General features: G+C 52.9%; 5 protein-coding genes and 28 non-coding genes across 33 annotated transcripts; 21 read left to right on the top strand and 12 right to left on the bottom strand.

The window, feature by feature from the left end:
* The first annotated feature begins 836 nt into the window (after positions 1 to 836).
* TRNAQ-CUG (transfer RNA glutamine (anticodon CUG)) lies at positions 837 to 908 on the top strand. Its single transcript has one exon. It is a non-coding gene; the product is annotated as a tRNA-Gln (tRNA).
* A 907-nt stretch (positions 909 to 1,815) lies between these two features.
* On the top strand, positions 1,816 to 1,887 carry TRNAQ-CUG (transfer RNA glutamine (anticodon CUG)). Its single transcript has one exon. It is a non-coding gene; the product is annotated as a tRNA-Gln (tRNA).
* Positions 1,888 to 2,306: 419 nt separating this feature from the next.
* On the bottom strand, positions 2,307 to 2,390 carry TRNAL-CAG (transfer RNA leucine (anticodon CAG)). Its single transcript has one exon. It is a non-coding gene; the product is annotated as a tRNA-Leu (tRNA).
* A 1,443-nt stretch (positions 2,391 to 3,833) lies between these two features.
* TRNAQ-UUG (transfer RNA glutamine (anticodon UUG)) lies at positions 3,834 to 3,905 on the top strand. The gene has a single exon. It is a non-coding gene; the product is annotated as a tRNA-Gln (tRNA).
* Positions 3,906 to 4,391: 486 nt separating this feature from the next.
* Positions 4,392 to 4,475, bottom strand: TRNAL-CAG (transfer RNA leucine (anticodon CAG)). Its single transcript has one exon. It is a non-coding gene; the product is annotated as a tRNA-Leu (tRNA).
* Positions 4,476 to 6,396: 1,921 nt separating this feature from the next.
* TRNAQ-CUG (transfer RNA glutamine (anticodon CUG)) lies at positions 6,397 to 6,468 on the top strand. Its single transcript has one exon. It is a non-coding gene; the product is annotated as a tRNA-Gln (tRNA).
* Positions 6,469 to 7,339: 871 nt separating this feature from the next.
* TRNAQ-CUG (transfer RNA glutamine (anticodon CUG)) lies at positions 7,340 to 7,411 on the top strand. The gene has a single exon. It is a non-coding gene; the product is annotated as a tRNA-Gln (tRNA).
* A 406-nt stretch (positions 7,412 to 7,817) lies between these two features.
* Positions 7,818 to 7,901, bottom strand: TRNAL-CAG (transfer RNA leucine (anticodon CAG)). Its single transcript has one exon. It is a non-coding gene; the product is annotated as a tRNA-Leu (tRNA).
* A 3,602-nt stretch (positions 7,902 to 11,503) lies between these two features.
* On the top strand, positions 11,504 to 11,575 carry TRNAQ-CUG (transfer RNA glutamine (anticodon CUG)). Its single transcript has one exon. It is a non-coding gene; the product is annotated as a tRNA-Gln (tRNA).
* A 417-nt stretch (positions 11,576 to 11,992) lies between these two features.
* Positions 11,993 to 12,076, bottom strand: TRNAL-CAG (transfer RNA leucine (anticodon CAG)). The gene has a single exon. It is a non-coding gene; the product is annotated as a tRNA-Leu (tRNA).
* A 1,446-nt stretch (positions 12,077 to 13,522) lies between these two features.
* Positions 13,523 to 13,594, top strand: TRNAQ-UUG (transfer RNA glutamine (anticodon UUG)). The gene has a single exon. It is a non-coding gene; the product is annotated as a tRNA-Gln (tRNA).
* A 494-nt stretch (positions 13,595 to 14,088) lies between these two features.
* Positions 14,089 to 14,172, bottom strand: TRNAL-CAG (transfer RNA leucine (anticodon CAG)). Its single transcript has one exon. It is a non-coding gene; the product is annotated as a tRNA-Leu (tRNA).
* Positions 14,173 to 16,114: 1,942 nt separating this feature from the next.
* On the top strand, positions 16,115 to 16,186 carry TRNAQ-CUG (transfer RNA glutamine (anticodon CUG)). Its single transcript has one exon. It is a non-coding gene; the product is annotated as a tRNA-Gln (tRNA).
* A 597-nt stretch (positions 16,187 to 16,783) lies between these two features.
* TRNAQ-CUG (transfer RNA glutamine (anticodon CUG)) lies at positions 16,784 to 16,855 on the top strand. Its single transcript has one exon. It is a non-coding gene; the product is annotated as a tRNA-Gln (tRNA).
* Positions 16,856 to 17,725: 870 nt separating this feature from the next.
* TRNAQ-CUG (transfer RNA glutamine (anticodon CUG)) lies at positions 17,726 to 17,797 on the top strand. The gene has a single exon. It is a non-coding gene; the product is annotated as a tRNA-Gln (tRNA).
* Positions 17,798 to 18,204: 407 nt separating this feature from the next.
* TRNAL-CAG (transfer RNA leucine (anticodon CAG)) lies at positions 18,205 to 18,288 on the bottom strand. Its single transcript has one exon. It is a non-coding gene; the product is annotated as a tRNA-Leu (tRNA).
* Positions 18,289 to 20,249: 1,961 nt separating this feature from the next.
* TRNAQ-CUG (transfer RNA glutamine (anticodon CUG)) lies at positions 20,250 to 20,321 on the top strand. Its single transcript has one exon. It is a non-coding gene; the product is annotated as a tRNA-Gln (tRNA).
* A 1,550-nt stretch (positions 20,322 to 21,871) lies between these two features.
* Positions 21,872 to 21,943, top strand: TRNAQ-CUG (transfer RNA glutamine (anticodon CUG)). The gene has a single exon. It is a non-coding gene; the product is annotated as a tRNA-Gln (tRNA).
* Positions 21,944 to 24,885: 2,942 nt separating this feature from the next.
* Positions 24,886 to 24,957, top strand: TRNAQ-CUG (transfer RNA glutamine (anticodon CUG)). Its single transcript has one exon. It is a non-coding gene; the product is annotated as a tRNA-Gln (tRNA).
* Positions 24,958 to 25,921: 964 nt separating this feature from the next.
* Positions 25,922 to 26,005, bottom strand: TRNAL-CAG (transfer RNA leucine (anticodon CAG)). The gene has a single exon. It is a non-coding gene; the product is annotated as a tRNA-Leu (tRNA).
* Positions 26,006 to 28,940: 2,935 nt separating this feature from the next.
* On the bottom strand, positions 28,941 to 29,024 carry TRNAL-CAG (transfer RNA leucine (anticodon CAG)). Its single transcript has one exon. It is a non-coding gene; the product is annotated as a tRNA-Leu (tRNA).
* Positions 29,025 to 29,893: 869 nt separating this feature from the next.
* On the top strand, positions 29,894 to 29,965 carry TRNAQ-CUG (transfer RNA glutamine (anticodon CUG)). Its single transcript has one exon. It is a non-coding gene; the product is annotated as a tRNA-Gln (tRNA).
* A 4,066-nt stretch (positions 29,966 to 34,031) lies between these two features.
* On the top strand, positions 34,032 to 34,103 carry TRNAQ-CUG (transfer RNA glutamine (anticodon CUG)). Its single transcript has one exon. It is a non-coding gene; the product is annotated as a tRNA-Gln (tRNA).
* A 9,401-nt stretch (positions 34,104 to 43,504) lies between these two features.
* LOC119099513 (visual system homeobox 2) lies at positions 43,505 to 95,284 on the top strand. The gene is made up of 8 exons (XM_037222672.1): positions 43,505 to 43,978; positions 49,450 to 49,621; positions 57,698 to 57,718; positions 77,087 to 77,174; positions 77,392 to 77,515; positions 92,111 to 92,288; positions 93,142 to 93,435; positions 95,223 to 95,284. The coding sequence occupies exons 1-8, from the start codon at positions 43,763 to 43,765 to the stop codon at positions 95,282 to 95,284; spliced, it is 1,155 nt and encodes a 384-aa protein (XP_037078567.1). The 5' UTR covers positions 43,505 to 43,762.
* Positions 87,084 to 87,167, bottom strand: TRNAL-CAG (transfer RNA leucine (anticodon CAG)). Its single transcript has one exon. It is a non-coding gene; the product is annotated as a tRNA-Leu (tRNA).
* Positions 88,057 to 88,128, top strand: TRNAQ-UUG (transfer RNA glutamine (anticodon UUG)). The gene has a single exon. It is a non-coding gene; the product is annotated as a tRNA-Gln (tRNA).
* A 4,320-nt stretch (positions 95,285 to 99,604) lies between the features above and the next one.
* TRNAL-CAG (transfer RNA leucine (anticodon CAG)) lies at positions 99,605 to 99,688 on the top strand. Its single transcript has one exon. It is a non-coding gene; the product is annotated as a tRNA-Leu (tRNA).
* A 3,885-nt stretch (positions 99,689 to 103,573) lies between these two features.
* Positions 103,574 to 103,645, top strand: TRNAQ-CUG (transfer RNA glutamine (anticodon CUG)). The gene has a single exon. It is a non-coding gene; the product is annotated as a tRNA-Gln (tRNA).
* Positions 103,646 to 104,617: 972 nt separating this feature from the next.
* On the top strand, positions 104,618 to 104,689 carry TRNAQ-CUG (transfer RNA glutamine (anticodon CUG)). Its single transcript has one exon. It is a non-coding gene; the product is annotated as a tRNA-Gln (tRNA).
* A 241-nt stretch (positions 104,690 to 104,930) lies between these two features.
* On the bottom strand, positions 104,931 to 114,094 carry Slh (sec1 family domain containing Slh). Its single transcript, XM_037228020.1, has 14 exons — positions 113,910 to 114,094; positions 112,295 to 112,454; positions 111,823 to 112,036; positions 111,399 to 111,486; positions 110,955 to 111,044; positions 110,333 to 110,553; positions 109,702 to 109,844; positions 109,278 to 109,344; positions 108,489 to 108,648; positions 107,357 to 107,621; positions 106,993 to 107,131; positions 106,370 to 106,573; positions 105,689 to 105,766; positions 104,931 to 105,263 (listed from the first exon to the last, which is right to left on the bottom strand). Exons 1-14 carry the CDS (start codon positions 113,938 to 113,940, stop codon positions 105,234 to 105,236), a joined length of 1,890 nt encoding a protein of 629 aa, XP_037083915.1. The 5' UTR covers positions 113,941 to 114,094; the 3' UTR covers positions 104,931 to 105,233.
* Positions 114,095 to 114,415: 321 nt separating this feature from the next.
* Ufc1 (Ubiquitin-fold modifier conjugating enzyme 1) lies at positions 114,416 to 118,238 on the top strand. Its single transcript, XM_037228031.1, has 4 exons — positions 114,416 to 114,614; positions 115,363 to 115,494; positions 117,538 to 117,705; positions 118,060 to 118,238. Exons 1-4 carry the CDS (start codon positions 114,492 to 114,494, stop codon positions 118,150 to 118,152), a joined length of 516 nt encoding a protein of 171 aa, XP_037083926.1. The 5' UTR covers positions 114,416 to 114,491; the 3' UTR covers positions 118,153 to 118,238.
* An 88-nt stretch (positions 118,239 to 118,326) lies between these two features.
* On the bottom strand, positions 118,327 to 123,123 carry LOC119099504 (WD repeat-containing protein 20). The gene is made up of 6 exons (XM_037222661.1): positions 122,663 to 123,123; positions 122,140 to 122,319; positions 121,027 to 121,763; positions 120,600 to 120,798; positions 118,706 to 118,729; positions 118,327 to 118,392 (listed from the first exon to the last, which is right to left on the bottom strand). Exons 1-6 carry the CDS (start codon positions 122,915 to 122,917, stop codon positions 118,327 to 118,329), a joined length of 1,461 nt encoding a protein of 486 aa, XP_037078556.1. The 5' UTR covers positions 122,918 to 123,123.
* A 1,223-nt stretch (positions 123,124 to 124,346) lies between these two features.
* LOC119105387 (transmembrane protein 147) lies at positions 124,347 to 130,148 on the bottom strand. Its single transcript, XM_037228857.1, has 5 exons — positions 130,016 to 130,148; positions 128,275 to 128,413; positions 126,362 to 126,448; positions 125,479 to 125,613; positions 124,347 to 124,975 (listed from the first exon to the last, which is right to left on the bottom strand). The coding sequence occupies exons 1-5, from the start codon at positions 130,090 to 130,092 to the stop codon at positions 124,736 to 124,738; spliced, it is 678 nt and encodes a 225-aa protein (XP_037084752.1). The 5' UTR covers positions 130,093 to 130,148; the 3' UTR covers positions 124,347 to 124,735.
* Between the last annotated feature and the right edge of the window lie 9,151 nt (positions 130,149 to 139,299).

The raw sequence follows: 139,299 nt of genomic DNA, 5'->3' as shown, positions 1-139,299 counted from the left end.
CACAGAGCCGATCCAAATGCGCCTGCAGTCTAAGACATCTCATTTCTATACAGCATACATCATCACAGGCTTGAATGCGCTCACATGACATTACTTTTCAGTCTGACTACACCCGTTGGGCCTTCATGGCATACCACCCTTTTCCACGAGGCACTTGCAAGGGTCGACTTTGTTAACAATGGGTTTGTCGCACGACTACCCGCTGTCTGCAATCACTTTTTCCCAGATTTACCCTCAACTGACTTTTTCAGCCGACAAAATCATTCCGATCTGATGTGCTTAGGTTCGTCGGCACACATGGAACATTTTCTTGATGACCGCTGTGTCTGAGCGTGTTAGGTGCATGTGCGACTGTGTAATGTGTATATGTGTGCGTTTGGTTAAGTTTTTTTGTTTGTGTGCATCGTATATTTATTGTTTTTAAAACTGGACTGTTTCCGTAATTGGGCTTTTTGACTGTGGAAGGCTTCTGTCCTAAATAAACAAGTCAATGAATAAATCTCCAGGGGCGCAGTAACCTGCGATATGTGAAAAGTGGGCATGCGCATTTTTTCAGATTGATGAACACATTTCTTGTCACGCAGCGTAGCAGGTACACTGTTATTTGAGTTATAGAACTGAGTGAGTGGCCGCCTCTGCCTATGCCCTTCTCATGTATTTGAACGCGGCTGACGCATTTGGACTTTTCATCACACGATAAAGCCGATTATTTGTGTTATACCTAGCGGCGATCGCGAGGAGAATACGTATTGACGGCCGGAGGGCGTTGTGTGCTGGATTATCAGCGCGGAAGATAATGGGGTAATTTTCTGCATGCCATCATATATCTGGAGACCGGCCCCGTGGTGTAACGGTCAGCACTCAGGACTCTGAATCCTGCGATCCGAGTTCAAATCTCGGCGGGACCTGTAACGCCCGTAGTTTTGTGCATTCAACCGGATCGATTGAAGCGGACAGTGATTAAATGCCCGTGTGATTTTCAAATTACCAGAGATGAGCACCCATCCGTATGAGTCATAACCACATGGGGGTTACATGCTGAATGAGGTTATCATCGTCATCAGTGTATAGCGATGACGCCAGAATACCTGGAGACATTCTGCACCTCAGCTTGCCAGGCTCAACCACTGAAGTCACGCCCGGGGAAAACCGATGAGTGGTGCACAATCGTCTATATGTTGTGCTAGATAGGCTGGAGTACGTGATATGCAGGGCTTTACCGGAGAAAAAAACGAGAGCACTCGACAGCAAAACTCTTATCAGAAATGAGACTCGAACCCACGCCCGGAGAACCGGACTGCGACCTGAGCGCAGCGCATTGGACCGCTCGGCCATCATTACGCGTGGGGCGAAATCGAGCTAAAATTTGGGCTGTGCGTCGTTGGTGCCTTCTTTCAATGGGTTGTTGCTTTTCGGTGTTTCACACACTTTCAGATTGGTAGACGCATTTCTTGCTATGCAGCGTGGCAGGTGTATTGCTGTTTGGGTTTCAAACCTGGAGACCTAACTGCCCATGCTCATCCCCCTTCTGGTGCATTTGGGTGCAGCACAGGTTATCAGGTAGTCACAGCTTGGATCCAGGTTGTAAGATTAATCTGCATCCAGTCACTTGTCTGGTGATGTTGCATAGATACAACACGATCAAGCCGACTTTTCGTATAGAGGTTTTCGGCAGGAGAACACATCTTGGTGCCCGAAGGGCGATATACACTGGATTATCAGCATGGTGGATTGTTAATTCCTGCATGCATTATCAGCATGGTCGATTATCAGCATGTTGTTAATTCGCGGCATGCAGTCACATCGCCACACGCCGGCCCCGTGGTGTAACGGTTAGCACTCAGGACTCTGAATCCTGCGATCCGAGTTCAAATCTCGGCGGGACCTGCCACACCCGTAGTTTTGTACATTCAACCGGGTCGATCCACCTAAGACTACAGGGAGTCGACACTTCCGCGGCACGTAATGTGGGGGGACATAATTGTGCTAAGGCGGACAATAATTGAAGTTCAGGCGCAAGACTTGTGTGATTTTCGGATTACGAGAGCTGCGCACTCAGCAACATGGGGATCACATGTTGGTTGAGGTTATCATCATCATCACGCATAGCGATGACCCCAGGAGGCCTGGAGCATTGCTGGGTCTCAGCCTGCTAGGCTCAACTACTTCAGTCACGCGCAGGAAAACTGATGAATGTCGCACAATCATCTATATGCTTTGCTAGGCAGGCTGAAGTACGTGATGTGCGGCGGAATGTGATAGATATGTGGATATGATATGCGGTGGCACCCGATACCGAAAAGCCATGTCAGAAGTGGGATTCGAACCCACGCCCGGAGAACCGGACTGCGACCTGAACGCAGCGCCTTGGACCGCTCGGCCATCCTGACGCACAGGATGAACGCGAGCGAAAAATTGGGCTGTGCGTCGTTGGACACTTTAGGGACATTTATGGACATTTCTGGTGAAAAAAACGAATGACAAACATTATTTTAAGACGGTGAAAAGCGACCCAAAGCGCACGTTGTGCCCGGTGTGTGTGCAACCGGTCTCAGTTTGAAATTTGCCCCACAACCGGACCCTGGCTGCTGCCAAAACCCGGTACTAGATGTAGCCGTGACATCCTTCGATTTCAACTCGGGTGGGCATCGGTTGCTCCTTGTCCTGGTTTTACGTGATGTTCTTCGTGGTGATGATACTACGACAGTACGAATGTGGCCACAGGTCTCAGCATCGTTGTTAAGTGCCCATTGATCATATACTTAGACGTCTGCGTGTTTTAGTCACCCTAGCTTTACTCTTGGAACGAGCAAACGAAAAGAAGGTACCATTAGGAAGCAATCATCCATTAATGTACCTATATTTTACTTGACCCAGGTATCGATTCGTCTATTGATATAACAGCCGTGGAAAATTGCGAGCAGTAGGGACGGGATGAACACACCTTTCAACGCTTTGCAAACATTTCCTACAATGCAACTCCCCTGGTATAATGTTACTTGTGTTAAGAAGCTGGAGACAAGGGCCACCGATCCCCAAACCCCCTCTCCCATGTTTCCGTACATTTGGACACCGAATAGGTTGCCAGGCGGCATGTGCTGTGAATCTGGATCCCGATTATTACAGGATCCCGATGCTTCGCGTCCATCCCTCGGTGATATAACATGATCCTGCCGGCTATTCATATCATGCCGAACAGGCTGCTGCTGAACAGGCCCTGGCGACCGAAGGGCGTTGCATGCTTGATTATTAGAACGGTAAGCCTGTGAGGGAACTCGCTGTCTGTTGTCTCGCTATCATCCACCGGCCCCGTGGTGTAACGGCTAGCACTGAGGACCTGGGCAACAATAGGTGCGTCTTGTCCTTTTTACCCTATTTTCCATGCAGCTCAGGCTTCGCACGGCATCAGTCCCTTGTCGCTGCTGCTACCGCGAAGAGATTTCATATTCCGTAACCAATATGACACCCACAGAAGCGCAGGAACCTGCCAGAATGGGAATGGACATGCACCTTTTCCGTATTGGTTTACATATTTCTCGTCATGCAGCATAGCAGTTTTCTGTCATTTCAGCTGTAAAAATGAGGGAGTGGTCGCCTCTGCCCATCCTCTTGTCATGCATTTGGACGCGGTTGACGCATTTCGACTTTTCATAACATGATCAAGCCGCCAGTTCGTGTTTCCATTTCAGTTTAATTTCGATCGAAATCCAAATCGAAATCAATTTCGGAGAATATCTAAACAGAGCTTGCCACGGAAAATCTGTCGTGGATGATTTTTACGTAAAAGTAAGGAAAACTTTCATTTACTGTCTGCTGTTACAGCAAAAAATGGCGGTCCCGTGGTGTAATGGCTAGCACTCAGGACTTTGAATCCTGCGATCCGAGTTCAAATCTCGGCGGGACCTGTCATACGCATGCTTTTGCGCATTCGACCGCGTCGATGAGCCCGAGACTACACAATTCCACTCCGTGACACGTGCCATGAAGAGAAATAATGGCATGTGCAAGCAAGCAAGCAAGCAGGTGCGTGAGCATTGTGCGTTTCTCAGATTACAAGAGCTGCGCGCTTGCTTGCTACACGTCTCGCCAGGCACTGGAGTAGCTAGAGGGTCGCTAAATGCTAGAGTTTTGTGACTGTAAATTGTGGGAAGCGCGAGTCCGTAGAATTCCCTATGGTCCGTTATTAGCATGCTACAAGCGCTCACCTAATCCGTAAGCTCGTAACAGTGCACCTCCTATTGCAGGCGAAGGTCTCTTGTCAAACCATGAAGTGTTATTATTCCCGGAGCAACCAGTTCAAATGGCACATAAACATGTGTGTTGCGCTACTGCTGAAAGAGCGAACAGCAGTGTCATATGGAAACAACGAAAAGTGAAACGACCATTATCGATGTCAGAAGTGGGATTCGAACCCACGCCCGGAGAACCGGACTGCGACCTGAACGCAGCGCATTGGACCGCTCGGCCATCCTGACACATAGTGACTACGCGGGCGAAAAATTGGGCTGCGCGTCGGTGGCGGCTTCTTTCAATGATTTGTTGCAATTTGGTTAATCGACAATATTTGTGATGTCATTTAGGAAATTCCTAGTGAGGGCAATAAATGACAAACAGCATTCCAAGGCGGTGAAAAGCGCCTAATAGCGTAATTTGTGCCCGGTGTGTGTGCAACCGGCCCAGGTTTGAAGTTTGCCCCACAACTGGACCCTGGCTTCTGCCGAGATCTGGTGCTAGATATCGTCGTCACATCCTTCAATTTCAAACTCGGGTACGCATTGGTTGGTACTTGCTCTGGTTTTACGCGATGTTCTACATGATGATGATGATCAGACAGTACGAAGGTGGGCACAAGTCTCAGCATCGTTGTCAAGCATTCCCTGGCCACTTATTAATGCCTGCCAATTTCTATGTTTAAGTCGTCCGAGCTATACTTTTGGACCGGAAATACGAAAGGAGAGTAAAAAGAGCAAGTAACCATTTATTAATGTACGTATCTTTCACCTGACGGCGTATCCATTCGTCCAATGATACAACACCGGTGGGGGAATTGCGAGCGGTAGGGATGGGATAAGTACATCTTTATGCGAGTTGAAAACATTTATTACCATGCAACTCTCTCTGGTGCAATGCAACTCAACTCCCCCAACGTTTCCGTGTATTTGAACACCGAGTAGGTTGCCAGGTAGTATGTGCTATGAATCTGAATCCTGGTTATAGGTTCCCTTTCTTTCCAGCCACATGTCTGCTGACATGACATGATCCAGCTGGCTGTTCACATTATGCCCTGCGACTGAACGGGTCGAAGGGCGGTTGTTTACCTGATTATCAGCACGGTAGGCTTGTGAGAGAACTCGCTGTCTGTTGTCGAGTCAATGAATAAATCCCCAGGAGCGCAGTAACCTGCGATATGTGAAAAGTGGGCATGCGCATTTTTTCAGATTGATGAACACATTTCTTGTCACGCAGCGTAACAGGTACACTGTTACTTGAGTTATAGAACTGAGTGAGTGGCCGCCTCTGCCTATGCCCTTCTCATGTATTTGAACGCGGCTGACGCATTTGAACTTTTCATCACATGATAAAGCCAATTATTTGTGTTATGCCTAGCGGCGATCGCCAGGAGAATACGTATTGGCGGCCGGAGGGCGTTGTGTGCTGGATTATCAGCGCGGAAGATAATGGGATAATTTGCTGCATGCCATCACGCATCCGGATACCGGCCCCGTGGTGTAACGGTCAGCACTCAGAACTCTGAATCCTGCGATCCGAGTTTAAATCTTGGCGGGACCTGTCACATCCACGATTTCGTGTATTTGACCACCTTGATGAACCCAACACTGGAGGAATCGGCACTTCCGTGGCACGTGTCCCGGAGGGATACAATCTCGGTAAGACATTCAGTGTTGTGGTCAGTGCGCGAGTCCTGTGTGTTTCTCAGGTTACAAGAGATGCGTCTTCGTCCGTTACAAGTCTTACCAGGCGTTGGCGTGGCTAAAGGGTTTAGAGGCTAGAGTTCTGTTAGTGTGTGGATTGTGAGCAGTGGGAGCTTGTAGAGCTCCTTATGGCTCGTAAATAGCGTGTTACGAGTGCCCCCGCCTCACCATCTCCCCCCCCCCCCCCCTCCCTCCTTCTGTAGTCTCGGAACAACCGGTCTCCTTTTGCTTCCGAAAGTCTCTTGTCAAATCACGAGCTGTAATCATGTCCAGATCAACTTTCATCTAGCCAACTGTTCGGTGATGTTGCACAGACACAACATGATCAACTCCACTACTGGTACTGTACCTACTGGCGTTGGCAGGGGAATGTGTATAGGCGACCGAACGGCGTTGTATACCGGATTATCAGCACGGTGGATGATGGGATGACTCACTGTATGCTGTCGCGAGTCCCCACGCCGGCCCCGTGGTGTAACGGTTAGCACTCAGGACTCTGAATCCTGCGATCCGAGTTCAAATCTCGGCGGGACCTGTAACACCCGCAGTTTTGTACGTTTAACCGGATCGATTAAAGCGGAGTGATTAAACTTCAGGAGCAAGTCTTGTGTGATTTTCAAATTTCGAGAGATGCGCGCTCATCCGCATGAGAGTCGTAACCACGTGGAGGTCATATGCCGAATGAGATTATCATCGTCATCAGTGTATAGCGATGACGCCTGGAGACATGCTGCATCTCAGCATGTCAGGCTCAACCATTGAAGTCACACTCCCGGGGAAAACCGATGAGTGGTGCACAATCGTCTATATGTTTTGCTAGATAGGCTGAAGTACGTGATATGCAGGGCTTTATCGGAGAAAAAAAGCCAGAGCACTCGACAGCAAAATACCCGTCAGAAGTGGGATTCGAACTCGCGCCCGGATAGCCGCATTGCGACCTGAGTGCAACGCCTTGGACCGCTCGGCCATCATTACATATGCTGTGAACGCGAGCGAAAATTTGTGCTGTGCGTCGTTGGTGCCTTCTTTCAATGAGTTGTTACTTTTCGGTGTTTCACACACTTTCAGATTGGTACAGGCATTTCTTGCTATGCAGTGTAGCAGGTGTATCGCTGTTTGGGTTTCAAAAGTGGAGACCTAACTGCCCATGCTCATCCCCCTTCTGGTGCGTTTGGGTGCAGCACAAGTTACCAGGTAGTCACAGCTTGGATCCAGGTTGTAGGATTCATTTGCATCCAGTCACTTGTCTGGTGATGTCGCACAGATACAACATGAACAACCCGACTTTTCGTGTAGAGGTTACCGGCAGGAGAACACGTCGTGGTGCCCGAAGGGCGATATATACTGGATTATCAGCACGGTCGATGATGGATAATTCGCCGCATGCAGTCACATCCCCACACGCCGGCCCCGTGGTGTAACGGTTAGCACTCAGGACTCTGAATCCTGCGATCCGAGTTCAAATCTCGGCGGGACCTGCCACACCCGTAGTTTTGTACATTCAACCGAGTCGATCCACCTAAGACTACTGGCATCCGACACTTCTGTGGCACGTAATGTGGGGGACATAACTGCGCTAAGGCGGACAATGATTGAAGTTCGGGCGCAAGTTTTGTGTGATTTTCGGATTACGAGAGCTGCGCACTCAGCAACATGGGGGTCACACGTTGGTTGAGATTATCATCGTCATCACGCATAGCGATGTTCTCAGGAGGCCTGGAGCATTGCTGGGTCTCAGCCTGCCAGGCTCAACTACTTCAGTCACGCGCAGGAAAACCGATGGATGGCGCTCAATCACCTATATATTCTGCTAGGCAGGCTAAACTATGTGATGTGCGGCGCTATGTGGCAGACATGTGGTGGTGCCCAATACCGAAAAAGCCCTGTCAGAAGTGGGATTCGAACCCACGCCCGGAGAACCGGACTGCGACCTGAACGCAGCGCCTTGGACCGCTCGGCCATCCTGACAGATAGCGGCAACAAGGGTGAAAAAGTGGGCTGCGCGTCGGTGGCGGCTTCTTTAAATGATTTGTTACAAATTGGTTAATCTACAATATTTGTGATGTTATTTGTGAAATTCCCAGTGAAAGCACTAAATGACAAACAGCATTCCAAGATGGTGAAAAGCGCTTAATAGCGCAATTTGTACCTGGTGTGTGTGGGCAACCGATTTGATTCAGGTTTCAAGCTTGCCCCACAACGGGACCCTAGCTGCTGCCGAGATCTGGTGCTGGAGGTAGTCGCCACGTCCTTCAATTTCAAATTCGGGTGGGCATTGGTGGTACTTTTCCTGGTTTTACGCGATGTTCTACGCGATGATGTTCATAAGACAGGACGAATGTGCCCGCGGATCTCAGCATCGTTGTCAAGCATTCACTGGCCACGTGCATATCAATTTCCATGTTTTAGCTGCCCTAGCTGTACTTTTGAAACCGGACTGCGAAAGGAGAGTAAAAAGAGTAAGTAACCACTCACTCATGAACGTATGTTTCACCTGATCCCGGCATCCATTCGTCCAGTGGTATGACAACCGTGAGGAATTGTGAGCGGTAAGGATGGGATAAGGACATCTTTACGCAATTTTTCTTACCATGCAACTACCCTGGTCTAATCTTGCTTGTGTTAAGAAGTTGCAGGCAAGGGCCACCGATCCCCAGACCCCATCCCCCTTCCGTTTCCGTGCATTTGGACGCCGAGTAGGTTGCCAGGTGGCATGTACTATGAATATGGATCGCGATTATAGGGTCCCGTTGATTCCAGTCACTCACTTGGTGATATAACATGAACCAGAGGACTTTTCATATAATGCCGAACAGACTGCGACTGAACCGGTCCTGGCGACTGCATGGCGTTATATGCTTGATCATCAGCACGGTAGGCTTGTGAGAGAACTCGCTGTCGGTTGTCCCGTTATCACCCACCAGCCCCGTGGTGTAACGATTAGTGCTCATGATTTGGGCAACAATATATGCGTTTTATCCTTGTTTACTCTATTTGTCATGCAGGTAAGGCTTCGAACGACATCAACTACTGAACTACTAATGCTACCGCGAAGATATTTTAGACTCCCTAACTAAATGGCACCCCAGTTTTAGTCTCCAGGTTTTGGACCACTCACAGAGCCGATCCAAATGCGCCTGCAGTCTAAGACATCTCATTTCTATACAACATATATCATCACAGGCTTGAATGCGCTCACATGACATTACTTTTCAGTTTGACTACACCCGTTGGGCGTTCATGGCATACCGCCCTTTTCCACGAGGCATTTGCAGGAGTCGACATTGTTAACAATGGGTTTGTCGCACGACAACCCGCTGTCTGCAATCACTTTTTGCAAGATTCGCCCTCAACTGACTTTTTCAGCCAACAAAATCATTCCGATCTGATGTGCTTAGGTTCGCCGGCACACATGGAACATTCTCTTGATGACCGCTGTGTCTGAGCGTGTAAGGTGTATGTGGGACTGTGTAATGTGTATATGTGTGTGTTGGTTAAGTTTTTTTTGTTTGTGTGTATCGTATACTTATTGTTTTTCAAACTGGACTGTTTCCATAATTGGGCTTTTGACTGTAGAATTATTCTGTCCTAAATAAACAAGTAAATGAATAAATCTCCAGGAGCGCAGTAACCTGCGATGTGTGAGAAGTGGGCATGCGCATTTTTTCAGATTGATGAACACATTTCTTGTCACGCAGCGTAGCAGATACACTGTTATTTGAGTTATAGAACCGAATGAGTGGCCGCCTCTGCCTATGCCCTTCTCATGCATTTGAACGCGGCTGACGCATTTGAACTTTTCATCACATGATAAAGTCGATTAGTTGTGTTATACCTAGCGGCGATCGCCAGGAGAATACGTATTGGCGGCTGGAGGGCGTTGTGTGCTGGATTATCAGCGCGGAAGATAATGGGATAATTTGTTGCATGCCATCACGCATCCGGATACCGGCCCCGTGGTGTAACGGTCAGCACTCAGTACTCTGAATCCTGCGATCCGAGTTCAAATCTCGGCGGGACCTGTCACATCCACGATTTCGTGTATTTGACCACCTTGATGAACCCAACACTGGAGGAATCGGCACTTCCGTGGCACGTGTCCCGGAGGGATACAATCTCGGTAAGGCATTCAGTGTTGATGTCAGTGCGTGAGTCCTGTGTGTTTCTCAGGTTACAAGAGATGCGTCTTCGTCCGTTACAAGTCTTACCAGGCGTTGGCGTGGCTAAAGGGTTTAGAGGCTAGAGTTCTGTTAGTATGTGGATTGTGAGCAGTGGGAGCTTGTAGAGCTCCTTATGGCTCGTAAATAGCGTGTTACGAGTGCCCCCGCCTCACCATCTCCCCCCCCCCCCCTCCCTCCTTCTGTAGTCTCGGAACAACCGGTCTCCTTTTGCTTCCGAAAGTCTCTTGTCAAATCACGAGCTGTAATCATGTCCAGATCAACTTTCATCCAGCCAACTGTCCGGTGATGTTGCACAGACACAACATGATCAACTCCACTACTGGTACTGTACCTACTGGCGTGGGCAGGGGAATGTGTATAGGCGACCCGAACGGCGTTGTATACCGGATTATCAGCACGGTGGATGATGGGATGACTCACTGTATGCTGTCGCGAGTCCCCACGCCGGCCCCGTGGTGTAACGGTTAGCGCTCAGGACTCTGAATCCTGCGATCCGAGTTCAAATCTCGGCGGGACCTGTAACACCCGCAGTTTTGTACGTTTAACCGGATCGATTAAAGCGGAGTGATTAAACTTCAGGAGCAAGTCTTGTGTGATTTTCAAATTTCGAGAGATGCGCGCTCATCCGCATGAGAGTCGTAACCACGTGGAGGTCATATGCCGAATGGGATTATCATCGTCATCAGTGTATAGCGATGACGCCTGGAGACATGCTGCATCTCAGCATGTCAGGCTCAACCACTGAAGTCACACTCCCGGGGAAAACCGATGAGTGGTGCACAATCGTCTATATGTTTTGCTAGATAGGCTGAAGTACGTGATATGCAGGGCTTTATCGGAGAAAAAAAGCCAGAGCACTCGACAGCAAAATGCCCGTCAGAATTGGGATTCGAACTCGCGCCCGGATGGCCACATTGCGACCTGAGTGCAACGCCTTGGACCGCTCGGCCATCATTACATATGCTGTGAACGCGAGCGAAAATTTGTGCTGTGCGTCGTTGGTGCCTTCTTTCAATGAGTTGTTACTTTTCGGTGTTTCACACACTTTCAGATTGGTACAGGCATTTCTTGCTATGCAGTGTAGCAGGTGTATCGCTGTTTGGGTTTCAAAAGTGGAGACCTAGCTGCCCATGCTCATTCCCCTTCTGGTGCGTTTGGGTGCAACACAAGTTACCAGGTAGTCACAGCTTGGATCCAGGTTGTAGGATTCATTTGCATCCAGTCACTTGTCTGGTGATTTCGCACAGATACAACATGAACAGCCCGACTTTTCGTGTAGAGGTTACCGGCAGGAGAACACGTCGTGGTGCCCGAAGGGCGATATACACTGGATTATTAGCACGGTCGATGATGGATAATTCGCCGCATGCAGTCACATCGCCACACGCCGGCCCCGTGGTGTAACGGTTAGCACTCAGGACTCTGAATCCTGCGATCCGAGTTCAAATCTCGGCGGGACCTGTAACGCCCGTAGTTTTGTACATTCAACCGGGTCGATCCACCAAGACTACAGGGAGTCGACACTTCCGCGGCACGTAATGTGGGGGACATAATTGTGCTAAGGCGGACAATGATTGAAGTTCGGGCGCAAGTTTTGTGTGATTTTCGGATTACGAGAGCTGCGCACTCAGCAACATGGGGATCACATGTTGGTTGAGGTTATCATCATCATCACGCATAGCGATGACCCCAGGAGGCCTGGAGCATTCCTGGGTCTCAGCCTGCTAGGCTCAACTACTTCAGTCACGCGCAGGAAAACTGATGAATGGCGCACAATCATCTATATGCTTTGCTAGGCAGGCTGAAGTACGTGATATGCGGCGGAATGTGATAGATATGTGGATATGATATGCGTTGGCACCCGATACCGAAAAACCATGTCAGAAGTGGGATTCGAACCCACGCCCGGAGAACCGGACTGCGACCTGAACGCAGCGCCTTGGACCGCTCGGCCATCCTGACGCACAGGATGAACGCGAGCGAAAAATTGGACTGTGCGTCGTTGGACACTTTAGGGACATTTATGGACATTTCTGGTGAAGAAAACGAATGACAAACAATATTTAAGACGGTGAAAAGCGACCCAAAGCGCACGTTGTGCCCGGTGTGTGTGCAACCGGTCTCAGTTTGAAATTTGCCCCACAACCGGACCCTGGCTGCTGCCAAAACCCGGTACTAGATGTAGCCGTGACATCCTTCGATTTCAAACTCGGGTGGGCATCGGTTGCTCCTTGTCCTGGTTTTACGTGATGTTCTTCGTGGTGATGATATTACGACAGTACGAATGTGGCCACAGGTCTCAGCATCGTTGTTAAGTGCCCATTGATCATATACTTGGAAGCCTGCGTGTTTTAGTCACCCTAGCTTTACTCTTGGAACGAGCAAACGAAAAGAAGGATACCATTAGGAAGCAATCATCCATTAATGTACCTATATTTTACTTGACCCAGGTATCGATTTGTCTATTGATATAACAGCCGTGGAAAATTGCGAGCAGTAGGGACGGGATGAACACACCTTTCAACGCTTTGCAAACATTTCCTACAATGCAACTCCCCTGGTATAATGTTACTTGTGTTAAGAAGCTGGAGACAAGGGCCACCGATCCCCAAACCCCCTCCCCCATGTTTTCGTACATTTGGACACCGAATAGGTTGCCAGGCGGCATGTGCTGTGAATCTGGATCCCGATTATTACAGGATCCCGATGCTTTGCGTCCATCCCTCGGTGATATAACATGATCCTGCCGGCTATTCATATCATGCCGAACAGGCTGCTGCTGAACAGGCCCTGGCGACCGAAGGGCGTTGCATGCTTGATTATTAGAACGGTAAGGTCCTGTGAGGGAACTCGCTGTCTGTTGTCTCGCTATCATCCACCGGCCTCCGTGGTGTAACGGCTAGCACTGAGGACTTGGGCAACAATAGGTGCGTCTTGTCCTTTTTACCCTATTTTTCCATGCAGTTCAGGCTTCGCACGGCATCAGTCCCTTGTCGCTGCTGCTACCGCGAAGAGATTTCATATTCCGTAACCAATATGACACCCACAGAAGCGCAGGAACCTGCCAGAATGGGAATGGACATGCACCTTTTCCGTATTGGTTTACATATTTCTCGTCATGCAGCATAGCAGTTTTCTGTCATTTCAGCTGTAAAAATGAGGGAGTGGTCGCCTCTGCCCATCCTCTTGTCATGCATTTGGACGCGGTTGACGCATTTCGACTTTTCATAGATGATCAAGCCGCCAGTTCGTGTTTCCATTTCAGTTTAATTTCGATCGAAATCCAAATCGAAATCAATTTCGGAGAATATCTAAACAGAGCTTGCCACGGAAATCTGTCGTGGATGATTTTTACGTAAAAGTAAGGAAAACTTTCATTTACTGTCTGCTGTTACAGCAAAAAATGGCGGTCCCGTGGTGTAATGGTTAGCACTCAGGACTTTGAATCCTGCGATCCGAGTTCAAATCTCGGCGGGACCTGTCATACGCATGCTTTTTGCGTATTCGACCGCGTCGATGAGCCCGAGACTACACAATTCCACTCCGTGACACGTGCCATGAAGAGAAATAATGGCATGTGCAAGCAAGCAAGCAAGCAGGTGCGTGAGCATTGTGCGTTTCTCAGATTACAAGAGCTGCGCGCTTGTTTGCTACACGTCTCGCCAGGCACTGGAGTAGCTAGAGGGTCGCTAAATGCTAGAGTTTTGTGACTGTAAATTGTGGGAAGCGCGAGTCCGTAGAATTCCCTATGGTCCGTTATTAGCATGCTACAAGCGCTCACCTAATCCGTAAGCTCGTAACAGTGCACCTCCTATTGCAGGCGAAGGTCTCTTGTCAAACCATGAAGTGTTATTATTCCCGGAGCAACCAGTTCAAATGGCACATAAACATGTGTGTTGCGCTACTGCTGAAAGAGCGAACAGCAGTGTCATATGGAAACAACGAAAAGTGAAACGACCATTATCGAAAATCACTGTCAGAAGTGGGATTCGAACCCACGCCCGGAGAACCGGACTGCGACCTGAACGCAGCGCCTTGGACCGCTCGGCCATCCTGACACATAGTGACCACGCGGGCGAAAAATTGGGCTGCGCGTCGGTGGCGGCTTCTTTCAATGATTTGTTGCAATTTGGTTAATCGACAATGTTTGTGATGTCATTTAGGAAATTCCTAGTGAGGGCAATAAGTGACAAACAGCATTCCAAGGCGGTGAAAAGCGCCTAATAGCGTAATTTGTGCCCGGTGTGTGTGCAACCGGCCCAGGTTTGAAGTTTGCCCCACAACCGGACCCTGGCTTCTGCCGAGATCTGGTGCTAGATATCGTCGTTACATCCTTCAATTTCAAACTCGGGTAGGCATTGGTTGGTACTTGCTCTGGTTTTACGCGATGTTCTACATGATGATGATGATCAGACAGTACGAAGGTGGCCACAAGTCTCAGCATCGTTGTCAAGCATTCCTGGCCACTTATTAATGCCTGCCAATTTCCATGTTTAAGTCGTCCGAGCTACACTTTTGGAGCGGAAATACGAAAGGAGAGTAAAAAGAGCAAGTAACCACTTATTAATGTACGTATCTTTCACCTGACGGCGTATCCATTCGTCCAATGATACAACACCGGTGGGGGAATTGCGAGCGGTAGGGATGGGATAAGTACATCTTTATACGAGTTGAAAACATTTATTACCATGCAACTCTCTCTGGTGCAATGCAACTCAACTCCCCCAACGTTTCCGTGTATTTGAACACCGAGTAGGTTGCCAGGTAGCATGTACTATGAATCTGAATCCTGGTTATAGGTTCCCTTTCTTTCCAGCCACATGTCTGCTGATATGACATGATCCAGCTGACTGTTCACATTATGCCCTGCGACTGAACGGGCCCTGACGACCGAAGGGCGGTTGTTTACCTGATTTCCAGCACGGTAGGCTTGTGAGAGAACTTGCTGCCTGTTGTCCCGTTATCACCCACCGGCTCCGTGGTGTAACGATTAGCGCTGATAATTTGGACAATAACTGATGCGTTTTGTCCTTATTTTCTCTAGTTTTCATGCAGGTAAGGCTTCGAGCGACATCAACTACTGAGCTACTAATGCTACCGCGAAGAGATTTTAGACTCCCTAACTAAATGGCACCCCAGTTTTAGTCTCCAGGTTGTGAACCACTCAAAGAGGCGGTCCAAATGCGCCTGCAGTCTAAGACATCTCATTTCTATGCAACATATATCATCACAGGCTTGAAAGCATTTACATGACGTCACTTTTCAGCCTGACTACACCCGTTGGACGTTCATGGCATACCGCCCTTTTCCACGAGGCACTTGCAAGGGTCGACATTGCAAACAATGGGTTTGTCGCACGACTACCCGCTGTCTGCAATCACTTTTTGCAAGATTCGCCCTCAACTGACTTTTTCAGCCGACAAAATCATTCCGATCTGATGTGCTTGGGTTTGCCGGCACACATGGAACATTTTCCTGATGACCGCTGTGTCTGAGCGTGTAAGGTGTATGTGCGACTGTGTGATGTGTATATGTGTGTGTTTGGTTAAGTTTTTTTGTTTGTGTGTATCGTATACTTATTGTTTTTAAAACTGGACTGTTTCCGTGATTGGGCTTTTGACTGTAGAATTCTTCTGTCCTAAATAAACAAGTAAATGAATAAATCTCCAGGAGCGCAGTAACCTGCGGTATGTGAAAAGTTGACATGCGCATTTTTTCAGATTGATGAACACATTTCTTGTCACGCAGCGTAGCAGATACACTGTTATTTGAGTTATAGAACCGAATGAGTGGCCGCCTCTGCCTATGCCCTTCTCATGCATTTGAACGCGGCTGACGCATTTGGACTTTTCATCACATGGTGAAGTCGATTAGTTGTGTTATACCTAGCGGCGATCGCCAGGAGAATACGTATTGGCGGCCGGAGGGCGTTGTGTGCTGGATTATCAGCGCGGAGGATAATGGGATAATTTGCTGCATGCCATCACGCATCCGGATACCGGCCCCGTGGTGTAACGGTTAGCACTCAGGACTCTGAATCCTGCGATCCGAGTTCAAATCTCGGCGGGACCTGTCACATCCACGATTTCGTGTATTTGACCACCTTGATGAACCCAACACTAGAGGAATCGGCACTTCCGTGGCACGTGTCCCGGAGGGATACAATCTCGGTAAGGCATTCAGTGCTGATGTCAGTGCGCGAGTCCTGTGTGTTTCTCAGGTTACAAGAGATGCGTCTTCGTCCGTTACTAGTCTCACCAGGCGTTGGCGTGGCTAAAGGGTTAGCTAGAGTTCTGTTAGTATGTGGATTGTGAGCAGTGGGAGCTTGTAGAGCTCCTTATGGCTCGTAAATAGCGTGTTACGAGTGCCCCCGCCTCACCATCTCTCCCCTCCCCCCCTCCTTCTGTAGTCTCGGAACAACCGGTCTCCTTTTGCTTCCGAAAGTCTCTTGTCAAATCACGAGCTGTAATCATGTCCAGATCAACTTTCATCCAGCCAACTGTCCGGTGATGTTGCACAGACACAACGTGATCAACTCCACTACTGGTACTGTATCTACTGGCGTGGGCAGGGGAATGTGTATAGGCGACGGAACGGCGTTGTATACCGGATTATCAGCACGGTGGATGATGGGATGACTCACTGTATGCTGTCGCGAGTCCCCACGCCGGCCCCGTGGTGTAACGGTTAGCACTCAGGACTCTGAATCCTGCGATCCGAGTTCAAATCTCGGCGGGACCTGTAACACCCGCAGTTTTGTACGTTTAACCGGATCGATTAAAGCGGAGTGATTAAACTTCAGGAGCAAGTCTTGTGTGATTTCAAATTTCGAGAGATGCGCGCTCATCCGCATGAGAGTCGTAACCACATGGAGGTCATATGCCGAATGAGATTAGCATCGTCATCAGTGTATAGCGATGACGCCTGGAGACATGCTGCATCTCAGCATGTCAGGCTCAACCACTGAAGTCACACTCCCGGGGAAAACCGATGAGTGGTGCACAATCGTCTATATGTTTTGCTAGATAGGCTGAAGTACGTGATATGCAGGGCTTTATCGGAGAAAAAAAGCCAGAGCACTGGACAGCAAAATACCCGTCAGGAGTGGGATTCGAACTCACGCCCGGATAGCCGCATTGCGACCTGAGTGCAACGCCTTGGACCGCTCGGCCATCATTACATATGCTGTGAACGCGAGCAAAAATTTGTGCTGTGCGTCGTTGGTGCATTCTTTCAATGAGTTGTTACTTTTCGGTGTTTCACACACTTCCAGATTGGTACAGGCATTTCTTGCTATGCAGTGTAGCAGGTGTATCGCTGTTTGGGTTTCAAAACTGGAGACCTAACTGCCCATGCTCATCCCCCTTCTGGTACATTTGGGTGCAGCACAAGTTACCAGGTAGTCACAGCTTGGATCCAGATTGTAGGATTCATTTGCATCCAGTCACTTGTCTGGTGATGTCGCACAGATACAACATGAACAACCCGACTTTTCGTGTAGAGGTTACCGGCAGGAGAACACGTCGTGGTGCCCGAAGGGCGATATATACTGGATTATCAGCACGGTCGATGATGGATAATTCGCCGCATGCAGTCACATCGCCACACGCCGGCCCCGTGGTGTAACGGTTAGCACTCAGGACTCTGAATCCTGCGATCCGAGTTCAAATCTCGGCGGGACCTGTACACGCCCGTAGTTTTGTACATTCAACCGAGTCGATCCACCTAAGACTACTGGCATCCGACACTTCTGTGGCACGTAATGTGGGGGACATAACTGCGCTAAGGCGGACAATGATTGAAGTTCGGGCGCAAGTTTTGTGTGATTTTCGGATTACGAGAGCTGCGCACTCAGCAACATGCGGGTCACACGTTGGTTGAGATTATCATCGTCATCACGCATAGCGATGTTCTCAGGAGGCCTGGAGCATTGCTGGGTCTCAGCCTGCTAGGCTCAACTACTTTCAGTCACGCGCAGGAAAACCGATGAATGGCGCTCAATCACCTATATATTCTGCTAGGCAGGCTAAACTATGTGATGTGCGGCGCTATGTGGCAGACATGTGGTGGTGCCCAATACCGAAAAGCCCTGTCAGAAGTGGGATTCGAACCCACGCCCGGAGAACCGGACTGCGACCTGAACGCAGCGCCTTGGACCGCTCGGCCATCCTGACAGATAGCGGCAACGGGGTGAAAAAGTGGGCTGCGCGTCGGTGGCGGCTTCTTTAAATGATTTGTTGCAAATTGGTTAATCTACAATATTTGTGATGTTATTTGTGAAATTCCCAGTGAAAGCACTAAATGACAAACAGCATTCCAAGATGGTGAAAAGCGCTTAATAGCGCAATTTGTACCTGGTGTGTGTGGGCAACCGATTTGATTCAGGTTTCAAGCTTGCCCCACAACGGGACCCTAGCTTGCTGCCGAGATCTGGTGCTGGAGGTAGTCGCCACGTCCTTCAATTTCAAATTCGGGTGGGCATTGGTGGTACTTTTCCTGGTTTTACGCGATGTTCTACGCGATGATGTTCATAAGACAGTACGAATGTGCCCGCGGATCTCAGCATCGTTGTCAAGCATTCACTGGCCACGTGCATATCAATTTCCATGTTTTAGCCGCCCTAGCTGTACTTTTGGAACCGGACTGCGAAAGGAGAGTAAAAAGAGTAAGTAACCATTCACTCATGAACGTATATTTCACCTGATCCCGGCATCCATTCGTCCAGTGGTATGACAACCGTGAGGAATTGTGAGCGGTAAGGATGGGATAAGGACATCTTTACACAATTTTTCTTACCATGCAACTCCCCTGGTCTAATCTTGCTTGTGTTAAGAAGTTGCAGGCAAGGGCCACCGATCCCCAGACCCCATCCCCCTTCCGTTTCCGTGCATTTGGACGCCGAGTAGGTTGCCAGGTGGCATGTACTATGAATATGGATCGCGATTATAGGATCCCGTTGATTCCAGTCACTCACTTGGTGATATAACATGAACCAGAGGACTTTTCATATAATGCCGAACAGACTGCGACTGAACCGGTCCTGGCGACTGCATGGCGTTATATGCTTGATCATCAGCACGGTAGGCTTGTGAGAGAACTCGCTGTCGGTTGTCCCGTTATCACCCACCAGCCCCGTGGTGTAACGATTAGCGCTGATGATTTGGGCAACAATAGATGCGTTTTATCCTTGTTTACTCTATTTTTCATGCAGGTAAGGCTTCGAACGACATCAACTACTGAACTACTAATGCTACCGCGAAGATATTTTAGACTCCCTAACTAAATGGCACCCCAGTTTTAGTCTCCAGGTTTTGAACCACTCACAGAGCCGATCCAAATAGGCCTGCAGTCTAACATCTCATTTCTACACAATATCATCACAGGCTTGACTGCGCTCACATGACATTACTTTTCAGTTTGACTACACCCGTTGGGCGTTCATGGCATACCGCCCTTTTCCACGAGGCATTGCAGGAGTCGACATGTTAACAATGGGTTTGTCGCACGACTACCCGTCCGGCCAATCACTTTTTGCAAGATTCACCCCGCAACTGACTTTCAGCCAACAAAGCATTCCGATCTGATGGCTTAGGTTCGCCGGGCACACATGGAACATTCTCTTGATGACCCGCGTGCTGAGCGGTAAGGTGTATGGGGGTGTAATGTGATTGGGTGTTTGGTTAAGTGTTTTTGTTTGTGTGTGATCGTATACTTATGTTTTTAAAACTGGACTGTTTCCATAATTGGGCTTTTGACTGTAGAATTCTTCTGTCCTAAATAAACAAGTAAATGAATAAATCTCCAGGAGCGCAGTAACCTGCGATATGTGAGAAGTGGGCATGCGCATTTTTTCAGATTGATGAACACATTTCTTGTCACGCAGCGTAGCAGATACACTGTTATTTGAGTTATAGAACCGAATGAGTGGCCGCCTCTGCCTATGCCCTTCTCATGCATTTGAACGCGGCTGACGCATTTGAACTTTTCATCACATGATAAAGTCGATTGGTTGTGTTATACCTCGCGGCGATCGCCAGGAGAATACGTATTGGCGGCCGGAGGGCGTTGTGTGCTGGATTATCAGCGCGGAAGATAATGGGATAATTTTCTGCATGCCGTCATACATCCGGAGACCGGCCCCGTGGTGTAACGGTTAGCACTCAGGACTCTGAATCCTGCGATCCGAGTTCAAATCTCGGCGGGACCTGTCACATCCACAATTTTGTGTATTTGACCACCTTGATGAACCCAACACTAGAGGAATCGGCACTTCCGTGGCACGTGTCCCGGAGGGATACAATCTCGGTAAGGCATTCAGTGCTGATGTCAGTGCGCGAGTCCTGTGTGTTTCTCAGGTTACAAGAGATGCGTCTTCGTCCGATGCACATCTTGCCAGGGGTTGGCGTGGTTTAAGGGTTTAGAGGCTAGCAGTTCTGTTAGTCTGTGTATTGTAAGCTGGTGGGGGCTTGTAGAGCCCCTTATGGCTCGTAAATAGCGTGTTACGAGTGCCCCCGCCTCACCATCTCCCCCCCCCCCCCCTTCTGTAGTCTCGGAACAACCGGTCTCCTTTTGCATCCGAAAATCTCTTGTCAAATCAAGAGCTGTAATCATGTCCAGATACACTTTTATCCAGCCAGTTGTCTGGTGATGTTGCACAGACACAACATGATCAACTCCACTACTGGTATTGTACCTACTGGCGTTGGCAGGAGAATATGTATTGGCGACGGAACGGCGTTGTATACCGGATTATCAGCACGGTGGATGATGGGATAACTTACTGTATGCTGTCGCGAACACGCACACCGGCCCCGTGGTGTAACGGTTGGCACTCAGGACTCTGAATCCTGCGATCCGAGTTCAAATCTCGGCGGGACCTGTAACACCCGCGGTTTTGTGCATTCAACCGGATCGATTAAAGCGGACAGTGATTAAACGTACGTGTGATTTTCAAATTACGAGAGATGCGCACTCATCCGCATGACATCCGCATGTCATAACCACATGGGCGTTTACATGCTGTATGAGGTTATCATCGTCATCATTGTATAGCGAAGACGCCAGAAGACCTGGAGACATGCTGCACCTCAGCATGCCAGGCCCAACCACTGAAGTCACGCCCGTGGAAAACCAGATGAGTGGTGCACAATCGTCTATATGTTTTGCTAGATAGGCTGAAGTATGTGACATGCAGGACTTTATCGGAGAAAAAAGCCGAGAGCACTCGACTAGCGAAATCCCTGTCAGAAGTGCGATTCGAACCTACGCCCGGAGAACCGGACTGCGACCTGAGCGCAGCGCCTTGGACCGCTCTGCCATCATTACACATAGGGTGAACGCGAGCGAAAATTTGTGCTGTGCGTCGTTGGTGCCTTCTTTCAATGAGTTGTTGCTTTTCGGTGTTTCACACACTTTCAGATTGGTAGACGCCTTTCTTGCTATGCAGCGTGGCAGGGCGTATTGCTGTTTGGGTTTCAAAAGTGGAGACCTAACTGCCCATGCTCATCCCCCTTCTGGTGCATTTGGGTGCAGCAGAGGTTACCAGGTAGTCACAGCTTGGATCCAGGTTGTAGGACTCATTTGCATCCAGTCACTTGTCTGGTGATGTTGCACAGATACAACATGATCAAGCCGACTTTTCGTGTAGAGGTTACCGGCAGGAGAACACGTCGTGGTGCCCTGAAGGGCGATATACACTGATTATCAGCATGGTCGATGATGGATAATTCGCTGCATGCAGTCACATCGCCACACGCCGGCCCCGTGGTGTAACGGTTAGCACTCAGGACTCTGAATCCTGCGATCCGAGTTCAAATCTCGGCGGGACCTGTCGCACCCGTAGTTTTGTACATTCAACCGGGTCGATCCACCTAAGACTACAGGCATCCGACAATTCTGCGGCACGTAATGTGGAAACATAATTGCGCTAAGGTGAACGATGATCGACGTTCGGGTGCAAGTCTTGTGTGAGCTTCGGATTACGAGAGCTGTGCACTCAGCAACATGGGGGGTCACATGTTGGTTGAGGTTATCATCGGCATCACGCATGGCGATGATCCCAGGAGGCCTGAAGTATCGCTGGGTCCCAGCCTGCCAGGCTCAACTCTTTCAGTCACGCGCAGGAAAACCGATGAGTGGCGCACAATCATGTATATGTTTTGCTAGGCAGGTTGAAGTACGTGGTGTGCGGCGCTATGTAATAGGTATGTGGATATGATATGTGGTGGTACCCGATACCGAAAAACCCTGTCAGAAGTGGGATCCGAACCCACGCCCGGAGAACCGGACTGTGACCTGAACGCCGCGCCTTGGACCGCTCGGCCATCCTGACGCATGGGGTGGACGCGAGCGAAAAATCGGGCTGTGCGTCGTTGGTGCCTTCTTTCAGTGAGTTGGTACTTTTCGGTTCCAATCGGCAATATTTTTGATATTATTGAAGGACATTTCTGGTGGCGAAAACAAATGACAAACAACATTTCAAGACGGTGAAAAGCGACTAAAAGCGCAAGTTGCGCCTGGTGTGTGTGCAACCGGTCCCAGTTTGAAATTTGCCCCCACAATCGGACCCTGGCTGCTGCCAAAATCCTGGTACCAGATATAACCGTAACATCCTTCAATATCAACTTAGGGTGGACATTGGTTTGTATTTGTCCTGGTTGTACGTGGTGTTCTTCGCGATGATGATCATAAGACAGTACGAAGGTGACCACAGGTCTCAGCATCGTTTTCAAGCATCCATTGATCATATATTCTTTAGTTTGCATGTTTTAGTCGTCCTAGCTGTACCTTAGAATGAGCAAACGAAAAGAACGTAAAAAGAGCAAGCAATCATCCATTAATGTACCTATATTTTCCCTGACCTAGGTTTTGATTTGTCTATTGATATAACAGTCGTGGAAATTGTTAGCGGTAGGGACGGGATAAATACATTTTCAACGTTTTGAAAGTATTTCTTAGCATGCAACTCCCTCTGGCCTAATGTTACTTGTGTTAAGAAGCTGGAGGCAAGGATCACCGATCCCTTCAAACACCCTCATCGCTCCCCCTCCCCCGTTTCCGTGCAGTTGGACACCGAGTAGGCTGCCAGGTAATATGTGCTATGAATCTGGATCCCGATTATAGGATCCCGTTGTTTCCAGTCACTCGCCTGGTGGTATGAGATGATCCAGCCCACTATTCATATTATGCCGAACAGCCTGCGGCTGAACAGGCCCTGGCTACCGAAGGGCGTTATATACTTGATTATCAGCACGGTAGACTTGCAGGATAATGCACTGCCCGTTGTCCCGTTATCGCCCACCGAACCCGTGGTGTAACGTGTAGCACTGAGGACTCTGATTCTTGTGATCCGAGTTCAAATCTTGCCGTGATTTGTCTCGCGCATGGTTTTGTGTATTCAATCAGGTTAATTAGCCTAGGACTACTGGAAAGCAACACTCACGTGGCACGTTATGTGGGAATACCATTGCGCAAAGGCGGGCACTGCTGAAGTCAGGGCGCAAGTCTCGTGTGGTTCTCAAATTGCGAGAGATGCACACTTGCGAGAGATTGCGGTAGCTTAGCGCCTTCTCCAGCGCCACTGGTTTGTGGGTTCGGTACCTTTCTCCCAAACAGAGCATGGGTGAAAAGGTGGCACTCACTCCGTGTTCAACAGTCCTCTCGTTTGCAAACACACTCTACTTTTAAGTATAGCTTGGTTGTAATAAGTTTTAAATGCGAGATTATCGTGCCAAGTCGTAAGTCATGTGCTGATTGAGAGCAAACTGCAGCGATATTGATGGCCAAGCATTTCTTCATCAATAAAGAGGGGAGGGTGGAGCCCATGTTATCATCACCGTCAAAGCATAGCGAAGACGCCAACAGACCTGGACATATTCTTAGGGTCAGCCTGTCCTGCTTTATCAAGGCAGCCACGCCCGTGGAAACCTGAGGGCTGGCACGTAGTCATCTGTATATCTTGTAACATATGCTGAGGTGAGTGCTGTGCAACGCTATGTGGGAGGAATAAAACGAGAGCACTCGATATCGAAAATCCACGTTAGCAATGGGATTCCAACCCACGCCCGGAGACCGGAGACGCAACCTGAACGCAGCGCCTCGGACCGCTCGACCATCCTGACACATGAGAGTCAGGGTGAATAATACCATTGGTGCTTCGGCTGTGGCTTTGGCTTGATTTGTCGCCATTGCGTGTCGACCTTCTATGTAAGTGGTCTCCAGGTGAGGCAACTCGTGGCGTAAATGACAACAGTGGATTCGCTTTGTCCTTATTGACTCTGTTTTCAATGCTGTTCAGATAGGGTATGGAAACAGACCCGTCTCTACCTTTGCTACCGTGAAAAAGTTTACATCTGCTTACTTACATGACAAGGACGGGGGCACAGAAGCCTGCGAGAAGTGGGAAATGGACATGCACACTTCTTACGTCGCTAAACACGTTTCTTGCCATGCAGCGTAGTAGTTATACTGTCATTTGAGTTGTCATATTAGAGAAGAGATCGTCTCTGCCCATACCCCTCTCGTGCATTTGGACACGGTACGGATGATCTGAGAGTATAAATACGGAACCGGGCTGTGAGATTCATTTGTATCGTGCCCCTGGTCTGGTGATGCCGCACAGACACAGCGTGATAAAGTCGAATATTCGTGTTATACCTACAGGTCTTCGAAGAGCAAATATGTTATGGCGGCTAAATAGCGTTGTGTGATGAATAATCAGCACTGTAGATGATGGAATAATTCGCTGAAGTGCTGCCTTAATGCAACATGCCGGCCCCGTGGTGTAACGGTTAGCACTCAGGACTCTGAATCCTGCGATCCGAGTTCAAATCTCGGCGGGACCTGTCTCGGATGTAATTTTGTGTATTCTATGCGATTATGTTCATGCTTATTGAAAGTAAAGTAGATCGTTGATCTGGTTGCGGATCCAGGGGACCAGCCGGACCACGGCCGGTCAAAATGCCGAAAGTTGGGCAAAAATGTACTACGCAAATGGTTAAGGGCATTTATGAGGAATGTTAGATACATAGGTAATACAGTAGTGTTAGCCTTAACTGTGATCGAATTACCAAAAAAGTTAACTGAAACGGAAAAGGCACACATTCATTGCGTTCTGAGAAAATTTTGGCAATGCTCGCTACGGGACAATCATGTAAGAAATTCCTGGACGTAAAATGATTTTTTATTTTCTGCCTGCTTTCACGCCGCTTAAGGTGCAGCCGTTAACAGTCAGAATTTTGAATCCTTTGATCCGAGTTCGAATCTTGATGGGACCTGTCATCTCCACGCTTTTATGCGTTCGGCCGCGTTGATGAACCCAACACCAGAGGAACACCTCCGTGGATCGCGGCCTGGAGGGACACAATTGCTCTAAGGCGGCCTGTGCTGATGTCATTGCGCAAGTTCCTTGTGTGTTTTTTTCAGATAAGAAGAGATCCGTCCTTGTTTGTTACACATCTTGCGAGATACTGGCGTGGCTAGATGGTTTGCAGTCAAGAGTTTTGCAACTTTGCAAATTGCGAGGAGCAGGAGCTCGAAGAGGCCGTTATGGCTCGTAGCGCATATGTTACTAGCCCCCCCCCCCCCCCCCCCGCCCCCCCCCCCCCTCCCACGTAGGCTCTTAGCGACCGATCCCCCTCCAAACGCAAAGGTGTCTTTAAAAGTGCCAAATAATGAGCTGCAGTCATGCCCAGAGCAGCCAGGTGAAATGGCACGCAAACATGTATGCCTGGATATATATTCTAAAAAAGTGATGAGCGGTGCTGTACGGAAGCAACGACATATAAAGCATCCGGAATCAAAAGTAGCTGTCAGAAGTGGGATTCGAACCCACGCCCGGAGAACCGGACTGCGACCTGAACGCAGCGCCTTGGACCGCTCGGCCATCCTGACGCCATGAACGCATTTCCGTTGCTTCATCAAAAATAAACATGCGATGATTTGGGTGGATGTTGCTGGAGCACTGTTTGCTGCCGGGAACGATTTCGGAGAAGGCATCAGTTGTATCAGTACCTAATTTGACCGCGCAGTTTTGGCGCACTGACGGTGGATAACAATGGACATAAAGTTAACTGAAAAAATATATTCATAATCGAAAGATGTACAATTCGTATAGTTTTATGAAAACAAAGCATACAAGCTAGACCTGTAATATCACATATGCGCACCAATTTGCACCCCAGCTTTCTGCTTCTGTTACAAACAATAAATAGATCCAATAAAGCGTGTGAATGAACTGCGCCGCTTATATATCACGCACCCTCATCCAAACTCCTCAGAAAAAACATCTTCCATTCCTGATTAGGTTGGAGAAAGTTCGGGGCGAGCTTTGAAGACCCTGGAGGATGTCGAAGGGGCCACGGGAACGATCAGATAAGTTTGGAGGAGTTTTACAGGAAGCGTTCGTATTTGAGAACGTTGAAGCAAACATCAAGCATGATGAAACAAGTTAACTTAAGACTATTGGTATACCTTTTAAGTGGATAAGTCTGCTCTAGGCGGCACAAGTCTCTGTTTAGTAAATTTGCTCCCCAATGTGTCATGGTTTGATTACGTTATCGTGCCTTGCATGCCATTGATTGAGAGCTAATTGACGGCCGTTATATCCGGAAATCGTCCCCACGAATGCCAGATATGACGCCCCGGCAAGTATATTTATTTTGGCCTTAATCACCGCATGGCCCACGGAATGACAGGATACGAATGACGTTATTATAACGTCATGAATGACAAGTTGACTTCGAATTGCTCTTCCCAATACACCTCTTCCCCTTTTCGAGGGTGTGTGGCTCGGAAACTAGAGCGGCCTAGGCCTTAAGAAAGGCAGGATTGTGAACAGTACCAAAGGGTCCTTAAGATGGCTATTTCAATTCAAAACCTCATTTAAATGCGGAGCGCAGTCTTAAATGAGGTGAGGAGGTTAGAGGAGCGACGGAAACAGGCCACATGAGAAATACGGAAGAAGCAATCCCTCAAGTTTTGGGGGCGGTAATGGATTGATTTCTCGTCATTGCGTTTGAGCGGTCCCTCCAAGTGATATCATTTTCACACTGCTTTCAGATGAGGAAACGAGATAGCCAACAAAGAGGCAGCTAGGATGTCGCGCAGAAGGGACCGAATCGGGTCATAGCGCGGCCTTCCAGCCAGGGGATCACCTCGTCATCACTGTATGCGGGAATGGATCCAGGTGGGGGGCAACTAGGCTATGACCAGCGCTGTTGTTTTCTAGGCCAGTTGGAGGGGGGCTAAGACAATTGATTTTACGCAATTAGGCTATGACCAGCGGTGTCAGTTTTCGAAATCGGTTGGAAGGGGCACTGAGCCTATCAGTTTTACCCAACTTATCACCAAATCATAGCATCTTGCCAGATTTCGGCCACCCTGATTTGCGTCATGATTTCAAGATCAAAGCCCCGTGGTGTAACGGTTGGCAATCAGGACTCTTCACCCTGCGACCCGAGTTCAAATATCGGCGGGACCTGCCATATTCGTGGTTTTGTGCATTTAGCTGCGTCAATAAGCGCAAGACTACCGGAACTGAGCGCAAGACCACCGGGGATACAATTGCATTACGGCGGGCAGGCTCAAGTCAGTGCGCAAATCTTGTGTGGTTCTCAAATTGAAAGAGACTCGCGCTTATCCTGCTGCACGGCGTGCTAGGCACTGCCGTGGCCAGAACATGGCCTTCTGTGGCTGTAAAATCGCGAGAAGAGCGGAGAAGACAGCTGTTCTTTCCACGGTATCTTCCAACGAACCCCGTGGCCAGCGAGCAGGTCTCTGTCCGTGTCACATTGGGGACTACCATCAGCCGCGCGAAGCCCGCCTCACATGGCGCGAAGCACGCGGCTCCTGCCGACGGTACATGGCAGGGGTTTCGTTTTTCGGCACGCCTGTGGGACAGTCTTGACCACACGCTTGCTGTCAGGATCCCCGCCGCATCGCGTATGCAAGCAGCGGGCCTGTCTCGATTTGTCTGGTCGAGTGGTTAGAGGAGTGCTTTGGTGACATAGAGCGAGACCGTGCCCTCGTGGCAGGTCACCGGATCAAGAGGTCAAGATAAAGGCAGCTTATGCCCTTAAACCCACCGCCGCTGGCGCTGGTTGGCACTGGTTTAAGACAGCAACAGGGCGCACAGTCCCCAGTGGCCGCCACTTCCCGACCCCCGTCCATATTAGCACGTGTACTGACCAACCGCACTCCCGAGGTCGTCGTAAGTGCCTTTTAGATGAAGTATGGGCTCCAGTCCCAACCACACATATTGTTTTGTCGTAAGTCGAATATGCCACACTTAACACAGTATCGGTGTTAACGTTTATATGGCTCAAGGACATTGCCGGCAGATCAGCCACATAATTTGCGGAAAGACGATCAGTTTGACGTCGCTGGAGTCGACAGTTTAAGATGAGAGTGTGATGTCCTGTTCAGTTGTGCGGAGAGACACCAGACCCCTAAACGTTGAGATAAGTTGGGTTAAACCGTGGAGAAACATTTTGTAGTGCATTTTGGGCCAAGTTACCCAATTTTTCCCCTGAACCTCAAGTCCTAACTTGTTTTGCGAAGCTGGATCCCTTACTCAAGGTTAACATAAACATCAATTGTTTTACGTCTTTTAGCAAAGTGACTGAGAGCACGGCAGTGTGGACCGTGGCGAGCATTGAGGAGTGCGAAGATTTCGTAGCAAAATTCTGAACATGATGGTGAGCAAGTGGACACACAGCAGAGCACAAGAAATAGCAGGTTGAAAATCATTTGTTGGATTCGATATGCAGGAATTAGTGATAAGTAAATTGGCAATGCTCTAATTACAACAGTTACACAAAAGATCCAATGTCAGAAGTGGGATTCGAACCCACGCCCGGAGAACCGGACTGCGACCTGAACGCAGCGCCTTGGACCGCTCGGCCATCCTGACGCGCTGGGTTCAAGCGAGCGAAAAATTTGAGTGAACGGTGACTGGTTCCGTGGAATGGCTTGCTACGATTGGATTGCAGTCGACATTATTAGTAATGTCATTTAAAGGCGACAGTTGCTTGTCATTTGCTGTCTAGCAGGGACAGCGAATGCAAGCATCCTTCCAAAGCGGCGGAAAACTACAAACAGAACAATTTTTGCTCAGCATTTGTACAACTGGCCCCAAATTTGGAAACCGCACTACAAGCGGGCCCAGTCATCTCCCAAGATCCAGTGCTGGATTCGGCCGTCACACCATTCAATCAATCCAGTTCGGTGGGCTTTGGCTGGTTCGTGTCCTCTTTTTGAGTGAGTTTCTGCGTAATCATGATGATAAGACAGTGCGAATGTGGCCGCAATTCTCAGCATCGTTGTCAAGTATCGAAAGGCCGAATAGTTAATAATTGGCAGGTTTTAGTCGCGCCAGCTATGTTTTTGGAACGATTCTACGAAAAGAACGTAGACATCATTCACTTGTATATTTATGTTTCACATGACTTAGGTCTCAATCAGACAAATAATACGACACCCTATGGATTGTAGAAAGCTACAAGAGTTAAGAAACGGACAACTACACGTTACAATATTTTCAAAACACTTCCCACCATGCAACTTCTCCCGTTCCAATGTTAATTATGTCAAGAAGCTGGAGGGAAGGGCCTAACCCCCACTGTTTCCGTGTATTTGGACACCGAGCAGGCTGCAAGTCATATAATGCTCAACAGCATGCGACTGAACTGGTCTTGGCGACTGAATGGCGCTGTGTACCTGGATTAACAGCACGGTATATGATGGGATAATTTGCTGCATGGCATTACACCGCGGTAAACCGGCCCCGTGGTGTAACGGTTAGCACTCAGGACTCTGAATCCTGCGATCCGAGTTCAAATCTCGGCGGGACCTGTCTCGGACGTGGATTTGTGCATGCCACGTGATTACGCTCATGTTTAGTGAAGTTAATTATAGCAATGATCGTGGTCTAGCTGCGGACCCAGAAGGCCAACTGGGCCATGGTCCGTCAAAATGATAAAAGTTGGGCAAAAATACATATTACACAGATTGTTCAGGCCTTTTAGTACGAATACTGCAAATAAAGGTGGCACAGTAGTGTTGGCCTGAGCTATTCTGGAATAACCAGGAGAAGGGAGAGATACATGCAACGAAAAACACACTTATTGAGTTCCAAGAAAATCTAGGCAACACTCTCTACGGGAAAACCATATCATAAACTTCCTCGACACAAAAGGAAGGAACACTTTCATTTGCTGCCTGTTTTCATACCACGTGTGGACGGCTCCCGTGGTGTAACGGTTAGCAATCAGGACTTTGAATCCTGTGGTCTGTGTTCAAATATCTGTTGTACTTGTCACATCCATGCTTTTGTGCATTCGGCCGGGTCGTTGAACCCAACGCTAGATGAATCAGCAATTCCGTGGCATGTGACCTGGAGGGATGCAATCACGCTGAGTAGGCCTGTGTGGGCGGGTCTGGTGTTTCTCAGATTACAAGAGGTGTGCCCTCGTCTGCTACGTATCTTGCCAGGTACTGGCGTGGCTAGAAGGTTTATAGGCTAGAGTTCTGCGACTGTGTAAATTACGAAAAGCAGTAGCTCGCAGAGACCCTAAATATGGCTCAGAGCTCATATGTTATTTGCCGCCGTTCCCCGTTCCCCACGAAGGCCCTTAGCAACCGATCTCCTTTTAAACACGGAAGTGTCTTGTCAAATCATCAGCTGTAATTGCGCCAAGAGCAGCGCGGTGGAATGGCACGTAAATATGAGTGACTGGATACGTATGCTGAAAAAGCGATGAGCGGTGCTATACGGAAGCAACCAAGCGCATCCCAGCCGGAGTTGAAGAGCACTGGCGGAAGCCGGATTCGAGCCCACGCCCGGAGAACCGGACTGCGACCTGAACGCAGCGCCTTGGACCGCTCGGCCATCGTGACACCATTAGTGCACTGCCGTCGCTCCTCCAAATGAACAAAACAAAGCAAAACAGAATGAGATGATTCTGGAGGAGGTTGGAGGAACGGTGAGGTCCGCTCAGACGGAAACAGCGTCGGAAGAGGCATCACCTGCACCAGCGCCCAATTTGGCCACATGGTTTTCGCGCACGGACGGCGAATAGCAATGGTCGTATAGTGTACTGAAAAGACGCATACAGATTCGGAAAATGTACGGTATTTATAGTTTTAAGAATACGAAACTATAAAAACAGATTTAATATAACATGCATGTGCACAAATTAACGTTCCAGTACTCTGTTTCTGTTAGTGGTAACACATCGGGCCAATAAAGCATGTGAATAAACAGCGCTGCTTATGTCTCCCACACCCTCATCCAAACTTGTCCGAAAAAGACAGCTTTTATTCCGGACTAGATTGGAGGAGGTTCGGGGCGAGCTTTGAGGAGCTTGGAGGAGGCTGGAAGAGCCACGGGAACGATCAGATTAGTTTGGATGAGCTTTAAAGCAAATGGTTCATATTTGAGGGCGCTGAAGCAAACATCAAATGTGATAAAACAAGCTAACTTAAGACTATTGGTACATTTTTTAGGAGGAAAGTCTGCTGTAGACAGCACAATGCTCTGTTCAGCAAATATTCCCCTCAATGTGTCACGGTTTGATTATATCATCGTACCTTGCATAGCATTGATTGAGAGCCAATAGCGGCCGTTATATTCCAAAATCGTGCTCAAGAACGCCAGATATGAACGCCTCTGCATTTTTATTTTTCTGCTGTCTATTTCTTGTAATCGCCGCATTAGCTTGGAATGACAGGATCCAATGACGTTATTATGACGTTATGAACACGAAGGTGAGTTTGAAAGACTCCCCCCCCCCCCCCCCCCCCCCCTCCTGTACACCTTTCCCCATTTTCGCTGGTGTGTAGCTCGGAAACTAGAGATGCTTAGGTTTTAAGAAAGGCAGGAGTGTTAACAGCACAGAAAGGTCCTCAAGGTGGCTATTTCAATTCAAAACCTCATTTCAATGCGGAACATAGCCTTTGATGAGGTAAGAGAAGGTTAGAGGAGCGACAGGAACAGGCCTCATGAGAAATGAAGAAGAAAAAGGCATTCAAGTTTTGAGTGGGGCGATGGTTGCTTTGCCATCATTGCGTTTCAACCGTTCCTAAATGTGATATCCTTTGACGATGCTTTCAGATGAGGGAACGAGACGATCAGCACTGGAGAGGAGCCGAGACGACCAACAGTGGAGCGGAGATGATATGAGCAACGGTGGAGCGGAGACAAGATGACCGACAGTGGAGCGGAGGCGAGATGACCAACAGTGGAGCGGAGGCGAGACGACCAACAGTGGAGCGGAGACAATATGAGCAACAGTGGAGCGGAGACAAGATGACCAACAGTGGAGCGGAGGCGAGATGACCAACAGTGGAGCGGAGACGAGATGACCAACAGTGGAGCGGAGACGAGATGACCGACAGTGAATTGCATTACGGCGGGCTGTGCTCTAGTCAGTGCGCGAATCTTGTGTGGTTCTCAGATTCCAAGAGATATGCGCTCATCGTGCTATATAACCTGCCAGACACTGCGATGGATAAAGGATCGCCTTCTGTGGCTGTAAGATCGCGAGAAGAGCGGGGAAGACAGCTGTTCTTTGAATGGTGTCTTTCAACGAACCCCGTGACCAGCGAGCAGATCTCTGCCCCTGCCATGTACATTGGACCACCATCAGCCGCGCGAGGTCCGCCTCACGTGGCGCGAAGCACGCGGCTCCTGCTGACGGTACATGGTAGAGGTTTCGTTTTTCGACACGCCTGTGGAACAGTCTTGACCACACGCTTGCTGTCAGCATCCCCGCCGTAGCGCGTACGCAAGCAGCGGGCCTGCCTCGATTTGTCTGGTCCAGTGGTTACAGGAGTGCTTTGATGATTTAGAGCGAGACCGTGACCTCGTGGCAGGTCACCGGACCAAGAGGTCAGGGTAAAGGTAGGCCGTGTCCTTGAACCCACCGCCGCTGGCGCTGGTTTGCATTGGTTTAATACCGTAATAGGGCGCTCAGTCCCAAGTTTGCGTCATTTCGCTACTCCTGCTGTCTGTTTCGCTATGGCTGTTTCATTGCATTGACTTGTTACGATTGGATTGGAATCGACGATATTAGTGGTATTACTCTAGCGGTGACAGTTAATGATAGGCAGCTTTCCAAAGCGGTGGAAACATCAAACAGAACAATTATTGCTGGGTATTTGTGCATAGCCCCAAATTTCGAAACTACCCCACAACCGGACCTTGGTTGCTGCCACGATTCGGTGCTAGATGCAGCTGTGACATCGCTCAAGTACAAATTCGGGAGAGTATTGCTTGGCTCTTGTCCTGGTTTTGCATGATGCTCATCGTGATGCTGATTATAAGACGGGACAAATGTGGCCGCGGATCTTAGTATCGTCGTCAATCATCCACCGGCCAAAAACTTGTTAGTTAACAGGTTTTAGTCGTTCCGCCATGCTTTTGGAACGATTCTACGAAAAGAGCCAAAGAAATCTTCCATTTATGTGCCTATGTTTCACATGACCTAGGCATCAACTAGTCCAAGGATATGGCACCTTCAAGGTTATGGGGATTGGGTAGAGGTGAGAAGGGGGACAGTTATTGTCGCAATGTTTTCAAAACGCTTCTTATCATGCAACTCCCCACGGTCAAATGTAAAATATGTTGGAAAGATGGAAGGAAGGGCCACTGATTTACCCCTCCCCTTCCCCATTTCCGTGTATTTAGACATCAAGCGGGTTAACAAGCAGTATGGAGCATGGACCTGGATCCCGAATATGGGGCCCTTCGTTTCCAGTCACTCGTCTGGTGATATGACGTGGTCCGGCCGACCATTCATATTATGTCCAACAACCTGCTATGGAACAGGTTTTGGCGACCGAAGGGCGTTGCTTGCCTGGATTATCAGCACGGGAGAAGTTGGGAAATTCGCCGCATGCTGTCACACTGCGTTATACCGGCCCCGTGGTGTAACGGTTAGCACTCAGGACTCTGAATCCTGCGATCCGAGTTCAAATCTCGGCGGGACCTGCATAGTGCGTGATTTTGTGCAGCCAGCTACTCGATCAGCTCAAGGCGACCGAAAGGAACACCGCCGTAGGAAGCATGTGTGGATATTTAATTGTGCTAAGCATGCAGTGCTGAAGTCAGCGCGTAAGTACTGTATGGCCTTCAGATTGCGAGAGGTGCGCGCTTGCTGTGCTGCACATTATTCCAGGCAGTGGTGTAGCGTGACGTCATCCGCCGTTTCGGCCACAGAATGCGCTTTTTCATGTTTTCCCACTCAAAGCATCCCTTTCAGCTCAGGTTTCCTTTCACATTTCCTTTTTGCCTCCCTTATCCTAAGCTTCTCTCAACCACAGAGGCGTGGTTAAACCCATGGCGAGTATCGCATTCTGCGACACTATAAAATCGTGCTGAGGAAGCAAAGACCTCAGCAAGGGAGAGTGCTACAATGGTAGGCTTTTCGACATTGGCAAAGTGGGAATTTCAGTGTTGCAAACGTGCCCTCAAGAACCGGCTATAGCCAGTCCGCTTCTCGGATGAAGAACTGACGGAAGAAATCACTGTGGACGCGAATCAGATTGGCGATGCAGCCAGCGAAACCGCAGGCTGTCTTTTGGCGAGGTCACACGTGGTGATGACCAAGTGCAAATTCGGGATCAAAGCCTCGACACGAACTCTCGACGCTCCGCGCCCTCACCAGCGGCAGAACGGTAGCTTCGAGGAGGGAAGTTCGGGGTGCAGGCCGTGAGAGTTTTCTGTTTTTGGCCACTACGTACACAGTGCCACCGCTGATGCACATGCTGCACGTGACGTCGCCGATATCGGCTCTGGATGACACAGGCGTGCAGTTCCAACGCGGCACGTCAGACTATCGCAGCTGCACGTGACGTCGCCGATCTTGGCTCTGGATGACACAGGCGTGTAGTTCCAACGCGGCACGTCAGACTGTCGCAGCTGCACGTGACGTCGCCGATCTCGGCTCTGGATGACACAGGCGTGTAGTTCCAACGCGGCACGTCAGACTGTCGCAGCTGCACGTGGCGTCGCCGATCTCGGTTCTGGATGACACAGGCGTGTAGTTTAAACGCGGCACGTCAGACTGTCGCAGCTGCACGTGACGTCGCCGATCTCGGCTCTGGGCGACACAGGCGTGTAGTTCAAACGCGGCACGTCAGATTGTCGCAACTGCACGTGGCGTCGCCGATCTCGGTTCTGGGTGACACAGGCGTGTAGTTCAAACGCGGCATGTCAGAATGTCGCAACTGCACGTGGCGTCGCCGATCTCGGTTCTGGATGACACAGGCGTGTAGTTCAAACGCGGCACGTCAGAATGTCCCAGTCGCCGATACCATGAAACAGCGCTCGCGTTGGAGAATGTCGTCAAGGAGAAATAATCAAGTATGTCAAGTACGTGATTCTCAATTTCCCTATTTTGAGGGTCATTGATAAGGGGATCATGGTATCGCTTTCCTGACAAAAACAAAGTCGTCGAAATTTCAGAGAGGTCCTTTTTTGAACCATCCAAAAATGAGCTTAAAGGACCATCGTATGATGTGTCGAGCCAACTACCAACCACAGAACGTTCTGAACCAATCATGCCAGGCTGCTTCAGTCACCAGTGGCACTCGTGGTCGGCACGTAACAGCAGGCGCAATGACGATCATCCCAGCCTCAGTGATGCAATGCATGTCAGGCTGCTGCTGGAATGCTAACTATTTATTGCACGAACAGAGAAGACAAATTAATCGTGATAGTGCAACTGCTGCAAATCACTGACAATGTACGGACACGTAAAAGAAACCCAGAATGTCATCGTTTTCCGATTTTGAGCAGAACAGAATTCGCTGGCAAAGTGATGGCCTATCCCTGCTGTTTTATGGTGATTTTTGCAGCCTCCTGGCTGCATTGAGGATTGGGGGCATTTACTGCGGTTGGGATACACTTATACACGAATGTTTGCAAACACCAGCAGTACGTTTCATTAGTGCGGTGTAATGCTCCTCAAGAAACCTGCATGCCGCCCACCCCCACCCACACGTCTCACGACAGCCCCAGCGCCAGGAGACACGACTTGCACCGCGGAGCGTAAATGCTTGCTCTGTCCTCAGTCCCGATTACGAGATAGCTGATGCCACGGCGCGTGCGGTGCTGCCATCTCTGTGCCGCGAACGGAAGCGAGCCGCCGTGTTTTTGTCTGATCGATCGTCCGACATTAAAGGGCCTGTTGGCGTACGGACAGCAGCTCCCTACGCCCGGCCATTGCCATCAGCGTGGAGAGGGAGGGAGCCGCAGCTGCCGCAGACTGGCGCGTCCGTCCCACGGTACACTGTCCTGTTATCTCTGAGTCTCACGCGAACGCCAGTCTTTAAGAAACATCTTGGGTGCATTCGCAGCGCACCGCGTATGCTCCATTCCACGTGACGTCACGTATAATTTTTGTTGGCTGCGTTCGCAGCGCGATATGCTTTCTGTTTGCACTGTCGAAATGTTGGTGGCAATGACTGCGCATGCGAGACACTAGCGTGATAATCCGCACATACACTGACTGTATTACGAGGACGCCTAGCAATAGTAACTGAGGGTTATGCTACTTGTAACGTATAACACAAATTTTCTTCCCCTCGCGTCGGTTTTGGGCGCACAAACTGACTTGGACACCAAAGATTCCGTTGCGCCACTTTTGTCTCACTTCGAATAAGTAACGGAAAAATATTATGGGCGCCCAGCAAGTATTTTGCGTTCTCACTGACCTGGACCACAAAGATTTTGCGTGACGTCACGCAGAACCTTTGCCGCCCGGGTTAAAGCGAATAGCGGAAAGCGCTGAATCTATGGGATATGATGTCATGAATGGCGTCGGCGGCATGTATTCTTTGTTGCCCATCTCGCTGTGAACACTCCCTTGGTCACGTATGTACTCTCTGGAAAATCCAGTAGGCTGACAACCGCTATGATGTGTAGTAGGCGGAGATGATGAAGGCTCCCTCGCTTGTACAAGCCAGGGTTAGTAAGAGGTGAAATGGTGACCTCGATTTTATTTCCTGGCCCCCCGCAGCAGGCTCTATAGCAGAGGATCGTGGCCCATAGACATTATTTGTAGAAATATTTTGTGGAAGTCGACACGTGTAAGCGTAAGGTTGTGTTTCATGCCGCAAATTAGTTGCGAGAAATTATAAATAAAATGAAACAATGAATAAAATGCGTGATTAGGTTGAGGGGCAGAACCAACCACTGTTGAAGAATGTCTAACAAACTTTCCGAGATAATCATCTGTATGTATCATTTTGTGACAGAGCACGCTTAAAAAACATTGCCTGGTTGCAAGCTTGGAGCCACGAGAAAGACCAGATGCTCATGAACGTTACTGGGTGTTCACGCATTTGTTTGCCATCAACTTCATTATTTTTGGATTGTTTCCATCATATTAAACACAAATGAAGGAGTTAAAAATGGCTACAAATATTAGACAGCAAGGCCTTCAGCTTCTGGTTTTTCGGCTGAGTTGAAAGTTCTTATGTTGAGTTGACACTCAACATTTCGAGCTGTTCCGATCCTCAAGAGCACAGGATGAGATGTACTCTCGAGGATGAGCAAAGCCCAAAATATCGATTACCGTCAATGTTATTATTTAGCTTTACAACGTCGTTTAACCAGCGTCTCCTGGGATATTAAAGCTCCTTTACTGAATAGAAGAACTTCGAACTCAAATAGTTACAACTGTAAGGATTCAGGCACTGCGAGAGGCCGGCGATTGCCAAAAACAGTGACAGACCCAGTGGAAGTCAGAGGGACCGTGATTTCCCCCGGTGCGAAAAAAACCACCTGAATTTTTGCCTGACTTTAGCATTACTGATGCACAGTTTGGGACTTGCTCCTGCTCCCTCCGAAGACTCATAGTGACTACCCCACCTGCTCGCACAGGTGCCTTCCTAGTGCGAGATCACTGAACAGATGGATGTGGTGCGCGAGCTTTTATATCTCTGCTCCATTTATTCCACAGCCTGAGGGCACGCACCACACGGTACATTGGTTGTGTTTCATTTGACTATGAATTGCTCTACCGCGTAACCAGAATTGTTCTCAAGGCGAAGCACCTGTCAAATTTTGCTCAAAACCTTGCGAATTTGGACCGAACTCCGGCGAGATCAAGCAAGATGTAGCGTAAAGTTTGGGCTCAGGGGGGGGGGGGGGAGGGCATGGTCCGCGTGCATCCGCCCCCTCCCCTAACGGCTATGTTTCTGAGCTTGTTGTGATAAAACTGGGGACAGTATTACCCAAATTCCCAGTTGACAAACTCATGGGCGTTTGTCACTCTGATAGTGCGTGCTAACAAATACTCTTGCCGGGATGCCTCCCGCTGCTGGTGGTGAAGAGCATTGCGGACCCTTTCCTGTGGGAATAACATGCAAAGCTCCACCCACGGAGGCAGTCCTAAAAGACTTGCATAGGCGGTAAAATTGCCGCCAGATGCCAGTAAGAATTAGCAGTCACGTTTCATAACGTGACTAAGACGGCCGAGAATTGAGCCCAGTTTTTCATGAACGTCCTTCACGAATTGTGTTTGCCACAAGGCTAGACAGTTTGACGATTGGACGCGGGCTATGACTAGTTGTCTGCTGAAAAAGACGACTAAAAACAGCGGTGACAGCCGTGGCGTACTTTGGTACGTCATTCGAACCCATTTTTTATCCGAAAGCAGGCGGCGTTGAGCTCTCCGGTATTTCCTGTTGCATTAAAATCGGAGTGTTCCCGCACTTCCTGTCACGCTCACAAAAATTCATCCACGCCAGCCGTGCCGGGCAGCACCTGACCCGCCAAATGACTGATGCAACCGCACATGATTGCCGATGGCCTCGGCAACAGTCCCGCAAAGCTTTTGAGAAATGCAAGGGCACTTGGCGTTTGAAAAACCCAGCCCCACCCCGAGCAGACCCGATCAAACTGGCCAGACCGACCAAATCCGACATCACTCGACTCGATAAAACCCGATCCAACCCGACCCGACCTGACCCGACCGTGTTAAATGTTTGTGGCATGCTCTCGGCTTCAAAGCCCGCTTTTATTGGAGGAAATATAGTGGGACCGCATTAAGGATTCTCCACCTGAGGCTTTTTCGGCATCCAATTAATACACATCGGACACAGAAGTAAACGCCCACGCGCATGACGCACCTGTGGCGTTGGTTTGGTGTTTTAGGGCGCGTCGGCTGAAAATGGTCACGCAGCACCCATGACTACCGTCTGATTCGGCAGAGTCGTGCTTCAAATGTGTTGTTGATACCCTAACAATAAGCAACCTTTAAGACTGAGTCAAGTATGCTGTAATGGCGAAAATATCACAGTAAAACCTACAGTAGACAGGAACTGAAAAAGCTTTCGTGTTTCGACAGCGTCAGATTCATCACCTAAGGTTTCGCCAGTGTAAGATTTTGGGCGTTCCGTCCGAAAAACCGCAGCCGTGTTTCGCCGACTAGGTCAGGGCAGGCGACCATTACTTGACACATGGTTAGCGGGTCGCCGCATCGGGGGCAGATGACGAAATCATCAGCAAGTGGCAGATGCCCATGGGTTACACAAGTGTTTCCCATGCGTAGGCGGCAAAGAGTAACTTCACCCCTTCTCTCTTCACGGAAATACAACTGCCACAGTCTGATGCGCGGTTTCATGTTCTTCAGCTTGTTGCTGCACCAATCACGGCGGTACTGCCATAGCTACTGCATAAAGGATGAATTGACTGGGTACATGTCCTTGGCAGGCAGTGGTGTGACGGGTATGCGCGTCCGTTGCGAAGCATATTTGGCTCCTTTGTCGGCGAGATCATTGTCCAGTGATCCGCACGTGGCTCGGGATCCAGCATAACACCGCTATTTTCCGCCCGATCCAGTTAGGTAAGACGCGAGGGATATCTTGTAAAAGCGGGTTAGAAAGGCACGAGCCACAGATGGCCAACAGACTGCTCAATGAGTCGGAGAGTATCAAATGTAAAGAGGTCCCGTCCACTTCTATAAAACAAAGAGCTTCAATGATAGCTATGGGTTCGGATGGGCAGACGGATGCATGGGCAGGCAATATGAATGAGCATGTGTTTGGGCCACACACGAGGGCACAGGCCACGCCTGCACCTCTTATAGAGTCATCTGTGTAAGTTCTCGTATATCTTTGGACCGGTGACAAGCAAATGGCGTTACATATTCATCTCGCTCGCAGGTAAGTAACCAGGCTGTTCTTGAAAACCAAAGCGCCAACTGTCGGAAGCAGTCCATCGTCTGGTGACAGAAAATTATACGCAAAAGGCGCTTGGAAAACATGATCAGCGCGCGAGCTTGGTGTGCACTCCAATATCTCGCCAGCTGTGTTCTAGTGGAATGTGGGCACGAACCGCTTTCACACCCGCTCAGGCGCGCGGGTGTCCGACAGAATGTGTCGCATCATCATCATCATCATTATTATTATTATTATTGTTATTATTATTAGTAGTAGTAGTAGTATTAGTATTAGTATTATCACCACCACCGCCGCCATCACGTCCTTGTGGGAGATCACATCAGGTGTTACCGACTATGCCATCCGAAGCAGCGTTGGAGACATGTGGTCGCGCTTATTCAAGCTGAATGAAGACGGGAGCAATCGGCGAAGTTTGAATGATCTTTGAACCCCACGTTCCCGTGCAGCTGAGCGGTTACCCCAGACAGCCTGTCAGATTGGATGTGGGGAAACATCAGCGCTTCTACGATAATTCTCTTTCTCTGACGGCATGGAGTGTGGTGTATACGGTGTCGTGTCTGGGCGAGGACAGTCAGAATGCCGAGGTAATCGAAATGTCGGCTGCGTTTCGACTAGAAAATGACCTCATGTTTAGCGGCTCATGTTGTAACAGTTACGTGGTCGCATTTCACACTGATGGTGCACATGAATCTGTTTCACGTAGCTTCATATGCCACCAATCACTGATGATCTATTTAGTTCAGCAGTCACTAGCAAATGAGTATATTTAGTTAACCAGCCACTTACAGATGAATATCAGTGCAAGAACACCGGACGCAAGAATGCAGAGGCAGAGACTGTCAACCGTCAAAACGGAAGCGTCAAACTGCCACTATACGTTTTTGCAAAAATTTCCGACTCCTTGCTATGAACGTAACCGGGTCACCGGGTCGCAATATTACGCGTAGTTTTCAAGTAAGTGCTAGTGCCAAGTCAAACCAAGGGCACGTGCATGGTTGCGCAATGGGTAGGGCACAAGGAAAATTTTTGCAGAAAAGAAAGGCATTTAGCACCCCGCAGGTGCTGGAAAAGGAAATGAAACTCTTCAGTAAGCCCCCATGTAATGCATAATTGCAAAGTTCCATGAGTTGATTGAACGACATAGGCGGTGTTTTGGCTGGAATCGTAAAGGATGATGATGAATGGAGCTTGAGGGTGCGCCGGCGGCCGAGGCACTTTGCGCTGAGGAGGTGTGGAGGAAACTGCTCGTGTTGAAAGAAATTGGTTTCTTGTGCCGATCATGTCCATGGTGCTATGGATAATGCATTCCACAACGCGCCCCATTCGCTAGCGTCTCGAGGTGCCCCGCTTGAAGAAAAAGCTCTTAAGGTTAAAGCTGAAAATATGGTTTCCAGAACTGTCCGGAACTAACATCCTGAAAACGCCGTTATTTTCGAAATAAGAGTTTTCAGAAGCGCTCTGCCCCAGTCCTTAAGCACAGTGTACGTAACCAGCACTGGGACGGTAGGGCTAGGGCTCAAATTGCTTCTAAGCAGATCGGACTATTTTTGTGTTTTGACCGCATTAAACGGTACCAAAGCAGAAATGAGGCACATCAGTATTCAATCAGCACCCGGAGAGGGGATGGGTTGATGCGACCGGCTCCCTTAAGTTTGTTTGGTGATGTTTCCCTAATATGCTGCGGAGTCGGGTCCACATTTTCACCAGCTTTTCATAATTAATTCATTGCGTGGGTTTAATAACAAAAACGTGCTTGTCGCAATTGTGTTTTTTTAGAGGAGGCGCTTTTTTACCACGACATAAGGAAAATTACATTGTGAGTTGAACAACCTTACTTTCCTGACAATCGCCCTTTAAAGGGCGATTCCTTAAACTTGAAACGTCCTTGCAACTTGAAACGTCTTCCTTGAAAACGTCGTTTAACCAGCGGCTCCTGATCTATTAAAGGCTGATTATGCTCAGCATAAGACCTTTCAACTCACAATGCCAAAACAAAACAGCAGTGCTGGCGGCGCGGGCGGCGCGCCGGCCGCCGCGTCGGTCGTCGATCCCCTGAGGGGCTGGCGACCGACGGCCAGCCGATTGCGGCCGGCGGGGAAGGTGTTCACGTTTACCGAATCCCCATACAATCAATAGTTGCTCGCAAAATCGCATCGATTGAAAATTAAAGAAGAAACGTGTCGACACGAATTTCGCGTTGCCACGTGGAGTGGTTCCGTAAATGTTGGCACGTAAAGCTGAGTGGGTCCGATTTTCGGCACAAATGAGGCGCAATAGTGGCACCAATTATTGACCTAGCAACAGAAAGTCGGTAGGTAGTCGTGAGATATCGCTGAAGCCATTCCACTCCTATCTCCGCAAGAGTCCATCATTCTTGATTTGTAAATGGCAGGGCTCCACCCCGTCCCTCCACCCCTTTTCCTCATGTTATGAAAGCAATGGCGAATCCTGGCGAGGGTGAAGGCATGGCTTTGCTCACACCAATCGTCCCATGATGAAAGTTGTACCAACGGATCGGGCAGAGTGGCAGAGAGCGGTTGTCCCCCTAACTTGGCAAATTTAACACTTTGCGCAAGGCGTCAACAAACAAAGAGAAGTCGAGTCTTGCCCTGAAACTGCCAGAGAAGCAGCCGCTGCCGTAATGCAGTCCTTACCGCCACCCAGTACGGCATTCCACAACACATTTTTTGCCGCAAAACAAGTTGCCCCACTCTATTTTCGCATTTTGGAAGGAGGCCCATCGAAAATCCACGCAGGTATGCTGACAGCAAGGTCTGCTGTGCAAGCGGAAGGCGCCTACGGACCCCTGTCCCTATCAGTCTGGTCCTGTTAATAAAAGCATTGGAAGTACTTGAATGGTACGATCAAAAATATTCCCACGGAAGGCACGCAACCTTGACCACAGTAAAACATAACGCTCAGAAGGGTCTTCGCTGTTCCTAAGCCGCAAATTAACCTCCCCGACGTACCGCACCTTACCGGCCAGAATTCGGGCCAGTCATTTTCTTACATCTCGGACACTCTCCACCCTCTAACAAGCCAATTACTGGGCCGTCCGTCGTCCGGCTATCGCTGCCCGCTGATTGGCCGGCGGCCGGCGGTGGGCGGGGCTTCCGCAGTGACGCGGGGCCGACCGCTAATAGGCTGGCGTATGAGCGCCGAAGCGGTCCGAGCGAGATTTAGAGCCAGTTCCGACGCTGTCCGGGCAGCAGTGGCAATTACGCACGGAGAGACGCGCGCGGCGCGCATGCGACCGGCGAATTATATCTGGCGCGCGCACTCGACCCGGCCGCATAATCATCATCACCTCGCGTGCGTTCGGCGCCCGTCAATCGCACCAATTACAGCCGTTTAATTGTATTTGCTCAGCGGCGTGGCGTGCGTCTGTCAGCGCGCGCGCGCAGGCGGCGAACGCGGCGGCGTCGACGCGCGGCCTCAGTGTGGTGCCGGCCCCGGACCATGATGAACGTGATGCACCCGGACCGGATGGGTGCGCCGATGCTGGCGGGCGGCCACGGCGGCGGCGGCGCGGCGCTGCCGGCCTTCCCTCAGCGTTCGCCGTTCGCCATCCAGGAGCTGCTCGGGCTGAATCAGGAGCAGCGCTCGCCGACGGCGATGGCGCCGACACTGCCGCCGCCGGCCGTCTCCTACAGCCGGCCGCACTTCATGTCGCAGGTGAGTGACGAGATGCGGGGTGTGTCGGCGAGAGAGTGAGGAGGCCCGGGTGGGCTGACCCGGAGACTTGGGAGACGCGCCGTGGGAGAGCGAGCAACCGGAGACTTAAGCCGCGTCCTTACCCAGTCCGGCACAGACAGACGCATCCCACCAGCCGCTGACGACGACCGCAGGCTCGGCACAGACAGACGCGTCCCACCAGCCGCTGAGGACGGTCGTAAGCCCGGCACAGACAGACGCGTCCCACCAGCCGCTGACGACGGCCGCAGGTTCGGCACAGACAGATGCATCCCACCAGCCGCTGACGACGGTCGTAAGTCCGGCACAGACAGACGCATCCCACCAGCCGCTGAGGACGGTCGTAAGTCCGGCACAGACAGACGCATCCCACCAGCCGCTGACGACAGCCACAGTTCCCGACGTTAGCTATGTGGCGGATGAGGGGTGCATTGGTGTTGACAGTAGTACAGTACACAAGAAAGGTAACGAAGGGGGCGGTAATTTCTGTGATATTCAGGGATTTTCGTGCGGTTGTAGGGTGCATTTCACACAAATCAGTTAGATCTGAGTACACCTATCTGCTGTGCGTACAGACGAGCTCTTTTGAATAGATGTTTGGTGCCTTTGTCCAGTCATGACATGTCGTGCAGCAGTAACATCTTCCGAACTTATAAACACCGTTTCAGACGGGAGCTCACAATTTTGCAGATTTGCCGTCATTTTGCCCCTTTAGGTGCGTTGGCTACCAGTTCATGTTTGAGTACTTTGAGATGAATTGGAGCATATTGACATTTTGCGGCTTGGCCAGATCATTTGGAGCGGGCTTACGTCGTGCAGTTGTTTTGCTCTGGTGGTTCGCGTCCGACCAGCTCCCTGGGTGTAGCCGTTGGAGAGCTGGTGGCACGTGCACCCTCCAAGGTTGCCAAAATTAGTTTTTACTTCCCGCTTCCGCAGCCACAGTCAGAGATTGGTATATCCTCCGTGTTGATACTACAACATGAGATCGAGCTGGCCGCCCAGGTCTCGATTTCCCCCCCCCCCCCCCCCCAATCTCTCAGACGCTGTGTGATACGTCCACAGTCAGCTTTGTGTGCAGCTGGAAATAACCGAATGGATTTATTGAAGGCTTTGGCTTTGGCCGACCAGACCTCTCTTCGAGCTGAATCATTTCGGAAACGATGTCCACCATGCAGTGAAACTAGCAGACTCAGCGGGGGACCTTGCCGCTAAGGGTATGCACAATGACTTTTGCTTCAGTTTCGCCAAAGAACCCAGACCAGAACAGATCGACAGGCAAAGCCTGGTCCCGAGCATCCCGCTCGTCCAGACTGCTTCTCCCAGCGGCGGATGAGAGCGACAGAGGACCTTTCAGCAACCTTTATGTCATGAAGTGTGTCAGAAATAGTACCTTTACTCTGAAGGAAAGACAAAACGTTTCGATTTTGAAGATTTGATTGGGGACACCGAACGCAACGCCTTAGGTTCGGGCCGTGCAGAGGTCGGTAAGAGCGCGCCTTGAAACAGAGGAGCAGATGATTTGATAAGAGAAAAGTTACTGACCTCAAGATACTCAAAACCCCTTCAGTCAGCCAGGGCATTTTCAGATGTTTTAAGGCACAGTTGTTACAGCACTTTACGCGGATGCACATTCTGACAGTGCCTGTTCAGAGTGCCATAAGGCAGGCACTACTGGAAACGTCCTGGCGCTCACGTCCCGCGCGGAACTAAGGCAGGCACTACTAGAAACGTCCTGACGCTCACGTCCCAAGCTGAACCAGGGCCCTTGTGAATGCACCGAGCTGCTTTAATAAACGATGGTTATGAAGTTGGCGGGCACCGCGGGGAATCGGACCCAGTACTTCTGGTTCTCCAAGCGCTTAGCTTAACCGCTCTGCGTCTCTGGAATCCCTATGAACCATGTAAAACATCTACCATATAATATAATGTCTAATGTCATAATGCCTTATGTCATGTCTGTTAACAACAGTCATGGCGAATTTTGAGTGTTTGCAGTGTTGGGAAGTTTTTTCAGCAATAACAATCTAGTAAGCGTCACTTAAATACAGCATTCTGAAGGCCGGCAATAGGTCAGAACCGTCGGCACTAAAACAGTGGGTAGACTGAAAAATGTTGAGACAGCCGATGTCCCGGAGTGGGAGTGTTGGCCTGCACCGAACGCCTTGAAAGCTGTTGTCGGTATTCCCGCCAGCCAAATCTTGTGTTGTCTGTTAGTTGGTACCATGGTGTCCAGTCTGGCACCGGTGCGGCGTCGTTGTCAGGCATTTAAGGGCGATGCCGTAATTCTGACAAGAAGCGCCGATGCCTCGCAGCAAGACCACTGAACAGCCCTCTTGTGCGCACGTTTTGACCGTGCTCCCTGGCAGACAGATATCTCCGGGGATGCGGTGGGTCTAAGCAGAGCTGATTGGTGTATCAGGAGGGTGACACATACACTGAGGAGCACACTAAAAAGCTCTTTGACCTGAGTGAGCTTTTCGCATCATTGGCTATTCTTACCAGTTTGTGTGTGCCGACGGCTCCGTCGGTGGCATTCTCCAAATGTAGTTGAAAAACTATATTTCAGTTACGTAATGCTACGCTAACAAAACAACAACAAAAATCGTATCACATGCAACGGCTTATTCTCACCGGTCACACCCGACGTCATTATATATGTGCGGCTTCGTCAAAAGACGCAATCGCACGCGGAAAGCCGCAGTCAAATACTGAAAATGGCGCATCCGACACGGCGCCGACGCCTCTAACTTTGGAAACTGGACGAGACATCGTCCTTTCACTCAGGCGGGTACTCCTTTGGACGGAGAAGCATGTCTGATTACGTCCGCAGCATACAGCGCGGGTGGGCCTTCATTTCGAGCGTGGACGCAGTAGAGGCGAGTCTTGCTCGAGCATGAGGATATTTTCAGTTTGCATGGTAGGCCTGCTATCCGGGTCGGGTCACCGCGCTCTCTAACAAGATATTTTTGTGACACCTGGACGTGGTTTCATTCAGTTGTTATCAACAGAAAGCATAGCATAAAAGTTGCATTGTCTGATGTTTATACCCATGCTATTTGTATCTGCTGGGAGCCATTTGATTAGGTGTGATTACCCCGCAGCATGGTGCTTGTGAACAAACTGTGAGCCGCTCGTGATACGTCGTTCGTATGGCCGCTCGTGACGTGGCGGGCGCGACATCTCTAACTGCCAAAAGGCTGAGCAACGCAAATCAATACTGGGGCCAGATCTCGGCGACCCGGTGTCGTGAGATGAGATCAAGGTCGTCTGACGGACGAGAAAACGCAAAATTGTACTGGCAGCAGATGTGAGCAGCTGGACACGCACACTCGAGCGCGAACCGTGCATTTTGGGAGGAGGGCTTGGGCGTTTTTTAAGATACCAGAGCAACCGACGACCAGAGTTGAAACAGGCATGAAGCCAACTACGCGATGTAGGCAAACGTAGGAGAGGCTAGCGCGGCATGATTCTCACCAGATAGAAATCATGAGACGGCGACTGACAGAGTCAAATAATTCTTCTCATTGGAAGAATATGCAGCAGCTCTATGACGCCATCATATGAGACTAATACTCGGTGCTGGTATTTTCATCATGGCAGCGCTCTCATTCAGCGTGATAAGATCTTGCGAAAGCCTCTTGAGACTATTGTGTGTCCATGATGATGAGCCAAACAACTTCATATGGTTGTCGGGACAAACGGTCACCTCTGGTGTCGGATGGAGAAATAACTGGCCGAGACGTAGTGCGCAAATCGACAAAACAGATGAGAATAGTAGTTCAAATATTTTTCCCATGTGTGCCAATACAGGTTTCAACACGGGTTTCACTGTGTATCAAAACACGTTTCAATGTGTATCAACGCAGGCTTCAACACAGGTCTCACTGTGATCAACACAGGTTTCAATGTGTATCAAAACAGGCTTCAATATGCATCAACGCAGTTTTCAATGTGTATCAACACTGGTTTCAATGTGCATCAACACAGGTTTCAGTATGCATCAACACAGGTTTCAATGTGTTCAACATGATTTTCAATGTGTAGCAACACGGGTTTAAATGTGTGTCAACACGAGTTTCAATGTGTGTCAACACAAGTTCCAATGTGTATCAACATAGGCGACGAGGACTCGTCTCAAACATTCTTCAAGTCCGAAGATCACAATTCGTCCCTGTATTTCTGCGCAGTGTTTAGCAGATGCACTAACTCCTTCAGCCGCTTAAACGCTGGAGGCCTTTCCAAGCCGGGCCTCGTAATAAAAGGTACGATTCTAATCATTTTGTGTGTAAAACAGCAATAAACGCGTGGCTGCATGAGCTCCGTCATCGGAGGTGAAGGGTGTCAGGTCTTCTGAGCTCTGGCGGGGCTCACATTAGGCCTATGTCACTTCGATCGCTTAGGGCCAACAAACATACCCCAATATCAGCCACATGCGCAGCGCCATGGTGAGACTAAGCCATGCACAGGACATTACGTGTCGGGCCAGCGCCTTTCTGAACACAAGCACGGCACGTATCATTTCATACGCTGAGCTAAACGGAAATCGTCGCTCATTTCTAAAACCAAACATCTGAAGCCAAAGGGGACGGCACTCTGCAACCCCGCCGTACTCCAGGCTGCTCGCCGCCTCCCCGGAGTGTTTTCCTGACCGCGCTGTTGACCCAGCGCGCGCCCGCACCGAGCGGGCCACCTCCGCTCGCGTGACCGGTAATGCCCACTCAATAGGGCCGGTCGGCTCAGCGGACGCCGCCGGCCCGGGCGGGAGGCTGCGGTCGGCCGGGCGGCGCCGTGCACCACGAGCCGCCACAGCCTCTGGGAAGCGGCGCCGGCTAATTCCGACGTAAGCTGAGCCCGAGAATGTCTGATGAAACAGCGTCGCACGGGCGCGAGCGCAGGGTGGTCACGGGGTGTGTCCCCGCCGGGCCGCCGGTGTCAGTGGACCCCGTCGCTGGACGTGCGTCTGTGGGATACGGCTGTCTCTAAGTCCCGTTCTGCAAAGAATCGGCCTGCGTGCCGGGGCTGATTCGATTGCGCCGGCCAGCGGCAGAATTTCTTTGATCTTGGGGCGTGCCGCAGGCTTAAGGCTGAGAACTGTTGCAGTGACATGGTAATCGGTGCATTGCAATCCACGCGTGCAGCTGCCCCTAAAGCAAAGCACCACTCCTCGTTGTCGGGTAGGGCCGGAAGTAGCGGCCCCACCTTCGCATAATTTGGGCTAGCCCTGTGGCGTTGCGTGGAAAGAAACCAAGGAGAAAACACGTCTCAGTGAGGAGAAGTCCCCAATGTACCCGCTGCGGAGATCTTAACGGAACACTCTTCGGAAGCCTGGAGGAGCCCCTCCCACCCCCAGACCCACCGCCACTGCTTTTGACCCCTCCCGCGTTCCACAGCCGGGTTTGAGCCACTTCGCCTCCCGCTTGAGGCCCTCTGACGCTCCGGCGGCCCGCCCACAGCCGAGCTTTGACCACCTGAACTCGATGGCGACGTCGCGGATGTACCAGGCGGCGGCGGCGGCGGCGGCCGGCTTCCTGCCCTCGGTCAGCATGGCCGGCGGCATGCCCTCCCACGGGCCCTCTTTCGGCGGCTTCGACCCGCTCCGCTCCATGGAGCAGCACACCGCGCAAGGTTGGTCGGAGGGAACGCGGCGCGGGCGAAAGTAGCGCTCGGGCGCGTGACGTCACTGGTGTCCGGCTGGAGGAAGGGCGGACCATGAAGGGCTGTGGAGCATGTTTGACAGGCATACGTGGGAATGTTTATGTGAGCCTGAGAAAAAAAAATGCCGCTGGGCGCAACGTTTTGAACAACGGAAGGAGTATTCCTCTTGCGTACTCTTCCGAAGTTGAAATGTAGGCAAGTGAAGTTTTAATGAATAACATATTAATTTTTGCACTTCAACTTGTGCATTAAGCAAGAGCAGCAGCCACAATGCAAAGGTGCATTGCATCATGAAGACAGCTGCTTAGATAGGCTGATTCTGTCAGATTTACCGCAATGTTACAAGGTTGTTCAACAAGCTCGGTCATTGACAGTCCGTGAAAGGTAAATATCGGATGAGCTAACGTTGCCATACCTCAAGACTGCACTACTCTTCACGGAATGATCCGGAAAAATATATGGACAAATGAAACAGGCCAGCGGCTGCGCACCTCAGCGGAAAGACGACCTGGTATTTAACTGGTAGCTTCATGCGAGAGATATTCACATGTCCGTTTGAGCTGTTCGAAAACCACCAGATCAAGCCCATCTGGCTTTATGATGCTTCGAAGATACAGCAAGATGATTGATGAGTTTGTCTGCGCTGCTGACGGGGATAGATTGGGGCGATTCCCATGAACTTTGGAAATCTCGGCACAGACGCCGTGCTGAGAGGCCGCCACATTTGTTCCTCGGCTTGTGTGGGGCCGATGAGGTGTCTCGCCCTCATCTCCACCCCCATGCTGCAGCCATCGTCTCCCCCGCTGACTGGCGTCGTTTCCATTACTTCCGCAGGTGCCACACGTTCTGTTTTTGTGTCGTCCTCCAGGTAATAGGATTTCCAAAGGTGACGGGCAACCCAGCAGGTCCGAATGCTAACTTTGTCACGTCGCTCAACAAATCGATGGTGAAAACATAGGCACCTGTCTGAGACAAATACACTCTCTCCCTCCGTCCGTTTTTCTCCTTTCTCTTCCCTTTTCTCTCTCCCCTCTCTCGCTCCTGCCCTCTCTCTGTCGCCCATGAATCCCACAGGCCCCTCCTGCCTTCCATCAAGTGAACACCTCCGGCGAGCGGGTCAGCCGGTTGACACCTTCGCAGCAGTTCACCCGGCTGCCGCGCCCACCCAACCCGCCGCCGCCCAGACAGCGCCGATAAAAACGTCCCGGTAATGGAAACATGCAACGCGTCACAGGCCGCCGGCGCGAGTCACGAGCCGCGTGATTAACCCTAAACCCGGCGCGCGCCACCCGCGTGGAGGCGCGTAATTATTTTGTCGCCATCGACCGGCCGTGTGTGGGATCGGGCAGTGGCCGCCGCGGCGGCACGCGACCTCTGCCACCCCTGGCCAGCCGCGGCCCCGGGCTAATCAGGGGGCAGTGAGAGCTGGCCCCCGAACTCAGCCCGGGCTGGCCTCTGGGAGTGAGGAGAGCACCTCAAACGCCACCGGAGACAGGCAGACCAGATGAAACGGCAGTCCGAACACGAGGAAGCAGCCCCTCCGACAGGCTTCAAAGCTTCATGCTTGTCCCTGGCTTGACATGAACTGCCCCCGGACTCAGTACGCGCTGGGTGATCACTTCATTAGCACAGATTTCACAGTACCAGATACCCTGGCTCGTCACTGCAGGTGCGCTGGCCGAACTCGCACTGGTCCCCCAGGTATCATAGCGGTGCCTGACGGAACCCTGCTGCGACTTCGCAGGCGTTGGCGAATGCTGTCCGACGCCGAGTGCGTGTACTGTGTCGAACGTTGGTGCCAGTGGTGTAACCAGCCGAACCATGGCTCTGGCTCTGTATGTGGGATCAGTACATCTGGGTCGGTACCGGTACGGTACTGGCACCAGGTTTTTGCAAAGACTGCGTCTTTGGTTGCAATGCGCAACCACAAAATGCAATGTCATCCATTGCTCTGGCAGGCGCTGCTGCGTGAAAGCAGGAGCCGATTTTTTTCTGTTGAAAACTGGGTGCAAGCGAGAAATTGGAGGCACCCCAAAAGATGTGTGTGAGACACCCAAAAAGGCAACATTGCCGGTGCAATGATGTTCGGTTTTCCCGTGGCCTCTCCCCGCCCGTGCCTCACGCCCGCGAACGGTATCCGCGTCAGAGCTCAGCGTAGCAGAGTCCGTGTTACCCGCCCGGGCGGAGCCGCCACACCGCCGCCCGCGACGCCGCCCGCGCCTCCGCCCGCGCCTCTTCCTGCCGGTTCAGGCCAGTGGCGCAGCCCAGAGACGGCCTCCTACCACCCCCGCGAGCCAGGGCTTCCCCACCGCCCCCGCGAGTCAGGGCCTCCCACCGCCCTCGCTAGGCAGGGCCTCCCCACCTCCCCCGCTAGTCACGGCCTCCCCCGCCGCCGCGAGTTAGGGCCTCCCCGCCGCCCCCGCGAGTCAGGACCTCCCAACCGCCCCCGCGAGTCAGGGCCTCCCCACCGCCGCTGCGAGTCAGGGCCTGCCACCGTCCCGCGAGACAGGGCCTCCCGGCGTCCGGTGCACGGCCACATTCCGGGCGCCGAGCGGACTGCTCCGATCATCTGCGCCGCCTGACCTGGTCTGACCCCTCGCACTGCCAAGCAGGACCCAGTCGAACCCAGCTCCATCAGACTGGAGCCAGGTCACAAGCATAAAGCTGAGAAAGGAGCGCTGTGTCCAATCAGACTTGCACATGGACGCTCAAAAGACAGCAAAACTGCAATCGGATGGGGGTGCAGACGGACATTGAAGTAAATGTTTTCCGGCATCAGCATAGAGCTTTAATTGCACATCCGCGAAAAGGAGCCAGTACCAGCTCCACCCTCACTTTGCCTGCACTGGGGAACGCTAGAGACGAGCTCGGACGGCCATAATGCGAGGCTCGTCGCACCCGTGTGCCGCCTAGGGGTGCCGCGGGACGACGACCACGTGCGTGAGGTGTAGAAGTGACGTCAGCGCGCACTCTGCGCTCGAGCCCTGACCTTCGATCACACGGTCAGTCACGCTTCCCAGAAACGCTTCGTCAACCTCCCTGAAAAGTGTAACGCGGTCAGGACGCTGGCGACTGCTACTGACTGGCACCGGGCGGGTGGGCGCGGAGACCAGGCCTAGGACCAGGGCCGGGGCCGGGGCCGGGGCCGGGGTCGGGCTGGGCATGCCCCGCTCCTCCGCACCCCCGCGGCCGTGCATGCCCCCTCCAGGCCGCTGCACGCGCCGGCCGGCCGGCGAGCTGTCTGTATGCACGCCGACACGCTACCCCCGGCTTACCGCGCCGCCCGGCTCCAAAAGGCAATTTTCTCGAGCATGTAAAGCCGCGCTAATGCCTTGTTAAAGGCTCGCCGGGACACCTGTGCTCGGGCGGATGGAGTGAACTCGGCTTAACCGACGTGGGGCACGACGGAAAGCTCAGCATGTCCGCTGCCGCCCGGGTGCTTATATTCGCGGTGACTCAAGGTGGTGTAAATGGCTTTTGCGGCCAATTTAAGTCAAATATAATTAACAGGTGGACTCCACACATGTGCCTCCTTTTGGGATGTGCACGTTCCTTCTTTAAGCTTGAGATGCGATGTCCTCATCACTAGGTCATAGTCTGGTTTTACGCGTTAATCTTGCTGTTCTCCGAATGTCCCGGTAGCTGATTTACAAAACGAGCCGCTTAGCCGCGACCACGTCTTATCATCGCATTACGGCCGTGACTTTCACTTCAGGCCGCATCTTGCTGGATGTTTTGCTTCAAGCATCCTTGGAACATTCCAGCTCGAACATCTCCGGGGACATCTCTGCCTTTCCCTCCGGAATCTCCTGGGCTGGCCAGGTCGGAGCCTCCCAGGCCGCTGCGGTCTGACCCGGAATGCCTAGGCCTCGCTGGGTCCGAGTGTGCCGGTCCGGCCGCGACTGTCGAGTCACGCAGACTTCTCCCCTCGGCCGTCACGCGGTGCCCCGACTCGGTTCGGCCCGCCCCGGATTTCACAAAGCTGATAATTGCCGTTCGGGCGATCCGCACAAGCAATTACGGCGGTGGCGGGCACGGCGGCCACCGACACGCGAGCAAAGCCAAAGCCGCTGCCGCCGCCCGCGGACGGAACCGCTGGCCGCCACACGAGCGCCGGCGGGCGGGGCGGGGCGGGTCAGCTGGGCTCCCGCCAACGGTAAGCTTAGACGTTCGCCTGGAGGGGAAGAGCTGCGTAATGCAGCGGATGTTTATGAGTCGAGGCGTTGCGATTTTGTGCCACCTCAAGGGTGCGGGAAAAGAAGATTGGGATGCAATGCCTCCAACTTTGAAAGAACCTGACGTTTGCTCCTTCAGGGCTGTGAAGAAATTTAACACTGCCCCCACGGCATTGTGAAGTGAAGAAGCATTGAAAGACCTTTCGTGCCCATTTCCCCCGGCCTACGATGAGACCCAGTGCTCCTGGACTACCCCAGAACCGGAAGCCAATCCCACCAGACCAGCTAGATGACCCACCAGGCCCAGCCCCAGCCCCAGCAGACCTCCTCCCACGGCCGGGTCACATGCGGGTCAGCGCGCGGCTGGCGGCGCCCTCAGTCGGCACGCCACGGCGGCGGATCGCGGTACGCGGCGCGGGTAATCGGCCCAATCGGCTGTGCCCCACACATGCAGCGAGCCCTCGTGCACGCCGGCCGCGCCGCGCTTCACGTAACCGGGCCGCTTTTTACAGGCTGTTATGGGATCGGCGCAGATAGCGGCCAGTAGATTGACGGGCGGCGAGCTCGCGCGGCCGAGGAAATGGGGCTCGCGAGAGGCTGCTCAGCGGCGGCTGGAGGGAACTTTGGAATTATTGCGCACCGCCCTCCGCTCCGATGTAAAAAATGGGGGTGGAAGGTGTGGAGGATGATCTCATGATTCATTCGGTAGGCTCTAAGAAGCCGGATATCTGGGGATTGAAGCACGGTCGATGAGTTTTGCTTCTAGATAAGCTTACAATTTGCTGGAGAGTGCTTCCTGCGCCTAATTTGCATTTCCTTCCACTAAAGCCAGGGCCGGGACCGAAGCCAGAGCCAGACCGCGGCCGGACCCAGAGTCAGGACCAAAGGTAGGGGCACACCGGCCGATGACGCCAGCTGACTACCCGTGTATATGTCGACCAGCGCCGTTGAAGCCCGCGGAAGCAAAACTGGGAACTAGTTCGCCAAACGCTTCCTCAGTTTTTCCGTGCGGATCTGGACTTGCCGTCCCTTGCTGTGATCATGTCTGTCGAGAGCATAATTAATGCGCGGTTGCCATGGCGACACGGGCTGTACGCAGAGCTTCGGTCAATTATTTGCCCTGGAATGCCGCTCGATGGCGTTGCGACTCTTTTTGCCCCGTTGCGAAAGCTCGCTGGTAATGGAGTAGGGGTGGAGGACCACCAGGAGACACGCGGGGAAAACCGAGAGGAAGGGTGCGGAGAGCGAGCCAAAACTCTGAACGGTGCTCAGATCGGTGCATACTTCGCACATGAAACGATAAGCATGCTCTTTCGTGAAGCAGGCACCATATTTGGTTAACATCCGGCTCCTTATCAACTGGCTTTAGGGGTGTTGTTTATCATGCATGGCGTTTCCTGGTGCTTCGGTGTAGTAAAAACCGTCCCGTTTTTATAATCTGGTGATTTAAGTTGTGGTAACCGTGCATTGCCGCACCAAAATCCCACGGCGCACCCAAGACACACTTTTAGATGTATGTCATTTCTTCCTAAAGCTGCTGCTAAGACTGACGCAAGTCATATTTCGAGCTTGGGCTGCGCCGTGGGTGGACTCGGAAGAGCCTGCTGGCGGTGCTTAGAGGCATAAATCGATGCCGTCTTCCTCAGCTCTGATAATTTCTTGTCACTGACCTTAGAGCCGTTTTCTGTGTCACAAACAGCTACATATTTCAGGGATCGGGATAAAGGAACGGCACCGAATGATAACGGCAGGCAACAAACACCAAATGTATTACAACTTGTTATGGACGTCCCGCATGAATAATAAACACCTCTCCTTAACCCACTTATAGAGCGTGCCCGAGTAGGTTCACTGCGCTGTAAGCAAACAAGACGCTTGGAGCTGCAGACATTCGGGCAGCGGAGTTTCAACCCGGACCTCGAACACAGCATGATTGTTTTCGCCGTCGTGCTCGCAATAGCCTAGCCCCATCGTAATCCTGAATTATCTGAACTATAAAGGCCTATCAGTTTACAAGCAAATGACCAGTTTGGCCGTAAACGGTAAAATTGGATATGAATATTACAGAGGCGCTCGTTATTCGTCATGGTTCACCCTCAAAGTTTCAATTATTGGCTTGTCCGGTAAATGCCAATGACGTGGCATTGCCGGCCGGCACGCAAGGCCCGTAGGTCAGTGTGCGGGAATGGAGGGCACGCAATTGGCCATGCTTGTGCGTTGAGCTCGGTGCAGATATCGATGTTGTTCTCTTGATGACCTGCAGGCATTTACCCTGCATATCTGGGTTATTTAGAAGGCTGCTGGAATTGCCGCCATTGGGCCGACGCGAGTGCAATTGGCGACGGTGTTGCTGGGTTTTAGCGGCCCATTGCCTGGACCCGTCTGGCTTCTGACCTTCACGATGCCATTGCAGGTGGCTGGCCGCCGTCCGACTTGGAATTTGGGGTTGTTTGGCGTTCATAGTTATATAGGTGGTTTCGGGTCCAGCGCGAGTGAAGTATGTCCAATCACAATGTGAGTGGAGACTCAAATCTCTTCTGGGGAATCAACCCTCCCGTGTGCGTACAAGCCCGTTTCGGCCCTTAGATTTGGCTACAGAAGTCCACAAAATTCCGGACGATAGCAAGAGCTTCTATGCTTTGCGAAAATGCGGACTTCAGTTTCCGACATAAATGCTACGGGGCTCGGTTTTTATGTGTACATTTCCCATCAATTCTGACCTGAAGCATGTCAGCAGGGGCGTGTCGTATAAGGGTGACGGGGAGTCAAGGAGACGGGGACCACCAGCTCTCGCGCGTGGACGAGGCGTTCCCGCTTGAATACCCGTGCGGGGCCGGCAGCATGCCTGGGCCCGACACCAGCCAGTCCAGTTGAACCTGGTGGATCCGTGAACTTCAGCGCTCTCTTCTGATACGTGGTCCCCACAGCGCCCCCCCCCCCCCCCCCCCCAGAGCTGGATCCAACCTTTCACTTCCCCCGTCCCAGGCGGACCCGCGGCGTCTCCGGCAGCCTCAGGTGGACCTGACGGGCACCCCACCCCTCCCCGCGGTCGGTGGGGCCGGCGGCCGCCAGCTGTGGAGCGCCGCCGCCCGTCCCGCCAGCTGATTGGGGCTTATTAGCCGACCAACACGGCCGGCGCCATTTTGTCTGTGACGTCACGGCCTTGTACCTGCGGCCGACGGCGGGCTCCGCTCCGCTCGGCGGCGGCGGCGGCGGCGGCGCTTTGATTTGGCGGCTTGGCCCGCGAGACGACGATGTTGCGTGCGCGCCTCACGCACGCGTGGGGAACTACTTCGGCGAACATTGGCTGCACGTCAGGCTGACGGCATATGACGTCAGCATGGTCCGGCCGCCCCGTCGCGGCGCCGGCAGCCCGCGACGGCCAGCGTCGAAGTCAAAACTGCGTCTTCCTTCTCGGCTTGTTCCTCGTTTTCGCTTTTCTTTTCTTCTATTTTTTTGCAAATTAAATGCGATCTGACAGAGCTGGAACAAGTTTCTCCCTGGACCAGTCCGAGCTCCAATGACTGGCAGGGTTCGTCGGGGAACCCACGGGGTCGGCAAGATGAAACACATTTGAGGTTGACTCGAAAACTGCCTGCTACATCTTGCAGTACTTCTGTCGTTTTTTTCTCGGGACGTCTAAGCCTGTCACTGCGAGGGCAGCAACAACCGACGCGTATGGGAGGATGTGACCGCCAAAGAGGTGACCCATGCCGACTGCTGTGAATGATGGCACATGTGATGCATGTTACGCACCAACATGCTTCACAGTTTTTGCCATCACCAGTCGTTGACTGTCAGCTGTTTAGATGTGCCTGTTTGTTGGTGACTAACTCGGATGTCTCTTGTCTCCTGCCGCGTTCGGAATCAGACCTGTCGTTACGGCTTACAAGTAAGTATGTGCACGGCATGCCGGGTAGCCGGGATTGGTGTGTGTAGGCCTTGAACGGAAGGTGGGCATGAAATGGAGACGTCCTTTTCAAGAGTTTCACGTTGAAAGACCGTGAGAAGAGGCCGAAACACGGCGGGAAAGCTTGGTCAATGATTTGGCTCGGCTTGGTCGTCGTCTTCATTAATGCTGTTGCTGTTTGCGCCAGGTATGGGACGTTTGTAGTCTGGTTTATTGGCTGGGGCGTGTTCAAAGCACGCCGGGGCCACCGGGCGGCACGTCCCCCCTTATCAAGTGTTAACATGCATTTTTGCATGTGCATGCTACTTACGATCGAACGTTGTGAAATTAAGGTAGACACGTAAAAATAAGTGAAATGAAAACGTGCGATGTTGTTATATGCCATGCACGAAATGCAGCCGCCTGCGCAGGTCTGAAATTATTTTTCAATGAAAAAAACATCTTAAACCTCATTGACATATCCGGCATAGTCCCCGGTTAGTTGGTTTTTGAAAATAATGAACTGGGAGTGCTCGCGCAGAGGTAACAACACCTACAATGCTGCAGAGGTCCATGTCTGCCTTGGAGACATTATATATGGTCAAAACACAAAAACACTCCGATCTGCCAGAGCTTACTGACATCCAGACGGCACGTGGCCCCGTGGCGGTCACGCCCATGAGGCGGGGCGTGTATGCGTGTGTGTGAACCCCTAAAGATCCCGTCAGTTTTGAATCCACAACCACGTGATTGATATTCTATATAGCCACGGTCCAACCACTAAATTACCGAGGACGCAGAGCTGCTCCACAAAACCAGTTTCTCTAGACCATTTTAATTTAATCTTAAGATGCGTAATTGCTTTTCTTAAAACATGATTATTTCGTGAGGTTTTCTTCGCGAATGAGCGCTTCTCTTGGTAATTCTCGCGGTAATGTAAGCAAAAACATTGCTGATATATTTTGAAACCAATGTCGTGCGTGCCGACCCATTGCTCTTTCGCACTTTCCATTGCGCCCGTCTGTCGATGCTGGTTGGTGCTCCCATCCCAATTCCTAACTTTAGAATGAGAATGTCCTGCCCTGCTCCGCCCTCCGGAACGACCGTACGCCGCTGTCCGGGCCACGCTCGCCTCGACCTCCGCCTCCGCCCTGTCGGTGGGCGGCGGCGGAGCCCGTGCAGGGAGGCAGCCGCGGGAGAGCGGCTACGATGAAATCCAACACGGCACTTCCCCGACCTGCGCCACCAAAATAAACACGTCCGGATGCGGCCCCTGCCTGCAGGAGCACGGCGGGTTACACGGAGCTCACCGTGCTCCCGGGTGCAGCAGAAGTCCAGCGGTGCTGTCGGGGTGGCCGGGAGGACTCTGCGCTGGCATGAGCGGTGGATGGCGGATGGGCCGAGTGCCACTGGCAAGCGGCGAGGTCACGAAAAGGCCATGGACAGGTTGGAAGCAACGCAGACAAGTGAAGCATAGCGCCAAAAGAATCCTGCACGAGAATCCAGAGACACTGAACAACTGGTAAAACCGGCAGCATATACCACGCCTCTTTTCGCCCACCATCTTCTAATATGACGGTTACTGGTTTTGATGCCGAAAGGAAAGAGGTAGCGCGCGTTGACAACACGTCATCATTAAATTTTGACGAGCCCACAACGGGTTAATCAAACTACTCACCCGACACAAGCCGTCAACTCAATCATGCATCAGCTTATCGAAGCCGCTCGGGCGTGCGTCCAATCATTGTTCCGCACACGGGGCGTTAGTCCTGCCTCGATAAGCACCGGCCATGGCGGCCAAGCGGAGCATGAGAGAACTCACAGGAAGTCGGCCATTAAAGCTACCGACGTAAGGAGAGCTTAAGACGGGAATGTGCCATCTTTCACGGAAATGTTTGCGTTGCGCAAAAACAGAATGGGCAGTTTCATATAGCATGTGATTCCACCGAGCATCATGTAAAGGTCCGACTCGAATCGTCATCTAAGCCGCGACCAAGTTGGTGTGTGCCCGCTAAAAGCAAGCTATATACACCAGGCAGCAAAGCAAAACAGAACGATCCTAGACGTGAAAAAATATCTGTTCAAAACATCGCTGATCTTAAGCTCATTCTCTCTCCGGCAATGGCGGTCCATCTGCGCCGTCGCGGTACATCCCTGCGCGAGCCGCCTGCGGGTCACCTCCACCGCCTGTGTGAGGCGCCTGTCCGTCCCTCGCGGTACATCCCTGTTCCCTGCGCGAGCCGCCTGCGGGTCACCTCCGCCAGCCCGTGAGAAGCGTCTGCCCGTCCCTCGCGGTACATCCCTGTCCCCTGCGCGAGCCGTCTGCGGGTCGCCTCCGCTGCCCGTGTGAGACGTCCCCGCGTCTGCCCGTCCCTCGCGGTGCCTTCCTGTCCCCTATGCGAGCCGCCTGCGGGTCACCTCCGCCGCCCGTATGAGGCGTCTGCCCGTCCCTCGTGGTACATCCCTGTCCCCTGCGTGAGCCGCCAGCGGGTCACCTCCGCCCGTGTGAGACGTCCCCGCGTCCGCCCGTCCCTCGCGGATCCTGACAATATCGATCGCCCCGGGCGACGCCGACAAATGGAGAGGAGAAAAGTGACGTCATCGCCGCGCCCGACCCACCACAATCACACGTGGCGGCGACAAATTAGATAAACAGCCATTTTTCGAGTCACATTAATGAGAGGGAAAAAAACGCTGGGAGGGCCTGTGGAAATGTGCAGTAGGCACGGAGAGAGAGTGCGAGAGAAGAGAGAAGAGAGAGAGAGAGAGAGAGAGGAGAGAGAAGGAGAGATGAGAGAGAGAGAGAGAGGAGAGAGGACTCCATCTTCCCTCTCTGAAGATCTCTTCTGAGCGGAGAGAGTCGCGGAGAAGAGGAGAGAGCTCGATCGAGGGAGAGAGAGAGAGAGAGGAGAGAGAGGAATGTGTTTAGGGATGAAGTGAGGGGAAAGGTCCTGAACATTGACTAGCAACACGTGGCAAACGCTGTCATTCAATGCGTAGGCTGAGACGGATGGTGTTAGAGATGACGCCGAACCCCGGCTTGCCTAGACCGTATCAACAGCTCATTGGCTTAACAAGCATTCATCCCGACTGATGTTTGTGGCCGGAGCTTGTCCCCGACGTCAACATCGTTGCGAAGCCTGTACCGCGGACCGCTGGGACCGGACCGCCACGGACCGCCGCTGTCCGGATGTGACGCTGGCCCTCGGCTGTCCTTTCAAACTGAGCTTCGGCTTGTATGGCGGCCAGAGTGCTGGGAGATGATAGCCAATATCTTTTTACGATGGCCATACCTAGAAACATAATTATGCGCTGGACGTGCTGTCCATCGCCTGGGCGCCGCGAGGCGTCGGTCCATAACGACGGTGTTTTTTGCGCCCGTTCTGTGCCGAGGTTATCGGCGCGAGGTCCGTGCCGAGTGATTAGACCGACCTTGTCCCACTGAACCTCAGGTGGATCAAGCCTTCCCCCCCCCCCCCGTCCCCCGGCACCTGAATCGGCACCACGGAGGACGATCGGCCGGACGTGGGATGCCTCTCGAGCCTATCCTTGAGTTGAGATGAAATAACATAAGAAGACCTTTCTGTGAAGCCAGTCGTGGGGGGAACTTCATAGCAGTACTAAAAGCTTTGGAGAGGGGCTCGAGCGAAATCTCCGGGCCACCATTGCTCCTTGTGTGGGCTTCAGCGCCCTCAATATTTTTTTCACAAAGCTCTAACCCTGGACCCGGACCTTTTTAAGGAACTGTCAGTCCCAGGGGCCCAGTCTGTGCTATATCGTATCCAGGCCGACAGCCAGCACGTGATGTACCCATTAAGCTCCACCACACAATTACGCGGTGTAGAGAGATTTTAATGGAACGTGAACAGCAGTTACTTAGAACGCGTGCATTTAACTTGTTTGGATGGCTTGGGATGTTTTCATCGGCATTCCAACGCCACCCGTGTTACGTTTGGAACTCTTTGCTATGCGAATCCAGGCTGGCAGGAAAGAGTGTCGTTAAACTGACACAAACAAGCTGTTTTGTCGGCGCGTTATTGGATTTCCGCAAAGCTTTAGGCTTCTTTGGGCCTTGGGCACTATTTTAACTTCGTTACCCCGGCGAGTGGCATATTTCAAATGGAGAAGTACATTAAAGTTACGAGTGCAAGTAGCCTCGTGACACATTGAGAGGTAAAACGCATACGCATAAACAAATTTAATATGGCTGCTTAATGGAGCCAAGTCCAGTGTTTCGGAATGCGCTAGGGTAAATGACGTTATTTTGTTATTTTCGTGACCGAACTAGAGCAACTGGATGGACTAGGTTGTTCATAGTCCGATGTGACAAGTGCAAAAGTTTGGCACGCTTATCATCGTTGATTTCGCTTCATGGTGTAGTCAGAAACAAGGCGTATGTATTCACAATTTTATTCAGATTGCAACTGTCTTTCGTCTATTTCATTCCCAATATTTGGCAAACCACCCGGTCATACTGGGAGAACGGTGCCAAGGGCAAATCCAAAAAGGGGGAGGCGAGTACTTGGGCATTGACCCCTTCAAGATGGCCCAGGTCGCATAAGAATACTAATTTCTTGGCTGAAAAAGTTTCTAAGCACCTTTTGTAGCTTTCTAATTTGGAGCACTGTTTGAGGTAAACGGAAGCAAAGTCTGAAGAATCCTTGAAAATCACAGCTCCTTTTAAGGCTTTACCCAAGCCGGTGCCCCCCCCCCCCCCCCGCCACACACACACAAAGGCATTCTGGATCCGCCTGCTACGAGAGGCGCGGACTTGTTGGCCACCGATGCCTATCTGGTCTCCACCAGTCTATAAGCCCCATCCTGCAATGGCTCATCAATTCAAACAACCACTTAACCGGATGCAAATTGGTCCAACATTAAATTCCTCAGTGGCACGAGATTAAGCGTGGCGCCGCCCAAGTTTACGGTAAATTACGTACCGTGACGTCAGATTAAACGGCCGGCATTCAGCTGATGATTAATTAACGGGCGTGACGACTCAAAAATGGCCGACCCGGCTTCCAATCGCGACGATATTGTCGACGCCAGCTTTGTCCCTAATTGGGGTATTATCCAGCCGGTGCTTGTTGGCAGCGCCAGTGACTGCGCCAGTGCCTGTTATCCGACGCCCATTCAGCGATCCTGCGCAAGGCTTGCCATTGTGACCGGCGTGAGGCTGCGGGGCTGGCCCGGGCCGGCGCCGGAGCGGGGTCACCGTGCCGGAGCGGGGTTACGCCGCTGGAGCGGGGTCACCATGCCCGAGCGAAATCACGCCGGGGTCACGCCACTGGAGCGGGGTCGCCGTGCCGGAGCGGGGTCACCGTGCCGGAGCAGGATCACCGTGCCGGAGCGGGGTCACTGTGCCGGAGCGGGGTCACTGTGCCGGAGCAGGGTCACGCCGCCGGAACAGGGTCACGCCGCCGGAGCGGCGTCACCATGCCGGAGCGGGGTCACCGTGCCGGAGCGGGGTCATGGCGCCGGGTCAGTCTCTCCCCCGCCCACGGCGCCCGGTCAGGCTCCGTCCTGACGTCGGCCCACCCCGGGCCGGCGCCGGAGCGGGGACACGGTGCCGGAGCAGGGCCATGGCGCCGGAGCGGAGTTACGGCCCCGGGTCAGGTTCTCCTCCACTCCGACTTCGGCCCGCCCCGGCCGGCAGTCAGTGGAGACACACGCCCGGCGCCGATAGCTCCGCGTCACGGGATGACTCGGAAATTGGACGGGGGGGGGGGGGGAGACGCCGGTGCCGTCGTGGAGGCGTGCGGACGCCGGCGCCTCCGTCGAACACGCGCCACGTGGCGTGGAGAAAGGCATAGCTAGCCCCCTCCTCCAGGGCTGAGAAGCACAGAGTGAGGACGTTGGCGCCGGAGAGGAGGCCGGGTGTAAGCTGGAGGCGTTGCAGGTCGGTACGTCGGAGGGCGCTCCGTGGCTCCACGGCAGGAGCCGGGCACAGGCGGGCCTGCTCGTGACACCGCCTGACGGCGAGCCTGCACTCTGACCGATCTTAAGCGAACACCCGGGCTAGCCTTGATGAACGCCGCGGCCGGGAGCATAGGCATAGGCTGTAGCTGCTATCAGTCACTTGGTGAAAATTCGGAATTAGTTTCATGGCATTACGTTACTAAAAAGTAGATCCATCACGATCACGGACCTGTGCGAGATCCCCATTCGCCAAGTCTCTGGTCACAGCCCAAACATAAATTTCTGACCGGGACGTGCTCGATCTGTCTGTCCCGGTGTCCATGGCAGAGTGGCTGTTGCTGCTAGGGCAGCCCCCGCCCGCCCGGCCGGACTCAACAGAATCGTCCCCCGACCGCCCGGCCGGACTCCACAGAATCATGCCCCGACTGACCGGCCGGACCCCACAGAAGCATCCCCCGTTCGAGTGGCCTGACTCAGTGGGCAGCTGACGTCCGACTAGCTGTAGGATGACATATACGGTAGGGATTAAACGCAGGAACAATTGTCATTCGACATATTTTTCATGGTCTAAATAAAACGCAACATCACACTAAAACACAAGGCACCAAAGCAGTTCATACTGCATTTCCCTTCTTAATATTTCCTTGAAAACCTCAGCGTTTACAGCAGAAATTGGGCGCATGTGCGGCGAGCGAAAGAGAACCTTAAATGAGGTGGGAGACCACCGGCCCCGTGCTGGAGCACAGGAATCCATGATGTGATCCGTGTCTTTGCCGCCATGACCGCTAGGCGTTGAAAGCACTTCCAACAACGGTTGATTTACATCTCCGCTACGTTTTGAATGTTCCCCGCTGTGTTCTCTGCTTTGTTCCCGTTGTTTGGCATAATGTGTTGCTGTTTATAACCCGGAGGATGCACATACCCTGAAGGCATCAGTGAGCGCTAATAGATGTCTGCTATTGGTTGCCCTATATAGTGAAAACGACACAAAAACACATATACAAGCGTCCGGGAGTGCTCAGGTTCAGATCCTTTCGATGCGTGAGTGCGCTCGTTACCGCACAAGTCGTTTCAATCACCTGATGTTCCCCTCATGCACGCTATGAGTGCATGGGGTGGGCTTCATCAAGAGAGTGATGGTGAAGTGGACAGGAGCCTTCAATGGTCCTGCCAGCTCATCTGGTTATCAGTCATTTCGGGAATGTAACTATCTTCCTTACTAGTGGTGTCACCCATGCATGCAGATTATGTGCAACATTGCAGAGAACTCACGGGAATGGCGCCATGCATCACCCCAATGACATAGCGAGATCGTATCATTTCCGATGGTCGTGAAGTCAGTTAATACTATCGCAGCTTTTCCAATGGCGCAGCCTCATTTCGTCATTCGTGTTTGCTAGTCACGATCCTCTGTCCGTGACAGAGGATCACAGTGTTGCCTGGCTAGACTAGTCGGTTAGTCTGACGGCCCTGGACACAACATTCGCCGGGTGGAAGCGGCATCGTGGACGAGGTTCCTCTCAAACGCACCGGAGCCGTCTGATCCGCCGGCGCCCTCAGTTCCGCCGCCAGTTCGACCGCGCCGCAGTCCGACCACCACAAGCCACCGCCCTTGCCGCCGCCCCTTGACGAGCCTCATCGAGTGCTGCGCGAGCCCCTCAGCCGGGCATTGGGACAGCACCGCCGTGACGCGGAATTAATAATCCCGCCACTCTGCATTTGGAACGCACTCGCGCTCGGCCAGTGCCTTCATCTTGGTCGGAAAAATGGCTCCGTTTTATCCCATCTGGCGGCGCATCGCGTCGTCTACAGAGCCTTTGATCCTGTTGCGTAATTAAGGCTGCTTTTCAAGATGGTTGAGCGCAGAGAGAGCCTCTTACACAAAGACAGCCTCGTTTGAGAGACGAGAGGAGTTGGCGGAAACTCGAAGATGGGCACTCGGGGGGAGACGGCGCATCAGGGCCGGTAAATTACGTAGGGATGCCGTCATTCAATGATGTTCCGCCTTCTGTGCTCAGATGCAGCATCTCAAGCCCGACTTCAGAGGCACAGTGGCGGAGCATGGGACGGTCCGCGGCGGCGAGTTATCTTTGATGTCTGACGCCGCCCGGCCCAAAGGGACTGTCGTCCTCCGCGACGCGGTGACTTGTGTGCAGTGCAGATCCTGGCGTCGGGTTGGGGCGGGCGGTGCTGTGGAAAAATAGCTTGCCCGTTGTCCAGGTGCGTGCTCACCGGAAGTGATCGACTTAAGTATTTTGAAGTAGTCTTTGTTGCCGACCTCTGAAAGACAGGGATTCTTCATGCTAGCAGGATATGAATACTTTAAGCGTAGGTGCAACTGCCCGCAACATAACGCAGGTGGTGTGGTCTTGCCGTAACAGCATCTTCCACAAACTTCGAGCCCGTGCCAATAGCCGTCAGGAAACATTGCATTGCGCACATTCAGCGCACAGAAACGACTGAAAAGCTTCGAGCAACAGCGTAACAGCACCGTTCGCATACATCGGGACCCGCCCTGCCAGAAGGGACTTCGGCCCACCACCTGAGCCAAATTACTCGTCATCGCTGTCCCACCCGTCACGATTGGGCCCCCCAAATGTGTAGTTCGGGGCCGGCGGCGCTGCGCCGGCGCACCGAGCCTTTGTACGGGGCCGATGCCACCGCACAGATACGACAGCGGGCGTCCCATTCAGCGGCGGATCATTCAGTGGCCGTGACGCGTTGACACGTGCCCAGCGGGCGCGGGCACTTTGACGGACAGCGGCGGCAGATAACACAAATTATCACCACTGTTCACTGTCGCCGGCGCGGTGGCTTTGTCTGCCGTCTGCTGCCGGGCCGCCGCCGCGCTCTAATTGCTGCCATTATGCAGACGCGCGCAAAGCGACGCCCAAACGACAAATGCCCACTTTGAGCCGGCGATGTGGGACGCCGCCTTGCGTGGCCTCCATCCTGTCACTTCAGGTGAGGCCTGCCGGGAGCGGACGACGGAGGCGCGTTGTCAAAGGCCAAACAGCGCTTGAATGGGGAGCTCGCACGGGAGCATTACGGAGCAAGGACCCGCTGGCAGTCCAAACAGACCGCGATGTCGGGTCGGCGGCTGACCTCGTTAAAACATTGTCGCCCACCCACTTAAGCAGCCCCAGTTAGGTGGAGAGGCGACCCTGGAGTCTCGTGAAGCGGGCGGTGTTTTGTGACGCCTTCCCGGCCGACGCCGCGGGCGGCCGGGCGGCGCCGGGGACAGCGGGAGTGGCATCCTGACGCCGGCTTCGCTGAGGGGCCGGATGCGAGGCGGTGCTGCACAGACCAGGACAGTTCCCGCTCCACTTCAGGCTTCTCTGTCAGGACGACAGGGCCACTTTGCGTGAGCGTGCTGTTGTAAGCCTGGTGCACAGTGCAACGGCCGGATTTCGGCAACGGGCTCGACTTAAGGCGTTACCCCCTTTTTACGAGAACGTGTTTCGTCAGCAGTGCTCCCTCTCCAGTTTCGCTGTCTTTGCTGCCTACTCCATCCCCACTGCCGCTGTGGTTTCAAGATTAGAAATGCAGGCAGAGATCGAGAAGGAATTTTTATATAGGCACTGTGGCTCCATCTGCTTTGCCGTCTCTGGCTGCTTCACGGCACCCATAGCTCCCTTGTTAGTGATAGTGAGAGCTCTGGTCAACTAAGAGACTGAGGCTCATGACTATTGGCGGGGATTACACTTTTCCGTTATACTAAAACCTCCACTTATGCACGGATAGAGTGCAGACCGCGCAGAGCCTTTACCGATCCCAAACATCCAGCACGAGCCATAGACCCAATGTGATTTTCCTGTATCGAGGTGCAGAGCCCAGGAGCCCAGGCGCAATCCGCCTCAGAATGGTCAGCTTTGTGTCTTGCCAATCAGTCGAGAATATTCAGCAGCTGGCGCCCATGAAGTGACTCATTCTTGGGTCACGCTAAGTGCTGTTGTCGGTAAAACATCCGTTGTTTGAAACACGGCAAATGGCCTCTATATCCACTTGCATAGAAATTGACATGCTGGCCTGGCCTGGCCAGCATGTCAATTTCTGGCCTCTCCCTCCCAAGGGGCGTGGTTTTGCAAAATGAGTTGGGGGGAGGGGGGGGGGGGGCTGATCAGTGGAAAATACGTCGATGCACCGGTTTTACCCTGATTTGGCCCACTTTCCTCTCAAAGATAGTGTAAGTAACCAGAGACGAAAACAAACTTTTTTTGTTGCTCTCCGAGCGTCTTCGCTAGGTCAGGGATGCGTCTCCGGCGAGCTTCTGACGACTCCACCCTCCTGTGCCCTGCGGCATGTGTCCCTCACCGGTCTCCGGGCGCCACAGGGCCGAGACCTTGGCCGCGCCGCCGCGCCGCCGCGCCGCAGCCGTTCTCGGCGCTCTCCCGAGCCGGGATGACAATGCGAAACCCCTCCCCTGCTCTTCCAGCTGGCGCGCGTCCCCGCCGCCGCGACCGCGACGCTCAGCCCCTACCCCGCGCCGCCGCCTCGCGTCGATCGGCGCGCCGATCAAACGCGGGGTAACGCGACACGGCGGTCCGCGCGGCGCGCAACACGGCCGCGCCCCGGGCGTCCGGTTACAGCGCCGCGCCGCGCCGCGACAGGCGCCATTTGCCCAAATATTATTGTTTGTGGGGACAGGTGCGCCGGCGACAACGGCGGCGACGACAGCGGCCGACTTGACGGCGGCGGCGGCGAGGCCGTATCCCGGCGAGTGGGCCGGGCGGCGGGGCGCGGAGCGGCGGCTGGTCTGGTCGCTGCGGGGTACTAACTGTCCTATGAAAAAATGTGGTTTCCCATCGCGCAGTTTTCCCGAAGCAATCTTCAGCTGGGCGTCAACAGCGTTTATACGCGCCAATTTAAAGCGAACGATAAGTAACCATTTGATTTTGACATTTTAAGGGCAGCTTTTGTGTTTTCTTGTTTCGGCTCTTTCATTTCAGGGCTTGCCTGTGCAGTTTTGCTATGCAGTTGTTACTTAAACATTGAAATTTGATGATACTTCCGGAACATTTCCTAATGACAGCGAACAGCCGTGTTGTGGCAAAGCCGAGAAGCATAGTTTCACCTTGATCTCAGGTGATTGCAATTGCCTTTGCATCTGAATTTCAGCTGAGAACGCTTGCAGCTGTCAACCACGCCCGTACCTTACGAGTACGTGGCATACAATGGCTCCCAGATAATGCTGTTTCACTCAGGACATTGTTCTTTTGCCGCAGACAGGTCTGATTCTTGATGAAGGCATCGTGCTTCGCTTGTCTGATGCTCCCAGCACTCTGAGTTACGGTCCTTGATGATCCAAGCAGACTGAGTTCCGGTCCCTGACGACCCCGGCGGACAGAGCCCCGGTCCCTGACGGCCCCGGCAGACGGAGCCCCGGTCCCTGACGATCCCGGCGGACGGAGCCCCGGTCCCTGACGACCCCGTTGGGCGGAGCCCCGGTCCCTGACGACCCCGGCGGACGGAGCCCCGGTCCCTGACGACCCCGGTGGGCGGAGCCCCGGTCCCTGACGACCCCGGCGGACGGAGCCCCGGTCCCTGACGACCCCGGTGGGCGGAGCCCCGGTCCCTGACGACCCCGGTGGGCGGAGCCCCGGTCCCTGACGACCCCGGCGGACAGAGCCCCGGTCCCTGACGACCCCGGTGGACGGAGCCCCGGTCCCTGACGACCCCGGCGGACAGAGCTCCGGTTCCTGACGACCCCGGCGGACGGAGCCCCGGTCCCTGACGACCCCGGCGGACGGAGCCCCGGTCCCTGACGATCCCCGGCGGACAGAGCCCCGGTCCCTGACGACCCCGGAGGACAGAGCCCCGGTCCCTGACGACCCCGGCGGACAGAGCCCCGGTCCCTGACGAACCCCGGCGGACGGAGCCCCGGTCCCTGAAGACCCCCGCGGACGGAGCCCCGGTCCCTGACGACCCCGGCAGGCGGCGCGTGGCCGGGGCCATCTCGGCCGGCCGGACAGCCATCAGGCCGTGTACGTGCTGGCAGTTGCTGCCGAGAACGACTCGCGTGCTCATATCGCCGCCGCCACCCCCCATAACACAGAGAGCGAGCGCTTCATAACGGCCAGAGGCGTCTCAATAGTAGCAATACTCGTCGGCGCGGCACGGTTAGGAATGCGCTAATGGGCTGAAAGCTATTTAGAGGCGGACAGAGTCAATAGAGCAGGCGATAAAATCGAATGATTAATTCTGGCTGGAGGCGGGGTGAAATTGGGCTGAGCGGGGCGCGCTAACAGGCGACACGGCTAGCCCGCGCCGACTGGACGGCTCCTGATCAAATTACACGGCCGCGAGTGGGAGAGAACAGGGAAAAGGCCCAGCGCGGCGCTGCTGGAGCAAGACAGCGAGTCACATTGGTGCGCGGCTGGTCTGCTTCACTTGTCTGGCCTTCAAAAGGCTCCTTGGGTCCCGAACGCTGTCATTAGTGAGTCACGTCGAAAACCGAAATAAATACATATTTTGGTATTGGCGTTGCTGGTGTGTGGCAACTTCCACGATATCAGCTGACCTGGAGCGTTTCAGCTCTGCGCTCCTGGGCGCGATGTACTCCCTGCCTAAAGTGATATAAACTCCGCCTTAGTTGAAAAGGCCAACTGACACCAACGAGTAATGTCCAATGTAGATCATATTCACAGTAAAAAACTGTCAAAATGGTGTATTTTCCCATAGCTGGGCGGCGCCTACAACATCACGTTATTTGACAGTGCCTTTTGGGCTTAAAGCATGACTTCAGATAAATCACGTTCTTTATATTTTAGGGAATGTGACTCCGAGCGCCTGTCTTCCTTGCCAAACGAATGTGGGCTTGAAGGAGTTTGACGATATTCGCGAATGTTGGCTGACAGTGAAGAAGTCCTTGTTAGTAAGGCCACCGAAGGGAGCCCTCTACATAATTATAAATAGAGCAAAGAAGCATGACTCACTATTAACAGCGTTAGCTACAATTCTGACTAACTCAAGAATGGACGCGGTGATGTGTCCCTGGACATCAGAATAATCGCAAAAACGATGCACTTTTGCTGAGCGGACGCTGTGTGGGAATGCCAACAACAGAAGTGTGAGCACTTGCAATGCACGTGCTCCTCAGATGTACATGTGCATTACAGGATCTGTAACATTGCACATCCTGTAATCACAAATCCTTGGAGTGCATGAACACTTCTTGTTCTTGTTGCTGGTTATGTACCCGTATTATAAGATTATTTTGGTTAATATGCTTACTTGCCCAGGCTTGGTTCGCATGAGTTGACCAAGGCCTGGCACTGTCCAACAAGTAGCTCTATAAGCGTCCGGAATGGCCGGATAAGCTCTCGGCTACATGCCATCTCATGTCATGACAAATCCTCTTTTGAGCCTTCTGTGGTCTGACCTCCAAAAATAGCTGCCTGTGCTTATTTCACCAGGGTGACGTTGGAAATGACAACATCCTGTCAGGTTGCCAGGTCATGGTATGCATCAGGCGTGTGTGCAGGATTTCACAACGGGGGGAGGGGTGGCACAACGCAAAATATTTAATGAAAATAAATTTTGGTCGCCGCAGACACGCTCGATTTTTGCGTGGTTGTGACAACGTTGCGTGTTTTATTAAATGCATCTGGTTTTGCGCGTCTCCATCGATTTATGTGCTATCAACATTTTTTTAACATGCATCCTAATGCAAGCAAACAATTTGGTAGGGGGCGGGGGCACGCAACCCCAGTGCCCCTTTTCAGTACAACCCTGGAAGTGCTAAGCATAGCTTACATGGCGACATAAAACGCTATCCAGCACCAAGGCAAGTTCGAAGCATCTGAAATAATCCACGGCGGTTCGGCTGCTATCACCCACTCAGTAAGACAGGTGCGAAGTGAAAAGTTCGCTAGTTGGATGTGATCGCTGACTTACTAGTTAGGTACGCTAAGAAAAGGTATCAGTAAACAGCGTTTCAAAAGAAGCCTTTTGTGATGTCTCGCAACCCCGCTAGGCCAAGACGCAACGGTTTGTACGAATCCGTTTGTATGTGTCCGTTCTTCGTCTTTTCCCCTGCATATTTTGTTTCACCCACCAGACCACGTCTAGCCGTGATATGTGAGAAGTGAACTCAATCTACACCACATCTACGCTATAGGTTCTACAGATCGCGCACAGCGTCGTTGCCTCACCTCGACGCGTGCTGCTCACCACTTTCTATTATCCTCCACAAACAGGGAGGCCCAACAGCGAGCCTCGGGGCGCTTGCAAAGCCCATCGCGCGCACGCCCACCGAAAACGGCCATTTGCGGTCAATTGCCGGTCGCGTTGCGTGCTTGCGACCGTGGCGGCCGTCGTGCTGACAGGTATGGGCTCTAATTGCAACAATGAACCGAGCGGCCGCGTTTCGATTGCGGCGGCTCCCGGCGGACGACCGGCGGCGAATTATCCGACTACAAACACGTGCCGCGTATCAATCAGAGGCGCCGCTCCACCGGCCCGCGGTCGGCAGATTAAAAAATTCCCATTAGGGTGTTATCATTGGAGCCGGACCTCTTCAGGAATCCATTAACCCTTCGTGTCGGCGTCCATATTGCAATGGCAATCGCGGACGACTTTTAAGGGGCTCGTTCCGGTCAAACCGCTCGTTGTTTGGATATGCATGAATGTGCCAGTTGCTCATTTTAAGCGCATATGTTTAAACGAGTCAGCATTTTTCCGTGTGCATGCGTCAAAACACCCCATTTTGTCTAGCCCCGACTTGATTAAATCTACGTCGTTCATTCTGTTTCGGAGACTTCTGGGTGTCATCAGTCAGAACGGCAGAAATGAGTAGACTATGCAGTTGATTCGGTGTGTTTGAGAGTGCATTTTTAGCTGTTACAGCAGAGTAACGAATCCCTTAAATATTCCCTGATATACCGCGTGACCAGGCCTAATTCTGTTCGCTGACAGCGTGCCCCATGCAGTGATCAGGTTGCCAGTATGCCTGGACACAAAACGGTCGTCTGACGCGGTCTAGGGGGCTGTTAGCAACCAAAATATATCAGTCACAAAACATTGTTTACCGCAGCTGCTTTGTTAATGCGTCAAAGCTAAATATTTCAGCCACAATTCAACGATGTTTCAGTGACAAAAAACAACTTTTTGAATTTATCATGCAGCCGTCGCCATCGCCCCCACCTCCCCGAAAAATATCGTCAAAAACCTACGTTTGAACGCCGACCTCCGACTCGCACATTCGGCGGAACAAACTGCTTCAACAGACGATGGCAGTAAACCTAGGCATTTTCGCCAGGCTTGCTTCACCTCTGCCACTCATTAGAACCCACCCGTCCCCTGTCCTGGCCTCTGGCTTCCTCGCGGGCCACCTCCAGCGAGTCTGCGGGGCCGGAGTTGGCGTCGGCACCGCGCCCGTGGCATCCATTACCCGATGGGAGGCTGCTACCGGCTGGCCGGCCCCTTTTCACCCCACTGACGAGCGCGGTGATTCGTCACGGCCCCGAGGCGATCGGTCAGGTCAGGTCAGACGTGAGGGTGCAGCGGCCGCGTCTGCACGACCGCGGCCGCGAGGTGATGGTATCACATCCATCTAGTTATACTGATGAGCCTTTTATCTAGGTGGAGATTTGCGAAGATTCCCGAAGGGTGGTGGTGGACGGAGCGTATGATTCAGAAGCGCAGCGAGTCGGTGAAGATCAATATTCAACGCTCCAGGAGAAAATCGACAAGCATGCATGTAAACGCTAGTAAACGGTAGGAATACTCTGTCACAGGAATAGTACCACCCTAGAACAAATTAGACTTAGGGCCACGGATTCATATATGGCATGTGTCTCATTAGGCCTACAAAGCCCTTTGTTCTCTTTTTTGAACCCTGAGAACTCAGATTTTCCCTTTGAAACAGCGCTTTCCGAGAAAAGTTTCCATCGGACTCCTGGCTCACCACGATTGAAAAGCATCCAGCATACAATAAGGAACGTTTCCTCAGTATGTGCTGCAGCCAAATAGCTTCCGTGATAAAATGCATGCGATGTTATGGTGTCTTGCCTAGATAACCATATGGCATACGCTATTCACTTTATTATAGTTAAGAAAAAATCCCATAGATCAAGGCTTCTGCGGATGAGAAAAACCATCCAGTCAGCAGGGTCCAAGCTTAACCGCAACGAATTGCGCCGAAGTAGTTCGGATCTTCGAGACATCCGCTCTGCGCTTAGCTAGCAGCCTGATGATGGTGGTGGTGATCCTTGACGCGAGTTAGTGCTGTGTATTATAGCCTGGGCTTAAAGTCTGATAAAACATTAAATTGGCTACAACTAATTTGCTTACTTAGCACTTTGTTTGGACCCGATTTAACTTTCCGGTGAATTATATACCGTGACAGCTCATTGCAAACAATTTTTGTGCTGCCATTCCTGTCAGCACGGTGGCGTGTGAGATAGGTACCACGATAGAAACCACGAATTATATCGCCCATATGTTTTTCCGCGGTCATTTCATGATACGCAAACATCGTCCACTGATCAGGCCTCCCGCATCGCCTGTGGAGGAGTGTCTCGCCACCTTTCTTCCTCCTCCGGCTGGTACCGGCGCGCGCTCTAACACAACACCGGTGACTAACCCTCCCCAGCGCCATGATTAGCGCCGATGCGTCCAGCCACGCGCCGAGCGACCCGGCACCCACTCCCGGGGGGCGTGGGAGGGCCTTTCAGTCACCTTTCTGCCGGTCGGGACGGCGCCCGCGCTCCCGGCCAGCGCCGGCCGGGGGATTCGCTGCGGATGATCAGACGCATCTGTCGGTCGCGCGGTGCTAATGCGCTTACACGCCGACTCAATGCGCCACCGACGCTGATGACGAATTAATGCTATAGTTGGCAGCGGTGTAATCGCCGTCGAGTCGCTCCTCTATTGTGTCGGCCGGCGGCGCGGACGAGATGACGGCCATTGAAGTCGGCTGCAGCGCGTCCGGCCGCCAAGTTTGGCCGACGACTTTGGCCACTGGCTCGGCGAGCACGGACGGCTATGGGCGAACCGGAAGCGCGCTAAAGTCGGAAAGATATCTAGATTTAGTGGCGGTTTTCTCTATAATTAAGCATGCTAAGGATCGTGCATTATAATATCAAGCGCTGAAATATATTTGATCGAGTCGCGCCAGATTTCACCGTCATCTCTGTATGGAGATTGTGGATGGGACCGCGTTCTGACCGCCATGCCCTACGCTTTCACCCGTTCGGTTTTTGCTGTCGATTGTTTTTGACGGTCTCGATCGATTTATTTGTCGTCATCATAACCATTGAAAATCAATGCCGCAGCGTTGTAAAAGGGAACATTTGTTCAGCTTATGTTAAAACGTCTGAACAATGACTTTATCAAATATCTCAGAAATTGTCTAACTGCATCTAACCGTACCCGAGAGACAGAAAATAACCCGGGTAGGTCATACCATTTGCTTGGGCTGAACCACCCATCAGTGGTTACTGTGCACCGAAAGCAATTTTATTGGGGTCTGGTCTGCACCACAAGATCTTTTGTTTAAAATAACCGACCTTCAATATATCCAGAGGCACAAGTTTACCGAGACTATCAAAACATCGTTAGGATATTATCTGTTTCGATAGATTGTTGGGTATTTTTATCTTTTCGATCACCATTGCAAGTTACTTCAGATGTTAGATTTTACACAAGTACTACACATAGTGTACGTGTTACATATTATTGCGTGTCTTGAACTTTCTCAAAACCCCCCTCAAAACCCAAGAATGAACTCAACCTCCTAATATACTGAAGGCCGGTAATGTTGAGCATAACATTTCACAATGCCGAAAACTCTGGCGTAAAAGGCCGTTCGCGCTTGTGTGGTGAGGTCTTATCCACTTTGGCGACATTTTTTTAGTGTGAAATAAGAATAGCTGTGCCTGCTCTTAATTTGCTGAAGTTGAGACCTAGCAACCCAGGTGGTGGTTGCACAAATGGCTCTCTATCATTTTCATGGAGTCTAGCAACCATTCACGTTGATAACTCCGAACTAATCGGATTCGTTTTTTTGCCTTTCTCTGCAAGAGGCCTGAGGCGCACCAAACCGAGCCACTTTTTTCACGCAAACGAAATCTGACACGCGGCATGGAGCTTTTTCCTCAACAGCCTGATGCAACTCATGCACCAGGTGCACTGGTGGAACAGATTAGGAAAACTGATTTGCGCACTACTGCGCCAACATGCACCTGACACGAGCTGACATGAACCTGTTGACCTGGAAGCCGGGAAGTGAGGGGATATGCTCTAAACTCCAAATCAGGCATTAAAGAGGATTTCGCTGTGGCGACGATTGCACTAAACACGCTTCTGCCCCTCCCAAACATTTCTTGCCGGTGAGCCGAGGCCTTTCCGCTCTGGGGTCCGCACGTGCAGCGTCGCGAGACCGGGCTCGCCCCGGCCGCGAGCTGCTCGTCCCAGCGGTGCCGCCGGCGTGCCGCCGTTTTAATTATCTCCCGTAACAGCCATTTACGCTGGCACGACTCACTTTATCACGGGTGCTAACTGCTGTATCAATTATGCAGGCGTTCATCCATTATTGAGCGCCGCCAGCGGCGGCCGCCGTCCCACGGGGCGGGGTCAGGCGGCGCTCCCGGAGGCTGACACGCGGCCAGTGGTGGCCTTGCGTGACCTCGGCCGCCGCCAGCTACTTGGCACCGGCTCTGCCCTGATTTGTCGACACGAGACGAGTCGAGGCGGTCTGTTTCGGAACGGAAGGTATTCGACTGAGGAGTACTTTGAAGGGAGTTGCAACTATGCATTTGGTGCATTCGAGTGCCACGGTTTGAAGGTGTTTAGTCTTTTCTCAGTACGTCAACTGTATGAATATTTCCTTCTGTTGTACGGATCTTTTCTCTAAGGCTCTCTTTATCTCTTTCTCTTCCCCTGTCTTTCTCTCTCTTTCTCCCTCTCCCTCCCTCCCTGCCTCTTTCTTCTGCGGACTGTAAGACCTTTCCAGACCTCATAAATTAGAAAGACATCTCCTATGATTTTTAGAAATATGCGTTCTTTTCCGTCACCATCACGTCGCCCATATTAGCAAAACTGCCACCAGCGCAGTGCCCCTTTTCTCATTAACGTTCCAATTTAAACTTTTCGAGCACTCTACTCGGCTCTTTTATACGGTCGTTAATAGAGCTGCTTCGTGGTAATTTCTCGTCTCTATTATCCGATTACGGCGATTGCCGATCGGCAGAGCCGTCGTGCTGCGTCAGGACAGCGTCGCGTCGGCCGGTCTCCCCGCCGCAGGCCGCTCCACCACCGGGCTCGCGCGCGCCGGCCCATCTGCTGTCTCTGCGCTTTATAATGTAGCCGCTTCGTCGACCACCAGCTTTCGATCCTCGAGCGGGGGCGGGGGGGGGGGGGGATAGAATCTGCGTGAGGTCAAGGGTGTGGTCTGGGTGTCACGTGCCGCCGGAAGCAGCTTCGCCTCATGTCCGGCCTCTGTCGCTTCAGGCCTGCAGAACCAGAACGAGCTGCTCGACAAAGGCTATCAGCAAGGAGGCGCGCTGAATAAGAAGAAGAAAAAGAAGCGGAGACACAGGTAAGAAGCTGAAGATGCTATTGGGAATTGGTAAATGTGATGATAGAGTCGCGCGAACAAATTCTTGATGCAAACTCCTATGCATTGTATGGTTTTCAGTCATTCCAGCCCTTCATTCACATTTTCGTGAAAAAGTGTGACGAACGGTATGTGTTTTTCACCTTCTATTAACAACACAGAAATAGCACTGCATGTAATATTCTAACCTTCTTTTCAGGACCATTTTCACCAGCTACCAGGTAGAAGAGCTGGAGAAGGCATTCAAGGAGGCACACTATCCAGACGTCTACGCCAGGGAGATGCTGTCCCTGAAGACTGACCTGCCCGAAGACCGGATACAGGTAGGATTACAGAGCCATATGCGTGTGTGGAAAAAAAACGCCGTCTGCGTCAAGACAAGCCAGATCCATGGATTTTGGCTGACGCTCACAGGCGCAGCAAAGATGATGGGCGGGAGCGGGAGCCAGGGCCCCCTCTTTTTCCTTTTAGGGCCATAGATGGCTCCTGACAGAAAGCAAAAGATCGGCGTGATGAACTTTCACTGAATTCTGCCCCTTCTTAAGAAAATCATGTATCTGTCCCTGCTTAATTGGATCTGTTCTTAAGCTGAACCGGCGGCAGAACTGGACTGTAAATGCGTTATACATTTTGAGTACAGAAATCGCCATCCGAAAAATATTCATGCAAAGTTATTCGGTTGCGAAGGAATTCTCGCATTTGACGCCATTCAAAAGACAGTTTTTATTTTTGCGCAATGAATTGCCGTCTTAGGGGGCAAGGAAAAGCACCACGAATTGCTTTGCTCTCAAGAATAAGCAGCGACCTAACCTATCACTTGGCAACCTGGTAACCTGCCACCTGGTGACCAAACCAGGTACCACCCTTTGGTAAGGCGGCGAGCGACCCTGCACGTCTCTGTTCATGTCCTCAGAGCACTTTCGGCTCATTATAACTTCATAATCGTCATAATTGCCACGGGCGGCTCAGCTCTGTCGAGCATGGCCCCTGAACTGAGGGCTGAGCACAATCACTGCCGCCCTGCCAGCGATGATCGCAGACGCGAATTTCGTCCGGTATCCTGCAAGCGCGACCGCACCACACCGCCCGCATCCTTGTACTATTACCTCCCTGCTTCCCTGACCACTCTTGGTCGGCTGGGCAACGCCCCGAACCTGCCGGCACTATCGCCCCCCCCCCCCCCCCCCCCTCCAACTCACGGTCCGTTCCTGCTTGTGGGCGACCAGTTGGAGGCTGCGCGAACCGGTCAGCCGCTCTCGACTCGGAGTCTGGCTGGCCGCCAGTGACTCGGAGTCCGGCTGGCCGCCTGTGAGTCGGAATCGGACTGCCCAGTGGTTGTATTCGGGTGTCTCGCGATTCAAGACGCGACTCGGAGTCAACCGGCCAGTGACCCAATCAGGCTGTTCTGTGACTAGAGCCAGACAGCCCGGTGACTGGAGTCAAAGCGGCCCCGCACCCTTAAGTCGGCCCCTCCCAACTCGCAGTCGTCACACAGTGCTCAGACTCAGACCGACCATGACTCGGAGTCGGTCGGGCCTGTGACTCGCGGCCTTTCGCTCCGTGACTCGCGGCCGGCCAGCCGTGCCAGGTCAGCGTCACGCCGGCCGGTAAGCTGGCCAGGCATGCGCGGCCGGCCTGTGATGTGCCGCCAGCTTAGGCGGGGCCCCGGCCGGCTCCACACCTGTGAGCGCGCCGGATTACGACGGTGCCTCGCGCCCGCCGGTACCTCCCTACCGGCCGCCGCGCCCCCGCCGGCACGCTACCGCTGCTGCTGCTGCTGCTGTTGCCGCTGCTGCTGCTGCTGCTGCCGCCCGCCGGTGCCTCTCTGCCGACCGCCGCGCCCTCGCCGGCACGCTACTGCTGCTACTGCTGCTACTGCTGCTGCTGCTGCTGCTGCTGTCGCTATTGCTACCGCCGACGGCGCCGATACTGTCGTAGCACTGCGGCGGCGGTTACTGTCGGCAAGGTGGCCCTGGCTGTAGGCAACCAGCTGCAAACGAAGCAAGTGGCTGCAAGCTCCAATTGCATCGGATGCAGCAATATGGCTATGGGAGCCAGGTGCATCATGAAGACCTTCCAGCAAACAACAAGCCAGACTCAAATGAAGTGTTTCCTAGTTTTTCTTGAGACTCTGAGGCGATTTAGAGAGCCTCTTAATTTGCACGTAAGCTTCTTTGCAGGTGTCTGAGGACTCGCACTCAGAAACATGAGTTGCTCCGCGATGACAGACACAGCCTCCGTGTCTGCCGTTGTTGGTGGAGGAGCTCTTTGTGGTTCACACCCGCGCGTCCGTCTGGTTTACGAAACCGCCAGCCCAGACCGGCTTCGGCGGGTGTGGCGCAAGCCGCTCGGCCGGTGGGTCGGCTGGCGGACGCTGGGTTGATCAGCCAGCGGACAGTTGGTGGGCTGGCAGGCGCTGTTTTGGTCGGCTGGCGGACGCTGTGTTGATCAGTGGACAATTGGTCGGCTAGCGAACGCTGTGTTGATCAGTGGACAATTGGTCGGCTGGCGGACGCTGGGTTGATCAGCGGACAATTGGTCGGCTGGCGGACGCTGTGTTGATCAGTGGACAATCGGTCGATTGGCGGACGCTGTGTTGATCAGTGGACAGTTGGTCGGCTGGTTGGTCGGCTGGCGTGGAGAGCGAGCTGGTCGGCAGCAGGTGGGCTAGCTGGACGCCATGCTGCGCCGCCCTCCTCGCGACCCCGCACAGAGTCTCGCGGTTGCCGTGCGATGCGAGCGCATCCACAGCCACAGGGGCTTGATGCTGGCGCACACACTCGGCCGTCGGTTTTCCTGCACAGCCCCACGCCATGTTTCGGCAGCGCGGCGGCACGCGTGGCCTTTCCATCGCGTGCCCTGAACACGGCATGTGCTCGCGGCGCGGAACGCGCGGCGGCCCTCAGATGTAGGGCAGATGCGGCATGCGGTGCCCGACAAGGCGGCCTAATCTCGCATGCCGGCTTGAAAAAGGCTTCACCGCAGTTGTAGATCAAGTGGCACACCCATTCAGAATCATGGCAGCACCTCAGTATGGCGCCTGCTGCTGTCTTTGATCCGCCCCTCGGGCCGGCGCTCGCTCCGCGCGCCTCACGGCCTGCGGCGGCGCCCACTGTGTCTATCGTGGAGGCGGCCCGTAAAGCAGCACCACTGGGTCCCAGCGGTCATTTGGACAGAATTGGATGGTCGTTAGGAGGCGGGTGTGAAATTAGTTGGTTGCCATAAGGCCAGACACGGTATCAATTTGCACGCGCCGCGAAACTTCCGCTGCGTTTTGGAGCGGAGTATGACTGGGTACATGTGGCTCATGCGTGGTAGTCTAAGAAGGGCTTCTTTTGCCAGCTTTTCCCATTGTCAAGGCGCACGCAATGCAGAATTAACTTCGACAAGATTGTGTGAAGGCTGATGGGATCACTTTTGACTGGCCATTTTCGACAGTGTGCATACCATACAATGATGAGCTTGGTGCAGATATTGTGTGCATTGGCGTGTTTAATGGATATGTTGGTATACCTCCTTATTAGAATCATGCATCATGTTCCATTGCCTGCATTGCGTAAAGCCAACAAATTTAGGAAAATGGCGCTTGCTGGACAAACATTGCTAAACTTGAGAAAACGTTCAGCAAACATTGCTGTTGGCAATGCTCGGCAAACATAGCCAAATCGTCCGACACTGGGCTTTACGAATGGTTATCGAACTAAATGATTTTGTGCAGCATAGCTGCAGGTCTCGCGAGACCACAGCAGCCCCTGGAGAGGTGTGCTGAGGAGACCGAAGCTTGATTGATTGGTTTATGTGCATTAAGCGTCAAACGGGGCTCATGCCATGCTTCCCGGACTGAATAGAGACTGATCCCCGCTCCCACACAACGCCTTGTGTCCATACTTCTTGTGACTTAAACAAAGTCAAGGACGGGCTGCATTTCAACAGCGACTTACAAGAGCCTGGTCGGTTACTTAATGGACGGCCCGGGCTGGAGGTTCATTGGCTTAAGTAATCGTGGACTTTGCGATGGATGATCTTTATCTAAGATAAATCAAGTGGTGAAGAGTGAAGCGTCGGCATACAGTCTGTTCACGTGTCTGTCATTGCCAATCACGAAGGCAAGACACTGCATTGCCATCCATCAAAGGGCCTGGAAGCCGCAATAAAGCTTCTGACTAATTCGGAGCGTAAGCTTTATTTCCTTGGTAACAGGTGTGCTTTTGGAGTCGCAAATCCAGTCCTCGCGTGCTCGAGGCGTATTTTGGTAGAGCCGTGCTGAGCTGGTGTGGGTGGCAGGGGTTTTCATCCCTGTTTTGAATTTCCTGATGCCAACGGGATTATCTTTTCTAAACCGCTTAAACCTTTCGCAATTTCCACGGACTCATGGTGGCCTGGCTTGCAATGCACGAGGTCGTCTTGCCAGAGCAAACTCGGGCTGTAAGCCGGTTATCATGCAACTCGCCGAGTCTGCAAGGAAGCGCGCGCTCACTTCGATTCATGAGACATGGGTAAAATGGTAGGGACATAGGACATGGACCATGGGACATGAAACATGGGACAGGGGCATGGACTATGGGACATGAAACATGGAACAAGGACATGGGCCCTGGGACATGAAACATGGAACAGGGACATGGAACATGACACATGGGACATAGCAAATGGAACATGAGACAGGGGCATGGGACATGGGACATAGGACAGGAGGCAGGGACATGGGACAGGGGTGCGCGGCTCACGCAACGTCCCATGGTCACGATGGACAGGTACCTGTGCGTAACAATGATGTAACTGGCGACCACAACACTCGTTTGTGATTGCCCAGCGCGTCAGATTATTACCCCGGCGGCGCTCTGAGCTGGGGCCAACATTAGTGGAGTATGGCAACACAACAGGCAATTTGCCACGTAGGGCGTACTCTGCTCACCACGCTGGTTCCTGCTCAGTGGACTCCAGGCGCAGTGCTCAGGCCGATGGCACCACCAGTGCTCTTGAAGTCTGCGGCCATAGGACAGCCCAGAGCTAAGTCCAGTCAAGCATTATGACAGGCTGGGGCGCCGTGATATTGTGTGTGTGGAGGTGCAAGCAAGGGGGTGTATGCAGAGCGCAGTCTCGAGACGCCCCGAATCCAAGCGTTGGTGTTGTGAGACGCGGAGTGAAAATGGCTGTTCAAAGTAATGGCCAAGGACCCGCCCCTGGACGTTCCCTCCTCACGGGTCTCTGCCTCCCTGCCGCCTTGGCGCCCCTTCGCGTGCATTCTCTTACGTCACAGCCTCGCGGGCTCTCCGTTCTCCGTCATATCCGGAAGCCTCCCGTGCGCCCGTGACTCGATATCCATAATCTCCAGCACTGCCTCCACGGGCCTCTCTCTGGCAATGCACCACAGTCTAATTCATCTGCACCTCCCCCCCCCCCCCCCTGCCGTGGCATCAGCGCCTCCAGCATGCGTCCTCTTCCCCTCCTCAGCCTCTCTTGCTCTGTTTCTGAGCCTTCATGTGTCTCCTGCGCAAGCACCTCATCTGCTCCTCTATCTTTGTCACGGCGCCTCCTCCGTGCCTTCTCTCCCCTCTGTACCACACCGGGCGCCCCACACCTCCCCGCTCCTCTGCCTCGTATCTGCAGACTGCACCTCCTCTGCGCCGTCGGCACCGCTCTTCGTCGTGCGCCGTAATTGAATCAGTAAGGTCTAATCAGGCGGGCTGCGATTGGCTGGAGATGACAACATTAGCCCCGTCGCCCAGGCAACGGCGGCGGCGGCCGCTGGTAATCGACCGACGCTGATCCTATTATGGCAGCCGGGCGGCCGGAGAAATCCGCCAGTGTCGCACCTAATTCCTGTGCGTATCGTTCACGTCAGCCGAGTCCGGTCAGAGTGTTGGCGCGGTGCCAGCTCCGGACAAAAGATTCCGTGGATATAGACGGCGAATGATGGCGCGCTGCGACACGGATTTGTCTCTTCTTCACTCAAGGATGTTTAAATATAGACGTCTGGTGCTGGACCGGCAGCAAAAAATTGTGTAAGGACGTCAACTGACGTCGGAAGTGAGGCCGGAAAGGGAGGCGGCTGAGGAACATTTTCTGCCTTACTACCTTGGGAAAATTTAGCATTAGACCTCGTGCGATGCATAAAAAGAAGCGAGGTCAATATGATGCTTTCCCCTCACCATGGTCTTAAATTATCCGCCTCGACGACCCCCGCCGGTCGCTCCATCTGGTTGCATATGAAGTCACACACGTTTATGCAACGCTGAGAACATTTTTCAAGAAGGGGCAACGCAGGCAACGCAGGGAACGCATGGAACAAAACGTGAAGCCGTTGCTCACGGCATCTGTCATGCCCTTTTCTCTTGAATCTAGTGTGTTCGAGCCCTGGCGTGCCCCCCCCCCCCCCCAACAAGAGTGGGATGAAATGAAAATGGGATGAAATTGTATGGGAGATGTCCGTGCTTCCGTAAGGATCGAAGTAGAAAGACCACCGCCAGTACAAAGACGGATATACATATGTATATATATATATATATATATATATATATATATATATATATATATATATATATATATATATGTGTGTGTGTGTGTGTGTGTGTGTGTGTGTGTGTGCGTGTGTGCTTATAACAGAAAGGTTTTCTAGCCTGTTGACTTGAGAAGGAAAGCTTTAGAGGTGGAAGTTATTTGAGTCCTTTCGGCTTTGTTTTGTTGTTGTAGGGGAAGTCATTTAGGTCCTTTGCTGACAGTGGCTAATGGCGAACCATCCAGACCCGCAGACTTGTCGATTGGTAATCCACCAGCATTCACTCAACTCGCAACATTTGTCCAGACGCAGATGCTGCTTTTAAGTAATTCGTATTTTTTACGGCGACTTACATTTCCAATGAAACCTCCCAGTTCACACAATCCCGCTTTATTGCCTGCCCGCGTCTCCGTCTGCCCGTGTTTCCGACCGGCTCTTCGCCCCCTCCCCTCCCCTCCCCCTCCCCGTCCCCCGCGGCGCCGCCACCGCCGGGGACATCCGGACAGCAATCTGGACGCGACCGACGCCATTCAGCAATATTTTATCCGCAGATCATAATCTAATACGAGCGGTTACAATTGCATTAGCCGCTCGTCCCGGGAGCGCCGATTGGATTAGTTACCCATTTGCGGTACCGTCCGACGGTGAAATGTGAAACCAATGGGCCGGCGGCGATCCGATTCCGGCTGCGCTGCTCGCGCCGGCAATTTGTTTTAGTTCTTGATGGCATCGCTTCTGCGCGGTATGTGCAAAAGCGAGGAGGGGAGGGGAGATCGTCGGCAACTGCACGGGAGGCGGCGCTGTTGCCGGCGGACCGCCCCGGCGGAGGGGGTGGCGGTGGGTCGGTCGTAGTGTAGTGTAGTGGTGTAGTGTGACGCTGTAGTGGACTCGCGTGTAGGTTGGCGTGGTCACGCCGGCATGGTTGCGGGGTTGAGTGACGGACGGCACGCCGCCGCTAACGTCCTGTGGTCTGCGCGGACATCGGCGCCGTGGCATGCTGCATTGTAGGACGGGCCAGGGCACTTGAGAATCGCGATACGCGAGTCTTCGTCCATGACTTCCATGGAGTTGTCGCCTCAAGGAGGTGTGATGGGACGTTTAAATAGAACCCTCATCCCAACGAAGGTGTTATTAATAGCTCTGCGCGGCTGTGGGACACGGTTCGTTGACCAGGCGCTGGGGCGTACGTTCTTATTTGGTTGAGGAGGAGTGGGGGGCTGCCCCCCCCCCCCCCCAGAAAAAATCAGCATCAGCCTCCCCCCTCAAAATGAGCAGAAAGTTAGCCAAATGCGGAGAAGCCTCGTCAGTTGGTGTATTCTGGGGGAAACGTGCGCCATCTTTCTCCGCTCAGCCCTTCCCCAGCTCATTTTAAAAATAACTGCGGCCTGCGGATGGCCAATTTATGATCCAGAATGCTCGGAAGCTGCTGTGGCAAGTGGTTGAGACGGTAGTGATTCCTGCGATGTTAATTATGTTGCTGTTCTCTCACATCACTCCCTTTTCCGAGCCATGGGCTATCACCTATCATCGGATCGATTTCCATTTTCTTCATACCTTGTCTGATGAGCCTGTGGAGGATACCAAACCTCGCCATATTGATCACCAGCCAATTCCGGATCAAGCGACTGAAAGGAGACAACAATTAGCTGCTCCGGCGACGGCGACAGGTATCGCGTTTCAACGACACACGTTATGACCTCAAAGGCAGAATGAGGTATCACAGAACCTTCAGCATCGTCCCAAAAGGGCGAGCGGTATTTCCCCACCCGTCACCTTCAATGCGACCATTAAACTCAAGTCTTCGGGTTTCTCCTAATTGCGGCCCATTGGCCGCGACCGCGTCCGCATTAATCGTCGTCAGATGGCGTCCATTTGAAGCAGAACGCGGCCGGCGGCAGCACCGCTGACGTCTCAATGGGCACCCGACCCGCCGCGCGTCACCGGAAGCCCCCTCCCCCCCCCCCCCCCCGCCCCCCGCCGGCAGGAGCCCAACTGTCTGGGGCGCTAATCGCGTCCCGGCGCCCACTTACGGCCGGGCTGCGCGCGGGTCGCCGCCGGGCCCGTGAGGCGGCAGCCGGGTCCGGCGGCGCGCCGCGGCACGCCAGAGCCACCGCGGACAGGTGTCCGAGCGGGGGCGTGCCGGCCGGACGCGCGACAAAACGCGCGCCGCCGGGCGGACTGCGCGCGCTCCGCGTCGCGCGCGCTTGACCGCGTATCCGATCGACCGTGTGAATCGGTGAGCCGGCGAGCCTGGCGCGGATGGCGGATGGAATGCGGCTGACAGCAGGCTGGTCGCGTGCTTCCAGGAACGGGGACGCGGGACATTTCCCTGCCCTTGTGACGGGATTTGACTTGCGGGCGTTCAATTGCCGGCGTTTGTGCCGGTGGGGTAAGCGCCTTTTCAGCTCTATGCGTGGTTGTCGGATGAGAGCTAAGTACCTGCGTCAACACCTGGGCACTTAGTGTCACCGATGTGCCGTTTAAGGCTGCTTTCGCGGAAAGCGCATCGCGCGGGAGAAGAGTGCACTAGGGGCTAGAGGCGTTCAAAAACAGATTCAACCTATAACGGTTTGTAAAGTGCAGTTGTTAAGTTATGTCGCATGGTATATGCCCTCCTGCGCAGACAGCTGTTGGCATTTGTTCGAGGTGTTCGGCTAATTCCAGCCTAAGCTAATTCGGGTCGGTTATTCGACGAATTCCAATGAGCCATCAATCAAAACCTATTCTGCCCACGACCTTATTCGTAGGGAACCATTCCTTTTTCGCATACGAGGGTGAAACAGCTCCGCAAATCACGAAGGGAATTTTAGTAATGGCAGTTTATAAAGGCAAGAGATACGGTTTTTCGTATTCCAATATGTTAACAATTGAAATTTATGCGTGTGCGTAATGTGGCAATGGGATGGGTCAGTCACAATGGACACATTAATGAAAAGAAACAAATTGGTGTGGTACAGGAGCACACAATTTTTTCGTATCATATAACAAGACCACCTGTTTTCAGTCCAGTCACGTTAAAAATGTGTTTATCCCGATTATTCATCGTACACGTTTGACTCGCAACACACTAATGCATGTGCAAATATGACAAGGGGCAAATGCCCGCGGTGCCCCTTTGAATACGGCCCTGAGTCCACAAACATCCATAATGTCATCATCACCAACGTACAGCGATCGCAACCAGGGCTTTAAAGCTTGTAAGTCATCTCCCACGCGACCGAAGAGTCGCACACAAATAGTCACCACACAAGGATTATGTCAAGCGGTATCCAAAAAAAGGCAGAATTTTAACTTGGAGTGTGTCTGGCTCAATATGTCAGATGATATGCGATAAGGAACATTGCGTAAAAAACACGCAGTGGCTTAGAAAAAAAACTGCAAATAAAAAGTCTTGTCAGAAGTGGGATTCGAACCCACGCCCGGAGAACCGGACTGCGACCTGAACGCAGCGCCTTGGACCGCTCGGCCATCCTGACTGCGTGGTGAGGCATGTGGATGAACATGAAAAACGGCATGTTTAGGAACTTTACTGATTGCAAAACATATGGTTAATAAATCCCTCGACATAATGAGCCGGATGCAGGGTTTCGAACTTGAAAGCTTAAACGTAGCAGAGGTCTCCCCGCCTTACCCTACCTATTCGGAATCTGGTCTATCCGGGCGTTTGTCTGAGGAGCTTTGAATGCATGGAGGAACAGCAGGCATGGGATCACTATAGGAGTGAGGTATTGCCATCAGGCTATGCTTGTGGCTCAGTGATCAGTCCCGCGATATTCTTTTTGCCTTGATTAGGAAGACGCAAAGGCCATGATTGAGGGGCTTTGGCCCTACCGTTAATCATGCTGGACGAGCCCGTGGTTGAATCCATGAGAATAAAGATCCCATTACATCACTAACTCACACTTTGAGATCATGTGCACTTCCTAGGTACCTGTTTGCCGTGATTAATGACATACCCTCCGTGTCGCGGAGCGTAAAAATGGGAAGCAGGAAGAACGTTTCTTCCACCCTTCTTAACCCGTTTCTAGGCGCGCAACGTCAGGGATCCAATTTTTCCTTTTTGTATAATCGGATGATCGTATGATCTTTGGCTTCCTTTAGGCTCCCCTTCTACTTCTGCGCTTTTGGGTCCCGTGCGGGTTGTAAAGCTCCAACAATCTGGATCCAGAGTCTCGGACCCGTTTGCATTTAGACGTTTGTCCAGCGATGCCGCATGGTGATAAGATCAGGAACGACTCCCCGTGCTTTGTCTTAGAGGCTGTCTCATGGGAGCATGCTTTGGCGGCCGGAGGGCTTACAAGCCCGGATACCAACATGACGAAGTTGTTTGGCGATTCGCCACTTGCCGTCTCGCCGACGTATGTCGGTCCCGTGGTGTAATGGTTAGCACTCAGGACTTTGAATCCTGCGATCCGAGTTCAAATCTCGGCGGGACCTGCTATTGCGAGGGTTTTGTACATGCATGCGTCAATGAAGCAAAGCTTCCAAAATCGCTATCACGGCGCGGCATGAATAGCATTGGGGATCCAACTGCGCCTTGGTCAGATAGAGAGCAAGCGCGCTAATTTTGTGTGGTTCTCAAACTGCGAGAGAAGCGCGCATGTGCCGCACCACGTACCAGGGTGTTTCGCTGCGGAGTTAGGCAGCTGAGCACGGCCAGTGCGTGATGTACCAGTTGAAGTGGCAAGGTTACCATTACGACGTAATCTTGCACACATTTTTATGAGTCGCAACTTAAGTTTGAGTCGTGGTGGTTTCAAAATCATGGAAAAACCGTCGGCTATAGCGTCGGGCTAGATGTACGGTAGAGACAGAATGGACTCTATGTTAGGGCCGAATGAAATTAGGGACGACACTACAATTAAGACAAATTAAGTGGCACGGACGAACATACTTATATGATGCTCACACATCAAATCATCAAGCTCACACATCAAATGGTGCTCTTGGGTAGATGTGATTGCGTAATGGTCTGTCAGGATCTCGTGTTTTGTTGGTCCAGTTCCCGCCCTTTGCCGCTTCATTACCACACATCCACCCATGCCCGTCTCTCTTCCGGTTTCCATGTTTCTCACCTTCTCCGGGTCTCTCACGGTCTCCAGTCCTCTCCCGGTCTCTGGGTATCTCCTGGTCTTCGGTTCCCTCCCAGTGTCCGGATCTCTCCCGGTCTCCGACTCTCTACCGATCTTCAGGTCTCTCCCGGTCTGCGTGTCTCTCACGGGGTCGGGGTCTCCCACGGTCGCGCGCCGCCGAATTAAACCCATCCGGCAGCCGCTCCGTCTCCACCGGCCCGCTTTAATGGCGCCGTTGTCGGCGGGCCGCCGTCGCTCCTCAATACGCTTTCAGCTCACTAATTACGCGCGTAACCGGAGCGGGCGCGGCACCCCGTGGCGAGCATCGGCTCATCGCGAGAGGCGCCTCAATCGGCGCGGACCGTCCGGCCGGCGGCTGTGGGCTGCCAGCCGCACGCCCGCTGATCTGCATGGAGGGTGGACAATGCGGCGACCAGCGGCGACCCGGGACGCTGAATGCCCGGCAGCCAATGATTGGCGAGGTGGATCCCGCCGTCCGGTGTCAACACCGCGACGGGAGAGCGCGGCGGCGGCGCCGTCTCGCGCCGACGGGGCCGGGCGGCGCGAGCGGCCGGTCGGGCGCGCTGCTCGAGGCTGTGGTGTGACAGTGATGGGCTTGGGTCTTGTGTGATGGTCGCACTGCCGGTGGTGAGCGCCGTGTGTGACCTCAGCAGACGACAGGCACGTGCAGGCGTGCTTGCACGTGCCTGCACGTGTCTGTGCGGGCAGCAAGGGTTGAATGGTGACTGTTCCTGACTGTTCTGCTGTCTCATTTCGCTAGGAGATTCTTAGGTCGAACTGGCCGATCTCGGTGAATTCGGTGGAGCCCATCGCAGCCTCTGACCCCGCCACCGCAGTGCAGGCAGTCACAATCACGGAACTGAAATGCAACATTTGGCACGTTGCAGTAGTTCTTGTAGTTCTTGAGCTAAGGCTTTAGCAGACCATGATATAAGGCTATAAGGATGCATTTCTACACTTACGACGAGAAGGTCACGATGCTCAACAGCTGTTTAGTAGTGAATAGAAAGTGCAGCAGTTTTGACTCTCGGCTTTGCTTTGTACACCATCCGATTCCGCGGAGTTTTGGGGCGCTAAGACTGCAACTGGTCATGCAGCCTGCCCCATTCCGAGTTCTGGATTTGATTCCTGAATAGCTGCGCGTTGGCTTTGGGAAATTCGAGTTCACTGTGAATAAGGTATTGAACAAATAAAATGAAAGCCCCACCCCCGAGGAGAATGGGACGCACAAACCTGCCTCGATGCAGTGGGCTTTACGGGTCTAAAAATACAGTGTAGTCAGCGCATAGCCCACTCCAGCGTGTGCGCAAACGAGGCATTCCGCAGAAGTACATTTCCTTGGAGAAGTACTGGGAACAGTTAAAATCGTGAAATGCACGTCGAATGCACGGTTGGGAGATTAAGTATAGCGTCTTCACCTAATTCAAAATTATGTCGGTATGAGATACCTCCACGGAGGAAAATGTGCGACCTCTCTGTTTTTTTTTCTCTAAAAACCTTAGCAATGCACGTTATCACGCATCCAATCGGAACGCTGGTAACTGCAGCATTGAAGAAAAACCAAAGGCCACAGCGGCAGTCTGGAATCGAACCCGAGCGACCATCGTGAAAGCGGGTGATCTTAATTATCGCGTCCTATTAAGGAAAACTGGGGAATAGCATTACGGATTGTAGCATGGATTCAAAGCCGTAGGGCACGCGCACCAACCGCCTGTGCCGCCGGCCACATAACCGACGAGAAGAGCTGGGCCCGGTTCGCCGCGGGCGGTGCCGGCGATACAAAGCGCGATCACGCTCTTTTGTGTCGTGACCGGCTACGTGATCGTGGATTATTAACAGTAACGAAGCCAAATACGCGGCTTATATTCGTCGACACGACACCGATGGGATAATAATATCGTTAGGTGGGCTAACGACGCGTGTTTTTCTGCGCCGCCGGCGGCGGGCGCGTGTCGGGTCGGCCGGCGCCGCCGCTAATACGCTCAATCAGCGGGCGACGCAGATGGCGCCACAGGCGTCCACGCGTGGGCCGTCGGCGGCGCCCCGGCGTCGGGACTCCGGTGGGAACGGGGCGAAAGTCCGGCAACTCGGAGCTTCCCGGGGGCAGTCCGCACCCGACACAACCGAGCTTAAACAGATTGGGTTTGTTCCGTTTCGGGATTTTCTCGGCATGGGAATCCAGCTCTCTCGGTCGTAGGACACGGGTCTGACACGCTATCTGAGCGCCACCTAGATCGGACGTTTGTCTAAATTGTCCCAATGGTCTGGCCCTAAGTAAGCCACCTGATAAGACACTTGTCACTCAGTCCGTTTAGAATGATGTCATTTACTGCCTCACCACAGTAGAACTTAGCTGGGGATCACGGTGCTACCTTACCAGGCGTCATCTCACCTGGTCATAGGTCTCCATTCCATCCGTGCGCTTGCGGATCCCACATACCTGCATTTCAGCAGCGTCGCGGTGTTGTATGCATCCGTCCCGGTTGTGAGTTAGCCACGCCTGGTGTCCCTTAGTCTATGCCTTGCTTCCCGCCTTCATCGCGCACGTGCCAAACTGAACTAAACGGACGAAATGAGGTTCAACCGAGTCGTGCCCAGTCCTGGTCCTCACGCAAGAAGCTGGCGCGTCTGAGGCACAGGGGTCGTCGCTCAACACGCGACCGCTGTACCGAACTGACCGGTAGCGCCGCGGCGCAGCCATGCGACTGCAGCTCAGCCGAGCTTTCCGTGTCTGGCTGCCGCTCCAAATCACGGCAGCCCGCGTAAGCCCCAGCCTGATCCGTCGGAGAATCTCTCTCGGCCTGCCACACCCACCGCCTGTGAACTCTTTATCCCCGCCGGCCCCGCGCGGCAGGCGGCTGGTGGTGCCAGGTGCGCCTCCCACATGGTGAACGTGCGCATCATCGGGCGTGCTTCACCATGCGTGGTGCCCCTCCCCCTCCCCGCCTCACTCGGGTGTCCGTCATGCGGACCCAGCCGAAGCGTTCGGCAGCTCATCACCCGTGACTCGCTCGGCCTGGCCGTCCGGCGGCCGCTCGGTCCGTCGTGTTCACTGAACTAGCTACACCAGACGCTAAGTCCACGCGATCTGTGAGAAGTGCTCCCAAAGATTCGTGACCTCAGGCGCACCGCGTCGGCGCTCTGCGTTATTCCCGCCGGAGCTCCATCGGGCGCTGGACCCACACGCCCTCCCCCTACTCACTGCCCGTCACCATTGCGGGCAGCACCTGTCTCCATCACGAGCCTAGCGCCTCTCCTCCCAGAACGAGAACCGTGCGGTTCCAGAACCCGCACGGCCTGACCCCACCCCGCTCTCTCCCCGGCAGGTATGGTTCCAGAACCGGCGCGCCAAGTGGCGCAAGACGGAGAAGACGTGGGGACGCTCCACCATCATGGCCGAGTACGGCCTGTACGGCGCCATGGTGCGCCACTCGCTGCCACTGCCAGAGACCATCGTCAAGTCTGTCAGCGAGGACAAGGACTGCCCGGCGCCCTGGCTGCTCGGTACGACGTCACGCTCAGCCTGCGGCGCCGAGGGGGGCAGGGGGGGGGGGCGAGGACAAGGATTGCCCGGCGCCCTGGCTGCTCGGTACAACGTCACGCTGAGCCCGTGGCGTCGAGGGGGGCAGGGGAGGGGGCGAGGACAAGGATTGTCCGACGCCCTGGCTGCTCGGTACGACGTTACGCTGAGCCTGCGGCGCCGAGGGGCAGGGGGGGGGGGGGGGGGGGGAAGGGCGAGGGCAAGGATTGTCCGACGCCCTGGCTGCTCGGTACGACGTTACGCTGAGCCTGCGGCGCCGAGGGGGGCAGGGGGGGGGGGGGCGCCCTCGGGAGGCGCCAGGGGCACTCGGCTCTTGCGCGTGGAAGGGTGTATGTGACGCTTCCAAGAAATGTTAAGCGACGGAATGGGACCATGATGATAGAAGCAAACTGGCACTAGCTGGATATTGGTGCCTAAGGTCATCTGATGACTAACGGCTAGGAAATCGTGATATTTTTAGCAAAGGGAAGATTTCTTGCTCTTATATTTCATCGACAGCTTGTGAATAGGCTTACCGTTGTTCTATGCCGGAAATTTGGAAGCAATGAAGGACACTATCTTACAGCATTCCCAACATGCTGATCTACGACGTTGAGTCTCATGGGTGTTCATTCTTCATTTACGGTATTTGGGTATCTCGCCCAGGTGAGAGAGCACACAGACGCCTACGTCCTGGCGGGATGTGAGGGCGTCATGTGGTTGGAGCAGTTGGCCGCTCAGCCGCAGGACAGACCGCAGCGACCGGCGTCACGTCCTGTCCCCTCCAGCCATATGCCCCGCACATCCGCACCCCTTCTCACTGTCACTGCCCCCCAGGCATGCACCGCAAATCGCTGGAGGCGGCCGAGCAGCTGAAGGACGTCACCGAGGACGAGAACAGCAGCCAGAACGACAGCGGCGACGAGCAGGCGCGGCTGCAGCCGGCGCAGCAGCCAGCGCAGCAGCGGGAGCAGCAGCCGGACGACTTCCGCAGCAGCAGCATCGCGGCGCTGCGGGCGCGCGCGCAGGAGCACAGCGCGCGCATTCTGAGTGACGCGGCACAGATGACGTCAGCCATCCTGCAGCGCAGCGCCGCCGACAGTCAGCAGCAGCAGCAGCAGCAGCAGCAGCAGCAGCAGCAGCATCAGCAGCAGCAACAGCAACAGCAACAGCGACAGCAGCAACAGCAACAGCAGCAACAGCAGCAGCAGCAGCAGCAACAGCAGCAGCAGCAGCAGCAACAGCAGCAGCAGAAGTCGGCTGCCGAAGACGTGTGCCTGTTCTAGAGCGCTAGACGAGGAGGCGCTGGGCTAGGACGAGCGCTAGGCGAGGAGGCGCTGGGCTGGGACGAGCGCTGGACGAGGAGGCGCTGGGCTGGGACGAGCGCTGGGTGAGGAGGCGCTGGGCTGGGAAGTCCGGTTGTGAGATCGGGGAGGTGTACAGTGCGCGGCGCGCCGCCGTCTCACCATGCCCGGAGCACCTGGGAGCGGTGGCTGAACTTATCGCTCGCTCAGACCAGTGGGGTCTGCGGAATGTGGCGCCTGGGCCCGTGGAGCTTGACTTTTGTGACCTTCGATGACCCTTTGGTGGAGTTCTTCGTTGAAGTTGCTGTGCACTTGACCCGCCCGCTCCTGTACTTCTACGAGAGTTAACAAGATTCACAATTTTGAGGCATAGCGGTCCCAGAATTGTGGATCGATTGGTACGAGGGATTTTGGAATTATTCTTGACGCGATTTTTAACAATAACCTAGCTCTGTGACGTCGATTTACCTAGAACACCCGCAAATTGCACTTGTTACGTCTCTGCGGCCCGCGGTATGATATCTACGTGGCTACATTGTGTTCATTCGACGTGGCTGCGCTAGAGGGGGGGGGGGGGGGGTCTACCAAGCGAAGTTGTACTTCATGAGAGTCATGTCGATGCTGTATGCGAGCTTTAAAAACATCGGTAAACACCAAAGGCACGGCGCATGGCTCCTGCCACTGAGCCCATGGGAGGACGAACAGGATGTTTGTTGTGAGGTGGGATCCCGTCGGTGGACCCACCTGCTGGTGGGGCGGGATCCCGTGGGTGGATCCCACATGCTGTGTAGCTGGTGTGGCCAGGCTAGCCCGCGAGTCATCGCCATGGAGCACAGTCTGGTGCGGAGCTTATCGGCGATGAGTTGTTAGTCACGTGGTGAGCATTGCGCGTTCCAACGATGCGTGCGTGTTTGAGGTCCCAATACGAACTCGGCGCCCTTATTCCTCCTAAGCATTAGCTCTAGCAGTCACTTCAATGACTATATTTTTGTTCGTTCGCGTTGATCGGAGAGCAAGAAATGTTTCAGCATGTCTGTACAGTTAAAAGACTACCGCTCAGTCAGACAATGAACCATTGTACGTGATATACGTGTGTAGCGTGCATGCAGCAGCTAGGGGATATAGCTCTCACACCATTCAGCCAGCCGCTCACTCAGACGCCACGCTTGCCTGAGTGCAGCCATGCTTCATGCACAAGGCCAGGAGCTTATCCAACCACAGACACATCCAGACTCCACCTCACACTCAAGAACGCAATCAGATGAGCAGGCAAGAAAAAAAACAACAAAAACACAGTCCAGCAGCACTGCAGCCATTAAGTGTGTGTTCGTGTCAGGTGCTGCGACTAACAAAGCATTTCGTGGGGGGGGGGGGGAAGCGCATCACCCGTAGATAAACAGCTTTGATATACGAACCCCGATAAGAGCGGAGCTGTATGGCACTGAATGTGCTCACAGATGATAAGTGTTTTGTTCTTTGTTATTCAGATGGTTTCACCGTTCCGTAGTGGCAATATATGTGAATAAGATTGTGATGGCATTTGAAGTTCGCAGATATCGCAGGCGCATTGCAAATCGAACAGACTCGACCGAGTCAGCCGATCTTCGCCGGCAGCGAAAAAACTGGCGTCAGTGCAGCAACCAGACTCTGACTACCGGGTCGCAGCTATTAAATGACCGCTTCAGCAACGGCGACACTCTCACCATGCCACACTGAAGTCGTGGCGGATGCGTCAGAATGGACTTTAACAAAATATCAGACGCTGAGACATGGCACACGTTTTTATCATAGAACACTCTATATGTGTTACTGATTAAGACTCAAGCTCTGGTAATCAACCATCCTTCCTTCCCAGTATTTGATCCGCACATCCGCTTGTTTTTTGACGCTGATTTCCATTTACAAACCAACTCGCCGTTCAATTCAAGGTCAATCGTATCAGCGGCGAGGAAAGGAGACATTAAAAGTAACATATAAAATTTGGAGGTTTTTCTTAACGATAAACGCAGGCATGATCTTTGGTTTCGCCGGTTGTACACACAAAAGGTTTGCTTGATTATATCGCATTTGTTCGTGACTCACTGCTTTGTTTCAACAAATCTACCAACTGCATTTTTGGTTAAATGGAACAATCATACACCTCTCCATGCCGTCGTTGCCAGAAGCCCGCGGAACGGTTTATTCCCGAATTCACGCTACACTGATTTCAAGCAGACTTGACGGCCTGCACGACCTTGGATATTGCGAATTCATAAGGTTCGCTCAGCTGGCTACCCACGTAGCTACATATAGTGCATGGCGTCCACGTTACCAATTGCAGCCGCTTTCGAAACCAGCGAAATCTGAAACAAAGCAAGGTGATTCCAACCAAAACGAAAGGGAAAATGATTTCAAAATGTGGTGCAGCAAAGGAGACAAAAGGCGTCTTCTCCCCACTCCATCCAATTTCACATAGTGACAGCATGGAACCCAGTTACACCCCTGACCGGCACGTTGTGCGACACAACACTCGCGAACCTCCCGCGAGTCGGGGAGCCCCAGCGACCGTCGAGCCCACGGGTTCTGCCGTCGGCTTCTTCACTACCTCACCGCCACCTCAGCGCCCTTGGCGCACCGCGGCTCACGTGACATGAAAATGTTAGCTCCAGGCTAGAAGGTATCATCGCAGCTGAGTGCTCAAAAGCAAAACCACGCAGGTCCCGCCGAGATTTGAACTCGGATCGCAGGATTCAGAGTCCTGAGTGCTAACCGTTACACCACGGGGCCGGCGGTCCAACGCGGGAAAGTAGTCAGAGAACGACCTAATGCATTTACCCTTGCTGGTTCCCTGGGCTTACAATCACCCTTTCGCCCCCACGGCATGCTTCTCCGCCACAGGCCATGAAGAAAAGTATGACAAACCAGCTTCATCATGCTACCGTCATGCGACTTTACCAGACAAGTGTCTGGAAACAAATGCATCCTTTCCTGGGATCCTGGCAACCTGCCAGGTGATCAAACGCGCGAGAACGATGGAGCCGAGGGCCGACCAGCCCTTGGCCTGAACATTAAGATAAGCAAATTGAGCCTAAGACGTTGCATGGTACGAAATGGGCTCAAGATATAAGAACGTGCCTTCCCCCCCCCCCCCCCCCCCCACCATCACGAATTATTGCGCTGCTGTTCGCGCCACGCCATTCGAGACAAACAGGTGCATACCTAGGTGCCTTTACCCGGGCTGAGTTAACGCTGTTGATAAACAAGGGTCATGACAACACATGCAACGACTGATGACTTCATTGCTCGTTATTCAGCTCTCATAATGTGCCTTACGGCCCACGTGGTAGGCTGGACGCAAATACACACAACCGCACTGTGGTTCTGACTCAAACTGACATTTTGTTATAAAAGTTGCGTTTCATTCTTCATAAAGCGCGAAAAAGTGTGCAGCTGGCAGACTTGCTCAGTTCAGTGATGATGATGCCAAGCATTAGACAAAAAATGTCAAACAGACAAAAGATTACGGCCACTGCGCGGCGCACTGAAACATTAAAGCGTGTCGAGGTACTTCGCCAAAACGTTCGGCATCTCGCTGGTAGTGCTATACTTAATATGCTGCGAGTGCAATTTTTCAGAATACTTTTCCGAGACAGCCCTAACGAGACAGCTAGGGACTCAGTGCAATGGTTTTCCTCAATGAAGATCGCTGAATAGGTACCTACGTGTGCCTCCAGCTGAAATTCAGCCTCCCGTCTTTGACACAATTCAGACCCCTTCAAAACAATAATGTATTTTGTGTTTATCACGGAACATTTTTCGGATTTCGCTAAACGTAGGTTTTAAATAGAAACAGGGTAAAACGGCTTGCAAAAATATGGCCGACCATGCTTGTCTGGGAATGTTTACCTTCAATCCGAATCGATTAGCGAAAACAGCCTTGTAACATAGCCTTGCGCATGCGCGCTCACAAGTTTTGGATGCAGAGATCCGACGCCTGGCCTTGCGGTCTCTTCAAACCCCGCCCGTTGTCAGCACAGTAGCCAAGTCTAGACGGCGGCCACGGGCAAACGAGAATGACGATGCATCAGAAAGACGACAGTTTAACGCTTTAGGACAGCAGTTGTTACATTCAGAAGGTAGTCCGGCCGTATATTCCACCTGCGCGACTTGGATTGATAATAGGAAACCATTAACATTTACAACATCGACAAATAGCGCTGAAATCTGGTGGCGGAACTGGAAGAATAAAGATGGAATCTGTTTTCCTGCCGCTGTATCTGCTAATTTATTCAGAGGACAATTCCAAAATCATACAGGTGAAATGCAGGTTCCTGTGTTCTCTCGGGGCACAACAGGGGGAGGGGGGAAGGGCATGGTCCCGTGCCTTCCCCCTCTAGATACGCCACTGGCCCGAGCAGCTTAATAGATGTGGGCCCGATAAGAACATAGGGCCCTCCATTCAAGTAAGCAATATCTACGACACCATTCAGAGGGCCCCCGAACCATCGTGCGTGCCAGAGCAGTTTAACAGTTAGGGCCCTCGGGAAGAACGTAAGGCTCTCTTTTCCAATAGGAAGTACCGAAGACCCAATGCAGGGGGCCCCGAACGATCGAGTGTGCCCGAGCAGGTTATCAGATAGGATTACGGACAAGAGCGTAGAATCCTCCATTACGATAAGGAGTATCCAAAGCGCTGTGTGGAGGGCACACAAAATATCGAGTGTACCCGAGCAGGCTTTCAGGTGAAACCAAAACCAAAAACACAACAAAAACGCAAGGACCCTACATTCAAATACAAAAACCCAACGTACACGGTCCCTGAACAATCCCGTGTGCCCGAGCAGGCTAACAGACGGGCTCCGGACATGAGCGTAGGGCCCTAGGCACGTGATGAAAATTTGGAAGGTCCATAGACCAATGTAGAGGACCCATGAGCATATCGTGAGCGTGCCTGTAGGTTACCATGACCAACATGAAGGGCCCCCGAGCAACCGAGAGTACTCTGGCAGCTTGACATGTGGGGCCTCCGGCTACAGCGTATAGAGCCTTTCGGACGAATGGGAAGAACCCGTGGAAGGCTCCTGATTGACAAGAGTATTCCGGCACGCTAACAGCAAGGGCCCAGCAACAGCGCAAGGTCCTCCGAGCAAATGTTTATAAATAAAGGGCAACGTAACAGGTTCCTCAATGATCAGAATGACCGAGCAAATGGACGTCTACCCCCCCCCCGCGTAGGGCGTCTGGACAGCGTAATGAATCTTTAGATCTCCCAATCACCACTCTCTCAATTAGTGATTTGTTTTTGTCTTCCCGTGGGTCCTTTGCTTTCGCTTGCGACTGTTGTTGGTTGCATGAAAGCCCAGTGGCATCCAGCTGTGGTGCGTGTTGTGTTTAAAAGGCAGCGTATGCTCGGCAGGCTATAGACCCGCTCGGAGCTTATGGACCCCTTCAAGACCCAAGGGGGACATGGCCCCGCTCTCCCCTCTCTCAACCCGGCCCTGCCCAGGTAAAGTTCCGTCAATGTACCCTGGCCCTGGCCCTAACACTTTTTGAAACGTTCTTACGTCCCTTGCCCCACCTCGAAAAGTGAGGGACCATGGCCGTCTTGGCCCCTGAAGTTCCTGCTCCAAGAAAGATGTCTGAACTTGTGAAAAGTTGCATTTTTCTGGACCTTACAGAAAGTCTACACAACTTCCAGTCAGAGAAGTCTGTGGAAAACTTCTTGAAATCAGAAGAAGCAAAATTCCAAATTTTTCCGAATTTATGGCTCGTTTTTCATTTATTTGCCCGAAGTCGAGGCATCTCCACTCAAGACAGTGGTTTCGATCCACCCTTGCACCTGCTTCACTGGATCATGATCTTTTTTCCTCCGTACCCCTCCCAAGTTTCCGTGGACGGCTGCGGATAGTGCACCTGAAGTGGCACCACTCCTAGCTATGACCTCGATCATAGCCCATCAAATCAAAGCCATAGCCATCGGTCCATCGATCCACTTTTTCTGCACCCAGGTGGGCATAGTCAGGATGGCCGAGCGGTCCAAGGCGCTGCGTTCAGGTCGCAGTCCGGTTCTCCGGGCGTGGGTTCGAATCCCACTTCTGACAACACTTTTTCACATTAGATACGCGCTTTTATGTCAGCAATCGCCAGCTCTCCACTGCATGCGCCTCTGCTTTTTATTTCAACATACCTCACCGAACACATTCTTACTACGTGCCACTTCCCCCGATCCCCCCATTCGTCGCGAATTGTCGCAAATCCAAGGCTGGCGGCTGATACGGGGGGGGGGGGGGGGGGGGCATGGTCAAAAATAGCAAGTGTAAAGGAATGACTCTGACAGAGAAACACGCTACTTTTGGCATGTTTTGTTCGCACCACTTCTGACAGCACTTACAGATGACCAAGTGGGATGTAAATGTTACAAATGTGAACTGCTGGGAAAACGTTTTGTTTCGACAACGCAAAACCACACGAGCAGCGGGATTCCTGCGGACTTGTACAATGGTTCTACGACCTATAAGGGCAGTGTATCGCAACGTTTTTGGGTTCATTTCTCCGTGAGGATGGTTCGAAAGATAGTACTAACATAAGCCACACGTATTCGAGCCTCGTATTGTGAAGTGGTTCATGTACGCAGTGTTCAACGCAGCGACCCATTCGGGTAACACAAATCAAATGGCACAAATTAACTCTCAGTATCTCGCTCGCGCCTGCACATTCCATGTCAATGGAATCACGGCCCCGTTTTGGCGCACTCTACCATAGCAGATATCGTCGGCCCTGTGTGTGCGTGTGGCGCATGGCAGCGCACGTGGCAACGTCCCCGTACAGTCAGCACCTACCTAGTGACGCTGCCTAGACGGTTATCTTGTTTGACTGAGACATGATTTGATTTGCACCATTGTTGCGTACAAAACGCCGAAAAGGTTTAGGCAAGATGTTGTCCACTAAACGTGCATTGCTGTCGAAAAGAAGAAAATGACAGACAGTAAGCTAATACGAGCTGCACGAAAAGCAATGTTGCAACGATACAAGAGGATGCAGGAGGGGGGGGGGGGGGGGGGGAGGACAGCGGCCTGGGCAGGAGTCCGGACCACAGCCCGGACAGATGCCCAACTGTTTCCTACCAATTTTCCTCGAGTGCTGGCGGGGCGTGTGCTTCCATGGGGACAGGCCATCATAGAAAACACCCAGATGTCAGACCGGCGTCGGTCGAGTCTACGTTCTACGGTTCTACGTCCGCGAAGGACGTGCGGACGCGAAGGACAGGAGTGGAAAAGGGTTACAAAGAAACGCAGTTCTAGTAGGCGCGACAAACATAAAGCAGAAAAGGCATCCAAATTTAATGCTATTTAAGAAGCAGTAAACAGTGTGAGAGGTCATTCCCAAAATGGCAGATAAGAAAACATAGACATACGGTACAGTGATTTCTTAAGACAAACGCATATACGATGGACTGCTACTTTGTCGGTAGCAACCATAGTTCCATCTCCGACACCCCCGTATTCCCATTAAGCAAAATTGGAAATTCCATCCAACAAATGCGGAACTTTTTCGAGAACTGCATGATGATGTTTCTTGTGTCTCATATACATGCAGGGCACTCATCCACCCACCCACCCACACACACACACACACACACCACACCACACGCACACCCACACCCACACACACCCACACCCACACCCACACCCACATATATATATATATATATATATATATATATATATATATATATATATCGTTATGTCTTCAGTGGGGTAACGTAGGAGCAGTTAAAGAACTGCATTTATGATGTAACGAATAACGGAAGAACGCTTTTGAGTTTTGCCTACGTTTTTTGTCCGCCATCACCTATTTTAGGGAGATTGATGGCGTGAAACTTTGAGCAAATTTTCTTGCCCAACTTTCGAGCATTATAACGCAAAGCACGCCGATTTTTACTATTTTCCATAGGTGCCGCAAACCTATCGTTTCCTTCGCATTATGCAACTGTCCTTAAAAATATCCGCGAGCAAGCGCGCATTATCATTGTTTCCTGCGCTGTCCGAAAGAAGTGGCCAGGGTGGCCGACCCACTTCAGCCCGTGATGAGCCTTACGTTCGACTCTATGATGTTGACTCGTTCTTAGTGGCCCACGTCTTCCTCATCTCGGGTAACCTGAGGCAACCCACTACTCTCTTGACATGTCCCCGCTATCCCAAGCAGGACCTTAAACAAACTCCTGAGTGGGAGGCATCGCAAGAACATGACCAATCCCACGTGCGGACTTACCTAAACTTTCTCCAGATTCTGATTTCTCCTCCCGCTTAGGTCACCATTCATGTTGAACTCAGGCGAAAAACGACAACAAATTTGGCGCGTTTCCTGCGATGCATGACGATCCTGATCCCCAGCATTGCCGCACCCTGTGAGTGATGCCTATCGTTCAATCCGGCTTGGGCTCGGCGTGCTAAAGGAAATGTGCTAGTTACGAGCGGGGCCGTAGGACGAATGGATCCTCATGATCGCGTTGATTGATGGAAGAAACTTGAAGAATGCAATCCAGAATTCGCCGAAAACCATTGCAGCACGAAAGCTTAGGAAAATCCAACGTAAGGGCCTTGAGAAGATGACGTGCAAACAGCACGTGAGGAATGCTCGCTTCCTTCGGCATTTGGCCAGTCAAAGAGCGTCAGAACCCACGCCATTCCCGCCATTGGACCTGCGAGCTTGCATACGATTCCCGCGCTTTGCAGGAGCGAAAGACCCAACCCGCCCAAGGCGATCTGACCCGGACGCCAGCGTGCTTCGATGCATTTACTGCGGCGATGTTTTAACGAGTCCAGTCATGTTTGAGGTCGTCCATAGTTCTGGCCACCACCAGCACCCCTGTATTGGAGTGGCACTGAGTGGGCGACGCGTCTTTTCTTCGGTGAGAAACGTGTCACTTCATGAAAATATGCCACCTGGCTATGTCGCCTTACGAAAATATGTCACCTGGCTATGTCACCTTATGAAAATATTGAGCCACTACGACGTAGTGTTACCACTCCGGGTATGAATGGGAAGAGTATATTTCAAAATAAGCATGCTCCCCACTTTTTGAGACGTCCATATGCTTATACAACTTGCGCAGTCTGTGCTTGCAAAGCAGCTAATCCTGGCGCACGCTAAATATCTTGCTCAATTTGCGAACATCATCTAAAATCGACCTGCATTGGTGGAAACGCATGCAGCATAAGCGTAGTCGCAGTGCCGAGCGCTACGGCTTGGGTCAGCTCATGCAGACACTTACAGTTGCGACTATGGCCAAGAGATGTCAGAGCGTGTCACCGAGCCTTTCGTTCCATTCATGCTCCACGCAGCGGTAACCCGCGCGCTGCACTTTGGTTCCCTGATCATCAGTGATGAGGTCCGTTTGCTAGGGAGGGTTGCAGACAAAACGATGACAAAATGTAGCAAAAATATTAACCATTCATCCCCACTTCCATCCCACACGGAAGGAGCTTTGCGCTGATTTTCCCACTTGGTGTAGTTTTGGAGGGACGCCTTGTCCCCCGATATGACAATTAAACCAGCCAACTACTAGCCACAAATCGTAAACAAGCGATGCTCGTGCTTATCTTTCTCTCTAGAAAATCCGTCCCAAGGCCCACGTCCCTACGCTCACATCACGGGGTTGGGTTCTCATATGGCACGCAAGGGCGTAATAATTCCCCAAAAAGGCCATGGCTTTGTTTAAGAAGGAAATTATTTTCATATGGCACCACAGATCAAGTAGAGTAATGCCTAACCTTCATGAAAATTGAGGGTCACGGCTAGCTCTCCTACCCCTGCGGTCATACCGAAACACAACACAAAAACGGCATTTACTCACAAACGTTACAGGTCTGCACCACACAAGAAGCATAATACAGGCCTATGGCGTGAGCGCGACAGTCCCGATCTGCCGACAACGTGCAAACCGCTGTGCTGTTAATCACGGAGCGAAACATGCACGCGGCACCGGCCCCGTGGTGTAACGGTTAGCACTCAGGACTCTGAATCCTGCGATCCGAGTTCAAATCTCGGCGGGACCTGGCCAGCACCTGCGTTTTGCTGAAGAATCGTCAATACTAGCAATCCATTGCTAACATGCATCTCAGGTTCCTCGCCGTGCTCTCAGTATCCAAGTATACGCAGCGCGCTATGGTCGACATTGGGGTTATGTCCCCCTGCCACCCATAACTTGAATGTCACTGTCACCAAGCTGCGGTCTGTGATGGTAGTGGAATGCTACGCATCCAAAACGCTCCCCGAACTTGTCCGAACCGAACTTGTCTGACAACGCAGGGGCGTTCCACGAGAAATGACGTTGAATCGACGTGTGGAATGCAGTGGAATCGGTGTGGAGAAATCGCAAGATGTTGGGAAAACGGTCAGTGTGCTAGAATGGACGAGCTGTAGTTCGCATTGTGCTATATAGATGGCGGTGCGATGCCCCAACGTGTGAAGCAATCCACAGATGTTGGGCCTGACACTTTCTTTACGCTTCTGTATATGCATAATGTTGCGCGCTTCAGTAATCTCGCCATGCTCGTTGTTCCCATCAACGTCTTTTCGGGGGTCGTGGTGAGCCGCCGGGCGCAAGCCGTTGCCATGCTTCAGCGGGGGCGGGGCAGAATGGACGTGAGACTGCTGTGTTTGAGAGAGTAGTTCTCAGCCCGCTATCAGTTGGTGTGTGGCGTATGTCAAAAATGTAGGCCTGGTCGGGAAGGTTATAGCTTGTGTCCGTTGATACTGATAGGGGGAAGAACGGGGAACAAGCGCAACCGTACCCACATGCAGTGACCTGTCCGACGAATGAGGTGCAATATACGTTTACATCGATTAAATGAACTGTGCCATACATGACCTCCTGAAAGCACCGCCCAGAATCCGACTAAAAAAGACTATCTCAACCCAGCACGCCTCCAATCTTACCTCCAAGTACCGAGCATGGAGTGAGCATTAACGTGGAGCGGTCCCATACCGTAACATGAATCAAAGAGCGACATTTCAGATGCCCAGGTGGCCCCGTGGTGTAACGGTTAGCACTCAGGACTCTGAATCCTGCGATCCGAGTTCAAATCTCGGCGGGACCTCGCCCAGCGGTTAACTTTTGTCCAATGCACAAATACAGTAGCGCATTGTACGAAAATACAGTTCTTATACCCCCCCCCCCCCCCCCCATTGATTCGTTTATGACGCCCAAACATACAGAAGTCCATTTACCCGGGGAAAATACATATTTGAGCTGACCCCCACAAATTCCGATGCTTCCATGAACCCATCTCCCAATTCTCGTGAGCGTGCCAGTACCCACAGCATGAAAAACAACATGGGGCTGATATAAATACATGTATTCTAGCACGAAGCAGCTCGGGTACAAGGCGACGTTTCCCTTCCTTAAAACGTCTTCGGGAAAATGAACCAGCCGAAACAAGGAACGAAAAACACTCGACCGCTCACAACGGACGAGAATACATAATTTCCTTCCACCAGAAACCGGGCACTGTCACAATAAAAACATACCCGCCCACCATTTTGCGTGTAGGGCCTTTCCTCGGCCCGCGTCCAAAACGCCACATTCCACCCAACAGTCCTCTCGTATATGCTCCTGATGTTGAAGTGTCCACCGGATATGACCTACTGCATTTCATTTCCCAGCTCGCCAAGCTGCAAACAAAACAAAATACGCATATGTCATGACACGCTTGGAAGATCAATATCCTCGTTTCATAACAATGTGGGATAAGTACCTGACACTTTCATGACAGCAAGCACGAGCAGCGACATCAAACTGTCGCGCCTTGAACGCGTCTGGCAGCGATTCTGCGTGACGTCATGAAGAACAGAACCTTCTCAGTGCGGTGCGAATGCACCCTATGAATACATCCTATGAATGCACCCTATGAATACACCCTCTGTCAAAGTCAGCTCTGTCTCATATCTTTAACAGCCCCACCGCAACCGAAAGCGCCTTCACTGTGAGCCCAAACCCCAACGCAGTTCGCGGTGACTTAGACAGCTGCGGCCCCAGACCCGCTACCACGTCACCGTCTGCGCGGCACAGCGCCCAATCGATACGCCGCGACGCTCACCTGCTGCAGAAACTGTGTGGCGTTTTGGAGATCCGAGCAGCCATATATCACCCGCTTCGTCGCCGTGCTCGTCTTGCTCTGCAACGGACGAATAGCTGGTGTAAGCGTACGTCTACATGGCACTTCCATTGCATCAGGCCTGTTGCACCTGTAAGGCCTGTTGCACTTCTATTATGGTGGCGGGTCGACGCTTGTTCGAAAAGCGTGGCCTGCTGTGAAATGGTCTTGATGTGGAGAGAATTGGGCAACAGGGCAAATCAGGTGTCGTGGGTGCGTTTAGTGGAAGCGTGGCGCGATAAAACAATAAATTATGGTGGAAGTCAGCGAGTCAGAACACGAGGCAAAATGAGGAGATATTTCTGGTTGCGTGGCTTAGCAAAGCCCAGCCAGTCCAACACAGTACCTGAACACTAGCTGCTAACTTGCAGATCTGGGTATTTATCAAACATCCCAAACGTCTTTTTGTCAGACCCTTCGGCGGTCAGCTCCGCCGAAAGAGTTTCATCGACCACCCCGGCAATCTCGTCGAAACGTTGCGGAATAGCCGCACTCCAATACATCTTACGTACCCAACCCATCGAACTGCCTCCACCACCAAATCAAGCTCAGCCCACACAGCAGAAGCCACTGCCCAGTCTGAAACCTCACATCCAGCGCTCGGCCCGCCCGGCGTGGTCGCACCTTGGTGTAGTCGACCAGGTTCTGGTACTCGATGTAGTTGCCACCGCCCACCACGAACACGACAGCCTCCTGGAATGTGTTGCGCGAGCGCACGGCGCCGGCGTCCGGACGCAGCAGTTTGGGGTCCAGGTAGCGGTACTCCTCGACCTCCGGCATGCTCTTCTGCTCCATCAGGGCGTCCACGATGCGTGTCACCGGCAGGTTCTGCGGGCGGACGGATCCGTCGAAGTCAGCGGAGGGTGCAGACCGGGACACTCTTGGACATAAGCGATTTGCAGCACTGCAGTCATGTACAGCAGGCAACTGTTTGCAAACTCATTGCAAACTTACCAGCACGCGTGTTAACACTGATGACGCGAAATGATGAGTGTGGCGGCTAGGACACCAACACACAGACATGAACGAAGACAAGGCTTGAAAAGCCAACGGTCTTTGAGCAGAACATGGATACCACTCCGCTGACCGGCAATCACCGGCTGCAGAGCAACTGACAGAAAAGTCCGCAATCTAAACTCCCAGCTGTCTGGACGAATTTCCATCTCGTGAAAGGTAAATACTCGCACTACAGCCACACCAACTTACAACACTTCGTGCTGCATCACCCGCCTCCCGGCTCGGCTTACGTGTTTTTTGACGACCAGGTTCTTGACGCCCTCCATGACGAACTGACTGCCCTGCGACATCAGCTTGCTGAACATGTTGACCGTCTTGGTGCCGCTGCCCAGGTACTGATTGGTGCTGGTCGGCATTCTGTTGTAAAGTCTGCGGCACACACAAAACGTCACTGCACAGTGCACAACACGCATAAACCTGCCCTAAAACGCAATTTACACAGAAAACTACTTTCACTTGCACAACATAGATAAAGCGTGTTTTTTTAGACCCCTCCTGGGCCATGCAATGCACCGCCAACATCGCACACAACCTGAGGTCAGCCGGCTTCCATCACCCCAGCGCGCAGGCAGCGCGCAGAGCCGGCCGCCTCACCTCCAGCGCTTGGCGAACTGCACGGCGCCAAGGTCGGCGCCGCGCTCCCGCAGCGCCTGAACGCACTGCTCCAGCTCCGTCTCGGCCACCTCCTCGGCGCTGACGTAGTGCATGAGGAAGAGGCGCAGCGCGTCGTCTGCCGAGCCCATCTCAGGGTCGCGCAGCAGCTCGACCAGCGGCCGCTCGGGCGGCGAGCGTGACAGCAACTTCTCCTCCGTCTCAAAGTAAGCGTCCAGCTTGCGCCGCTTGATCTGCTCCAGGATCGCTGCCGGTCGGGGTGAGTGTGAGCGGGTGCCAGGCAGGGCTGGGGCTGGGATCGTGATGAAGGGCGGCCACCAGCGCCAGACGGGGATAGTGCTGTAATATATCGGTGTTTGGAGATGCAAAAGGCGACGCGTAGCAAATCCATGCAGTCAACAGAGCTTCTATTCGGCCACATGGAATGATACTACGATCTGGATCTCGCTCACCGTCTCCACGGTTTCGAAAACGCCTGCTTACAGCTAGAGATTAGCCCCCGAGGGACTTCGGGATGCGCGTCTGATCTCAAATAAGGCACAACGAGCGACCTACAGCTTCTAAAATATCACGAGTCGGACCTCTCAAATAACTTATCTTATCCATAACCCCAACTTATCCATAACCCCGCCCAAATCATGTCGGCGATACTGGGAGCGGAGTCGAATCGGCCAGGTGCCGGTGGTGTGAGGCTAGAACGGTGCCAGCCCCACCGCGGTCCCGCCACAGCGACGGCATTACCGCGCTCACTGGTCATAACGGTAACGTACTCGCCCAAGAGAATGGCCATGGTGTGCGGTCCCTCACTGCTGATAATGCTGTGATGCCTCTCACCAATGGCGATGGCATCATGCCCTCTGACCGGTGGCGATAGTGCCGTGCTCTCTCACCGGTGGCGATGGTATCATGCCCTCTCACCGGTGGCGATGGTGCCGTCCCCTCTCCCCGGTGACGATGGTACCGCGACCTCTCACCGGTGGCGATGGTGCCGTCCCCTCTCCCCAATGACGAAAGTACCGTGCCCTCTCACCGGTGGCGACGGTACCGTGCCCTCTCACCGGTGGCGATGGTACCGTGCCCTCTCACCGGTGGCGATGGCGCCGTGCCCTCTCACCAGTGGCGATGGTGGTGTGGGCGTCGATGAGCCGCTTGCGCTGCAGCAGCTCGGGCAGCGAGGAGACGGCCGACGTGAGCTTGGCCGTGTTGTCCGTCAGCAGGCTGATGGCCTCGTCCGACTCGCCGTCCAGACCCATGGCGTGCTTCAGCTGCTTGACCTGGCGCGCGAACGGGCCGTAACAGCGGCCGTCACGAGCGGTGCACACAGCACTGGCTCGTTCCATCCCGCACCCACGCACGGCCACACCCAGTTGCCGCCTTGGAGTTGACAAAAATAGCGCGCAAAAAATAACTCCAGCGCTGAGTTGACAAAAATATTGAGATGTTGCGAGCTTCCGAAGCAAATATGACTCATGGGCATCTTTTTTAGAGGGAACACGACGCTCGTCATCGCGCACCCTTTCATGGAGCGCCAGAGACTGCGTAAGCCATATAAGCAATCAAGGGCCATGGCGTACTCAGGGTTCGAACCCGGACCCCACGCGAGAGCCGGAAAGGCTAACCGCTCGGTCATCACACCCCTGATTCATGCGGATCAGTTACAGGACAGCATACTGGGCACGGTTTGACTCAACAGGGACGTCCCTTCAGGACGGGCTGAAGCGTGGTAAACAGCCCTCAGACAACAAACGACCTCCTATCAACCGACCGACACCGCCCGGCCACCCGCGGCCCGTCTCCTCCCCCCCCCCCCCCCTGCCGCCGTCACCGGCATCGGACCACGCGCAGCCAGTCCCTCCCCTGCCGCCTTCACCGGCATCGAACCACCCATCCGGCGGGCCCTCACCTCTCCCTCGGAGGCGCGGTACCGGTCCAGCTCCTCCTGCACCGCCTCAGCCACCATCGGGAACGGACTGGAACGGTCCCGACGCCACTCAACACACGCGCTCAGACCGGTCACGGCGGTCAGATGCGCGGAGACGGATGCGTGTCGGAGGCCCGTGAGGCGACGGGAGGAGCATAACGCCCGCGAACCGGATCAAAACTGGCAGAAGACGACCAGCAATGCACTGCTGAGAACCAGACGATGGCACCCGAACACAGCGCGGGGAGGGGAAAAACAACGCACTTCCTGACGCACTCCATACACAGGGTGATGTAGTACAGCTTATCCAGCTTATCTGCACATGTGACCGATAAAAAATGGTCGCTAGTCACTGACCACTGACCGGCGCCCCAACCCCAGCCCCAACAGCGCCGCGCCGACCCACCTGCCCTTGTGATGCTGCCAGAACTCGTCGGTGGACGCCAGGTCGAAGGTCTTGGTCTTGGTGGTGCGCCGCTCCTCCTCGCCGCTGGTCTCCTCCACCGTCACCCGGTTCAGGCGCAGCTCCAGCACGTCGTGCGCCATCGCCTGCCGCAGCGGCCGGCCGTCAGCGCCCGACAACACAGCCGACCGTCGCCGCCAGCCGTCACGGCCGGCCGACAACACAGCCGACCGTCACCGCCAGCCGTCACCGCCGGCCGACAACACAGCCGACCGTCACCGCCAGCCGTCACCGCCGGCCGACGACACAGCCGACCGTCACCGCCAGCCGTCACCGCCGGCCGACGACACAGCCGACCGTCACCGCCAGCCGTCACCGCCGGCCGACAACACAGCCAGGTCGGCGCGCTTGTGGAGACCATACCGTCCGCGTGGTCTGTCCATTTCACGACGTGTGTAGCTACCCGGGATGTCGGCATTGGAGGCATCAGAAAATTGCGGCAATGGAGCAAACACAATATTCCAACCTATGCTGAAATGGAAAAGTTTCACATTAGCTGCGTGCCGCACCCTGACAGAGCTCGTACGCCTCCTGCCAAGACGCGACACGGTTCCGGCTGCGGCACGCTTGCTACCTGGTACGTCCAGGTGTGGTGGAGCGGCGTGGCCAGGTCCATGTTGCGGTCCAGCACCACCAGCAGCGGCCGCTGGAAGGCGTACTGGCCGCCGGCCAGCGCGTCGCCGCTGAAGAGCGAGCTGCGCGCGTCGCGCAGGTTCTCGCGCAGCCGCCGGTCCAGCCGCTCGGCCACCATCTCGGCCGCGTTGTTGCGCGGACAGCGGATGATGGGCACGGTGCCTGCGGCGGCGGTGGGCGCGAGGTCAGAGGGGAGGGGGGGGGGGCTGTGGGATGGGGCTGTGGTTTGGAGCTGTGACTGAACTGGCCCCTGATTAGCCTTGCATGTTGGTCCATGAGAAATAGGCCACAGTGTACTCAAACTGCCAGCAAAAGCTGTAATATGGACATGTAACATGTAAGATCAGGCGTCTGTAATGTGTGCATTGTCCCACGGCATAGACACCACGCGCCACATTCTTGCATTGCCCCCACGTTCCTAATGGCTGTCGTGTTATAACGGGAGTACACTGCTACGGTAATGTAAACCAGAAATCAACCACAGCGTTCTTGACTACTAGGCGCATGCGCCACGCGGTTAATTCAGACGGAGCGGAGCCCGCACACAGCTCGAGTCCTCTCACCTAGCGTCACGCAGACGGCAAACAAGCTGTCCACCATGCCGTTGATCATGACGTCCATCTCCGTGTCCTTGACGTCGCCTCGGTTCAGGGCTAAAACAAATGCGTTGGAATCGTAAGGATGTGGACAATTTGCAAACAGCGAGACTCAAATATCACGCTTGACAGGCCCATTAGCGAAACTACAGAGCGGTTGTGTACTGGGAATCCCTGCCGTAACCTGAAACCAAGATAATTATGCATGTATCTGCTAGCAAAATGCAACATAACGCTCAAACATGTGTTCATAATGCCGTCGGATGGCAGCGAGGACAACAATCGCAGAGTGTTGGAAACGTGACGTCCTGAGCTTGCCAGTTAAGCACGCCACTTCATCGCCAATCACTAATGCGTAAACACGTATAGCAAGTAAAAAGCATGACTTTGAGAACACGACAGCAAACGTACCATAGTAGGAGGTTGTGTCGTTACCATGGTGACGGAGGACAAACATGTCCTTCTCCAGTGATATGAAGTGCACGTACTGATCAAAAACCTGTCGACACAAAGTCACTGCTGGGTTGTGTTGTACGCATGAACCCGGTAAAATCGGATGACATATGCCCTACCCCGTAAGCTTCATCAGGAATGACGGTTTTCAACACAGCATGCTCAGCTCTTGAAACCCGCCACAACACATGAGTGCATCGTTTCCGTATGCGCAACTCTGCCTAGTTCCTTCGCCGAGCGACAAAAGACGGCCCCTTAACGCAAGTCAAGAACATGACCATTTTGAGTTCTAGTAACCGGGATTGAAGCATCAAGCAAATGGTCGAAATGCGAAATTTCAGGCAAAGCAATACCTCAGCAAACCTTTCCAGCGCAAACGTACCTTTTTGATAGCACCGGCACAGTTGGCCTGTAGTGCCGCCGTGGCCAGATCCTCCAGCTTCTGGCGCGAGATGGGCGCCAGGAAGTTGAAGTAGTACGAGTCGTACACATTGTCAGCCAGGTCCTGGCAGATCCGGCGCAGGTTCTCGTCGCTGGGCACGCACAGGTAGATGGCCGGCGCGTCCGGCACCGTGTTTCTGACCGAGTGCAGCGGCCTGCCGGCACAGCCGAGTCATGCTGCTTTGAGGAAGCCGGCAATCGTATGGCAGAAGTTATATGTCATATTGAATGGAAAGCGTGGATCTCATCATTTTCCATATTTTAAAAAGCAGCATAGGACCAAATTTGGAATCTGTAAGTCCGTGGAGCAAAACTGATTTAATTATCTCCTCCATACCAAATAAGGATCACACGGTGCACAAAAAATGTTGTGCGAGGCTCTCACGCACAAAAAACACAAGGTATATACTTACAAGTGTAGAGTAACACCCAGTTCTCTCAGCTCCTTCACTGCCATGATGGGAGATATAACATCCTGGCCATACTTGTCATAGACCAATATTTTCCACACAGGCTCTGATGCTGCTGAATTGACCAGAGGGGCATTCAGGTTCAAGAGCTTCTTGACCGCCACTGAAAATTCAAAGAAAGGTGAAACATCTGGTATTGACTGGCATCAGCACATACTACATACACACACACGCACACGCACGCGCACGCGCGCACACGCACACGCGCACGCACACACACACACACACACAACACACACACACACACACACACACACACACACACACACACACACACACACACACACACACACACACACACACACACACACTCACACATGCACACACACATGCACACACACACACACACACACACACACACACACACACACACACACACACACACACACACACACACACACACACACACACACATGCACACACACACACATGCACACATGCACACACACACACATGCACACATGCACACACACACACACATGCACACATGCACATTGTTCAAAGAGAAAGCTGCCAGATACCTTATGCAATACATTCACATCAACAGCAACCCAAATAGAGAATTTCCTTGTTATCTGACAGGACCAAGCCCTGTAGAATAGTCTTCTCATGCTCTAACACCTCTGTCTTCTTGTTCATCAATGCTGGTTGGGTGTGCTAAGGCAGTATCCTGTATTTACAATACAGAACATCCTGCAAATGAGGACTCTAAATAAAACAGAAAGTTGATACTAGTCTAGACCAATTATGATGGGCATTTGGTTAAATAAAAAAGAACAGTGATGATTGGCCTTGGCTCACCATCACCCTGCTAAAGTTCATATAGAAATGTAAAAATAAAGTAAAGATGGCAAGCATTTTTCATTAGTCACAATATATTAGTTGCACCTGAGGTACACCAAGCTCAGCTTTCAGTGACAATTTTAGGGCTGTGGCTGCAGTTGTGAAATCTTGTCATGCCCACCCTTGGCTAAAGGATGTTGCAGCTAGAGATGCACCATTATATTAAGGATCAAACAACAGCATGTAGAGTGGCTAAAAAACATTCAGCCATGGGTAGATTAATCAGGGGTAGATGATGCCTCTCAAATGACACAGTAAGGCACTCTCTTATAAGAGTTGGTATTACACTGCTTATCTGAACATCACCTTACTGAACCTTACACCCACTGACCCAAACTTACATCAGGGAAAATTGCACTGAGTTTTCCAGGTGGTGATCATACACTGAGTTATTGAGTAATCACATTTAAAGTGAGCATGCACTGACATTGTTCATTTGATGACAATACTTCTCTGGACAAGTTTGACATAACATGCACTCTAGCAGTCAGCGTCTCAACAACTCTGCAAGATGTGATTGACACTGCACAACTTTATACTTTTAACAGTTGGGTGCCAACCAACAACACCCACCAATATTTTGGTTTCACCCAGGTCATCTCCTTTGATGTTTAGCACAGCAAAGGAAAAATCACATGGCAATGGGTCATGTCATTCTTCAATCTTCAGGTCATGAGCTACCCCATAAGAGAAGCTCGGTGACGTGAGCACTTACCAATCTGTTTTTCCCTTAGACTGGCAGCCATGGTGATAACAGACCTCACTTAACGTTAAGGGGAGAGATGAAATGAAAACAAATTATTTGGTGTTTTGCATAATTCACTATCAACAGCACTCATCGAACACCATCACTCTTATCCGGCCATTCTACCCTGATGCTAATGCAAACAGCACAGATTATCCGTATTCCGGGTACTGTATTAAAAGACTCGTATTTGTCGCAGCCACGACCACGAAAGCTACAATGTTTAGTAAACGTTACTTATGGTTCGAAATAAACTATGACGTAATATAAATTTACTGGTACTATTTTCCTGACAAACGTCAATAAAACCGTTGTTAATGTGTTCAAAATTTTTGTAGTTTTTAATTCTTAAGTAATGGAATATCATTGACAGATGTTACCAATCATATCTGGTTGTATTAAATACGTTTACTCTTTACAGGGCTACGTAATGAAATTTTTCCTTCGTTAGTCATTACCTCTAATGCTTTGGACGCCCTGAGCGATCTTACTCCAATTGTGTGAGGTTTTTGGCTGGTGGGAGGCGGGGCGCTCAATAATATTGATATAGCGATGGTGGACGCGAATACAAAGAAGGCGTTAAGTGCCATTCCCTTGTTGAAAACTAAAGCTGGTCCCAGGGACAAAGATCTTTGGGTGACAAGGCTAAAGGAGGAATACCAAGCTCTGATCAAGGTTAGTGGAGTTACGCTACGGAGTCGTGCCTAGCCATATGGTTTGGTTAAAGTTATTTTCTGCTGGAAATTTGGGTGCCAAGCTTGCAATAGGGATTTTCATTGGCAGTGGACCGGCTGGCCGATGCGTTGTGTGTGCATGTGATGAAATGTATTAGATATAGAGAATGTTGTGATAAGCTCAGAGTTAGGTAACAGTGTTGTGCACTTGTGATCATGGGCACAGCTTTGATATGATGAATATTGAAGATATATCTATGTCTTGCAAGATAGCATAATGTAACCAATTCTTCCTGGTCAGCCTGCAAAGTAATGCATGTAATACTGAACATGTGCTGAGTAGCAGTGGCATGGCAACATTTTCAGGGTATGCACAGTGCAAATCCAAGTCCTCGGAGGTGGGTGCATGTTCACCTCCAATTTCAGCATATAGAAGGCCAATGTTACAGAGATTATAGTGTAGAAGCAATTTTGGGCAACAATTTTGATGAAACATTCTTGCTAAAAGATGATCAAAAATTCAGCTTAATTCTATCTGGCCAAGTTTGGTGCATGTAAACAGAAGGCTGAGTGCATTAATTTTACTTATGTGATGAAATTATTATGTTAAAAATGAGGATTCCCTACTTTCTTATGCACAGAGATGTGGACAGCTGCATGTTTGAATACTGACTGAGCCTTTGTGTAGCACCCTCATTGTTACCAAACTTGTGAAATGCTAATAGGAATGACCCTATTTTCTGTTTCAGTATGTGCAAAATAACAAGGAGCAAGACAATGACTGGTTCAGATTAGAATCCAACAAAGAAGGCACAAGATGGTTTGGGAAGTGTTGGTTTGTTCATGAGCTTCTGAAGTATGAATTTGATGTTGAATTTGATGTGAGTATGAATAGCAGCAAATGTTTTGTGATCTTTCAGGATGATGTGGTTTCACTTTGTGAGCAATGAGAAGTGACAGTGATGACTTCAAGGAATATCAGCATTTGTTCCATCTAGCACATGTATATTGAAGATGAGAGTATGACTTATAAGGTACAGCCATTATTTTTAGGGGGAATGACTTTATGATATCTCATAATGCATATACTCAACTTTCTGTCAGGAACAATCCTGTGCTAAAATCAAAACAAAACAAAAAATCTGGGCCTAGGGATGGACCAGACCTCTGCCCCTCCCCCTTCCCCATTGGCTGCTCCTTTGAATGACTTGTGCTAAATAGGATGAGAGGCAGGCAGTAACAGAGTTCTCATTTGTAGGTGAGTTGTCATCTGATGAGGTAGACATTTGAAACTGGAACAATTGATGTGTAGGAAACATTTCAAAGCTGACACCTTTCTCCAACAGTTAACAGGTGCAGGTTCACTTATGGAACATTCACTTGCTGATTCACCAATTGCATCGCTTGAAAGTCCTTGCCTCTAATTCTGATTAGGCTTGGCAATTTTCAGTAACAATCTTTACAAATTTGAAGAAGCCAATGCTTTACCATCTGTAAGCATAAATTTGAAAAATTCAGATATTTTTGGGGTGTCAGTTAATATAAAAAGCATGGCTATGTCTCATAAGTTTACTGAAGAAGTCTTCTTGAAAGTCTTTAGGAGGGTTTTGTTCCAGAGGCCGGGGTTTAGATGGCATGCATTTAGAATGTATATATTCAAAAAGCACAGTTTGAGATGACCTATTTTTCAGAGGGCTGTGCTCAGAAGGCCAAATTTTGGGCCTAGTTAAGCTAGCCCTTTTGTAAGGTGTCTATTTTAGAGGACAAACATTCAGAAGGTTTTGTTCTGAAGTGCCTTTGTTCACAATGGATGAAGTTCACAAGATGATGAATCCATTCTCAAATGACCCATGTCTAAAAGGCACACATTTAGGAGACCTGCTCTCAGAAGGCCTGCTTGTGCGATGCTTGTGTTCAGAGGGACCTACCTCCTTGTACCAATATATGCTGGGCTTCTACTGACTCGATGATTCTGCTCCGAAGGTCTCCTTGTACAAAAAAGGTGCTCTTAAGGCTGAGTTGTATGGGCTGTGCCACGGGAGGGGGAGGGGGAGAGGTATGGCGCATCCCGTCAACATTAGCTGGATGTTTTGCAGTATGTGTGAGGCGCAACATGGAAAGTGGCCCCCTAAAAAAGCTCGATGCTACCCCAACTTCTGATCTCACACGCCTTGTGCGCTTAAGCCCTCTGAGGGCAAGAGTTCAGCAGGTACACTTTCTGAGGACAGGGATTCAGCAGGCAGGCTTTCTTAGCATAATCCCTGTACTTTGTGCTCTCAGAGGTACGCCCTCTGAGCACAGGATTGCTGGAAGGAGGCCTGCTGCAAGTAGAGTTTCTGAGTGTAGGCCATCTAAAAAAGCCGTCAAAGTGTAGGCCGCCTAAAAAGCCCGTCAGAGAGTAGGCCATCTAAAAAGGCCGCCTGAGTGCAGGTTGACTTTTCCGGTCTAATGCCTCGGTTGAGACCACAGCGTATTGTATTGGAGATTGGGTTCGTGAAATGTGACGGCCGCTTTCCTGTCGATCAGACAGGCGCACAGTGACAGTGGTGGTTTTGGGATCACTTGTTCACGTGTCGGCAGCACATTCGCCTTGACTGCGCTTCCTTGCACCCTTCCATTAGCTCCCGCTATTCGATCCGGCAGCATTCCCTGAAGCTATGTATCAGAGTGGGCGGATCCGTGCCTGGCGTACGATAGCGGATAACAGTTGGCACACGTCGACCCACACTTTTTCTGACTCGGCTGTCCGTTTGCTCCTTCAGAGCATGACGTCCCCCGTGCCGCTGCCTAGCGCAATGCTTAGAACATGCTATATTACAAGGATATCAGCGTGCATTTTATGTATACGGTTTGTCAGTGCTTTTGTGGTGTTTGTTTGGGACACTTGTTGTGTAACATTAACATGACATCTCGTTGATCTACAGATCCCCGTCACGTATCCAGCCACATCGCCGGAAATTGCCCTTCCCGAGCTCGATGGGAAGACTGCAAAGATGTATCGGGGTGGCAAGATCTGCCTCAGTGATCACTTCAAACCGCTGTGGGGAAGGAATGTGCCAAAGTTTGGCATTGCCCACGCCATGGCCCTGGGGGTAGGTTGGCAACACCGCTACCGAGCGCAATGGCGCATTACGGCGATGTTGGTTGCTCGGTGCTTTCGTCGCATTATCCCGTGACATCTCAACTTCGCCTGATTGATCTGAACGCCAGTTTCAAGGAAATCCATCCATTCGTGCGGGACTGCTATGGTCAAGTTTGGTGTTTTCTGCTAGGGCAGCTGTGGCCCAACCCAGTACACCTCTCACCAGTTTTCCCGTACTTTCTGCGAGGAGTTCGCGGACAAGTCTGCGCCGCCGGCTGGCTCAGCGCACATGGGTGGCCGTGGGCGCCGATCGGCCCGACCCTGCCACCCCTGACGCTGACCGATGGCCGACCTCTGCCTGCAGCTGGGACCCTGGTTGGCGGTGGAGATTCCAGAGATGATCCAGAAGGGCGTCGTCCAGTACAAGGAGAAGAGCGACGGCGCCGCCGCCTCGTGACAAGCTTCGCCGGCGACTTCTCGTGACGCCCACCCTCGACACACACATTCGCGTTCTTAAAGCTGAATATATTTTATTTACCTCAAGTGAGTTGCAATTTGAACCATCTTCGGTCGCGACTACGCGGGTACGGTCTCACGACCACGCGTGTACCGCGCAGCGTAATATCAACGCTCACGCCGTCTCGTCCGTGGCCTCGCCGTTCCGCCGCGTGTTCCGACTTCGCCACCACGCATCGCCCTCTGCCGCAGCGACGCGGCGCTAACACGCGCCTGAAAGTCGTGCACTCTTCTTACAAATGCCCGCCGGTCTGCAGCGGAATGACACCGGCCGGCGCGCGGCCGCTCCCGGCGTGCCCGGCGGCGGCCGAGTGGCCGCGCCTCGGGCCAGGCGCGCTCGCAGCGCTATCTACCGGAGCGGGTGGCGGGCGGGCGGCCGGCGCTGGTGGGCTGACTAGGCGGCGGCGGCGCGCGCTATCACAGTTGGTGGCGGGCGCCGCGGCTGGCTATACCACCGTGCCGCTGCCGTTGGCGCCGCTCGGGTGCGCCGCCGCCGGACTGGTGACCTGACAACCGACCTGAGGACAGTGCGCGGGTCAGCACGGCCGCCACAGCCGGCGGCGGCAGGCGGTCACACGGGTGTGGTGACCGCGCGCGGCGCAATGTGACCACGCTTGACATGTGGGAGGTACGACACTCGAACATGACGCAAGCAAAACTCACAGTGGCGGGGAGATGGCGCCAGCACGGCTCAATTCGCCCAGATGGGTGTCAGCGATCCCACCCTGCTAATCTGTTGCTCTTTGACCCCGTGCCATCGCACTCTGCCTTGCCCCCCCCCCCCCCCGAGATTTGAATCGCCCGAGGAGCCTAGATTCTGGATTGACCGCCATCTGGCTGGATGCTGACTGGTCATTCCTGATACGAGGGAAGACGCAGCAAGCAGTGAACCACCAGACAGAAGTGTCACGGCATGAATAAATGTCCACCCAGATGACTGAACTGTGCCATGCTGAATAATGGGCACAGGCCGGTCTGTTGCGTCAGCCAGATGAGATCATCCTTGAAGGTCAAAATTGTAACGCGAAAACGCGCTAGTGCGATCATGATTCAGTTCGGAATTCAACGGGGCCACATCATATGACATGAACACAGAGCGTAGCATGATAGGAAAATGCCCGTCCGCATACGCGTGGGCACGTCACGCTGTGAGCGCGCAGGAAATCCACCGGTAACAAGAACCAGGGAGGGGGGGGGGGGGGGGCGCCAGCAACAGAAGCCGCCTTACCGGCGCCGTATGGACGTAGTAACATTGCCATTCAGTCACAGAGCGCACAACCTAAACTGTTAATTAATTCATGACTGCACCATAAATAAAGAGCGACTTGTACGGCTTGCACAGATGCATTATGAAACGGTCCACCCTGATTCACACCCTTTGCGGGTCACGGCAGGCGTCTTACAATATGCAACTGCTCGCCGCTCTGGCAAGTCCGGCACCAACCGACACGAACGGCCAGTCGATCGTCCAAACGTCAAGCGCGTATTTATCCCCTTCCTCGACATGCTAAGCGGTGTTGTATGCATGTATACCACGGGGTCGCGCCTGCGACAGTCCCTGCATAAAACATGACGGGACCAACGGCCCGTCGGTGCCAACTCAACAGACGCCCTTCTCTCGACTGATGCGACCTCGTGAACCAGGATGACATTCGACTATCTGTCCGGTTTTCCAGGATGCAACGCGACATCCGGTTCTGCGGAACTGCCTGGCAGGATTAACTGACAAACAGCTAGCTTGAGGATATTGTCAATGCACTGACTACGCACAGGCAGCAGTGAAGTCAGAATTTTCTTTGGGAGGGGGGGGGGGGGGCTCAGTGTGCGCTCACAAAACCAGAAGGCTTCATCTATGGGTTTAAGTAAATACAGGACGCGAGCCTACGGGGAGGTGCGCTCGTCCTCTGGCTGCACCTCTGGAACAGTCATGGCCAGCTTAATAAAGGTTCGGAATGAGGCACAGTTACTGAAATCGTTGACCTTTCGTTTGGATAGATAGGAAGACTCGGGACTGCAGCGCAGCTATTACAGTCGATGTGATATCTCGTTTTTCGAACTATCTCAACATGCAGTCGAGCAAATTATGGTATAAATCAACCGCACCCGTGACCCTTCTGGTATGCTTCCCAAATATTTTTACCGAATGCAATTTAAATTCGCCATTATGGAAAAATAAGCAGGCTGCTGCCACCCGTATGCTAACTACACCCACGTCACAAACAGCCGTATAAAATCACGTCATCATGTCACCAACGTGGCATCTATCCCCGTACCTCGAATGTGATCCTCCTACGCCAGCCGTCCCGAACATGACGCTCATGACGCGACCTTTCGAGCCGGCGGGCGGGGAGCAGGCACCGCAGGATGGCGCGCGACGCGTGTACTCACCGCCGTGGTCGCCCCGGGCCGGGCCCAGGTGCTGACGTAGCCGTCGCTGCAGCCCGTCACCAGGCAGTGCTCGCGGAAGGTGATGGAGCTGAGCCGCTCGTGCGAGACGCGGCAGCTGACGTGCGGCTCCAGGATCGGACAGTCGGTCAGCCGGGGGCAGCCGGGCGTGCCGATCAGCCGGTGCAGGTCGCGGCGCGCCGCCGCGCCGCCGCCGCCGCTGCCACCCGAGCTGGCGCGGCTCGCCGCCTTCTCCGCGCGGTGCCCGCCAAGCAGCAGGCCGAGCCGGCGGCCGGGATCGCGCCGCTGCTCACCGCCGCCGCCGCCGCCGCCGCCGAGGCCCAGCGAGGAAAGACGCGCCGAGAGCGAGCCGCCGCCGCCGGAGGAGGGCGCGGCCGGGTCGGCGGCGGGCGGCGGCGCGGCGGCCGACAGCGCCACGCTGGCGCGGCTCTTGCCGTACGGCCGGCGCAGAACGTCGTCCGTCAGGTCCCAAAGACAGAGCTGCGTGTCCTGGCCCACAGACCCGATCCGGTAGGAGACGAGCGGCGGCGGCGACGCCGAGCCGCCGCTGCCCTGGTCCGAGCAGTAGCCGTTGCCGTTGCCGTTGGCGGCGGGCGGCAGGTCGCCCGTGCCGCCGCCGTCCACCACGGTCGTGTACGGGTCGAACGCCACGTCGGCCACCCAGGAGCGATGGCCGCGGCCGCGCGCCACCACGCGCCGCTCAGCCAGGCTCCAGACGGTGAGCAGGTCGTCCTCGCCGCCGGCCGCCACGTACCGGCCGTCCGGCGACCACGCCACGCACGTCAGCGCGCCGAAGTAGCTGCGCGCCACGCCGGCCAGCTCCATGCTGTCGTAGCGGAAAACGCGCAGGCACCCGTCCTGCGACACAGTGGCCAGGTGGCGGCCGCACGGCGAGAACGCGAACCGGTTGACGGCGCCCTCGCCCACGGCCCAGCGGTACAGCGGGTTGCGCGTGCTGCGCGCCTTGCACGTGTACACAGTGAAGCCGTCGCCCTGCTTGAACGTCTGGTAGGTGGGTGCGGCCGGGCCGCACGGCAGCCGCTCCGAGTACAGGTACAGCTGGCCGCTGGCGTGCGAGGCGAGGAACTGGTGCGGCGTGTTGGGCAGCCAACGCACGCACGTCACCTTCGTCTTCTCGATCAGCTGCTGCGGACACGGCGGACAACGGCACAGCGTCAGGCTCACATTGACGAACAGCTGAGCTGGAAACATGTCATGTGGCTGAACAAAAATAAAATATGAGTGTTTTAGCAGCCAGCCAGACCATGAGCATTGCAACCAACCAGTTAAGCAAGGAACTGGTTGGTTGTTACACAATCAGTTACAATACCAGTTCTTGGCCACCAGTACCATGATCTCCAAAGCCTCCCTGTTTTACTTAGAGAAATAGCAACGCAGGTGGTGAGGCATTGCCAAGGCCAGTATGCATGAAATGACAGACCATATGACAAGTCTGTGCTTTCTGCCCAGCCTTGAATCTCTACTCTACATGGCAACTGACTCCACTACAATCACCTCTCACCTCATCATTGAAGATCTTGGTGTCCTTGTGAAGAGGGTCAATGAGCTGCACCTGCCCCCCAGTAAAGCCAACCAGTAGTGAGAGGCTTTCAGCAGCACTAGCATCTGGTCGGAAGTCATGACATGTAGGACTCGTGCTCTTGTACACCCGCTTGTCAATTGGCTTTGTCAGATCTGCCGCCTGCATTGTAGTGGACACACAGTTAACATACAGTGGGAAAATATTATGACACCAATTCCTGGCACTGGCATTTCCAGTTCACATTTCTTAACAGTAATTGCAACACCCACTTCCCTAATCAATAGTGCAAATCATGCAGTGCCCAAACTTTGATTACTAACAACAATAAATCTTGAAAACTTTGGGTGAACACAGCCATGGTGAAAAAGAGTGTGCTGTTTTTAAGCTGGTGGCCATTACACAGCAGACTAACATGCTACATAATCAGCATGGCAATGGTACAGGCTGCTGCAATATAATGCACCATCTTTGCATAAGTTCATCTCCTTCACTCAGTCCTCACCTTTTTAATGCCCCTATACACATATAAATATAACTCTCTTCCATGATTAAAGCATATTCGTTCACTAGTGCCAGACTGCTCTTGCACCGTTGCAAATGAAACACGAACAGGAGTGTTTGCATGCCCAGCACTGCTATAGCCAACTCTGTTTGGCCGAGAGTAATCTGAGTGAGACATCAACCGGTAGGTTCCTTCCCGGGCAGAGAACTGTGTCTTAGGTTCTTCTTTTACGCCATTTTCTAACGAGTTAGCCATAGTATTTCAACAAAACAAAATATGAATGATGATTTTCAATAGTCATTACATGCTCTTAAGTAGTCTCATTTCTCCCAAAATGAAGCATCCAAAGCTCGGGAAATTTAGCACTTATTCACTGATTTCCGTAAGAACGTCCTAGCTCTTCAGGAAACTTGCCGCCGCCTCGAATCCCACTTTCTTCGCGAGAACTCGCTTGTTAAATGCGTCCGACTCAGGTTGGTTTGATAGCTTCAAGGCAAAGGCAAGTGCGTCATATTTGTCTCACAGCGATGCAACTAAATCGAGGTAGGTAAATGCAGGGTTCTTGAATACAGCAGCATGAACTAATGTTCACCGCTAATGTTGGAAAGTGACTTTCCTCAATCCTCAGGTCAGTGGCACTCAATGGCAGGTCCAGTAATGACGTCTGGGTGGGGAGCGGTAAGCACGGTCAAACCAGAGGGGTAACAATTTTTTCTGGTGGCGAAAAGGTATTTGGAGTCATCTGTTACCCACATGGCTATTCTAAAATAATCATCCAGTATAAGCTGGATTGATTTTCTTTTAAGTCCGGAAACCCGTCACATTTTTACCACCCGCAGGACATGTTGGAGGCGATATGGCCCGTTTGAGGCGCTTGGATCCTCCCTTGACATCACTGTGCGCAATGCCCTATCACTGTCGACAATGCCTCGCGCAGCGAACCCACGAACAGGGTCTGACATTGAGAGCGCCCACTACATTCCTCGGAATCCTGCAGATTTTCAAGTTCAAGAAGCCCTTACTTGCGTTCCAATCCTGTGAATACAGGTGGCACCAACAGGGAAGAAAACGAACCGCTTCACCCCTGTAAGAACGTCAAACACGTCCATTGCCCCCCCCCCCCCCCCTCCCGCCATTGCAGCAGGATGTTCCATCGTACCGCCCATACGCCCGAGGTGCTACGGCAAACATTCCAACCCACCAGAGAGGAGCCCTTTAGGCACGCACGAGACGATATATGGCCCATAGGTTCACTAGATGACAGCATGAGACCATATTGATCGCCACGAGCGCCCAGAAGCTCCCAAGGCAGACCCATGAAAAGCACAGGAAATGCCACAACCCCACGAGGGGGTCCTGATCAGAATGACCAGAGGCATACACTTCAACATGCAAAGGAGTGTATTTAATTACACACACCAAACAAAACAGCCTTTTAAAAACTTACATACCATTTATGTGGATCCTTCATTCAAGCAAGACTTCAGTGACCCAGCAGATCATTACTGATCCTTTCACCGCATCACAAGTACAACTGATGCACCATTTCCACTGGCCCTCCTGACCGCGCTCACAATTTTCAAATTGTGCTGTGAATTTACTGACTGGTTATACATGTATGACTAACATGTAATTACAACAAAGATACCGATGGTCATAAGCATGCAAAAACCAAACCAGAATATACGCAACACATTTATTCTGCACGGACTATAACATAACTCCAATGCAACAGCGGTCACGACGATGGGCGCGAACCACGACATCAGCGCGAACCACCCGACGCCCGGACGTAAGGAGCGGCGACAACCCCAACCCCGACCAGGTGATGGTGGTGGTAAGGGTCCTAAGGTGTGCCGACTGTTCTGGTCATATCGCGCCTTAACCCCCCAACTGCGACGATGGCACGACACTGACAGGTCACATCAAGGGGCAGTGCCATTAAAGGACCGCATCACACAGACGACCTGTCGCGCATCACGCGTCACGCGGCAAAACGCCGCCAGAGGCGCCACCGTCGCCCACAGAGCTCCCGCCGCGTCGGGCCGCCACCAGAGGCGCCACCGTCGCGCTCTATGCCTGGCGCAGCAAGCCGGAGAACAGCTGCAGTGTGACGGCGGCCACGACCGTCTCCATGGCGGCGCGCGCCAGCAGCCGGAGGGAGGGCGCCAGTCCGGCAGCAGCGGCCAGGTGCAGCAGAGGCGGCTGCAGCACCGACACCACCAGCAGGGCGGCCACCAGCGGCAGGAACGAGCGCGCCAGGTCGTGCCGAGACCACAGCCAGACCAGCGCCGACACGGACAGGTGGTGTACCTGGCGGCGGCGACGACCGTCACCGAACCGGCGGCGGCAATGACCGTCATCGGGGATCTCGCCGGGAGGGACGTCACGGAAATCTCGCGGGCAGGATACTACACAGGATCTCGTGGGCGGAGCGTCACGGGAGTCTCGCGGGGAGGGGAATCCACGGGATCTCGTGGACAGCGATGTCACGGGAATCTCGCGGGCATCGGAATTCACGGGATCCTACGGGCGGGCAACGTCGCGGGATATCCCAGCCGTGTCCTTGAGAATCGGGCCACCTAACAACATTGCTCGTACTTTGACAAAATTCCACCTAAACGTTCTAGCCGTTTAATAAAAGGGCACCCATAGTGAAAAAGTATTCCCTACACGTCTCAGTCCGTAAGTGGAATAATCCACAGATTAAACAGCAGGCTGACCGATCCCGAAAATTGACCACCAGCTCGGCGACAACCAGCTGGGTTCGGCTCGCACTAGCTCCGTCTCTCAGCGTGGCCTCCCTTGCGACGTACGAGGCTGATGTTGGCGTCCAGACTCATCTGCAGGTAGCGCCAGCTGAACTCAATGCCGCGCGCGCCGACCCAGAGCGGCAGCACACGGGTCAGCAGCAGCTCAGCCGTCGCCCAGCCGACACCAGCCACCAACACCTGGCAACAGGCGCAGCACCCGAACGGTCGTTGACAGTATTGTCACTGCACTCTTACACCCTATACTCACTACACTCTTATCACTCACTATACTCAGACAGAGAGAGCAGAGAAACACTAACACGGCGTGAGCCGAGCATGGAGACCGCTGTCACGAGTAACGGCCGCGTGCAGCGCCGCCAGGGTAGCCCATAACAAGACCGAAGAGCAGCGAAATCCGACGTGTTTAGATATCTGCTGCATGGAGATACAGCTCACTGACTCGTTCTATCTAAAATATAGGCTCCTGTTTACGTTTTGTCACGAGTCCATCTAGGGTGCTAAAAAAGAAAAAAATACAGCTAGGTCTTGAAGGATGGGGCGCAGGGATGTACCTTTGATGCGCATCTACCGTAACATATAAAAAGTAACAGCAAGCAAATACAGCAATCCCATTGTCTGTGACTCTCCTGCACCCACAAACGAAACTTCATGCTGCATAATACAGAAACAACTCAACCCAACAGGGCATAAATGGCTGGCTGGCTAAGACAAAACATTCTTGGCACCACTTCCGCCACTATACGATCACAAAAAACTTTGAATTTAGCTCAGCAGTTCCGCAAAGCCTTTTCCTACAGAGCACCACCACGGCGCCTCTCAAATCGACACCTCTCGACACCAAGCTAACCACCAAACATCTGACCCGGAGAGGGGTCCGGCAAAACATGGCAGGCACGATGGCGTCATGTTCCCTTCGGCGTCTGACCTTGACATCGCCCCGGGCTGCCACCCGGGACATCACCAGGTGAATGCCGAGTAGATCGCCGATGTCGACCGAGGTCTTCAGAAGCTCCTGTCGGCGCCGGAGAACTTGTTGGTGACTCGCACGTCTTACATGGCTAGTGGGTTGTACGCATTTTGAACAAGATAGTTATTTAGTTTAGAGCAGTACTGTTTAAGTGGTCGGCATGACTTTGGTGTTTATCTGATTGCAGCAAAAGCAACTCTTTCAACCGAGTCTGTGTGTTTCCAACCAATACCGGTAAGCACAAAGCAACTTGTCCGGGTGGGATACCGGCAGGCATGGGTTTAGTCTGGCCAGATTCTGGGACGAAAATTAAACCTACAGTACCGGCCGCCGGCGACAGATGGCACCACAGCTTGCCGATACCCGGCGGCGGGGACCACACGTAGAATGCCTCACAGCTCGGCGGCCAAAACGGCGAACTGCTAGCCTCGCCGGCCACCACGCGACGGCGGTTTGCCATCTCTCATCTCAGAGACGGCCGCTGCCTGCTTGGCCGTCTGGAGCGCCCGGCTGCTAAGGTCCACCAGCGCCCACAACTGACGGCCACGTTCCCCTGCGGGGCCAGGGGCTGCCGGAGTTCCCGGCAGAAGGCCACTCGGCTTCGGGGTATGCTGGTTGTCGTTGTTGCGTAGTTGCCCCCCCCCCCCCCCCCCCCCCACCGCCCATGTAGGCGTAGCCGGCCGGCTCTGGGGAGACGGCGGCGGCCGCCAGGGGCGCCACCCCACTGCCGCTCGACACCTCCATGCTCGTGCAGATCGTCCCGGCAGATGATGTCGGTGACCCCTGAGGACCGGACACCGACGGAGCGCATGTCTCTGGGTGTCACCTCCTCCCGGTGGATGGAGCATTAGCCCGGCAGCTGGGGCTGCCACACCGCTGGCAGTCCCGGGACGGCTTCAGGCCGATCCGGCTGGCCAGCCCCTGATGCTCTGGACTCTCGCCGCCCTGGCCGCAGCGCGGCGGATGACGCAGGCATCGGCCGTGGCGTCGCTTCAGGAAGCCGACCTCTCCATGGCCCGGGAGTCGGCTCTGTCATTCACTGCCGGGCAGGTCGCAGTGCGACAGCGCCCAATGGAAGTGGACTCAGCGACCGTTACCTGCGGGCGATGCCGCACCTTCCAGCGGGATGACTCTGCACGAAGGTCTGCATCCCCCCCCTCCCACAGAGCACCGCCAGCGCCCACCAGCTGTCGGTGCTGATCACGACAGCCTCGTCGCTAAGATCAGGCTGCTGCAGGGCGGCGAGGACCGAGCCAAGCGGAGAGGTACCATCCTGACCTGGCCGCTGGGGCAGAGCCTGCCGGCCAGGCTCCGCGGCTTATGCTGCCTTCCATCCGGCCGTTCCATGACCGCCCAGTCCCCGCCGCTCGGGACGCCGCCGGCCGCCGACCCACCCGCCTCGGCAAAGGCAGCGCACTGCGGCCGGGCGGCGGGAGTGGCGCACCGCCCCTGCCGTCTCTGGAACGCTGAGGCCCGGCGGTAACTAGCGCACACTGTTGGCCTGGCCCGGCTTCCTTGTTGCAGGCGACGGCGGCGGCGGTCGCCCCGCGAGGCTGGCTATCCACGCCAGTGGAGCAGGGACCGCACTGGCCTTCTCACACTGTGTGATCACAGGTACCATCCTCGATCACTAGCTGTGGGCTGCCACGGAGACTGGAATCTGCATTAAGCTGGCTCAAGCTCCATCAGACCTAAAACTTTAGTTTTCATAATTAGATGGATCTGACTCGTGGATTTCCATAGTTCTAACATATTTGGTTAAGAGCATGGAGCCAGACTCATCAGATGAAGGTGACGAGCCAGTTGGATACCTTTGGACCCAATCCATGCCTAACATATACTATGAGACAACACACAGCTGTCACACTTACTGCTATGAAGTCCACTCCCTGCTCAGATGTGCTTTCTGCAGCAGGAAAGAATGTAGCCAGAAGGACCATCTTGCACAGCTGGACAAACACATATGTTGAGCCTGCTTGAACACATTTCCAAAATGCTCCATACTCTGAGCTGAAACACAGAATATCTTATTGTAAAGATGTTACATAAGTTACGATATTTTGGTCTCTAAAATACATTAAAACAATGGTAAAATATTCTCTTTGAATCTCACCACCCTTACTGTGATATCTTCCACATAATCTGAGCCAAACATAAGGGCATGGGGCATTCTTCAAGGCATTGTATAACCAAATGCTACCAGCATGCCTCTGTGGTCTGCAGAAGAGATACTATTCTCCCCACACAGTGATTGTGAGTACAGGCTCCAGAGTCAGTGCTTCAACTGGCATAAATAACATGAAATTATCAGCATGCAACTGGCCAATAAGGGTGAACCCAGGTTTAGCATCATAACATTGCATGCCAAACTTTCTGCAGTCCAGCCAGGTGAAATAGCCAAGATGAAACTATATACTGATTATGGTCACAAAACTTCAGAGGCAGGTTAAGTGGATATGAAGCCAGCTTTCCGGTCAGGGCGTACTTTCCTACCTCCTGTTGCAAAAGAGCATTGTACATCAATCATTGTTTTTAAGGCAAAACATATCATAATTAATTGTAAAACAGGTCATCTACACTCTTACCTTGGAACTTAACTAATTATGACACCAAACATCTGACCGCTGCAAACACACAGCAGCCGTGACACTGGCACCATTACTGCGAGTGGTCACAACATTACTGCGCATCAAGCAGCACCAAGAACCATAAAAATGTACCAGGCCACGGTAACAAGAATCCATGAAATTTGATCCTCAATGCCAACCAGATGATGGGTTGCAGAGGGATAGGTGGGGAATGTAAAGCAAAATGAGAATATGGTGGCTAAATAAAAGCTCACTATAGGGTACCTATATATGGCATGGAACATGGATGCCAATGGGATGCTGGGTTGAAGGGGATGTAGGGTGGGGAGGTTAGGTTAGGTTAAGTTAGGTTAGGTTAGGTTAGGTTAGGTTAGGTTAGGTTAGGTCAGACAAGTTCAGGCTAGTTTAGGCTGTGTTCTGGACTATTCTGGCCTGTGTGTTTCATAAGCGTACCTAAACGCGATAAGAAACAATTTTCATTGCATTATTATTGTTACCTTGGTCCCCTACACTTTTCATGGTTCTTGATAAGCAGAAATATTGTAATTATAAAACAATGCAGAAACGGCACTGGGGAGTCGAGGCGGTGTGGTGCGTGCGGCGCTAGGGAGCTCGCTATCATATTTATTAAAATTTGAAGGTAGGAGCATGATTCTACCTGCTTTGAGATTATTTACGATATGTTTCACCTTAAACACAACAAATGGTGCACAATGATTTTATCTAGCATTAGGCAGCAAAGTACACCTACACCATTTTTTCTTGGAAGGCTCTCTGAATCCAAAGGCATCTATGCAAATGCATTCGGAACAAACCACAAAATAAGGAAGAGCTGCAACACTAGGTAATGCTGATGTGTGAGTGTAATGGTTGCCGAGGTATGCTTACAAATCCTGGCTTTAAAGACACTACATGACCTTAATCATTCAGTCACCGCACACCCAAACCTCAAAATGTCATCACAAACTGGGTGCCACTTCCCATTCTCCAAAACAAGTCTCTGCTGCACGCTGACTATACTTACAGCTTTGAATATTTATACGTGAAAAAGTGTGGCACATATGCCAAAGCAAAACAGTTAATAAAATGATAGAACGTCATTACGAAACAACGCCAAAAAAAGCGCGGCTCTCCACACAGCGATTGCAGACCGCCGGTAAAAGCTGCGGCCTTGATGTAATTCTGTTTAACTATTTGTACTTATACTTCTTGAAAGAGTTTCTAAAAGTGATATAAGTGTTTTAAAATGAAATAATGGTTAATATTTTTCAAAAAAAAATTGATTAAACTAAATTAATTTGGGCTTGAATCAGTTTATGTATTGGTTTATTAATGATATACAAGCAGGAAACAAAATCCAGGTAGGGTCGCTAAGCACCGGAAGACGAAGCGTATTTTTCAGACACTTATGGCGCAGGTTACTCGTTGTGTGACAATTACGAAGCGTCCGTCGGCGTCGGCGTGCAGCGAGAGCGGGAAAGCAGGCGATTGTTTGGAAAATCGGGTTAGGTAGGTGGAGTTGGACTTCGATTCGTCGAGGTGCGGTTGATTTTGCTCATTTAAGGCTGTAATTATAATTGTGCAGGCATTTAGCTACCTACCCCTTTGGATGTACCGCCGGCAACCAGTTATCCGTAATCCGCTGTTGCAAGTCCCAAATTGCATCTCACTGATTTATTCCAATTGATCTGCTTATCTAGCATCCGAGCTTGTGCATGGCTCTTTATCTCTCCATGCCAACCTGTGTAGTTTAAGCCCTAGATTACTCCAGGCTGTGTGTTTCTAAGACATGGATGTGTCACATCAGGGAACATTGATACATCTACTAAGACTGTTCAAATGACTGCTGCCTGGGCTGCTCCAGGGACATAAGCACCATAAAAACATACACTGTCAGAGTATTACATAAATCATTACATTTATCCCCATTCATGTTACCACATGGGATAGGCATAACTACACTCTGTCATGTCCTCTTAGTGGGTAAGGTGATAATTGAAACTTGTGCTCATGTATTGCTATCAGAAAAGCACTGATGATTATGAACACCAATGATAACAGAAAAAGCAGAATCAGCAGGGTGACCTACAGGCATCACATCATGGGTAGTTCTCATTCAGCCAATGTAGGGCTCAGGCAGTTGTGTTTGTAGGGCACAGGTGGTTATGTATGTTCAGCCAATGTATAGCACTGCTTTGGGGCTGTCCACACATGCCCTTCAAACTTTTTCATACTAGCTGGAACTTGGCCTATGGTGTCCATTTTGGGTCCATCCTCATCAGACCATCACAGACTGCATGTGATAGCATCTGATTGAAGAGGGCCTGTGGTACATGCAGCTGTGATGTGACCAGTCAAATGTCTTAAGGCTTTAAGGTCATAGTGGGCAGGCATTTTTGTGCACCAGTCAAACAGCACCCATTGTTTGCCTGCATTGAACCAATGCACTGTCTCTTCCAGTAATGCAACATTCCTTGTCTGCTTATAACTTTCTTGCTTTGGAGCATGGCTCTTTCATACCCATCATTGTTTTATCAACCACCTATCCCCACCATTCACACAAACTTTTCCAAATTTTTCTATCTGCAGAAGCAGTGTCATTGGAGCAGAGTTTTGATGTTTTGGATGTTTTTATGGCAGTTTTCATAATGGTTCTTCACTTAAAAGTTTTGTGTGTAGTGTTCCACACACACACTTTATGTATGCAAATTTTGAAATGACTGGCTACAGATTCAGCTTAATGTAAAAAAAAATGTAAAGCCGCTGACTTTAAATGTGGCCTTCAATATCTGTGTGTTGTTAGCTGCAAGCTTGTTTGTAAGTGTTGGGTGCATAAAATCATAATGCATTTGAGAACTGCAGTGAACTGACAAAACCATGAGTCACAATGGTAATGGTCTGCATCTGTTTAACTTCCTGGGATTCATGCACTCATTAGCTGTGAAATTAGGTGGTTATGATTAATTGATAAGATTATATGATAGAGATTTGGTTGACAAGAGCAGACTGGTCAGATGACGGTGGTGCACTGACACCTTCCCCACTCACTTTGGATAATGTTAAGGATGATATCACCCTGTTCTAATTTTTTGTTGTAAGGGAGGCAATTGGAAACCAAATGGGTCTTACTTGCATGTAAGAAAATTGTCAACTTTTGTAATCATCCCTTGCCTGTTGATCACGTCCTCTAGAGCCTAATATTGGAGAGATGTTGATCACAGGCTCATGCAGCTTTCGGAGACAATGAACACATTCTTTAAAAATCATGTGTGGGTTGGTACTGGTAGGCATATCATGCGAGCTGTTTGCTCAGGAGGAGAGGGGCTTTGCTGTGAGATTCAATATCACCACAATTTCATTGATCCCCATTAGGTTACCATGAACATGTAAGATTGTTTAACTGCATAAAACCTGATGAATGCAGAGCCAGACTGGCTTCAGATCTTTAGAAAACATGAGACTAGCACAATCTGACCAACAAGAAAGTTGACAATAAAATCTGGTAGGCAAAAGTGTGATTTGATGTGTGCGGATGATCACATGCTCCCGCGACCTCTCTGGGGATTCGGATGCAGCAAATGAGCAAGTCACAGTCCACAACAGGGTCTCAGCACTGTTCCACCCATGGGTGTGCCAGTAATCCACCAGGAAGAGACCTACATCACATTTTTGGAAAATGGTCTTGAATGCAGGTCGCTGTGGCCTGAACCAAGAGAATCCATGCTGGACAAGGAACTGTACTGGCTCCTGTATGGTGTATTTTACCACAAATGATCAAACTCTGTCCTTTGTGTCTATTCATACCAGTTCCACCATTGGCTCGCAAAGCTTGTAAATCTATTGTTCACCCAACTAACACCCTGTTTTAGGTATCAACATAACTGGGCAGTTGATTCACAAAATGTACACTTGATCATGACAGACACTGTTTGGATATAACATCACTCTTATCTGGACAGCACTGTTTAGACATGCTATATGTGCTATAATTGTCATGTCCCTGGTACAGCCACTTGGGGTGGTGAACAATCAGGAATATGTTTCAGAAATTTACCATATAAATAAAGAAGAACGAACACTATGCACATGGCAAAAGTTCGAGAGGTAAGCTCTGTGCCATCATCAGCCATTGCTGCTCATATTGCTGTGGTTCTCCAGTGTTTCTGCGGTCAGTCCAGGCTAGCCGTCGATGTAAGTTTTTCAAGTAGATGCGCTCAGAAACGTTTGACATTTATGGTACATGATTTGACTTGGTTTGACTTGTGCGTACATGACAACTTGATGCACTTGAATCATAGGATGATTTGTTCTGCAGTTATATCATTTTTTGACATACCAATTTCTCGTTATTGTTATGTCATCTCTGCTATCGTCATTATTTCGGTATATATTATGTCCCATCATGCAAAGCATCCAACACGACGCGCGTTAAGAATACCGACAGAGGTCCTCACTTTCTGTATGATTACTCTCAGAAGGACGCCGAGGCGGCGCTGGACGCCAAGATCCGGAAGATCCGCGAGCAAAACCAGCTTCGAGAGCAGCGCGAGAAGGTATATACATCCATCCGGTTAGAGAGGGATCGCACACTGCTTATAGACGAAGCTGGGAATTATTTGGAATCTGATGTGTTGGGGGATGATTGGTTAGAAATACCGGAAATAAATGGGGGTCGTAATGATTTGGATTTGGGAACAAGTGTGCCAATGTCTTGACTCCTAACAATAAGTAATTCTGGTCGGTCTGCACCAGTGGTTTGCGTGTTTAGAACTGACATTTTGTTTCACTATGTCACAGGCCGACTGTCTTTGACCAGTTGGCATTGCACGAGAAGAATGGTCACCCTCAAAAATAGTATTACGGGAACGGCCGGGCCCATTCTGCAGTTGTGCCGAACTCTTCAATATTGCCCTTGCTACAGCGAGGACAGTGTTGGCTTTGTGCGTCCTTTCACCCATACGGGTGGTACGGCCCAGGGGATCCCGTGTTTTTGTACCTGCCACGCTAGGATATTCCTTGACGCACTTTGCTGCTGAAAACACTAGCGCCGTGACATCCTAGTGCACACCGGAGCCGGCGAAAGCTGCCGGCGGTGGGCACTGAACGGCGCTGTCCCTATGCCGAGAGGCCAGCGCGTCACTCTGTCCGCCCCTGACACGGCCGCCTACCGCCCTGTCCGCCCCTGGCACGGCCACCTACCGTCCTGTCCGCCCCTGACACGGCCGCCTACCGCCCTGTCCGCCTCTGACACGGCCGCCTGCTGCCCTGTCCGCCCCTAACACGGCCGCCTGCTGCCCTGTCCGCCCCTGACACGGCCGCCGGCTGCCCTGTCCGCCCCTAACACGGCCGCCTGCTGCCCTGTCCGCCCCTAACACGGCCGCCTGCTGCCCTGTCCGCCCCTGACACGGCCGCCGGCTGCCCTGCCCGTCCTTGACACCGCCACCTGCTGCCCTGTCCGCCCCTGACACCGCCACCTGCTGCCTCTGTCCGCCCCTGGCGCCGCCGCCTGCGGCCGTCCGCCCCTGACACGACCGCCCGCCGTCCGTCATCAGGAGGTGAAGCAGGACCGGGAGCGGGCGCGCGCGGCCGGTAGTGACGGAGCGCGGCTCTCGCAGTGTGTCCGCTACCGGCGCAGTCCGTCGCCGCAGCAGGAGGGCGCCGGCCGCGCCTGGCCGCACGGCTCGCCGCCCGCCGCCTCCGGGTGAGAACGCTGCGAGATCAGCAGCTCGGCAGCTTGCGGTTGTCGGGATGGCGCCAGCCAGGGGCGGAGGTTCGCAACATAAGTTGTGGTGGAAGTGCGCGCTGAGCAGTTAGTGATCGAGCCTGCCTTCAAAATGCGCCAACGGATGATTCTCTCGTAAATTGGCCCTCTCCTCTCAGAGTTGCCCGGGGGGGGGGGGGGGAACTGTAGCCCCCAATCGAATAGGAACCTCCACCTATGGCTCGGGCAGCGCACTGCGCCGCAGTTGAGCGCGCTGTTCGGGCGCTGGTCGGCGTTGACGGTCGGCCCCGCGCTCTGAGCGCTGTTCGTGTGTGCCGTCTTCCTGGTCCAGAGTGTATGGGCTGTGGTGATGTATGTGCGAGTGCGCCGTGTCTGGTGGGAGCGTACGGGTGACTCGCCCCCCTTCAGCACTCCTCGCACCCGTAACAGCGCGAGCTCGCGCCGCCAACGGCTGCAGCCTGGTCCTGCCAGATCCTTCGGCTGGCTTGATCAGGCCCACTGGGCGGCGTGTCTCCGGTGACGGGCCGCTGTTGGCGGCGGCCGTGCTCTCGGCGTCGCCCGGCGCCCGCCGCGTCGCTGACGCTGACAACCGCCGCCCGCCACAGACGAGACTTCCTGCGGGACCCGGCGCGCGAGCGGCCGCCGCCAGAGCGCGACGGCCGGGCCGAGCGCGCCCGGGCGCCGCCGCCGCCGCAGCGGCGCGAGGACGCCGCCTGGCGCCAGGAGCGGCAGACAATCGACCAGCGCCGCCTGGAGCGCGCCCGTGCCGCCGACGGAGGCTGGAAGCGCGAGTGGGACCGCCAGAAGGAGGCCGACGCCCGGTATGAGGGATGGGCGGGTCCTGCTGGAGGCGACGGCGCTCCATCGCTGTTTCTTGGGTTGGGTATGGTTTCCAGATAGGATGGACCATGGGCCCATATTATTTGCGATGAGTCTTGAGCAGCTCTTTAAATTATGGATCCTGCTGTTTGCATCCTTGCCCAGGTTAGCCTTTTGTGTACGTGTCACGAATGAAGAAAGGGAACTGGGGGGCCATACAATTGCCTGCTGCGCTATTTCCAGGTTAAAAGTATTTTCGTGCTTGGTGAGTTTCGTGGGAGACAAACGGTGCGCTAAGCTTAGCAGGATCACATGAATGGGTGCAAGTTTTGTGCTGCCAGCACAATAGCTCAGATGAAATGTCGATTTTTCCCGAAAGTGGAACTATTTCAACTTCACATGCCCGTATTTACGCAGTCATGCGGCACAGAAAAATCAAAATTAAGTGGAGATGCTCCGAGCTCAATTTTCAGTACATTGATGTTGTCACTAGCTGTGTTTTGTTCTCGCTGCCCGTTTGGACCCGATTCGTCGGTTGTCGGCCACCGCTCAGCCGTGGCGCCACGCGCCATCCGGCATCACGTGTTGAACGTGGACATGAGTCGTTACACACGGATGCTATTTGCCATGTACAAAATTTGATATATTACCCACACTGTGTGAAAAGTTTTGCTTCACATTGTCTACAATATGTATTCAAATCAGGGGGGGGGGGGGCAACTCTTTCCTGTCACTGGTAACAGGTAGCATATTTGCATATTATCGAACTAGTAACAGATTTGCCGTGCAGTATTTCTGAAACAAGGTTTTCGTTCTGAAGCTGGAAAAGCTAGAGAGAAACTTTTTGTATCGACACACGCATAGCGAATGCCCGAGAAGGCATCGAAGTTTGAGCGCGATCGCATTTTATGCCAGGGAGATATTTGCAAAACTTGCTCTTCATTGACCCGCCCTCTTATTCCGAAAAGTCAAAGTTCATCTGTCACCGCTGCGATTGACATGCTGATGTTCGCCCTGTCTGTCTGGCAGTGACGAGCCGAGAGTGCGGCGCGCCGGCCCACCGCTGGCCGCAGCCGGCGGCGGCCGGGGTCAGCCCAGAGCGGCACCGCCGGCCCACGCGGACCACGAGCAGCGGGGCGAGTGGGCGCCGGCGGCGACCGAGGCGGCGCGCCCAGCCGCCGACAGACGTGAGTGCTACTCAGTCGACATGCCCGATGTCGTGTTCACCTACTCATGCTCGTACATCAGCTGAGGACGCGGCGCATGACGCGGCCGGCGGGAGCATGCGCTGTCGGCGCGGGCACGAGCGCGAGCGCGACGACTGCACAGCTAACTCGGTCTCGGCTGAGGTGCGGCTGCGGAGGTGGCGCGCGCGCGAGCGCGACTGCCGCACGGCTAGCTCGGCCTCGGCTGGGGTGCGGCTGCGGTGGCGCGCGCGCGAGCGCGACTGCCGCACGGCTAGCTCGGCCTCGGCTGGGGTGCGGCTGCGGAGGTGGCGCGCGCGCGTTGCTGTGTGCGGCGGTGCAGCGCGCTGATGCCCGGGTTGTGACGAGTCTCGGGTGCGGAGCGGACTGTGGCGGTGGCCGCAGCGTCCCCGACCAGCGGCGGCCGGCGGCGGCCCGTGACAAGGCTCAGGGTGGCGACACCCATGGCACAGGTCGCATGACACCGCCTCTGGGCTGGTTGGACAAGCATGTTCCTTTTTATATGGTATGTCAGTGGTGATGGGGATACAGATAGTGTGCGCATGGGATGTCGTCCCCTTTTTGTTGTCAAGGCGATATCTCACACTGCTGTCCTAAGGATGGCACTTGTGTGAGATTGGGTTTTGATATTGTAGGGGTAAAGGCATCGCCACGCAAGTGGCGTATAACAGCGGAAGTCTCGGACAGTTCGACAATATCATGATTTTGCTTCATTGCTTTGACCTTCCAGGTCGTGCACAAAATTATCGCCGATTCATATGCCTTTCACGCGCCCTTTGTTTTATAGGGACGTTCGGTGATAGTTCATAACGTGTGTCCCGCGTCACTTGGCCATTCACTCATTGTCCTAGGTCCCGCCTGCACCTCTGGGGTGTGCGCTCGCTCTGCACCGTTCGCCTTTCTACACCGCTTTCGTTGCGGTTTTGTCTCGCACTAAGCCATACGCATTGCTGTCCTGCCTGCCTCATTACTCTGTACTAGCGCCGTTCCAATACAAGCATAGCGAGCGGAGATGGCGCGTTTTCCTTGTGGTGGTGCTTCGGCCTCCGCATGAGCGCCTCGCATGCCGCTCACGGCCGCCTGCTTGGGCGGCTGGAGCTCCGCATGGTCTTCGCGACCGAAGCATGCTGCTATTCCCACTCCCGGGCTTCGATCCGCGTCTGCCGGATCCGTCTTGTGTCTAACCTCGTCTGCAGCTTTGGTCGAGGACTGACTATCCATGCCGCTGTTGCTCCGCTCCGCGTTTTTTGTGTGTCGGAAGGACAGGTTTCTAACTGTCTGGTACTGGTACTGACTGGCGCGAAAACTGGCACGACAGTTTATTGTTATGTTGCTGCTACATCTGTTTGCACCAGATCTAATGTAACGTCAGTGCAATTCAAAGCATGCAGAACAGTGTTTTCGTGGAAGCCTGCTCCCTAGGCATACATATATCGTGTGCGTGTGTGTGTGTGTGTGTGTGATACGTGTATATATATATATATATATATATATATATATATATATGTATATATATGATATATATATATATATGTTTACATATATATATAATATATATATATATTATATATATATATATATGCCATATTATATCGCACTTTTAAGCACTGGCTTCATATGCGGTCAACTCCCCGTAAAGTGCGTGTCCCCACATTGTATCATACGTACCTCATCCGAGAACCTACCGCCGACTCGGACCGCTGCCAACTAGATAACTCGAATATGAATACACTGGCCTTTGCCGGCGCTGCGCTGCTGACGGCTGCCTTTGCCCGCTCGCTCCACGGTCCGGTCGCTGTTGCAGTGCCCCGCCGGCGCCGGCGGGGCGGCCGGGGGCGGGGCCGGGGCCGGCCTGACGGCGAGGCGCCGTACGAGACGGTCAACGGTCGGCCGGCGGAGACGGCGGCGTGGACCTCGGCTGAGCCACGCCCTGGCGAGTGGCGGCGGGAGGACCGGCGCAGCGACGAGCGCCAGGCGGACGACGCCGAGGACGAGGACTACGAGGAGGAGGAGGAGGAGCCGCGCGGCGATGCGCTGCACTGCCAGCGGGATGACGAGCGCACCGGAGACGATGTCGGTCAGGGGAAATCTCACCACGATGAGCACTTCCGGGAGGACGCCACCCGCGAAAGCGGCCGACCGGAGGACGCGTGTGGCGCGAACCACCACCTGCAGGAGGACGCCGCGTTCGAGGACAGCCTGCTGAATGAGCCCGAGCTGGTCGGGCTCTCTCAGGCCGCGTCCGACGGCTCGTTGGAGCGCGCCGGCAGCGTATCTCCCATCAGCGCTCTGCTGAGCGGTGCCGCCGGAGACGCGCCTCCGAGCCCCGGCCGACCACCGGCGGGCGGCGGCGGCGGCGGCGGCGGCGGCGGCGGCGGGCCGCGCGGCTACCCGGCCGAGGTACCCGGCCTCCCACCGGCCGGCTCCTCGCTGCGGCCGGCCGCCGACACGCGGCCCGTCTGCGACCCGAGCGCGGTGCTGGCCGTGGCGCGCGATCTCTCGCAGCTGGCCGCGTTCGGAGCGGCGCCGAGCGCGCCGGACGGGCCGTACGCGGCGGCGGCG

Source organism: Pollicipes pollicipes, unplaced genomic scaffold, assembly GCF_011947565.3.
Source record: "Pollicipes pollicipes isolate AB1234 unplaced genomic scaffold, Ppol_2.1 Scaffold_2555;HRSCAF=2994_pilon_pilon_pilon, whole genome shotgun sequence".
Taxonomy (NCBI): Eukaryota; Metazoa; Arthropoda; class Thecostraca; order Pollicipedomorpha; family Pollicipedidae; genus Pollicipes; species Pollicipes pollicipes.
The sequence above is the reverse complement of the archived record's forward strand: the minus strand, read 5'-3'. Positions and strand labels throughout refer to the sequence as shown.

Coding starts and splice junctions, on each gene's coding strand:
- Ufc1 (XM_037228031.1), top strand. CDS start 114,492: ATGGTGGACGCGAATACAAAGAAGGCGTTAAGTGCCATTCCCTTGTTG. Junction 114,615..115,362: donor AATACCAAGCTCTGATCAAG/GTTAGTGGAGTT, acceptor TTTCTGTTTCAG/TATGTGCAAAATAACAAGGA. Junction 117,706..118,059: donor CCCACGCCATGGCCCTGGGG/GTAGGTTGGCAA, acceptor CTCTGCCTGCAG/CTGGGACCCTGGTTGGCGGT.
- LOC119105387 (XM_037228857.1), bottom strand. CDS start 130,092: ATGACGTTCTATCATTTTATTAACTGTTTTGCTTTGGCATATGTGCCA. Junction 128,414..130,015: donor ACGTATAAATATTCAAAGCT/GTAAGTATAGTC, acceptor TCTGTGTTTCAG/CTCAGAGTATGGAGCATTTT. Junction 126,449..128,274: donor AGGGAGTGGACTTCATAGCA/GTAAGTGTGACA, acceptor CGGCGCCGACAG/GAGCTTCTGAAGACCTCGGT.
- Slh (XM_037228020.1), bottom strand. CDS start 113,940: ATGGCTGCCAGTCTAAGGGAAAAACAGATTG. Junction 109,845..110,332: donor ACCACACCTGGACGTACCAG/GTAGCAAGCGTG, acceptor CCGCTGCGGCAG/GCGATGGCGCACGACGTGCT. Junction 107,132..107,356: donor CAGTTCGCCAAGCGCTGGAG/GTGAGGCGGCCG, acceptor TGTGTGCCGCAG/ACTTTACAACAGAATGCCGA.
- LOC119099513 (XM_037222672.1), top strand. CDS start 43,763: ATGATGAACGTGATGCACCCGGACCGGATGGGTGCGCCGATGCTGGCG. Junction 49,622..57,697: donor GGAGCAGCACACCGCGCAAG/GTTGGTCGGAGG, acceptor GTTCGGAATCAG/ACCTGTCGTTACGGCTTACA. Junction 92,289..93,141: donor CCCGGCGCCCTGGCTGCTCG/GTACGACGTCAC, acceptor ACTGCCCCCCAG/GCATGCACCGCAAATCGCTG.
- LOC119099504 (XM_037222661.1), bottom strand. CDS start 122,917: ATGGCTAACTCGTTAGAAAATGGCGTAAAAGAAGAACCTAAGACACAG. Junction 118,730..120,599: donor GGCCCGGGGCGACCACGGCG/GTGAGTACACGC, acceptor CACTGTCCTCAG/GTCGGTTGTCAGGTCACCAG. Junction 118,393..118,705: donor GTTGTCAGGTCACCAGTCCG/GCGGCGGCGCAC, acceptor GCTGCGGCAGAG/GGCGATGCGTGGTGGCGAAG.